Source organism: Chaetodon auriga, chromosome 11 (genome assembly GCF_051107435.1).
Source record: "Chaetodon auriga isolate fChaAug3 chromosome 11, fChaAug3.hap1, whole genome shotgun sequence".
NCBI lineage: Eukaryota > Metazoa > Chordata > Actinopteri > Chaetodontiformes > Chaetodontidae > Chaetodon > Chaetodon auriga.
The window spans coordinates 24,251,962-24,367,500 of NC_135084.1; the positions used below are offsets into that span (position 1 = coordinate 24,251,962).

Consider the following 115,539-nt stretch of genomic DNA (forward strand, 5'->3'; position numbering starts at 1 on the left):
CAGCATCATGTTTTCATTACCTTAGAATGAGTGTTTACACCTACGGAAGGCCAGAGTGGACAAACCAAATACTGACTGGCTGTCATCTGCAAACTCACCACTAGATGCCACTAAATCCTTCAAATTAGAGTTTTAATCCAAAGAAAGTGTCTCAGTTTAGTTTATTTAGAGACTCCTAAAGCAAAGTGAGAACTGAGAAAAATAAAATAAACTTCTTTTGAAGTATTCTGGATCTTTTTAACAAGTCTTTTCTCATTTAGAACCTGGAAACATGCGGAGCAGCGTCGTCAGTCAAACCTGTCTAATGAAGAACTGAACTGAGGACATGAAGGACTAAAATAAAGTGTTTTATTGGAGCATGAAAGCCGAGTCGTCCTGCAGCGGAGCAGAAAAACATTTTATTTAGTTTGCTGACTGAAGTCGCTCGACTACAGCAAAGAAACCAGAAGGAACGTTATAGAACATCAACAATATGAATATATGATCTCTCAAAATGACAGAACGAGGAGCTGGAGCTTCGGACTCGTGCAGAGAACAAAGCCAACATGTCGTCCTAACAGCGTCCATTTGACAGACGGGACACAGAGCCGGCGGCGGTCTCCGCAATGACAACAGTGAGACACTAATTGATCGATCAGTTATTGCAGTTACACAGAGAGGCTGATGTCAGGATTTTCAGCTCCTGCCGACGTTAAACCCGTCAAATCTCTCTTCAGATGCTTTGAAACATCTGACTCTACAAACATGTAAAAAAAAACTGTGAGTAAATCTAAATCTGAACAGTTACACAGGAAGTGATGCGTTTTCGTCACTTCCTCTTCTCTCTCATGTCAACTGAAGGCAAAAGAAATCAAGGCAGAAGGTGTGACGACAGAAACGAAGATACTGAACGATGAACTAACGGCCTCCGAACGACTGATCCCTTTTCTCTGGGTTCAAAAAGCAGCAGCGGAAACAAACACAAACATTTTGTTCTGTGAAAGATAAACTAACAGACTTCCTCCAGAAAAGATCCTTCATCGCTGTCGGACACGAGCGACACCGAAACCACCGAGATCCAGCAGCAGAGCCGAGGCGGTCCAGACCAGAGGAGACGTCAGGCCACGACCAGGACGGAAGAGTTCTGAGGTCAAAGTCCAACCAAGGAGACGTCCTCCTTTTAACATTCAAACGCTAGCTTCAGCTAGCGTCAAACTGGTCCTAAACCAGCTTTAAACTGGTGTCAGACTGCTGACAGACTGCGGTCTCACTTGTTTACTGGTCTTTAATAGATTTTACATTTACTGCTTTCAGACTGGGTTTGAACTGGTTTTAGACTGGTCTTAAACATATTTCAGGCTGGTTTTAACCTTGTTTTCACAGACTCCAAACTGGGTTTCAGACTTGGTTTGAACTGGTTTCAGACCAGTTTTCTCCTTGTTTCAAATTGTGTTGACCAGTTTGAGACTTGGTTTTTACTGGTTTCAGAGTCAAAAATACAATGAGTCACAAATCATGACTTTCATGTCAAAACTTAGAACTGATGATTTATTCTCATCATTTAAGGACTAAACTAAGAAACGTTGAACTCAGAACTATTCTTTCCTTCACATGACCCTCGTCTTCTTCCATACTTTTCAGAAAACACAGGAGGTCAAATACAGGAAGTGGAAAAGCGAGTGCAGCTGTGTTTGGGGGGTGGGATTCAGGCGAAGGTGGACGTCCCCCTGATCGTCTCCCGTCCTTCCTGATGTTCTCAGGTGGTGTCGGATGGTCGTGAGGAGGGGGCGGGGCCCGACTTGTCCTCTCTCTCTTCCCTCGACTCCAGGAACGTTCGTTTTTTCTGTCCGGTTCAGTCGAAGGGGCTGAAGTCCCTCTCCAGGTTCTCAGACTCATCGTCGTCGGAGAAGAAGTCATCCTCGTCGATGTCATCCTCGTCATAGTCCTCGTGCCACTCGGGGACGTACTCTTCATCGTACTCGTCGTCCTCCTCCTCCGGCTCCTCGCCGCCCTCCTCGCCCGTGTTGTTGTTGTTATCTGAGTCTCCGGAGTCCGACACTCGCTCTGACTTCGACCTGAGAGCAAAGCAGAAAAGCAGAGTTCAGACTTTGAATGATGTTAAATCTCTGTTTCTGTGAATGGAGTCTGGTGCCTGAGGTGAGGGTTAATCTAAGAGCTGTTTCTGCTTTAAGGATCTGACTCTTTAATAAAAAATCTGTCTCTTCAGGGTCCTTTCAAAATGTTGTCACATGCTTAGATATCGGAGTCTGTCAGAAGCAACAACAAACACATCATGAAAAGATTCAAGTACAAATACCTCTGATTTGTACTTTAGTACTTGAATAAATCCGAGAAACTACTTTCCACTGCGGGCTATAGACTGAGTCCAGATGGTTCTCATCGAGATGTGAATTCAGTCGTACTCACACTTTGTTGGCGTCGGTGTGGTTGGACAGGTCAGAGGCCTGAGTGGATTCTGGTTCCTGGCTGCTCTTGGACTGATAACCGACCCTGAAGTCCTGTTTGAGACAAACAAAGGAAACCGTTGCTGACATGACTGATCCTGCAGGAGACGCAGGTTTTGAATCAGACTGACTGGTTTTATACTGGTTTCAGCCCAGGCGCAGAGGGTCTTACCTGGGTGGAGTGCTGCAGGATGGCCAGCAGGCGCTCCTGGATGCGTCGGATCAGTTCCAGTCCGGTGTTGAGGTGCTCTGGTTTCAGCAGCCGGACACACGAGGCCAGATCAGTGCACTGCAGCAGAGTCTCCTCTGAGAACAGGACCACCGGTCAGCAGCGTCAGACCAGTTCACAATGCAGACACTGATCCTCATTCTTACTGATTAATAAAGTATAAACGTATAAAGTAAGGACAACATGAGTCTCACCGAGCAGGATCTGCAGGGCGTTGGTGTGCAGGTCCAGAGCCTCAGTCTGCTGCTCCATCACGTCCATCTTCTCCGTCTCCTGGTTGTAGTAGCTGTAGACGCAGGAGTAGGCCAGCACCTGCAGACCGAGAGCAGGGCACAGTAAACACAGTTAGAAATCTGACAGAATCTCTCAGCTGGACCGCAGCCTCTGATGATGAAGATGATGATGGTGATACCTTACGAGCCTGAGCGAGGACTTTGCAGGCGTCGATGACGAAGGTCAAAGACTTCATCTGCAGAGCTTCATTAATGGACGACACTTTGTTCTCCAGGTTTATGGCGAAATCCTGCATCAGAAACGAGACTCAGAGTCGAACGAACAGTAAAACTCTGCTGACAAACGTCAGCATGGCGTGCTAACACCAGCGTTTCTCCAGCTGATTCTCCTCACAACAACCAAAGACGTCACGCCATAACGCTCAGAAATCAAACACGGGTGTGGTACCTTGGCCTGGTGGTGGAAGGTGCATCTCTCATTATAATCCTGGAACTTCTTCTCCTGCCGCGCTGCTTTACTCACCTGCAACAACAACAACATGACAGCTGAGCCGAGACGGACAAACGACGACACGCTAAACTTTATCACACGCAGACTGTGTTCTGGTCTCTGATTGGACGGCTTCATGTGTTGCCTGTGATCATGTGACAGTGTGTGAACCAACCATGGCAGAGCAGTTGTAGTAATCTTTGTGTGTCGGTTTCCATGGTTTCAGACACCGCCAGCAGAAACCGTGGTTACACTTGGCACAGGTCATACTGAGGACAGAGAAAACCTTCGTCATCATCATCATCATCATCGTCATCAGTGTTTATCATTGACAGGTGTTAGAAAATGGTCAGGCGTGACGCTACGTCCACGTACTGCAGGCAGCCCTCGTTCTTCTCGATCTGAGCCTGGCAGCTGGGGCAGCGTTTGGAGATCAGCTTGGCGAGATGTTTGCTCTGAGCCTCCATGCTCATCCCTTCGTAATATCCTCCGTCGTCCATCCACTGAGACATGTGGCTGCAGCTGGCCGGGTAGTGGGCCTGGAGGCGAGACACTTCATCAAACATGGACACACAAAACCGCAGGTCCACGTCAGGGACCGGAACCTCAGATCAGCCAGACACAGAACCAACGAAGAAGAAATAAAAACATCAGCAGGAGCAAACAGTTTGACCAGTCTGCTGGTCCTGGATCAGATTCTTACTGAAGGTCATGAAACAGCTGCTTTGTTTCTGTCTTTTGTGTCTGTCTGTCTGTCTGTCTGTGTGTCTGTCTGTGTGTCTGTCTGTGTGTCTCTCTCTCTCTGTCTGTGTGTGTGTGTGTGTGTGTGTTTGTGTGTCTCTCTCTCCCTGCCTCTGTGTGTGTGCATGCATGCTGCGACCTCTGACCTCGGGGAAGTTGCAGCTGAAGCAGGAGGACCAGCAGCACTTGGAGCAGGTCCCCATGCTGCCCATGTTCTCCTTACAGAGGATCTGATCGCAGCCCTGAGGGTTGGTGCACCACGTCAGGTTGGAGCAGCACTCCACGTAGCCCCTGAGCAAGGCATTCTCATACTGACAGAGAGGAAGAGGAGGGAGAGGAGCTTCATCATCAGCCACAGACTGAACATTCAGAGCCAACAGCAGTGACACAGACTCATCATGTGATCAACTGTCCACAGAAAACTGTCACGCTTCCCACACACAGATCAAACCCAGAAAACTCAACAAATCAGTAAAAGAGGAGAAGAAACAACGATTCAAGCACTTCCTGTCTTTGTTTACACTTAAAGAAAGAGTGAGGTCAGGCTGCCACGGTAACAGAGGCGTTACCTTGGCGATGGTGTCCTTGTCGGTGAGGATGTTGAGGAAGAACAGTGAGGTGGGCTGAGCCTGGCAGTCTGTGATTGGACAGTTACAGTTCATCACCAGGTTCTGTTCGATCCTCGCCGTCAGGTACTCCTGCCAGCACGACTGCACCACAAACACAGTAAAACATGAGAACAGGACGACGCCGCAGCCTGATCAGCTTCTACGTCTGAGTCTGAGAGAGTCTGACCCGGCAGCAGTAGTGCATGCAGCTCAGCGAGGGGACCGGCTCCGTGGCGGCGGCGCGGGGGCCGAGGCAGACGGGACAGGTGGAGGCGGGGCTTGGCGGCGGCTGAGGATTTCGGAACGTGAGCCCGGCGGCCATAATGAGGGCATCAGGGTCGTCGGTGTATCGCTGCACCAGCAGGTCCACGTTCCACTTACAGTGGACCAGAAGGTGTTCGGCCCGGTCCAGGTCCAGACTCAGAGTCCCCGCCACCTGAGGCAACGGAGAAGGGCAAGATCACCAACTACCACCTGAACACACCTGAGGTGGATACAGGTAAATACTCCAGTGATGAAATATCAGCTGATATACAGACAATATGAGGCCAAGACTGAAAGAGACATAAAAAACAAAGATGGTTCTGTGGAGGTTTGAGTCTCCTTGTGGTGGTTTTGACAGAACCTGACGTCATTAACAAACTGATGTCAGCGCTGGCAGAATGATTCCATCTCATCCTGAAGATATCCGTAAACATCTGTAATCGACATCAGGCTGAACAGGGAAAGTTCTCCTCTGTCACACACTCAATGAAACTTTATTGACAGTCTGACCTGCTGGACAGTCCTCTGCATCAGCTGACGAACTTCCTCCTGCGTCATCGTGCGACCCATCGAGAACAGAACTGCGTCCAGAACGCCGTCCTCGAACTGCCGTGGCGCCGACATCAGACTGCAACACACACATGCACACACACGTTCTCAGAGAGCGGCAGCAGATCATGATGTCAGCAAGAAACTGACCAATAGTGAATTCTCTTCTGATGTTTTGAGTTACGTGAAGCTTTTAAAGGAAGTTTCGTCACTGCTGTTTGTTCTGTTTTGAAGATAAAAGAAGACTCAGCTTAATGTTGAATTCTTTTTCTAAACATACTGAACAGGTTTACGTTGTTTTCCTGACTCTCTATCAAACACTGAAAGGTCTTTTTCTTTTAAGGTCAACACACAATGGCAGCATCTCAACATGTGTCAGCTCTCCAGAAAGGTAATTAATGAATTAATTAATGTTTCTGGTAGAAGTATCAATAACATATATAACAACCAACCTGATTGTTGACAGGTAAGAAAAACTAAACAGGTGAGTCTCTTTGTGGTGGTTTTGAGTCTCTTTGTGGTGGTTTTGAGTCTCTTTGTGGTGGTTTTGCCCTTCATTGAGATAATTTTGCAGCCTAGGAACTCTTTACATCGTTTAACTCATTTCAATGAAATAAAGTTTTATTTGGCTCATTTTGTTGCTTATTTCAATACTGACAAAGGTTGAGAGTTGTATATGTTGTTTTTTGCTTTGGACATTGTAGTTAAAGTTTGAGGCAACAGTCAAGAACTCGAAACAAAACCGGCCGAGAGGGACGAGGATCCCTCACCGTCTTCCCTCCCGCTCCGTTTGTTTGTTGGAAACGCGCTGAAGGTGTTTCGGCGCTCACTCTCAGCTCTTCATACTTTTAGACTTTGATGTAAAACATGTTGTCAGTTTGGAAAAAGGAGAACGTGTTTGTTGTCTTACATTTTATAGAAATTATTATTCATACAGTCAATATTCCATGATTATAAAACCTGCTAACATTAACTCTAAATATAATTATAACAACTGAGATTCAGAGAAAATAGACTGCAGCTCATGAACAATATTGAAGTTTATTTGGTTGAAATATAAAGTTTTGGTGTTTTCATTCATTCATTCATCTTCTACCCGCGTATCCCTTTCGGGGTTGCGGGGGGCTGGAGCCTATCCCAGCTGGCAGTGGGCGAGAGGCGGGGTACACCCTGAACCGGCCGCCAGCCGATTGCAGGTTTTGGTGTTTTATGAATCTTAAAGATAAACTTGAATCAAAAATCATCAACTAATATTAATTATTTTTAAATAAGGCAAAAGGCAACAAGCAGGAATCAAAGTTAAATATCTTCTTTATTTTCTTTGAATAGAAAATTAAACATTTACATTTTGGCCGTTTTGGAGGAATCACAGAGCGTCAGTGTTTAATTAGATACATTGACTGTTTGTTTTTGTTTTAAGGGGAAGTAAAACGAGTCGAAGAGAAGCCGGGCAGCAACAAAGGAGAGTATAATCCAACAAGAACTGAACTCAGATCTGTTTTACCTGACAGAACAGACGCCAAACTGTTCCTGGAAAGAACAATGACACTTGGGACTAATAATTCGTACCAAATCAGAGGTTTTTCCAGGAAATTACAGACGTGTGAAATGAATCGTTATCCCTGTTTTAAGACAGCCTCTGCTCTCAACCGCTTCAACAGAAAACCACAACAGAAAAATGACCAAAATGACTGAAATCTAAAAACTGACGGATGATTTAAAAGAATGAAGATTTGAGCTAAAACATGAGGGTTAAAACATGAGGAAGAACAGTGTTACAGTCCCTTCAAACACAATGAAAACAGAGGAGAGGCCTCTCGTGAGGGTGATGACGATGAAGACTGCTGCTCTCCTCTTGTGTCTGATGAGCTAAATTAAGTTAAACAACAGAAACAGACAGTTTGCCCTGTGTGTTAGGTCAGAGGTCACGCTCACACCTGATGTCGGCCACGCTGTCTGCGGCGTCCTTCCTGATCTCGGCCCGGCTGAAGGAGAACTGCGCCTGGCCTTTCTGTGGCGTGGATGGGTCCTCCGGCAGGAACTCCACGATGTGCGGGTTCTCCTCGTTGCGTCGGACGCAGCCTTTGCTGATGACGTGCATGATGCAGGAGAGCACGTCGCTGGTGCTGCAGCTGAAACGCCCAGCGCCCGGAGACCGAGAGGCTTCCTGTTTCTGACACGAGTCCAGAACCTGGAGGGGACCGACAACATCCTCATGATTTATTTATTCTAACAGGTTTACCAGCAGTGGTGCTAAAACTGGAAAGTGGGTAGCACCAAAGGACAGACGAGCTGTTAGCAGCTCCTGTTAGCAGTGAGCTGTTAGCAGTTAGCTGCTCCGTTAGCAGTGTGAACATGGATGAACAGACACACTGGATCACTGATTCTGAAGGAAACTGAAAAACAGGATTCTCAGGGGAGATCTGAACTGTCTTTAATGTCTGGTTTCTTCTCTGAGAAAAAGTCATGTTTTTGACTGAGTTATGACTGAACCCCCCCCCCGCTCTCTTTGAACTCTGACCTTGAAGACCAGGTTGTCGATGTGCATCTCCTTCTCCTGCTTCATGATGTGGACGATCAGACAGTAGATGTAGTTCCTCTTCCTCTCCAGCGTTCCAGCTGCATCCTCATCCACATTCAGGTACGTCTGTCTGGGCAGCAGCTGGACAGACGCGGGGACGCCCTCCAGACTGCGAGACACCACCTGCTGGTTCAGCTGCAGCACACCTGAGAGCAGAGAGAGAGTGGAGAGTCAGAGAGAAGGAGGAGGATGAAGGACAGCAGTGTGTGTGTGTGTGTGTGTGTGTGTGTGTGTGTGTGTGTATATGTATGTGTTATGAGTGTCTGACCCTGGCTGGGCTCCTCCGGCTGGCTGCAGATCAGCGGTCCTCCCTCGCTGATGAGCGGCAGCAGAGCGTGAAGCAGCACGGCGGCAGACAGGCCGGTCGCCTGCTGCAGAGCGTCCACTCGAACCTCCTGCGGAGACGTACCAAGAGCCGACTGTCAGTGAACGCATCGGGAGAAGACTTCCACTGAGGAAGATCTTGAAGTGTCAGTCTCATATGATGAATATGTTCTTCCACTGAGGACTGTGAGGACTTCAGTCACACATGAATGTTCAGTACGAACATGACGAACGATCACATGACAAAATCTGCTCCAGTGTTCACACGTGAAGCTGATTCTTGACTAAAACTGGTTCTGTGTGTTTCTCCTGTACACATGTCAAACATTATGAGCAGCATCGTGATTTATGAATGAGCGATAAACACCTTAAAAGGACGTTATGAGGTTTTACACATCAACACATGTACTGATGGAGAAAACACATCCACACCGGACGCCTGAACAGTGTCTACATGGAGGACGTGCTTCAGGTGTCCTCACGTCATTTCTGTAAAGGTGTCTGCTCACAGCTGAGCACCTGAACAGGTTAACTGCCGCCTCAAACTCTTCTTCTTTGTCATATTTCAGCTGTGTGTGTGTGTGTGTGTTTGCATGTGTGTTACCTCGTGGCTGTTGAACTGCAGCAGGATGAACATCTGCAGTGTGGAGACGTGAAGCGTCCAGCAGCCAAACTGCAGCTCAGCGTGACCGAGCCACGTCCACTGCAGCCGACGAGGCTTCGAGTGACTCAGACCATACATGTACTGACCTGAGACGCACAGACGCAGACAGACAGACAGACAGACAGAGAGTGTGAGTGAGGAGCTGGATGAACTGAGAATGACTGTGACTGTGGCACTGGGTGAACTGGTACTTACTGTGGGTATAGAACTGGGTGAACTGGTTCAGGTAGGAGCAGAGTTCGGCTGGAAAATGTTTTGTTGGTTCATCCAGGAAGCAGAGCGAGGAGACGGCCCAGCAGCGCGGAGACAGAACCAGAACCTGGACCTCTGCCTCCTCCTCTGACTCCGCCCACTCCTCCTCCATGATCTACAGCATCAACGAAAGGACAAACAGCATCAAACTATGCGTTTGTGTATATCATCTTTATTTGGCTGCTCCTTCATTAGAGGTCACCACAGCAGATCAAAGGCCCCGCCCAAACCGGCGTCTCTGGATCTCTGTGTTTTAAAAGCAAAACTTGAAATACCTTAAATTTCCACAATTCTAGACTTTTCCGACTGAAGACAGAAGCTGTGAATGGTTAATAACTCCTGACAGGTCAAAAGCTGCAGCAGATAAGGAGAAGCTAAGCATCGAAGCTTTCGTGGGTTTTCCTGACCTGGTCGTGCTCCTGCAGGCATCGGTCCAGCTGCTGCAGACGGTACAGGTGAAACTCCTGCTGCAGCTCAGACGACTCGCTCAGGTTCTTCAACATCTGCTGAGGGAAGCGACTTGGGAAGCAGCTACCGATCTGATCGATGACGGCGGTCTCCAGCCACACGTTCCCCTGAGCCAGCAGCCGGTCGCCCAGGTAGTACCTGGAGAGAGAAAGAAACTTGTTTCCTGTCTTCTGTCATACTTCTGAACCTGCTGTTGGTGCGTTCAGACTGGTGTTGGACTGGTTTTGCGGTCTTCTTGGTGTTGTGCTGGTCAGACCTGTAGAAGTGTTCGAAGGTGTTGGCGAGCTCCAGGCCCGAAAGGAAGAGCATCGGCTCCAGAAACTGCTGCAGCCGCTCCAGAGTCTCCATGCTGCCGCTCGCCGCTCCGCTGGCCTGGATCATCTGGTCGATGTACTGGGCGAAACGCTCGCTCACCTGCACAACACAACAACGTCACTCAGAGCACAGGTCAGCTAAAACCTGGAGGGGAAACAGGCACTACTTTCATATACTGAACTTCAAGCAGGGAAACAACTCGTGATGATTAGATTTTCCACTTATCTAACAATTATTATATCCTACGGGCCAAGACGGCCAACGGTTTCCCTCCCGTTTCATACTTACTGGCTCTCCACACGCTCATTTTTCATCCATTTATTTTAATGTGGTTAAGAAATGGGGGAGTGTCCAAGGCAGTGCCGCCCCACATTCTTTCATTATCTTGATTATCTCCCTGTTCAGAGGCAGGATCTTAGTAAATCAGACTCTGCCTGATTCATAATAAAATTAAGGCTGTGGTAGCTTGATATCAAGCAGGACTCAAGTCCAGCTCTGTATCCTCACAGTTAAAGCTGGTTTATACCCCACTGAAGCCAGCTTTATGTCCAAAGTAAGCCTGGTTTAAAATGAAGTTTATCTTAAAATAAGAGTGTAGATGTGTGCACATATCTTTGGACCACATGAAGCATAACAGGTTCAACGAGTGGAAGATAAAGAGTCACAGAAATCCTAAAATCATTCAGAGAAAATAGTCCAAAATATACATTCAAATATTTAAAAGTCATGTTGGTCAACCAGAGTTGAACCAGACTTGCTGCGACCTCATCAGGACTTACGTGCATGGCTCTGAGGATGGAGAGCTGCAGCAGGGCGGCGGAGAAACCGTGTCGGAGGGCGAGGACGAAGGCGGTCTGCTGTCCAAACAGCTCCTCCATGGCGTTCTTCAGCCGCAGGTACAGACTGCGGTAACGCTCCACGAAGTCCGGCAGACTGCAGCTCGACTCCAGAAACTTCTTCACCTGATGGGGGAGGGGTAATGTTTCACTAAAACCATCAGGATTCATCCTCTGAGGAGCAGAAACGTCTGGTAACAGTCCAGAGATATCCAAGTTTAACACCAAGAGACCCACGCTGCACCGCTACCAGCACCAACATGACTGTAGACGTCTCTAAAATAAAGAAATGTCTCCTTGACGGCAAAAACACAATTTCCAATTTTCGTCTTACCTGGCGCTGTACCACTCCCTGCCAGCAGAGGGCAATTCCTGCGATGCTGCTGCTGCTCTTAACTTTGGGCTTGGCTGAGGAGGACGAGGAGGAAGAGGAGGCCGCTGCGGTGTCTTTGTTTTTACCCTCTTTACCGTCTGGAAGACACATGTAGAAGAAGTTGACTTTCTGAATGAATCCCATCATGGATAAAGTGAATCAGAGGAATGAAACAGAAATGATAACTGCAGCCAGAAACGTAAAGATAAGCAGTGTCTGTTCTGTCCTTCTTTTCCATCTGAAAAGAAACCACATCAGTGTCAGAACTAAAATGGGAACAGGAAGTCGGCAGTAAAAATAAGCGCAGTCCAAACTGAAAGAAAAAGATGGAGTATAAACGCGTCCTGGTGACTTCAGGTTTGTTTGAAGGAAGCTGAACGTTTCAGTCCGTTCAGATGAGAAGGAGGAAGTGCCAGCTGACGCCCCCTGCTGGATGAGTTTAAATGAAAAATCGTTTTCTGGTCTACGTCAGCAGCAGCTTGATGTTTGAGCTAAAGAGCGCCTAGTCTGAACATAGAGGCAGCAAAGACCTGGAAGGATCAACTGATCAGTCGCTGGTTCCTGCCTCACTAATGTGAATTTCTGCTGCTTTTCTTGGTCCTTAGAATTGTGTCCCTGTTTACAGACAGCTTCTGGGATGCTCTCTACCTAAACCAGCAGTGAATGCTAAGCGCTAACCGTTCAGTGTGTATATCACAGCCTGATACTGATAGATCTTCTTCCTCTGAGCCACAGAGCTCCATTAAAACACATCAGTCACCCTCACTGTTGTTCCCTCATCTCTATGAACACACACACACACACACACACACACACACACACACACACACACACACACACACCATCCTGTTGCCACAAACACTCACTACAGCATCAAATATGGATTCATCCGCTGCTGAAAATAGTCCCAACAATGCTCCTCCTGTTTGTTTGACAAAAATTACAGAGAGCAGCTGTTTGAGGAAATGACTGAAGCTTCTTAAAAGATGAAACTTTATATTTGTTTTTTTTTTAAGATTTACATCTTCAGTAGGAACCAATGAGAGCTGAGAGCCACAGACAGGAAGTCTTTTCAAAATATCGAATAACACAACAGATCATCTGAGACACTGAGACAACAATCGCTCAGAAAGGACGTAAAAGGGCTGACAGCTTGAAGTCAAACAACAGGGGGCGACTGACAACTTCCTGTCCTCATGTGGACACATGAAATGTCACAGAGCAGAGTGTACATGTAAACAAACAAAATGGCCTCTAAACTCAGCTGCTACTTACTCTTCAACTCTTTGCTTCGGTTGAGACCTTCTGAAAACAAGAAAAACTCTTTAAACATGGAGGACGACTGAAAACACTTTGCATTCATCCTCAACACTCCCGTCATTGTTCCAGCTGTTGTTATTAGTTTTCTCCATTAGAATATTTGACTGTTTTTAATGACATGAGACATCTTTACATGTGTGACAAGCACTTAACTGCACTGACTCAATTCTACCTTGAACCAACACTTTATTAACTTTATTAACAAGTGAATCTCTCAGTTAGCATCGAGGAACATTTCTAAGGCTACTGAGATTTAAGAAGAAATAAAATGTGTGGAATTACATTTCAGGGAAATCCTTTTGGAGCTTTTCAGACAGAATAAACAAACAAACACACCCCGGCTGAATTAGCACGGCCGTCATCTGTCCTGTAAGTCCAGCTTACAAATGGACGGTTCTTTACGGGCCTTTGAGTACCAGTCGAACACTCTGAAAGCATGAGACAGTGTCTGCGGTTTGACGTGAGTCACACGGTGGGGAGACAGAAGGGAAAATCCTCTGCACCCTGGATTTAGAACAGTCTCTATGAGCCTCCATGAGCTTAACAGGAGACGCTTCAGTACAACCATCGAACTAACATCCAAACGTAGAAACTTCCAGGAAGCGTTTCAAAGCCATGAGTCTTGGATCGGACGAGGGGTCTAATTTGAAGGTTTCTAAAAAAATGTTAGTGAGGCAGCTCAGATTTGTCCGTGAGCAGACTAATGATGCACATATACATACAGACACTTCACCTTGTTTACAGGTGAAGAGAGATCTGTGCTCCTATTGGCCAGCGTCACCAACACGTCGTGGAATTTGTCAAACTTGGCGAGAAAGACAGCGCGCTCGTCTTTCTGTTGGCACGTTGTGAGGCGTTCAGGTGAGGCGTCGGTCCAGCGTGACTCACTACACAAATAAACCAGCAGCTGTCACGTTTTGCTCATGCTCAGGTCAGGCTGGCCTGAGATCAGTCTGAACCACAAGCCGAGCACAGACATCCAGCTGAATGGCCCGTTTCAGGACAGACGTATCTCAGTTATTCATTTGGTGAGAACCACGTTGTCATTTCTGACAGAAGCGAAGATCAAAGCAACCAAAATAAGACGATATGTGTATGAAACTGACTCACTTGATTTGACGGGGGGTTTGAGCTCCTCGCTGTCCGGCCGGCTCGTGTCCACGTGGACGAGGAGGTGTGTGAGCCGTCTCACTCTGGAGTTAAATATGGCCGCCCGGCTCTTACAGCGGCGGGCTGACTCGGCGTTATCCAGGTATTCACTGAGCAGCCAGGAGAGAGGGCTGGAGGCCGAGGATTCTGGGTAAACACAGAGGGAGCACACAGATGAGCTTCAGAGTGTGAGAGCTTCTATTGCTATGTTAGTGAGGACCAGTTTCAGTTTTAAACCATTGCAGTGAGGACATCTCTGCACTGTGATGCTGTGTGTGTGTGTGTGTGTGCGCGCGTGTGTGTGTGCGTGTCTGTGTACCTGACAGTGTGATGCTGTGGACGATGGGGGTGATCAGAGCCTCCCAGCAGGTTCGACCCAGAGCTTCAGCAGCTTCTGCGTCTGGCAGGAAACGATCTGCAAACATCTGCTCGTGTCTCAGAGCGCTGTTCAGTCTGAACACACACACACACACACACACACACACACACACACACACACACACACACAGAGTGTGTATTAACTTGTTGAAGAGCTGCAGTAACATCAGTAGTGTTGAAAGTATTACTGTAATATTTACTTGTTGAAGAGCTGCAGCAGCTGCATCTTGTCCTCCATCACCTCCTGACACCAGGTGTGGGCCTTGGTGCTGTAGAACAGGTAGGTCCGACAGCACAGCTGCTCCTTGAATACCGGCCAGAACGTCGGCTTCGGACCCAGAACCTCGAAACCGTGGACCCGAGTGTCGATACCACCCTGTCAGAGGACAGAGGGGTGGGGTCAGCAGTTGGAGGGGTGGGTTCATGAGGTGGGGGGCGGGTTCAACAGGTGGAGGGGCGGGGTGACAGACAGAACAGGAGTGGAGCTCAGAGTCTCACCTGCTGACATCTCTTGACCCTGATCTGGATGATGGACCAGAACCGCGTCATGTTCTCCAGGAGAACCACCCGACTGGCTGACGGAGTCACGTTCACCTGCACATACACAACAGGACAAGTTTATACACACACACATACAAACAGACACACACACACACACACACAAAATAAGATATTGAATGTCAACAGCTGGAGCTCATGATGTCACTCTGTATAACTAAGGGTTATTATCATTATTATTCTTCTTATTATTATCCCCTGCTGCAGCAATGCTCATGGCTCAGGCACCACCTGAGGCGGCGCTCGCCATGGGGTCCCACACAAGCTCCAACAAAGCTTTGGGTGGAGGCGGAGACTCACCGTGTTGAGCTCAGTGTTGATGTTGGTGGGCTCGTCTCCTCCCAGAACCAGGATCCGGGCCGGCATGTAGCTCGAGTCCTCGCTGGCCACCAGGATGGCCAGTTGTCTACAGACACAGACACAGACACAGACACAAACAAACACACACACACACACACACACACACACACACACAGTAAGAGCCTGAACTATGCAAATACGTGAATGCTTCAAATAAGTGATGACTGAATCACATGAAGGTTACTTCTTCTTGTGGCCAGCAGGTGGCACAATGACTTTGACTCATTAACTATCTCGAACCTGATGACGACCCCTTTGTGCATGTAGATGTTGATGAAGTGCGAGCCGGTGCAGCCGTTGGACTCCCAGTAGGTTTTGGGGTTCTTGTCGGTTAGCTTGTTAGCTCGATGGTGATTGGACGAAACCTCCACCTTCTCCCAGCACTTATCCTCCTTCAGCTCCACACTGGAACCTGAACACACCACCAGTTATGACACATTATCTTCAACCATTTACAAGAAAAACAGAAAAGTAAATCAAAAAGTGTAAAGCAGACATTTGTTTTCTTTTTCATATTTAATTCTTCTTTTTCAAATGTTATGTCAGATCAGAAATAAACTACGCATCGTTTGAGGGAAACATACCTTGGCAGAGATTCCTGAGGAACACGTCAAAGAAGGGGATGTTGATTGGTTGATGGCTGCGACGATGCTCCTCAATCTGACCCAACACCATCTGACAGGAAACAGGAAGTAAGACAATCCATGACAGGAAGTATTGTTTGTTGTGTGGCCAGAGTATTTTTAAATTCAACAACTTCAAGTACCTTCGGTTTAACACTAGAGGAGCTAACGCCTATCAGCCTGTCTACCTGTGTGTCTACCTGTTCTTATGAATGAATGAATTTGAACTGACACCAGAGCCACAGACATTGGTGAAGTCCAGGTCCTGATTTAAAGTGGGTACAAGGTCTCAGTGACAGAAGCCAGTTTAGTGTCCTCCTCATGCACGGAGGGTTAGGGGTCTGAGCTGAGGTGTTTCCAGTCACCTGGATACATCCTGCGAGGACGCTGGTGGTCATCTTCTTGTAGAGGCTGGCGTACTTCTCACAGTCGGTGATCAGGTCTCGGAGCTCGGTGACCAGCAGCAGGTTGGTGCTGTGTTTGTCCAGAGCTTTCACCAGAGCCTCTTTGGTTCCCAGACGACACATGACCACCGCGTAGTCTTTGTTCAGGGACGCCAGCCGGTACAGGAAGCGGATAAACAGCTGGACCACCTAAACAGCCAATCACAGGAGATTAACCTCCATCACAAGGTGGCTTTGTTCAAACTGCTCCTGGTCTACACTGACCTCTCTGTCGTTGATGAAGGCCGTCATGGAGGACAGGCAGGGCTCGATGCTCTCATGCCACGGCAGCACGTCCTCCTGGTAGTTGTCCAGGAACTTGTTCAGGATCCTGCAGGAACACAGAGCCAATCAGGCGTGCTCCAAAACAACATCGTCAACATCATCATCATGACTGAGGGGAAAGGTCACAGGCTGTGGTTGGTCAGTACCTGAGGATGGAGAGCTGGACGGCCCGGTCGGCTCGATGCTGCTCCATCAGACGCACCAGATCCTGATACGTGTCTCGACTGTGAGTCACCTGAACAAACAATAATCAATATTCACTGATTGACACACAGAGGCAGACGAATAAGCAAATGGTCTGCAGATGAGCTGGACTGTGGCTGGGTGACATTTTTCATTCTCAGAAAAAACAACGACTCAGTCGACTCAATTCATTCTAGATATTATTTATTAACATTATTCTCTCTGCTGTTTAATATCACCGCTGTGTTAATGTGTTCTCTGTATTTTAGTGCTGTAATAGAAGTACTTTATATACTGTTGGCTGGTTTAATCTACAGCAATGCATCTTCTATAAGACAATTATATGCTTGCAGCCTGGCTGTCCTGTGAGAACCACGTATCTCTAAAAAGTTTGATGAGCTCAGAAAAACAGCCTGTTTCCAGCTTTTTGATGATGCATTTTCAGTTGATCCAAGAGGCTTTTTAAAGAGTTTATTTAGCTGAAGAAGGAGGAGAATTTTCTCAAGACATAAAGGAAAACGTCATCCTTCAGTTTGGCACAAACATTCAACATCAACACATCTGGAGATACAAGCTTTTCACTGGACAGGGAGGAATCTGACAAGTAACTAAAGCTGTCAAACAAATGTAGTGGAGTAAAAAGTACGTATGTACCTCTGAGATGCACTGGAGTAGAAGCAGCACATGCAAGTACTTGAGTAAATGAGTTTACACTGTGAGTGTAAACATCTGGAGTCACAGAAACCGTCAGCTGACAGATGTCACGTGACTGCAGACCAAGAGGAGGGCTGCGTGTGTGTGTGTGTGTACCTGGCTGCGTTCCTCCTCCAGCTGTGAGGTGTCGTCACACAGCAGCTGCTCCAGAGTCTGGATCACTTCTTTGGTGGCCGTCAGCTCCTTCAGACTCACAACCAACATCTGTAGCTCAGTGCCCTTAAAGTCCAGCTGCTCACGACAGTCTGACCAACAGCAGGAAACACACACGTACACACACACACACACGAGTGAGTGCTGAAGGACAGAAATATTAACTGAGGCTTTGACAAAATGCTGACTGACACAAAGATGTTGCTCCTCTTTCTTTGCCTGATGAAGATGATAAACAATCAAATCTGCTGTCAATACTGTCCCAGATGTAAATTATTGTGATGATTTCCATATGAACATGTCATGATCTTCTGTAATGGTTATTATCTCTTTAACAACACACAGGAAAAGTTAGCTGCGTTGTGGTCACATGACGCGCTTTGCTGCGGTCACGTGACGCCCGGAGCCGTCGGCCCTACCTTTGCTCTCCAGCTTGTGCACCATGGAGATGTGGTTGAGGGCGATGATGGCCAGCATGGTCTCAGCTCTGGACAGAGTCAGACACTTCTTGAGGACGGCGGTGACATCAGAGGACACCAGCTGCTCCACCAGGCTCTTGTGGTTGCAGATGAGCATGATGATGACGAGCAGGCCGTTACGCACCGACAGCATGCAGCTGCACAGACCGTCAACCGTCAGAATCAGCCCGTCACAGACAGCAAAACCTGAACCTGCGGCAGTAACTCACCCTTTAGTCTTGAGCATGAGGTCGATGGCGGCGGGGATGGCTCCCAGCAGCCCTTTGGAGCCTTCCGGCGTGGCTGAGCCGATGCTGGCGAAGATCTCCAACATCATCTGAGTGCCGGACTCAGAGAGAGGGAGGCTGCTGCCGACGCTGCGGAGGTCGTGTTTACTGGCTCCAGTGATCACCTTCAGAGTCTGACAGGAAGACAAACGACAACAGCAGCAGGTTCACAGGTGTGACCTCATCGTGCAGCGTCAGAGCCAATCAGCACATTCACAGATGAAACTGTTGTTTCAAATGCTTTCATGGTCAAAATTAAGATGTATAATTATGCCTCATTACAACACTGATATCAAATCAATACTTATTCTGGCTTATAAACCACAGGTGCCTGTTCTTTAGTCCATAAACAGCATGTGCCACAGTTTAAAGCGTGTTAAAGCGTGTGTGGAGAGATTCTCACTGCGAGCGCCAGCTGCTGGACGTGAGTGACGGTGGAGAACTCCTGCATGCAGGACAGGACGGCTTTGACTCCCCCCTCAGTGGCGAAGGAAACCCTCCACTCGTATTTCAGCATGAGCAGGTGTGTGAGTCTCAGCGTGCTGATGATCAGGTCTTTAGAGGAGGAGCCCAGCAGCTCCACCAGCAGCTTCAGCACCTTGTCCCTATCAGAGGACAAACAAACCCCTCAGTGTGAGCAGACATATGACCGAGGCTGCTGAGGAGGACGCCAACCTCTCCGTCCCAGCGGCTCGGTGTATTTACTGGAATGCTGAACCAACCTGGGGTTCGTGGCCCCAGAGATTAATCTGAGTCGATACACAGACAGAGAAGAAACAAACATTGCTCTGCTACACAAACTTAAATTCATGTTTCTGGGTGTTTTTCTCAGCCCATTCCTCCCATTTCAACAGTACAGACAGAGCGTGTACATATACAGAACTACAGACTCACTCTGTTCAGAGAATGTGTGCAACATCAAGTCTATTTCTGCAAAGCTCACTGCACAGATTCGAGGATGAAGGCACAGTTGAAGACACAATGAACACTGGGTGGGATTTTGCTCTGTTGTTCAAACACTGAGGTCCAGAAACCTCCAACAAACACTGATTTATCACCTCAGGCAGCCACTTTAAAATGTTCAGGAAAAAAAACGATGAGAATCAAATCTTTGGTTTTTCATTAAATATGACATAGTTTTATCTCTTCAGGCCTCTTCACTCACAAGTAGACTTATACAAACTGAGATGAGGGGTTTCGAGTACCCACGGCCCTGAACTCACCACCAGCTCCATGTCTGAAGTATTCATTGGCAGAACTCTCTACTCTCCTACGTCCCCTGGACTGAACACACTTTCCTGGAACTCAACTCATTCCCAGGCCACTTGAACAACCCATGGATGCTGTGTATTTACTGGAAACAGTCCTACATTCTCTTAGAACACACTACACTCCCTGGTAACTTGAAACGCTCTGAAGATCTGTGTATTACTTGGAATTGACCCAAACAAGCCCCCCAGCAATCCAGTGTCTGGACATTTCTTAAATCACTCCAGGTGGATGCATTTCCTGGAAACCCTCCACATTCCCAGGCCCCATGAACTACCTCAAGACCGGTTTATTTCCTGCAAACTGTCAACGGTTGCACCAACAGGGCTTAAGCCTGGTCTTAAGATAAGTCAGTCAGACCTAATAGTTACACTGGCTGCAACATCTGGGCTTAAGCCTTCTTCTTGCTAAGTCAGGAGCAGGCGGAAAGTCAAAATCCAGGCTGACTGCTGTCATTGTTCGGTTTTAGATTAAAATTAGAGACTAATCAGGTTTCATGGCTGACACAGACAGAGTAGTCAACAAGCCAGGACAAATGGACACAATGTTTTTACACAAAGGAATAACTAACTTAGTCATCTATCGCATTAGATGAATTTACAAGAAGGCCCAAATAATTAAGATTCTGTCGTAGGCAGCGTTTCACGAAGTTTATGAAGTTTCTCTTAACTTAATTAAAAAAACATAGAAAAGATTTTGCCAGATTTTTAACGGAGTCTGGGGATCCTGCTGATTCAAGGCTGTACTCACAAATATCTATTTGATGCAACCCATCCCCAGGCTGCCTCAACTACCCACTGGCTCAGTGTATGTACTGGAAAACACTACAGTCACTCTCCAGAGTCTAAGGGTTGCGTAGAATTTAAAACCCCTTGAAGAATTTTACTACGGGCTCAGTGTACTTCCTGGAGCACTCCACCATAAGGCCTATCACTGTGGTAGTTTCTCACCGGATGGTCTGGGCAGAGTCGCTCCTCATTGAGTTCTTCTCCTGGGCCCCCTTCTCCTCCAGCAGCCTGGTGATGAAGAGGATGGCAGCCAGCTGCTGGGCCTGGTCAGAGCCCGACCCCCCCTTCTTCAGGATGTCCACTACCTCCCCGAGCTTCTCCAACACCGTCTTCTTCCCATGGACACGGGGGTTGTTAAACACTGCAGGGAGGACAGGACAGTAGCTTTAAGGCCGTCACTATCTACTGACACAATGTTTTACACAGCTGTTTACATTCGGATCACTTTCATTTAGACATCTTATCCATTCTCATCAGCTCCAGGTTTGAAAATCTTAACGCTATAAAAGAGAATCCATGTTTGATAGATTCAGTGCAATGGACCCGATCACTTCTACAAGGGTCAAAGATCCTCCTCAGGTCTTGGTTTTCACTCATTTTTCAGTATTTGAGCTGAGAATCAGTCATTACAGCGCCCCCCTCAGGACGCCCGTCTCCCACCTTTCATCTTGTCCTCCAGGTCTTCGGGGTATTTGCTGTCGTCCTCGGAGGGCAGCTCGCTCTCCGTCTCCGGGCTGCCGCAGCCTGAATCAGCAGGAAGTTCCTTCTTTGCTTTCTTGGAGACAGAGCCCATCGCTGAGGAAGAGGAGGCTGAGGCTGATGATGAAGAGGAGGAGCTTTGTCCTCCTCCTCCTCCTCCTCCACCACCACCACCTCCTCCTGCCCCTCCCAGGCCAGACGAACCCAGAGAACTTTCAGCTGGAAGACAAACGACAGTCAGACTCGTCAAAACTGCTTTCTAAACACAGAGATGTGTCTTCGTGTCCTCACCCAGCAACTCTTCGTCGTCCAGACTTCCTCCTCCTCTCCTCAGGTAGTGTTTGCAGAAAGCGTGAGAGCAGAGCAGGTCACTCAGGCACGACGACGGCAGCTTCTGCTTCAGGTAGTGAAGCAGCTTCTTAGCCACATCTCCAGGGACAGACAGACCAATCAGAGACGAGTCATCCAGCTCTGCCTCCTGAAGGATAGACAGGTGACAGACAGACAGGAGAGAGAGAGAGAGAGAGAGACAGACAGACAGACAGACAGACAGACAGACAGACAGAAATAAATAATCAGTGTGTTAACCAGGTCACAGTTTCTCCAGTAATCTAACCTCTTAAACATCAAATGAAGAAGAATCTTGGTTTCTGTAATCCGGATCCGGTCCTAGAGGAACCTCATTTCACAGCTACATGGACCGTCTAATCAGATGAGAGCCTCAGTTACCCAGCATGCCTCTTGCTTTCTGTCGCTCACCTGGTCATCCAGGCTCTGCAGCAGAATGCCGTTGACCTCCTGCTGCTGTTTCGGCTCCAGTTTCTTGATGAAGAAGAGGATCTCCCACCACTCAGCTCGACTCAGAGCCAGCGGCTCCACCTGCAGACCTTCTGACAGGTACGGCAGAGAGTAGAGACCACCGGGAGGCTTCGAGAAGAACGTCTGACTCACTGAGGGAGCAAAGGAGAAAGATTTTCACCTCCTGCACTCAGGTGGACAGACAGGTGTCTGCTCAGCTATCGGATCTTACCAGCTGTGAGTTTGAGCGTCTCTGTCAGGGAGGACGCCTTCTCCTGCGTCTCCTTCTCAGCCTGACTGCTGCTGCTGCTGCCCAGTATCTCCACCATGTGCCAATGGACCCAGTAAGTCCTGGACAGGGAGTTCCAGTACACCTGAACGCAGCACACAGACAGAGCATGGGAACATCTGTGAGCATCATTTATCTGTGCATGGATCTGTTACTCTAACTGGACTTCCTGGCTCAGACTGTCTCACTGATATCTGAGACAACATGTCCACATCAGCACACACCACCGTGTTGTTTCTAGAAACAGACAGAAAGTAAAGATGCCCTCATTTTCTCGCTTTGTTTCTTCTGCTGTTTACCCTCATGTCTGCCTGAAATTTGTGTCTGAATAATCAGAGTTCAGCTCTGCAAACTGGACAACTGCAGGTACGAGTCCATGGAGGACTACAGGACCTACATCCAGACACTGAAAATAAGGACGGTTCCTGCAGTCGAACAGTTACATCATCGTCAACCACTTTATACCTTCGACCAGCGGGAGGAGCTGCAGCCTCTAACGACTGGAAGTAGCCTGAAGCCTCCAGCTGTGAGGATTCATGTCAGAAAGCATCACCACATGATAAAAACTGCTGTCAGTGTCAGCGCTGAACGCAGCAGATCACAACAATCCAAACTTCCTTCACTTCTGGTATATTTGTGATTGTTGTACACTTTCTGTGATGTTTGTTGTGTCCTCTCTGTGTGTAGAAGAGATCGCTCTGTATAAATACTTTAACAAAACAAACTACTTCAAATGTCCCACATTTTGTATCAGTGTTTCCTCACCTGGACAGGTGGCGAGCCATCATTGCTGTACCGAAACTCTCCTTCATCTCCAGCGCTCACCTCCTCGTAGTCCTCCAGCATGCGGACCATCATGCCACTCTTTAGGTTGTCCTGGACGTATTCCACGTAGGCTGAGCGGCTGGCAAAATCTGAGCGAGTTTTGTATCCGTTTCCCGTCTTCTTCTTTGGTGGCGTGGCGGCGGGAACGGCTGCAGCGGAGGTGGCTGCAAGGACGACGGGAGACGTGCAGAAACGAGGCTGGAAGATGGACCTGAGGACCGGACGGGATGCCTCCTCCCCCTGATCCTCCCCGCATGCCACACCTCCTCCCGGGTGGTGGACGGAGCCATCAGGAGGCTGTCGGTTCCGGTCCCAGCCCATGACACGGACCAGCTCTGAGATCAAGTTGGCCATGGCCATAGTGAAGTCAAACTCTCGCTGGACGCGGAGGTGCTCCGTCTGGTGGGCGGCGCTGGAGGAGGAGGAGGCGGGAGAGGGGCTGGCATCCTGTCTGTCAGAGGTAGACTCCGCCCCTGCTGTGTTGAGTTTGTCCATCAGAGACGTGACGCACAGGTAACGTTTCACCAGAGAGAAGAGCAGCTTCCCGGGAATCTGAAAAACATCAACAACAACAATAATAATAATCAACTCTGTGTAGTCAGAACCTTCAGCTTATCGGAGTAAAATCTGAAATATAAGCCAGATCATCGAGGTGAGAGTGAGTCTCTTAAAGGAAATGACAGAAACACATCTTCATATTCAGGCTGTTCCATGTCTTTTGTCCACAGAGAAGAGACGCTGTGTCTGTCTGACCTGCTGACATACTTAATGTTGTAGAGCTGAATCTGACAGACGGGCGGCTCAGTGTGGAGCTGCTAAAGTACCAACATTTTAAAATCAGCTCTTAAAGACTCAGCAGGCACCTGCACAGAGGCTGAACAGGTGTAACGTTTCTGCCTTTGACTGGTTTTGATTGAAGTGACATGAACAACACCCAAACACATGAAAATGATCCCTGAGAGAGGAAATCTGGAGATTTGGGTGTAGTGGCCATCTCAGATAGTTAGAGGGTAGAAGCGTTATGTCTGTGACAGTCCTCACACCTGTAGAAGTGTTTACCTGAGGCAGGTGAATCCCTTCAAAGGAGATTCCATGCTCCTCTGATGACGTGGTTTCAGCAAACAGCTCCAGTAAAGTGTAGCGGTTATCAAAGTCCATGTGCTGCTCGATGCCGTCCTGCTGACTGAGGGACAGCAAGACGTAAGCCCGACTCCCTGCAGAGGGGACAGAGAACACAGTTAGAGACAGAGAGACACAGTCAGAGAGACACACCATCAGAGACAGAAACTTGTTCTGTACCAACAGACCATGATCAGACACCTGGCTCAGGTGTTTTCACAGTATCCTGGTTTCTCTTTCAGTGGATCTGCAGCAGGACCAAACTGAGGTCTGAGCTCTTGAGGAGGATGAAGATCTCGATGGTACCTGTCTGAACACCTGAGCAGTCCTTTAGCATTTTGTTGTCAATGCTATCGATACATTTAATAAATTCAGAATAAGCTCTGAAAGCTTCTATATTAACTTTAGAAAAACTAGAGCGCCCCCTGCAGGAGCAGAGCTAGAACTACACACAGACATCAGGACCCTGTTGACTCACGCTGCTTCAGTGTTCTCAGAGTCTGACTGTTTGAAACCACAATGAAGCAGCACTCTGAACTTCCTTCATGTGACGGTTTCACTTGGACACCGTTTCTCAGAACCTCCAGACATGTGCTGAGAGCATGAAGCTTCCTTAATTGTCTAAACGTGCCTCCTCTTCCCATCTCATTGAATATAGTTTTTCTAATCTTTTAACACTCTAAGCGATGCCACTCCCTCTGTCCCTCCAGGAGACGCTACTCCTGAAACCTGCAATGAGTTTTTAAATGTTTACTCCCTCATTCATCAAATCAATTTTTAGAATACATGAACGATAACTCAGTGTTTGAATCTTCACAGTCAGCTTTTAGAGCTGAGCAAACACTGATATTTTAAGGTCATGGATGGCTTCCTTCAAGTTGCTGACGCTTGACGTCCATTTCAGGACTCTTTGATGTCTGTGCAGCATTGGACACAGCTGATCACAACATCCTCTAGTCCGATTAGAGGGGTGGGTTGGCATCAGTACCATGGCCCTGGAGCGGTTTCAGTCATGTCTCCCACCACTCGGCTGCACTGTGCGGCCCCTGATAGTTCAGTACTTGGCCTGATTCCATTGACATGCAGGCACTGGGACATACGATCATGTGACATCAGTTTCCATGTTTACGCAGACGATACCCAGGTTTACCTCAGCTGTGACACCAGCGACTTACATGAAATTGTTGGACGTATAAACTGTCTCAAGGACGTTCATGAATGGAAAGCTCAAAATTTCTACATACTTCTATTTGGCACAAATTCCTCCAACAGTCAAATTCCAAATTTCAGACTCCCATCTCATTCCTCCACCGTGTAGAAACATTTTAACTGACGGCAGCCTCACTTTCATGCTAAAATTAAGCCACTGCTGTCTACCAAAAACCTTGAAACAGCCATTCATGCTTTTATTTCATCACAAGGATTTTAACAGGTGCCAGAAAACGAGAGCACATAACAACGATCTTTTCATCGCTGCTCATTAGGTTTAGAGTTGGCTTTAAAATGTGACTTGTCCCAAACTACATTTCGAACCTTTTAATTCCACATGTACTGTCACAGGCCCTGAGCTCCTCAAACGCTGCCCTCCTGGTGGTTCCTAATTCCAGACTAAAAAAACAAAGGTTTTAATATGTTTTCTTACCGTGTTTTATGTTTGATTTTATTGTTGTATTGATGGTGCTATTGAATATTTCACCACATCCAAAAAAATCTACATTTTTATGAACCAGGTTTTTTTTACATTTTCAATTCAAAAGAAGAAAAACAATAATTATCTATATTACTGTACTAAAACCTGTTTAATATGCACTTATGCTGCAGTTGACGACATCAGAACTCACAGTTGCTGGTTGTCAAAGCGACACAACCTGTTTTTTTTTTTTTTCCAGCTCAGTTTGTCCGGAGCTTAACGCAGTCTGACAGGACTGAATCTGAACCCTCCAACTAAACCCAAACCAGACCCGACATGACTCAGCTAACGGCTTAACACACAGGTTTTTATTACTGCATGATCACCAACATCATGTACTGAATGAGTGAAGAGGAAAGGTGTCAGCTAGTAAGAAAGGATGAATGTCAGTCCAGTGTTCTCTCTCTTTTAGCTCCGTTTTTGGTCTCCTCCATCAGCTCCTGAAGGAAACGTCTGGCCTTTTGGCTGCTACATGTCATTGCCATTATGTTCACCAGCTCGTCTATACCTGTGTCTGTCTGCTGTTAGCTGCTCAGCAGGTAGTGAACTGTGGATTTTTACAGCTTCTTTGGCTGTGACTTCTGTCCGTAGGTGCGTGTGGCTGTAACATCAGAGGCAGGAGCGGTGGGATCGTGACATGAATGACTTCACAGAAACAGATTCCATCCAAATTTCAGGATGTCAAGAGCTGCTTGTAACTACATCTCCTTCTCCACAAGAACCTCATTTGAGGTGAGTGACTGACGTGATCCGACCTGCATCTGATTCAGGACCACATGAGAATGTGGTCTGGATCTGACCTGAAAAGTCAGATTCCGTGTGATTTGTTCTGTTGATTGTGATTTCAGTCACATATGAGCAAAAGAAACATGGATTTAACCACCTGTGCCTGAAGCCTGAACACTTACTTACTTAAGAGTCTATGTTTCCAGAGGAGTACAGAGGACTGATAGAGAGCTTCAAGAGGAACAACGAGATCAATATCAGCACAACCAATCAGCTTCTGCTGGAGTACAACACTTCAAATATGGACGCTGCTGCAGAGAAGCTACAAACTGTAAAACGTGGACGCTTCATACACACGTTCAACCTGCAGCACAGACGATCTGAACAATCAGCTCAGTTTGAAGGTGGACGCCAAAGATTAGAGTCACCAAATCAGCATCTGAGCAAATGTGAGAAATGGTCACAGCCTGCCTTCTGTTCCTCAGCTACGCTGCTGAATAATGGACAGAAAAGAGTTTGTGCACAGCATGATGGTGTCTCAGTGAAGCTGACCTTTGACCCTTTAGATATGAAGTGTCATGAAGTGTAGTGTATGAATTCTGGAGATGCGGCTAAAAATGTGTTTTGTGAGGTCACGGTGACGTTTGACCTTTGACCACCAAAAACGAGTCTGTTCATTGCTGTTATCAAAGTGGACGTTGGATGCCATGAAATTGCAGAGACGCTGCTTTCATGGACAAACAACCCAAAATCGTCGGCACAGCGGCACAAAGCAAACTCCACAGGCCTCCTTTCATCTGAAAATAGCATCAGTAGTTTCATTTCACAGCAAATTCCTCCACAGTTCTGGAGGTCAGTTCAAGGTTTCAGTTTCAGTGTCTGAGCAGAGACTGCTGGGCCTGAAACAGGCTCAAAGCTTTAATGAATGAAACTTTGATTCCACTTAACGTCTGATTGGGACTCTTTAGCAGATGATGAACCAGCTAATTCCTCACTTCCTGGTTGCTAGGAAACTCAAAAGGAAAACAAGCCTTGGTGAGGCTGATGATGTCATTTCCTGGTAAAGAGGAGACTGTCCTCGCCTCAAATCGGAGCTGCTTCACCTTTCAAAATAAACTTCTGAACAGCATCTGCGTTTAACAGAGGATCTCTGCAGCGGCAGACTCCACACCCCCCGTCCAATCACGCCCCCCGTCTCTGCCAAGGTGATGTACCATTGGTTTAAAAGTATTCAAATGATGCCTCTCTGTGCCTGAGATCCCACCCTGCAGGAAACCACCAAAATGCTCAAGAAGCTGTTTTTTCATGAAATTTGGTGTTTTTGTGCTCACAGAGTCAGCGCTCTCCTCTGGTTTGATGTTATCACACTGAATGCAGTGTGTGTGTGTGTGTGTGTGTGTGTGTGTGTGTGTGTGTGTGTTGTGGATCTATGACAAGGCCCCGATGACTCATGGGAAAAACTCTCAGCTGCTCCTCGCCCAGGATTTTCTCCGCATCATGTGACCAAAGAAAAAGAAAGAAGAAACTGTCAGTGACGGAGCACAGCGGCTGAGATGAGCGATGTGTTTCTGTTGAGTTCTTTCAAATTTCAATCCTTGTTTCAGCCTCAAACGCGTGATCACAGCCCGTACAGCTCTAACTTACAGTATTTACTAATGCCAGTTCGTTTCAGTCTCAACCTCTGGGCCAACAACAACTCTGCTGAGCATTTTTGAAATTTTCTTGACATTTCACACAAAAAACGATTCACCATGATAACAGCCTGCACATGAATCGATAATGCAGTCCATGAGGTCTCCACCTGTCCGTCATTGATCATAACATGTGGCCGGATCAGTCTAATGACAGGCTGCCAATGATCACTTTTTTCTTTTGAGCTCTTTCTGGCACCAGAGAACATAAACACAGTGCTGCACAACCTGATGTCCGTCACCAGATCAGTCTGCTGATCATGGTGATGACAGACATCCGTCACTGTGATGTATTACTGATCACTCCATCTTTTCATTCCACTCTAAAGAAGACGAGGTTTCACTAAATGTTGTGTCATTTCAGATGTTGTGCATTATGTGAAGATGATCCACTGGACCTTTGGACGGGTTGCAGACAGAGAAAGGCTGCAGCCTGAGGAGGTGAAGAAGCCTCAGTCGGATGTCGACACAGCTTTAGTTTTCCCTCCACAGACGTTCATTTACTGCACTGAAGGCTGAACACGACCTGCGAGCTGCTTTACTGCATCACTGAAGTGAAACCAGCAGCAGAGACTCTGCAGGATGCTGCAGAGAAGACGCCGCTCTGCAGGGTTTTAGTCTGAGCTCGAGATCAGCTCAACGTTACACACAAGAGACACAGGAAGGACAAAGACAATGAGTCACATGACCAGTGGAGTCATCTGGTGCCTTCATGTGACGATGAAAGCAGCTAATCATGTTACCAGCTGATTTAAGCCAATGATCATTTTGTTAGAAAGGCCAGAGGAGCCCTGATGTTTCCAAAGTCTGATCACAGCTGAGTTTCACTGCAGACAGGCGGAGGTCTGTACAGAGGAACGGAGGAGGACGTCAACAGTGTGCACACCTGAACATCAGCACACCTGCACATCAAAACTGCTGCTGGTTATGTCAGCGGCTCCTCAACTCTGTCACCAGTTAAAATGTTTTCATTGAAGACCAAATGACGTTCATTCAGTCAGAAACTTGATGACAGAAGTAAATGAGACTGGTCTGTCTTCAGTTCAGTTTGCTTCCCTGATGTCTTCTCTCTCTCTCTCCTCTCATGATTCAATGAATTAAGAGTTTATTTCAACCAAACCAGAGCTACTGATGATTGTTGGAACAGTGAAAGGTGAACCAAGAAGGTTTGGGTGAGTTTTATTTTATTTCTGTCAGTTTGAATGAAGTGTGTTTTCTGACGTTAAATTACTGTTTTTGTGAATGGAGTCTGGTGGCTTTGGTGAGAACGACAAAACAGCTGTTTCTGGTTAAACAGAGAGGATCTTACTCTTTAATAAAAAGGTCTGTCTCTGTAGGATCCTTTCCATCATGTTATCAGACACTTGTTTTAACAATCTCAGCTGTCTGGTAAAACAAACGCTTTAAAATGTACGTACACTGACAATGTGGAGGGATTACATTCCATCGTTTCATGGCTGCTGGCTGCAGCGCTTTAAATCAGACCTGAAGAAACTTCAGAAACTAAAGCATGGAGAATCGGCTCCATCATCAGATAAGATGTGACCTCCTGTTCCTGTTTGTTCGGGACATTGAAGTCTTCCAGGACACGTGGACACAGATTGTAAACTCTGCACACATGACGTCACTTTGATTGATTGAAAATGTGAAGTCAAACTGAAACCAGCCAATAATTCAACAACATGTAGAGGACATTATTTTGTTTATTTTGTGATGTGTAGGTATGTAGATCTTTTACAAGATGTTTATATTGGAATAAAATATGAGTAGTTTGTCTCTCGCTGTACTGGCTTTCCCTCTTATGGACATAATCTGCAAAAATACATATTTGAATTGTTCGAAACAAAGTGTGTTTTAGAGGGTATTTTCAGACGTCATTTTTGGCCATTTTTGACAGCCACAGTTGCATCAGTGAACAACAAGAGTGTTTCTGTAGTACTAACAGAGTGAGACTTGCCTCCCTCTAACTGATCTCATGTCAGATTTAATCAACCTGGGGCTAAATATAAGCATCTGACGAACACACTCTTTGGTGGTGGTCTGCATGGTAAATACAAAGCTGCAGCCAGCAGCTGGATAGCTTAGCTTAGCATTAAGACTGGAAACAGGGGGAAACGGTTAGCCTGGCTCTGCCCAAAGCTGAAATCCGCCTCACAGCTCACGTAAAGCTCGCTGATGAACACGTCATATCTCCTTTCTCAAAGGGTAAAATAACACGCTGTTTCACAGGGGACAAAGCCAGTTCCTGGAGCCTTGCCGTCATCATGACGTTGACATGAACTATGTCTGAAATGACCACATGACTGTAACAGACACTTGCCCACCACTCACGGAGCAGTATATTCTCTGGCACTGTTAGAAATTTCGTATAAATAAAGTTTGTGGTTACCTGCATCATGGGAGGCGAGCGCTCGCAGCATCTTCCCAGCACTGCGTCTGGTCTGCGTCTCCTTGTTGCACAGCAGCTCCATCAGCAAGTTGAGGGCGCCCGTTTCCTTGAAGACGCCGACCAGTGAGCCGATGCTGGCATAGGCGCTCAGCACGTGGATGGTGTGCGTGATGCTGATGGAGAAGTCGCTCTTCTTGGTCATCTGCTTCCTGGCTCGACGCACAAGGTTCTTCACGTCCTCCTTCATGTCCGACAGCTCAACCTCGTCAAAGGTGACGTCTGCTGGAACTTCGCCGCTGCTCCTCTGACCTCCATCTGATGATTCATTGCCCTGCTGCTTCTCCTGCTGCTGCAGCGGGCGTTGTGTGTCCGTTTTCCTTTTCCCCAGAAGGGTGGGGCAGTTGGCGTACACGTCCTCCTTCGACATCCACATCAGGATGTTCTCCGATTTGCTCTCTCCTGATGTGGAGCCGCCGGACCCGCCCACCGCAGAACTGCTGCCACCCGTCCCACCCGCCTCGCCGGCTCCGCCCCCAGAGCTGGAGCCGTCGTCAATGGTGATGAGGCACCAGCGAATGAGGTACTCCGTCTGTCCATCGTGGTTGCGGCGCTGGCGGATCAGCTCCTCCGGATAGGCCTGCAGCCTCGGGCCGAGCTGGACCAGCAGGTTCCCATTGCGGCGTTCACCCACCATGGTCGCTGAGGAGAGGAGGAGCAGCAGGTGATTGGAAGATCAGAAATGTGATAATTAGATGCTTAAATAATCAGACGGTTATGAGACATCCTTTATGAACTGCATTTTGATTAGTGTGCTCCCTTAAGAGTTCCACTTTTATTTACTTAATTTTTCTTATTCTTCACACAGGTTTTTGAATTTCAGCTTCCACTTTCTGTCATGTAGAAACTTCTTTTGAAAAGGTTCAGCGCCTCAATTCCTCCTGTACTGCCAATTATCAATTATAAAATCAATAAGCAAATACATAAATCTTAAAGGAGTCCAGAACAATCCAAGAACCACCTGACAATCGTGGATTAATGTCTGAAGAAAAAGCTGGAACACCATTTTACATTTCAACTCCTTTAACTGACACTTCAACCGATTTCTGTTCCTAACTTCGATCTGCCACTTCAACTACTTTCAGTGTATCAACTTTGGCTATCACTTCCACCGAAGCACATCCAAAGTTTGATACCTTTAGACAGTTTCATACATTTTTAGTCCGATTTTCGATGGAAAATTGAAACATTTCTAACAATATGGACTCATTCACTGATTTTTCTGTGTATCCCCAAAATCCTAAAGTTTGCTCCCCGCAGACTGCAGATGTTTGGAAGCAGATAAAAACACCTACAGTGCGCTGGAAGGACCATCTTCGGGACGTTTGCTAGAGTTAAACTAAGATGAAATGATTAGGAAAGGACTTTGAGCTGCTCTCTTTAGCCGGATACAGAGACCCGTTTGGTTCCGCCGTGAGATGCGGTGATAACGGCTCACAGGGTGAATTTAGGATTTTATTTTGCTTTGCTGACACACGCTTCCTCTTTCTGGACTTGCCACGGCGTCCCGTTTCTGTGAAAGCGAGGTATCACACGTGCTGCTGGGCGTGTTGTCTTACCTAACGTCGGTTAGCTTCACCCGGGGTCAGTCTAATAACTGATGAAACACTGACCACTGAGTCTGTACTGCTAGCAAGAAACCACACACAACTAGTGACATTAACGTAGTTTTATTCACTAAACACTAAGCTAGCTATTACCGACATTACGCAGCTATTAGTGATGCAGTCCGCTCACTAACGGCTGAGAAGTTATATACTTTCAGTAAATAGCCAAGTCCTTGATGTTGTAACGTTATGCTACCTGAACGCAACAGCCTGTCAAGCTAACCACAGTTGCTAACGTTAGCGGTTTGTCCTATTGTATTTTAAGTCCACGTTATCCGACAACTTTAATAGGACAACTGCATATTAATCTCGTTAGCAAATGAGTTAACAAGTTCACATAATCTACCTGTCAGCTCGTTCAATCGTTACTGATAGCTAGCCATATGCACGCTGTGCTGACACCGTACAGAGAACGTCACACCAAATTCCACTTTAAAATCTCAAGATTTAAGGTAACGTTAATTAAAAGCAAAGGTAAATTAACGCTTGAACATTACTGAAGAGCATTATATGACTCCCCGACTCTTCCATCAAATTCGGCATGTACATACTGAAACTATACTTACGTCGATAAAACGTCAACTTCTTGACAGGGGAGTGCACTTCACTGTTTCTGCGTCCTGACGCCAACAGTGTTTGATTTGAAAATAATTTACCGCTGAAAACGAACAGAACAGCTTTAAAAGTTAATTCTCGACTGGATTAAGAGCAGTTTGATTGGTTAAATGTGACGATATGCCAAATTGAAGAGTCTTTCAAGTAACCTCATAAAATATGACAATTACAATCTTTTGAGTTCACTATACATTATTTATACGTAGGACTGCGTTTAATTAGCTGGTTTGGGAATGCGGTTTGGTGTCACGGTCTCAGTGCAGCATACGGCACATCTCGGGGTGAACTGTCTACAGTAACTATGGATGACAGCACTGAGCAGCCGTGGTGGGCCTGCCCAGATATCCGCTCGGGTCAGACAGGAAAGTGGCTACGCTGACACAGTCCGGCCTGAAGAAACAGATACAGGTGAGTTCGGCTTACCTGCCGTGTCACAGACTTTACCCTTCGTTTCTGTCTTCCCCCTCAAGCGCTGTTTTCTTTTCCGCCCTAACGTGTCGTTTCCCAGCCTGGTAATGTTTGTTTTATCGTTATCCACAGGAGGTCCGTGCTGTTGGATGCGCATTTGCGCACTGTGACAGGACCTGCATCAGGGATGTCTTCTTCTTCTACGTCTACTGCTTATTTTTTTTCTTCTTTGTGTTTATTAGAGGAACGCAAACGATCGTGAGATGAGTACCCCGCCCCCTGCTGTATGGGAGTGTGAACCGCGACATTAAATCATGTGAATCCTGATTCTGTGGAACAAAATGTGAAAACAAAAATGAGCAGCGTGATTCTCTGAACTCTAAATCAAGCTTTCCTTCTTTGATTGAGATCCACAAATAAAAGGAATTATGTGATAAACCTTTATTTGATTGTTTTTGCAGTAAAGAAGAACAGGGAGGGTGCTGAAGAGAAAGTGAAGGAGCTGGCATGCTGTGATCACACAGTATGCACATTAGACCAGCACAGCCCAGCAACACCTGACACCAGCTTTCTAACAAAGTCGGGTCATACCACAGAAAATACAACAAGACTACAAATGGAGAGGGCCCAAAACATCATCAGGATGTGGTTCCAGAAAGACTGGTCTGTCCTGTTTGACATATTAGGCTTATTTTGCTCTTAGATTAGGTTAATGAACAGAGCCTCTGAAAGGCAGTATCTTTTTAATCTAATACCTTGTGTGTACAAGTTATTATCTTGAAATAATCATCATATGCACGCAAGTTGTTATCCTGTTTGTCAGCTACATCTAAGTCAAAGTCTAAGTCTAAGTCCTTTGTTCAAAATTTAACTTAAAGTAAAAGCGCATAAGTATTACCAGCAAAATTAAAAGTATTTGTTGTGCATAAAATGTCCTTTTAGACCCCTGCAGAAAATATCATGTCAGTTGATGCCTGTTAGATGTTTTCAGTAGCTCCTGACTTTAGCCGGCCTCAGAGGCTTCCTGTTGATTTGTACATCTTCATTTTAAACTGGTCTTTATACTTTATGTTACTGTACATTTACATATTCATGTTCCGGGTTCAAAAAAAGGATTTTCTGAAAGAGGAGCAGCAAGCAAACCTAAGATTTCTTCAGAAGTAAGTTCAGCTGGTTACATCAGAGCAGGGAGGTCTTCAGCTGCACCTGAAACCCTTCACTGTCTTCATAATCACAGCTGTGAAGATCATTATTTCATAACTAACGAAGAGCTTCATGCAAGCCTCAGGTATAATTAAACACAACAGATCTACGATTCCGTTCTTTTTCCTTTGGTGCCATCTGCTGGTAGAATCAAGGTAAAGAAAAGTAGTAAAAGGAGAGAAAAGTACAGTATTTCCCCGCGAGGTGTGGCGAAGGAGAAGGAGACAGTATCACAAGGACCTCGAAACTGTACAACAGTGCAGCACTTGAGTAAATGTTCTCAGTTACTTTCCACCACCGAGGTCCAGCCTGCGGTCTGTCAAACTAAAAACAGGGGAAATATCGAGCTGTTCTGGTGATTATTGATCACGAGCACTATCATTGATCAAAGTGATCAGGAGCTCTGAGGGGCTTTAGGACCATGAGGAGGAACTCTCTGCTGCTATTCACCATGCACACACACACACACACACACACACACACACACACACACACACACACCTCCTCTGTATTCAGCGCACATACCTCCTCCGTGTATAACCCCTCCAGCAGCTCATGTCCCCCCTCCCTCTCTCAACTTCTCCTCCTCCTCCTCCTCCTCCTCCTCTTCTTCTTCATCTCTTCTCTGCAGGAGAATCATCCTCCTTCCAGACGGACACCTGCCTGCCTGCCTGCCTCTCTCCTCTCTCGGCTCCTTCTTTCTCAGAGCAGCGGACCATCACACCGGGACTCGCTCTGCTCTCGCCGCGGCTCAGGGCGCACGGAGGGCGGCTGGAGGACGGAGGATGGTTCGGTGTGAAGCCTGGATGTACTGACTGGATCGTTGGATGAAGGGTCTCGTGTCTCACCTTGGGAGGTGAGTTGCCTATGTGCGTGCGTGCTTGTTTTGTCCTCTCGTGATCACACGACATGTTTAGCATGACGTCAGAACCGGTAACAGTGTCGGTATTCAGGTTTACAGGAGCCCAAATATTTACCACATATATGTTTATACATACGGTGCGTGTGTGTGTGTGTGTGTGTGTGTGTGTGTGTGTGTGTGTGTGTGTGTGTGTCCGTGCGTGCAGGCGGCTTTGAAGCTCAGCTTTATTCTTATCGTACATGGATTATTTTATTTTGACGAATATGAACTGAAGGTCGTTTTAGACATTTAACACAAAACAACTAAGAATAAATATCATACAAAAATATAAAAGACCTCAAATGAACATTCTTAAAAACTCAACTTGTCAACTACCAGAAATATGACTTATTCTGGGAATATTATCATAATAATATAAGAGGTCTAACACATCACACAGTCACTGCAGCTCATCATTATAACGTGATCAGAATAACGTCACAGAATGTCATGAAGGGTGAGAGTAAGTGGAGGAACAAAGTAAATCCAAACACATGAATGGACGGAACATTATCATATCACTGTCATCTGTTATCATATATGACAGACAGACAGACAGACAGACAGACAGACAGACAGGTGTTGATGGTTGTTTAGCTGCTGCTTCACTTTCAGGCCTCCAGTCTTCAGTCTTCATTATCTGGAAACAGCTAATAAAGACCAAGCATGTCGCCTGATTTGTCAGTTGCATGGCTGATGATGATGATGTCACAGGTCTGCTGTTTGTGAGCATCAACAGGTGAACCTGAACGCAGCTCAGCTTCCCGCTGATGAAAAACTGATTGGAAGATGTTGATTTGCTTCAGATCCGTTTGTTTATCTGGACTCTGCTCTCATATCACTGACTTCCTCCTCATAATAAAACATTTTGAAGTTTTCAGTTCTGCTCACTGGACCTTCAGCAGTGATGCAGATAGTTCAGGTGTGCAGGATCTTTCCTGAGCAGTTTCAGAATAAAAGTCCTCCTGCTGGACTCCAATCTGAAGCATTCAGGTCTTTTCCAGTATTTCACCTCTAGCTGCTGCTTCCTGGTCCGGTCGCTGGAATAAACGCTGATAAAGTGCATGTTTCCTTCAGTGTGACTGTGTGTGAGAGCATGACATCACTAATGACATCAGCATGATGTCACATTTGCTTCCTTCACTGCTGCTGAGACACGTTTGTGTGTTCTGGACTTCTTGAACCTGCTGTGTTTCCTGGTCGTGGTGGTGGACTGGAGGTCTCCTCATGGACGTGAACGCTGTGTTTACTGTGGCAGAAGAAGAAGCAGGCGGGTCTGTTAGTGTCAGGTTTTATTCTGAAAATCTGTTTCCACCAGCTGGAATCAGGTGTTCAGTCCACCAACGATCCTCTTGAGCTGAGAGTAAACTGTGTGATCAATCAGCACTTTTCTTCATTTTCTGCCATCAGAGTCTTTGATTTCTTTATTATTCTTTGACTCGTGGACACACAGAAATACAGGAAACACTTTTCAAAATGAACTCCTTTTTCGCTGCTTGTTACCTTCACTCTGTCGTTGAGAGGAAACATCTCACACGTTCTTCTTCTCAGTTCTTGTACAAACAGCAAATAAAGTTACTAGAATTGATTCGCTGTCAGCAGTGTCACATGATGATGACATCATGATGACACGTCTAAACAGTTACTGTGATGGTTATCCAACCTGACCTCACAAGAAAACACCTGTACAGTCATCTGTAGACGGCACCCCCCATTGGTCACACTAATTATGATCAGAGGAAGGAGGAAGTCAGGTGACATCTATGGAGAGCAAGAGAGGAGGAGGTGCAGCAGATGGAGGAGTCTGTTTTACTGTTTTCTGTTTCTGCTTCTCAGGAGAGTTCAGCCTGCGATGCCTGACCCCTGACCCCTGACCTCTCTGAGAGACATCTCTGAGGAGGAGGAGGAGGAGGAGGAGGAACCACCGCAGCTCTGAGGAGGGATGGAGGGAGGAGAGGAGGAGAGCAGAGGAGACGAGACTGAAACCTCCACCAAACTGAGGAGAGGAGGGGGAGGAGTAGGAGGAACAGGAGGAGGAACAGGAGGAGCAGGAGGAGGAGGAGGAGCAGACACCTGTAGACAAAATGGCCTCATCAACACTCACAGATTGGGGGCGGAGCCTCGGGAGGCACTGCTGTTGGTGTACTCAGCTCCTCAGTATCAGGGGCATGTGGTGGTGAACGCCTCCCCTCAGCAGGAGAGGAACAGTGGAGGAGGCGGTGGAGGAGGTCCTTCTCAGCTCCTGAACCCAAGTGATCTCCTCCCCCAGCAGGTGGTGTCTGACCCCCGCCTCAGACCGTCCTCCAGCCTCCTCCTGTGCCCAGAGAGTGCCCTGCGGGCGTGGGGGGAGGCAGGAGGAGACTGCTGTGAGACCACCTTCATCGAGGGGTTTGGTCCAGGCGCCTCCTCCTCATCTGCTGCCTCCTCCTCCACAAAGGAGGCCCTGCTGTTTGCTGATGGGAAATTTCTGGACTTTTCTGGAGAGGAATCAAAGATTCACACGCTGTCCTACGACATCGACGACGACGAGGAGTTCCAGGAGCTCGAGGTGACGATTTCAGGATTGATAAATTGATTGATTGATTGATTTGATTTTGAGAGTTTCATCAGAGCATGATCGGTGGAACACGCTGGAGACGAGAGGTGGAACAGAACTCTTCCACGTAGAGCTGCTGCTGCTGAAGTAGCGCCCCCTGCAGGAGCAGCAGTGTTCAGCTGCAGTTCCTCCAGCGTCCACCAGATGCTGCTGTGATCAAACTCTGCCTGCGTTGAAGTGAATAGAAAAACTACATCAGTACAGTTTCTATACAGGTTCAGCTCTCTGAGCTCTAAGACCCCCACCCAACCCTCTGTACTCCAACCGTCATCCCTCAGCCAATGTCCTCCACTCTGCGTCATTTCCTTTCCTCCACCATTCTCCACTTTCTGTCCTCCATCTATCAACTTCCACATCTTTTCTCAACCCTCCTCCTGCTCCTCCTCCTCCTCTATCTGAGTGTCTCGTGTTCGGCCTCCAACAGCAGAAAACCCCACCTCCTGAAATCTGATGTGGACCGGCTTCATCAAAGAGCTGAGAGGAGAAAGAGGAGGAGGAGGAGGAGGAGGAGGAGAGGTAGAGAAGAGGAGGAGAGAGAGTAGGACTGGTGAAGAGAGGAGGAGGAGAGAGTGGAGAGAGAGGAGGACACAAGGAGAGGATGGACAGACTGTTTTCAAAGGTTTCTTTTTATTTAGTTTTTGTCTCGTTTTTGAAAAACTTTGTTTATCAAAGTTTTGTTTGTTTTGTTTGTTTTTTGTTTGTTGACAAAATGAGAAACAGAAAAAAAAACTGGGTAATCTGAAAACTGTGCTGACATCAGTACTGCATTACTTCAGTGCAGTAAAGTGTCCCCTGTGTCTGTTGTCCTCTTGTCTCTGCTCGTGTCTCCTCCTTCATGTCTCAGCAGGATGGTCCTGATGGAGTTGGCTGAGGTGGAGCTCATTTTAACTGTTTTGTAAAGGACAGAAACTAATGATTCTTTTCATTCTGGATCAATCTGCTGATTATTTCCTCCACTAATCGATTGATCACTCAGCTCCATCAAAGGAAAATGTTCAACTTCCGGTGACTCGAATCTGTTTGATTCATGCTGTCGAGTGTTGGAGACTTGTAGCTACAAGAAGGTTTTAAATATTTTGTGTTCGTCTGTGACGTTGATGTTCTGATTCACAGCAAACTGATCCATCCCTCCACCTATCCATCTCTCCACCTCACCATCCCTCCATCTCTCCATCCCTCCACTCCTCCATCTCTGTATCTCTGCATCCCTTCATCCCTCCATCGTCCATCTCTCCATCCTTACACCCCTACATCCCTTCATCTGTGCATCTCTGCATCCCTCCACCCCTCCATCCCTCCATCTGTCCATCTGCGTCCCTCCACCCCTCCATCTCTCCACCCCTCCATCCCGTTTGCCGCGAGCTGCAGCTCTGTGGACACATTTGGCCGTCTAACAGCCAATCGCTTTAGAGACGATTAGCTGGAAACGCTGTGATTTGGTGTGTAAAGCTTTAATCTGCTCTGTCGCTCTCATAGCAGAGAGCAGGATTACTGAAGGAACATCAGAGCTGCTTTCACTTCCACAGTTCACCACAGAACAGGAGAGTGGACGTCAGTCCTTATCAGAAACACCTCAAGTGTTTTCACAATAAGAGCTTTGCCAGTGAGTCTGTGTGATGTACTCACACAAACATCTGCATGTGAAGAATGTGGGTTTCCTTTTTATGGCTGTTGAGAGAAACAGAGACCAGAAATAAGATGATTAAAAAGTTTGACTTTTTACCAGAGTTCTGCAGTCTGTGCAGTACTGGAGAGTAAACTGGAGCAGGAAGTGATTGATTATTAATTCATCAGTTTTGTTTCTATATGAAATGATGTTTCTTCCTTTGATGTGTGTGTGTGTGTTTTATCAGAGTGATTACTCCAGCGAATCAGAGAGTGAGGATACCTTCCTGTTGATGCCTCCCAGAGATCACCTGGGCCTCAGTGTCTTCTCCATGCTCTGCTGCTTCTGGCCGCTCGGCATCGCTGCCTTCTACCTGTCGCATGAGGTGAGGACACGCCCACACACTGTCCTGAGGGACACACCTGAGCTGACACACCTGAGCTGTGTTTGGGAGTCAGCTGTTAATTTGGAACATCTGTGATGGAAGAAATGACCAACCTCACATTTTCCTTTGCAGCAGCTGTATCACAGTAGAAGCAGAAGTAGTAATACCAGTGCCAGCAGGAGCAGTAGTAGTACTACTATCTACAAGCAGTAAAATCAGTGAGGTGAATTGAACCAGCTGCAGTATTACCAGTAATACTAGCAGTGGTTCAAGTAGACTGCCATTAGTAGGACCAATACCAACATCAACAGAAGCCTTATTACCTGCACCAGTATGGATCAATTCCCAGTAGTAGTAACAGTACCACTCCAGTAGCAGTACTAGCAGTAGTATAAATCAGTATGCAGTAGTAGCTGTATAAGTAATATTTTGATGAAGTACTATTATTAGTGGTAGCACAACTAACAGCAGCAGTAATACTCACAGTACAGGATGAGATTACCAGTAGTAGAACCTGCTGGTTAAGTGTGTAACAGCTGATGAGTGTGTGTGTGTGTGTGTGTGTGTGTGTGTGTGTGTGTGTGTGTGTGTGTTCAGGCTGCAGGTGGACTGACCTGCTGCAGTTTCTTCTTCTCTTTCTGTTTTTGGAACATTGATACAAAGCTGCTCCTACACACACTGACACAGTACACCTTATATAACTGATCTGCAGTCAGCCGGAGGAGGGTGGCCACTCTGTCTGTCTGTCTGTCTGTCTGTCTGTAGGTCTGTAGGTCTGTCTGTCTGTCTGTCTGTCTGTAGGTCTGTAGGTCTGTCTGTCTGTCTGCACAAACTGAAAACAGGCTGCATATTGAGTTAACTTTTCGTTGATTGGTCCACGTACAGATAATCAATCGTCCTTCCTGACCTGCTGTTTCATGTGTTTCAGACCAGCATTTGTGACACTTTGTCGTTGTCGGAAAACTTTGTTGAAAACGTTTGTAGCTTGTGTCACTTGGAGGACTTTGTGAGGTCTTTTTAATGTTGGCAAAATGAGTCTGGAGAGTTTTTAAATTGTCAGAATTTTAAATGGAGTTTTGTATTGTGGGTGAGGCCTCAGTGAATGGGAGGAATGATCAGGCTGAGATGTTTTCAGTAAACAGTCTCATGGTTGTGTGGCGGTAGCTGATCTGCTGCATGTGTTGTGGATGCGGTTTCCATGGCAACTCCACACTTATAGCTCCAAAAGAAACAGGGCTGGTTGCCAGTGGCAACACTTCCCACACTGAAATCCATCACAGAACAACAGAAAGCTCTGCAGCAGCAGGAGGAGGAGGAGGAGGAGGAGGAGGACGGGGAGGAGGAGGCTGATAAAAGCAGAGAGGAGGTGAGTCACGTTAAAGGAATAGTTCACTGCGAACAGGAAAACATGGCGATCACCTCGTTCTTCCTGTTTGCTGGGAGGTCAAAGGTCAGAAGATGTGTTGGCCATCAAACTGTCAGTTTCAGCTCAGTTTACAGGAAACAGACTCCATGTCAGAAGATGTTTACACTGACACACAACGAGGAGAAACAAACAAACAGGAGGGACGACGTGAAGCTTGTAATTCTGCTGCAGATCCTTCAGAATGAATTTACACTGAGACGATGATGAGGACGATATTCAGCCGAAGTACCAGTGACAGAAGAAGACACGCACATGCAGTGTTTCTCATGAGAGGAGGAGATAACAAAACGAGGAGGAAGCTTCAGCAAACAGAAGAGCAGTGTGCAGGTTTTCCTCTAAGTATCCTCTTTTCAATCATAATAATATCTATGATAAAAAGAATAATATCTTCATTGTTCATCGGTGCAGCAAAAGTGATAAAACTGAATGAAAAACTGAAACTATAAAATAATGATGAATGAAAACAAAGAGCTGAACGTGTCAGTGCTGCAGTTATTCCTGTCAGACTGGAAGCACACTGAAACTATCTGTCTGTGTGAAGATGGTGTGGATAATCTGACACACACACACACACACACACACACACACACACACACACACACACACACACACACTCTGAGCTCCTTATGTAACTCTCTGGCTCCACACACTCTGCTCAGCCCGACAAGGACATTGTTCTTTGTTCAGCAGGAAGTGTGGAAGCGCCTCATTGTCCTCCACTGGACCAATGACAGGAGGCCCCGCCCCTGCTGGCCTGTGTGACGTCTGATTGGTCTAAAAATGTAATTAAATCTTACTGGAAGTGGAGCAATGATTCCAGCACGCTTCCTGCCAATCATGTTTCATCAGTAAATAAAGCTCGTTTAGAGCGTCGCACTCACCTGAGAGAGCTCAGTCAGAACATCAGAACATCTGGAGGAACCTCAGGGAGGAACCTCAGGTCATATCCATGAACACATCACTCAGCCCTTCAATCAGCGTTCATGTTGACCAGTGACTTTAAACACACCACCAGCCAATCACAGAAGAGTCTGATGAGCTGAACACTAACGAGCGTCTGATGCCCCACATCAGCATCTATCTATCTATCTATCTATCTATCTATCTATCTATCTATCTATCTATCTATCTATCTATCTATCTATCTATCTTATATTTGCCTCCTTGATGCTTCAGAAAGGAAACACTGTGACAGGACTGTGACTGTGGAAGGTTCTCAGTGCCAGCGTGGACACGAGGAATGAGCTCATTCCTGAAGCCTCGTGTGAGTGTTGTTTTAAGATTGAAAAAGAGTTTCAGGAACATCTGGTCCAGACTGCAGCCTGAGGTCTAAAACTAAACAGGATGCTTTGCTTCCTGATCACATCAGCTTGATTAGAACCTGATTAAAGAGCAGAGTGAGTGATGTGTCTCTCTGAGTCTTCCTCTGCTTTATAATCTCATTTCTTCCTCTTGTGTTTCTGTCCTTTAACCTCATGAAGTCTCCGCTGTCAAACTGACACAAACAGGATTTCTTTGTGAAGAATCGTCTCTGGAGTTCAGCCTGAAATAGTCCTGTTTATTCTCATCCAGCCAGTTCTGTCCTTTGACAGCAGAGATGAACTTATCTTGAATAACAGAGCAGAGAGTTGAAACGTCCCCTGCACTCATAAAATGTGAAATGTTCCTCAGGAAGCTTTATTTTCAAAATCTAACCGTGCAAAAGTGCATCACAGTTTGAAGCGCAGGACCACCGACGAGTGGAGGAGGTGGTGGTCTGTTCTTCCCGTTCTGCTGGTGTTGCATGAGTGCATCATGAGGGACGCCTGACAGCTCTGTTAGCATCTTAGCCTGGTTCTACCTGATATTTGGAGCTCCTGTGCACTGGCAGCTGACTTCCTCCTCCTTTCTGTGTTTCCTTTTTCACCTCCACCTTTTCCTCCCCTCTCCTCCCCTGTCAGACCAATAAGGCGGTGTCTAAAGGAGACTTCCACCTGGCGAGCTCCAGTTCGAGACGGGCTCTCTTTCTGGCGGTGCTGTCAATCACCATCGGGACAGGTATCTACGTGGGCGTGGCCGTGGCGGTCATCGCCTATCTTTCCAAGAACCACCACTGGTAGCCTCGTCATCAGGGAGGGAAATTACCCATCAGACACTGGGAATGTTGCTGGGATGTTCATCTTCACCTGGAGTCCGGCTCTCAGGTGAGCGTTTCGTCAGCAGGTTGCTCCAAGGTGATGAGCTTCCTGTTTGCAGATGTTCCCATTTTTACATGGTGACTTGTCAGAATCAACCCCGACAGGTCGACTGTTTGTCAGGTGATCTTGGAGTTTTGTAGGACCTGTGAACCAATCAGATTGTAGGATCCTGTGAGGAATTGTGGGATTTTGGATGAGATGAGATTCTGGAAAGAAAGAAGCTTATTCTTCTGTCTCTGATGGGATCCAGTTTGTTTTAAAGGACATTTTCAGTGTGATTTTTGTCATTTTGATGAATATGAATTTAATGTTAATTTAATGTTATATTTTTATTTGGTTTTTCAAAATTTGAATTTGGTGTAAAACATCGCTACAGAGAGATTCTATGAAAATACTGCGAACATGAACAAAGCTAGAAAATCATCTACAGTGGAAACATGATGAAAACGTAACGTAACAACATAAAAACCAAAAATCACACTGGAAGTGAACTTCAACACGACAGGATTCATCACAAAGAGATACATGTGCTCAGATGCACTGGATCACTGATACTGGATCACTGATACTGGATCACTGGATCACTGATACTGGATCACTGGATCACTGATACTGGACTGTGCGTTCAAGAACACAAAGATTGTTTCTGACAAACTGTCGAGACTTTTCGGTCTCTGCTACAAGAGAAACTGTTGAACTCTGTTTCTTTTTTCAGTGGATTTCTTTTCTTCTGATCCAGTTTCTGTTGAACTCTGCAGATTTTTATCTTAAAGACACAGATGATCAAATAATGTGCGTCACAGTCAGACCAGCCTCAGAAAATACCTGCAAATCATTCTTCCTCTTGGTTTTAAAAGATTGTTACAATCAATACACGTTTATTTTTCTAATCATCGGTCAGTTTCTAGATTGATTTCCTTCCTTCCAGGGAGACACACTTTCAGTTCCCTTCTATGTGAATCAGCCTGCAGAGAGGTAAAACACCACCTTCGCTCTCTGAAACCACCTTCAGAATTTTCTGCTGCCTGATTCAACAAGGCTGTAAAACCAGGCAGAAAACTATTTGCAGATATTACTGAGAGATCCAGGTCTGATCACAATCACCACCATCAGACCCTGATCAAATAACTCTTTAAGTGCACTGCAATGTGTCTCTGCAACCAACTTCTCCACCTGCACGGCACGACAGGGTGATCGAAACGAATGCTAACCACACTCCACAGGAGGTCAGGTGATCAGGTGATGTTTGATCCGGGTCTGACCGAGGCTTAATGTTTACAGGGCAGAGCTCTGACAGGAAGCTGGTTCAAACGCTCCCGTCTCTCACATCAGGTCGTTTCCCTAAACTAGCCTGATGCTAAGCTAACAGACAGGGGATGAGGATGACCTGAGTACGAGCTTCGTGTCCATCTGAGCAGCCAATCAGGGTCTTTCTCTCTCCAGACCAACCAATTAGATAGAAGCTAATTGTGAGTTGAAGTGGAGCAAAGATAATCGCTCTGTCTTAACTCAGTCATCATCACATCAGTGCGACTTCACTTTCTGAGGAGATCGTTTATCTATTTATAAACCACTTAGAAACCAGAGAAAAAGACACTTCAGAACATTGTTAGCATGTCAGAATCTGTCGGATCAGTAACAGTAACACTCAAGTCGAATTTCACTCTGAGCGGATAAACTGCAGCAGGAGGAAAAGACTCAGAGACCCACTTTAAGATAAAGGGACGTCGCTCTGGACTGGATTTAAACTACAGGAGAAGCAGCTAGTTCACAGAAGAACAGCAGCGACATGAAAACAGGAGGGAACATTTGCACTCACAAAGAGAGAAACAGTCATAAATGCTCAAAATGCTGAAGAGGACATAATATTTAAAAAATAGAGTACAAACTAAATGAAAATCAGGTGGTTAACTTATGCTGGAGGGTTGTTGAGTGTGATTGGTCGCTCTGGACTCTGAATCTGGACCCTCTTGGATGTTCTGGAGCACAGTTACAGTTTGGCTGTAAATAGGAAAATGAAAGCTTTATATAAATCTGTGCTGAGATCAGTTTGGGAAACAAGAGCTCGGTCTTTATCTCATTCTTGGCAGCTTAATGTATAAATACTGGGCTAAAGGGCTGCGACCATCAACAGTCATGTCGAGATTCACTCTGCAGACACACCTGCTGGGCTGTGATGTCGCCCACACCTGTACACCCACTGAATGTGTTAACACCTGTGCTAAAGGGAAACGTGACACGTGATGTTTATCAGAGATGTTATCACTTAAAGGAACATCCTGACATTTTGGTGAATCCTCGTGTGAACCGTGGAGCCCACCAGAGGTCCTGGTCGAAAAAATCTAAATACATTTGTGTGGAAATCATGAATCACTTTGGGGCAGCTGCAGGCGTCAACAAAAACAACAGTGAATGCTGTTTGGCTGCTGCTTTGACGGCTCACCAACCAGCAGCTGCAGCAGCGCTAACTCAATCTTTGCAGTTCATGTGAAAACTCTTCTTGTATCCATAACTCAGTCAACTCTGAACTCACAGACACGATCCACACGTCTAAGATTAAGTTTGACTTACACTTCCCAGAAGCTCGGATGTCCGTCTCGAACAGACGTCCAGAAATCAACTTAGAAATCACAGAAAAAAGATGCTCTTCATAAGTGCAGAACTCCCCCAACAATCTTCATGTTTTGAAGTTTCCTCCAGTATCACAGTGATGCAGTGAGAGCTGCCTGCACATCCATGACCTCACAGCTAACAGAGCCGCTAACAGCTAATTCAGCTGACTGTCAGTGGAGATCATTTACTAAATCTAACAAATACAGACTCAATATGTCACACACGGTGTACCTCACTGAATCTCTGGCAAAATTATACTTCCTGTTTCCAGCCCCCAGAGCATCATGGAAACTGTAGTTCTCGAACTACAAATAATAATACTGAAAATACAATTTTTGTACTTTAGATGCTGAAAACATTCATATCACAGCATGTAAGCCACAGTTCATCACATAGAAATCAGAAATGAATAGTGAAATAGGATTGTCACAGTGTTTGATTTAAGATGATTGTCTGGTCACTGATTAATAATTTCAGGTTATTGATTAGTGCTTCCTCTCAGTGGGTTTTAATGATAATCACGTATCTAATCCTGTTCTGAGGTCAGATGTCACATATCTGAAGTCTGAGCGCTGCTCCAAACGTGTCACATGGATTTCCACATCAGTGACGTAGTCCTCCAACCATGTGACCGCTGGTGTTCTCCGTCCGTCAATAATCGATCAGTTTCATCTCTGTGTGTCCAGTTCAGACAGAAGGATGTCTTTAGCCTAGCTTAGCACAGAGGCTGGAAGCAGGGGGAAACTGTTAGCCTAGCTCCATCAAAAGAGAAGAAAATACACTCAAAGTCAGGTATGGGAACACACACACACACACACACACACACACACACACACACACACACACACACACACACACACACTTTCTGCCCAGCTGCAAAACAAACAGAGCTGCTCTGTGATTGGCTGTTTTCCTCTCTCTTTTTTTTTAAACAACCTCTGGACATCAAGTGCTTGCTAATAAAGATTAAATGTTGTATTTCCACTGAGATGTTTGTGTTCAGATTTTCATTTTGCTTCATCTCACAGTTCAGGAGGAGCAGGACGTTTTCTTGTTGTTAGCCACGTTAGCAGTTAGCAGGACAGTGTCTGCTGGTCCACCAGTTTGGTTCAGACTGAATGTCTCAACAACAGTTTGATGGATTGCTCTGAACCTTTGTCATATTTTCCCAGAAGATGAATCCTACTGACTTTGGTGATGATGCTCTGACTTTTCCTCAAGTGCCATCATCAGGTGGTACTTGAAGAAAAGTCATCAGTTATTGAATTATATCATCTGGGAACCATGAATGTCTTTTCACCATTAAAGTGCAATCCATCAGTGAAACCACGCCGCTCTGTCCCGTCAGTCAAAATAAAACTGAAAATAGAAGCAAATCTTCATATTTGAGGAGCAGCAAACAGAAAATGGATGATATTTTTACTGAATGAATAACCAAAAAGATTAACTGATAATCAAAATGGTTGGTGATTAATTCAGCGTGACACAGCTGCAGCCTTTGACATCCCACCTGAGTTCACAGGCTGAGACGACATGAAGAAAAAAGGCAGCACCTTATTTATATTCAAAATATTTATCACACGCATGTAGAAAATACAGATTCTGTTAAATTTAAAGGATGAACGTCTAAAAAACTAGTAAAAACAGATCAAAGTCACTGTAGTGAACAGAGGAGACACACCTGTCTGTTCCTGACTCCACAACCACCTGAGACACAGCTGAGCTGCAATGCATGCAGGGAAACAGAGGCTGAGCAGGTACAGGAAGTGTTTTCACTGACAGGAAGTGCAGCAGTGAACCGGCCAGTCCTGCAGCTGCTGAGCGTTCAGAGAGCAACATGAGAGTTTGCTAATCTGTGGTCAGAGTGTCGCCGCCTCACAGGAAGCACAGCCGAGGCCTCGCAGAGACACCGACAGAGTGCATGATGGGACTGAAGACACTGCTGCTCGCCTCTCTGCTCGGTGTTCTGGGTAAAAACTTCTACACTTCCTGGTCTTCACAACTTCATTCTTGTTTAACATGTTTCGATGCCTTAAATGTTTGTATGTTTCATTTATTTTTCACTGCACTTTGTGTTTAATTCAGACTCCAAACATCTCATCAGCTCTGTTGTTCACTTCCTGCTTTACATCTTTTCAGTGTTAAGAAAACAACACAAAATGCATCCTGAAGTCAAGCTGTTCATCACTGGATTTACTCTCATTTTTAGAAACAGCAGTTTGGTTTTAAATGAAACAAACTTCAAAATGTGTCGAGTTCTTAAAACTCTTCACACATTCGACAAAGTCCCACACTGAAGAAATGCTGCAGCATGAAGGCGTTCAGGCAACGCAGCAAACACAGAGAGAAGCTCAGAGTCAAATAATCCCTTCAGTCACCGAGGAAGAGACTGAAGACAGAGCTGAAGCTTTTCTCTCTGTGTGAAAAGACGCAGAAATCATCCACTTAGAATCTGTTATCGCTTCATTTCCACTTTTCGAACAAAGTGCTTCTTTCGTGTTGTTGCATTTCAAAATAAAATGATCACTATCAATAATTCTGCCAAATAGAGACTGCAGAGGTTGTTTCATTGAAGCTTTTACAAACAGCAGCGAGAATAATCTGGAAAATGTACTTGAGGTATTAAAGTAAAAGCACTGAGTGCAGTTAAGTGTCCCCTGTGTCTGCTGTCCTCGTCTCTCTGATCTCATTAGATTATTGTGTCTCTTCATTCATGTCAAAGCAGGATTTTACTGTTAGGGTTGGTTGAGGTGGAGCTCATGTTCAACTCGGAAGGACTGAAACTAGCTTGTTTAATTGTTTGGAAACTTTCTGAAAATAGTGAGAAATGTGGTCACAGTGAGCCCAAAGTGACACCTTCATGGGGACTCGTCCTCTTCTCTTGCAGAGGTGACGTTGGCGGCGAGCAGCCGTCACGCCGGCTTCCTGCCCGGATCTCCGCACAACATCAGCAGGAACGACCGCGGCCTGAAGCAGGTCGTCCTCACCGCCGCCTACTCCTACAACAACCAATCAAACGACGCCTTCCTCTTCAGACCCTCTGCCATCCACAGAGCACAGCGGCAGGTAAGACAGGAAACACATCATGTACACTCCTGTCTGTGAGGTCAGAGGTCAACATGAACCCTGTCACGAGTCACCTTCAGATGAATGAATGGATCCATTGTTGGATTGTAACAGATGAAGGTTTGTAAAGTGAACCCGCTGATCCTCAGTGACATAAACTGACCTGAGAACAGCACAAAGAAAACACATTTAATGTCTGAGCTCATCAGCTTCATTGATTTCTGTAAATATCTGCTAATTCTGAATCTGATGCAGCAACATGTTTCAAACAATGGGAAAGATGTGGAACGCTCCAAAAACACCTGTTTGGAACATTCCACAGGTAAACAGGTTGATTGGTAACAGGTGAGAGGATCATGATTGGGTATGAAAGGGGCATCCTGGAAATAGTAACTCTGCTGTTACACGTGTGTGTTTCAGGTTGTTAAAGGGGTTCGCTACATCGTGGATTTAGAGATTTCCAGAACCGTCTGCCGCAAACGAGACAACAACAAAAATCTGTCCAGCTGTGACTTTCAGCCTGATGGCCGTCTGCAGCAGGTGAGTCTGAGCAGGTGCAGCACTGCTCACCTGAACACTGCTCACCTGAGCGTGAACACTCACATGAGAAGGCAGCTGTCAGAGAAGTGGCCTCAGTACTGATTTTCCCAGTTGAAGAATTGTTCTGCGATCTGACCTCTGATCAGCTGTTAAGCTCTGTGGTCCAATGACATTTAACCCAGAAGACAGACAGTAATCAGACCTGGATGCTGTGATTACCTGAGTTCACCTGTTGGACTGTTTCCTGGAGTCTGTTTTACACGTCAGTTTCTGTACAAATATGACATGTTTGTCACAGCGAGTTAAAGGACTTTAATGTGAAAAACAGTCCACTTCCTGTTGTGTTTTCCAGACGCTGCAGTGTCACTTTGAGGTTTGGCTGATTCCCTGGCAAAATAAGACCAAGATCCTGGATTTACTCTGTAAACCCTGAAACCACCAGCTGCCTCCAGCCTTCATCCTTCATCCTCATCCTTCATCTTCCTCATCCCTGATGGAGGTCACCTGTGATGTGATGGTTACATCCACCTGTCTGACCTGCTGCTCTACACATCTGTGAAACTTTTCACAATAAAACAAAATCAATCCAAACTTTTGAGTTTTTCACTCAGATTTAAACATTCAGAGATCCTGATGAGGAGGATCTCTGCTGCTGTTCTTGTTTGGCTGTGTTGAGTGCAGATGAGGCCACCTGCTGGTCAGGAGGGAGTACAGCAGCAACAAAGGCAAACTCCAGATTTGTCAGAACATAATTAAAATTTCTAACATTTACTTTGTCTTCATATAAAAACGTATTAAACATGTGTGCATGATGAGACTGAATTCTTTTACTTTAAATGAATGTGTGGCGTGTGGCACAAAGTACATCAAGGTGAAAAAGAGAACTACCACAAAAACCATCTTTTTCTGATGTAATTTAAGCATTTTAATTGGATTTTAAAGGAAACTTTAGTATACAAATTAATGGATTTTAATATACTTTTACTGCACATCTTTAGTGCAAAGTCCTAAGCTGGACAAGAACAAAAACACTCTATTGGCTTCATTCAAACTGCGGATTTTATTCAGTTTTGATTCAAAGGAAGCTGAAAAGCTGCAGAACACGTTCATCCAAAGAAAGAAAGAGACTTCAATGCGTCGTCATGTAACAGGAAGCTAAAAATACTCAGCTGAGACGCTAAAAATAGAATCAAACCTCTTGGATCCTCGTGACCGAGCGAAGCGTTTGGCACCTGGACATGAAGAACTTCTCACCACTCAACACCAAACACAATCAAACATCTGCTGGTTGGAAACAGCTGCAGATCGAACAGTTTCAGGCTCGTTATCTCATCTCAATCATCTCATCTTAGTGTTTGAACCCTGATCTCAGCACCAGGACCATCAAACCTACGTTTGAGATGCGGAGACAATTGAGAAGTGATCAGAGGTGGTGATCAGTGATCAGATGGTTCTACATTTCAACGCACCAAGACAATTCTGTTTGTAACACCGTGGCTTTAAACATCATCAGTAAAGCTGCTGACAGAGAACATTAATCTGCTTCAGTGCTCACGTCAAACGTCAACCACTTCCTGTTCACAAGTGAGGTAAGAGACGATATTAAGAGTAATACTAACAACATACAGAAGGTTTTGGCCTTCATGGTCAGAAATAATAATGTTCATTATTATTTACATCATTACAAATGTGTTGGAACGTGTTCACTGACTTCCTCTGAGCCAGATGACTGGACTCTGTGAGCCTGGACTTACGAAGTTTAAAATTCTGGTATTGTGACTTTATTTCCTTCAACTACTCAAAACTATGGTCTGTACGACACGATGAGACGATATGATGCGAATGTGACACGTTAGCAGCTTTACGAGCTGTTAGCCATGTTAGCATCAGTAGTTGTTAGTATATTATTTTTTACATTTTTAGGTTTGGTTACTTTAAATGTTGCGTGTGAATATCAGCAGGTCACCATGCTGAATATTTAGCCCGTCGACAAGATAACATGCTAAATATTGCTACATATCGCTAACTTTTTCATGTTTTAACTTGCTAACATGCTAAATGTTACATGACAGATTCTGACCTGTGAATATTTAGAAATACTCTGCGTTTTCTGATTTGATGTTAAATTTTCAGTGTCTGAAAACAACAAAACATGGCAAATGAATTAAAACTTCAAGTTTCGGGTTTACATTTTCAGAATCGAGGATGTTTGCGGGGGGCTCCTATAATGAGTTCTGGTAGCTCATAAACATCTTCAGTAATCAGAATAATGCTGGAAACCAGTAAAATTAGCCTTCATAGTGAAATAATGACACTGATAAACATCTTGGCTCCGGCTAACTAACAAATTAAAGTGAGAAATGGCAGCTAGCAGCAGCATTAATGCTAACCCAGATAACACATATTGAATACAAAGCCTGGAGGGAGAAATTCCTCCTGTTTGACCGAGTGAGCCAGTGAGCTCCACAATGAGCAAGCTAGCAAGCTAACCCAACACGACAACCCATTGGTGAGCAAGTGATTAGCTTGAGCTAGCTTTTTTTCAGCAGATCAGAGTGATTCTTCGACTTTTCACATCTTCTCATATTTGTCCTGATCAGTTCCTGAGTTTCAGTCCAACATCAAACCAACACTTTTCTGATACCTCACGCTGGAAAAGGGAAACAAATTTTTCTGCAAAACATTTCTTCATTGAACAAAAGAAGCTAAAGTTGTTAAATATCTGAACACAAGCAGCCAAACAGCAAAACATCAAATACAAACACTAAAACTGGAGAAATCAGGAACTACTGATCAAAGTATCAGATTATTAATCAATAATGAAATAATTAATTGCTTAGTCGATCAACAAAAAAATAAATCAGAAACTAGTTTAACATGTCAACATTTGCTTGTTGCAGCCTCTCACATGTGAGTCTTTGTCACGTATCTGAATATAATGAGAATTTTGATTGACTGGATTAATTGATGGCGGCCATAATCAATCTGAAGTGTCTGACAGCCGACACATTTCGGTCTGTAGGAAAACGTGGTGACGTTGGATCCTCAGTCCTGGTGCTGCTCATTAAAACAGATCAGCTGACAGGAAGCGTGTGCTCTTTGGCTCAGCAGGACTTCCTGTTTAGGTGATGTCACTGCGGTTCAACCTCTGGACGTCCCGAATGTTTCAACCTAATCTTGAGTTGAACTGCAGTCGAGAAACTTCACTCTGGAACAGAGCCGCTGACGGACCGTCATGCAAGTCTGACGTTTTAATTTCACTTCCTGGTGTGTCGTGACATCATCATTAGCGAGGAGCGCTGTGTTCGTCCTAATCTCGCAGAGAAGTCGAGAATGTCCGTCTGTCCGCTCCTCTGTGTCTTTTTAGACCTTACGCAGGTCGAGTTTGGCGATGTATGGCGAGCGGTAGGAGCCCAGGTACAGACTCCCGTCGTGCTCGTGGGCCCCGCTGACGTAGGCTGCCACCAGGCCGTTGGGGTCGTGGAAGCTCCGAGTGCAGATGCCGCCGTCGTGGAGTTCCGCCACCAGGCTGTACCGAGGGATGAACTTCATCAGGACCTCCTGACTGAAGAGCTGGAAGGAGGAGTGACAGGGAGGCGAGGGGGGGAAATGAAGGAGGGAAGGAAGAAGGAATGAAGGACGGAAGGATGGAAGGAAGTACAGATCATATCAAGATCATATACTTGTCAATGCTTTCTGGTTTCTGAGGACCAGCTGGGAGTCGGGACCTGGTCCTCTGAATCTGTTTTACCTTGAAGATGAGTTTCTTGATCCAGGGTCTCTGGGACAGGAAGTCCAGCATGGAGAAGCCGGGGTTTGGCCGCACCGCCGACATGGCCACCCAGTAACCTCCAGTCGAGCTCGGACGGATGTTGTCGGGAAAGCCGGGCAGGTTGTCCATGAACGTGTCCATCCCGCCTTTGTTTAGACCGGCAACATGAACTCTGAGACGGACAGAAAGACAGTGGAGTGTGAAGTTTGTTTGTTTTCAGTGCTTCTGATTATAACGATGAGTGATACATCACTCCGTCATTATAACGCTCGGGGAACTCTTCGTAAACATTTTCAGTCAGTAAACACATTTCGTTTGCAAACGACTGATTCTGTTTTATCTCCTGAATTAAAGGATTGTTGAAGTTACTGCACGTTTCAAAATGTCCTCACAGCTGCTTCCAACTACATTATCGTCGGTTCTTTATGACATGTTGAAGTCCTGATCACAAACACTGAACTGGTTCTTCTCAATGAACTCAAACCATATTTGACTGGAATTCCAGGACACTTCCAGGACACGTGGACCAGAACGGACCAGAATGGAATGGAGTCCTGGGCTACAGTCAAGTGGGTATTGACGGAATGGTCATTGAATATCTGAAACGTTATTTGTAATCTTCGAGAGTAACATTCACACTTCAGAGGATTCAGTTTGAGCTCAGAGTGTCTCCATCACAGCAGGAAGGATGAAAATAAACCAACGAGTCAACACCTCCCACTACAAGCACTGACCACACACACACACACACACACACACTCTGCTTAAAATGAGGGCAGCAGCTTGTTTCCGTGGCAACAAAGAGAGCCAACCTCCCTGCCATCCTCCTCCTCCTCCATCACAGAGAGGGTTATATAACCTTCATCATATATGAACCAGAGATGATCTGAGTGTTGACTCTGTCCAAACAGGAAGTGCAGTTATCAATGTCTGATCAATATGAATGATCGGAGACTGAGGAATAAAATCAAACACGATAACAAGGGTTTGAAGATTAAGTTCTGGATGTTTTCTTTGTTGTGGTCGCTATTAACCAATTTTATTTTGAGTTCATTTATTTTTATTTTGTGAAGGACTTCACGGTGGAACTTGATTCTCATCTTTGCTTTTAACTACAGTTCCAGTAAACTAACTGAAGGAGTCTAAATGTGCCTGTTTCACAAACAGTCGAGTTGAAATAAAGCTTTGAGCTGACGGTGGTGGAGGTGCAGGTACAGGTGTGTTACCTGCGGATCCGGGCCATAGTGGTCTCTGCCACCAGCACCGACTCCTCGTCGGGCAGCAGCTGGATGCCGTTTGGAAATCGAAGGTTCTCCATCACCACCGTCAGCTCTCTGCTCTCGGTGTCGTACTCCAACACTCTGACAGGAGGAAATACAACAACAGGAAGTGACCATGAGAAGGCTTTTAATGTGAAACATCTGCAGGACTTTCATAGGCTTTTAGCATGTTTGCATCTAATTGATCAACACATTGATCCATTTTTTGAAGTTGTAAGAACGTGATCAGATGAAGTTAAATTTAAATAATGCATAAAAAAAATCAATTCATCGTTTTATGGTCACTTTAACTTCTACTACTACTACTAATAATTGTTACCGTACCGTCCGTCGGCGGTGGCTTCCATGATGAGGTGCAGGAAGTCTCTGCGCTGCCACCTGCTGCTGGAGTCGGTGAAGTACACCTTCTTTCCATCCTGAGTCACCGCCAGGTCATTAATGAACGACAGCTTCCTGCCAGCGACCACCTGACCACCCGACACCAACCTGGTCGCATCACCTGCACAGAAAAAACAACAGATGGAGACACAGTGGAGTTCAGACCCTCATCCATCTGTTACCTGAACACCTGAACTGATTTGTTCTTTTCACGTCTTCGTTGACGGAAACTGTCAACACTGACCATCAGCACTGTTTGCCGCTGCGGCTCATGCTAGCTAACGTGGCTAATGGCAGCACGACACAAGAGACAATGAAGTGTCAGAGTCCACCACCATCGACCCGTGGTTGTGGTCTGTGGACGCTGGCGGAGACCAAGAGTAAAAAAATAAAACACGTCACACACTGAATAAAGACAATCTGCTCAATGTGCGACAGCTGGAAGAAACCCACGAAGAAGAGACCCTGAGAGGCCTGCAGCAGCTCACCTGTGGTGGGGTTGACCTCGAACAGACCCAGGTAAGCGTCGGCTACAAACAGAGTCCCGTTGGGGCCGACCCTGATCCCCAGCGGCCTCCCGCAGCTGGACTCCTCCTCTCTGGACCCTGCAGGACACACACTGATAAAACCTCCCGCGGACTGTTGGTGTTTATCAGCTTCTACTGGATCACTTTCATTCTAATTTTGTTTCTTCATCTGCTCAAACGCATCACGTTCAACTTTTATAATGAGCCCGTGAAGCTTTCAGATGTGATGTCTGACTACAGACCAGAACGACGAGTCTGTGAGACATGAATGCAGATCTCAACAGAACAGTCAGACCCACATTTACACAGACCCGATCAATCCCCTTCATCATAATGCTACAGTGACTTCCTGTTTACACAGCTGACTGCTCTTGATTGGACAGTGCTACAGATGTTTCCTAGCAACAGAAGTTTTACTGATTCAGTAAATCCCTTGTTTGAAGGTCGTGAGTTACTGATGATGAATCTACGAGCTGCTGCAGCTCCGTCCAAACGTCACTGTTAGCTGTTTCCTGTTTGAAGAACCGCCAAAATAAGTTCATTTTAATCCTCACTTCCATTCTGACACACCCGCTGACTCACACCTGACTGCAGTCAAAACTGAGCTGAAGCATCAGTAAGTCTGTAAACTGCTCTCAGCCTGTCCTCACATCTCTGCTCCGACTTCCTGTTTCACAATAAAAACTGACTCAGAGTGTCTCCTGCCACTGAAACCGTCAGTTTCCTCCTTTAAAGGGACGGTTCAGGCCTGAGAAGCAGGGTTGTGTGAGGTGCTTCTCAGCAGTCAGTGTATGAGCTGCAGTAGAGTTACTGAATGACTCAGTTTGGATTCACAAAAACCCTACAAAGTAACCGATCAAGCTCAGATGGATATAAAGGCTTCAGTTTCTCTTCTTCTCTAAATAAAGTGCAAATTAAACCTAAACTGATAAAGTGGGTTTTGGTGCTGTTCTGTGCTGCTTCTCCAGACTTGAGCACAGCAGCGTAAAGTGACTTTCACAGGATTCATATAAATCCAGGCTGAGATCAAGTGACTCCTTCTAACTAGAACCAGCAGAGTGGAGCAAAGTGACTCTGGGATCAGAGTCTCGCACTCTGTCCGACTGTTGGTCTCATGTTGAATCTCTGCGTTTGTCTGTTTAATGTTGAAACGAGCAGGAAGCAGATGAAGATGTCAACACGTCGCTGCTTCCAACAGTTTTCACTCAGCGGTTGAGAAACAGGCTGAAACTCCAGAATGAAGCAACCAAAGACAAACAGAGACGAGACGCCACAGCCTGTGTGTCCACACGAGTCCAGGTTAAAGGTCAGCGCCTGAGCCGAAGACACGCTGACTCATCTGTCTGTCTGTCATCTATCAATTAATGAATATTTGTATCTGAACGAAAAATAAAAATAACAAGACGAGCTAACTAAACTTTGAACTAAACTGAATCAGCTAAACTTAAAACTGAACGAAGGCAAACGTCCCATTGACATTCAGTTCGTTCAAAGTTTTTAAAATTTGGATTTTTTTTGTTAAAGTGTGAAAACGTCATTTTAGTTCAGTGTTTTTTAGTTTACGTTACTTTAATCTTTACATTTTAGTTGTAAAGTTTAAAACCAAACTAAGCTTTAAACGGAAGCCTGAACTAAACTTTAGATCAAACTTAACTGAATCAACTTTAAACTTAACTAAACCTCAAGTTTAACTTTAAAAGTGAACTAAACTGAATCTCTAATTTAAAACGAGCTGAATCTTAAACTAAACCTGATAATTAGTCACTTAAACTGAATCTTTAAAGCTCTCTGTTTGTTTTCTCACCACACGGCAGTTTTCCGAGTCTCGTCACCGTGAAAATTCTTCGACCAATCAGCTTCACGATCTTCCCGTCGGCCGTTCCAGTGAACAAAACATCTGCAGAGAGAAGAGACAAACATCTGTCAGCTCTCAGTCTTCGTCATGGTCTTCATCATGGAGCTTTGGACCAAAGAAAACTCTCTGGACGTCAGTTTTAATGGGGGCAGTTTGAGTATGAAGCCATGAAGATGAAGAAACCCTCACTGGGGCCTTTCAGAAGCTCGACACGAAGACATTTCACAATGACTGCAGCAGGCGCGACCTCTGACCTCTGTCTGATTCTGTGGCTGCAGCCAGAAGCCAAACTGAGGAAATCTGAAGAAACCTTTTCACGTGTTTAGCAAGCAGCCTCTTCACCTCTTACCCCGAGACCGATCCCACTTGAGCTTTACACTCAAGACTAAACTTCAAACTCAACTTTAAACTCTTTAAACTGAACCAAACCTCACGCTGACCTCCGATGTTGGCGATGGACTCCGGTCCGGTGATCTGGTCTTCAAACAGCCTCTGAGCCTCTCGGAGCTTCAGGTTCGGCTCCCAGCAGCCCTTCATCTCCGGAGGCTCCTTCAGGCTGCAGGACACAAAACAACCAGCAGGGGGCAGGAAAGATACAAGCGTCAGGAAGGAAGTAAAGAAAAACGTGACTGTTTTACTTCTGAATCTTTATTCACTGAATATTCTTATTTTTCTTTAAAAATAATTGAAACATTTGGAGCAGAGCGTTAAACACTGTGGAAACAGGCTCAGGGGAGGTGGTCCACCTCACCACCTCTGCTAACGTCTGAATTCAAAAACCATGTGAAATAAAACATCAAAATGAAAAATGCAGAGGTGCTGTTTCACCATATTTACTGAGTGTATCTGCGGCCGAGGCCATCATTTTCACTAAGGAAACCTGAGCTCATAAATCTCACATTTCAGATTGTCCTTGAACTCACCAACAAGAACACTGACCTGAACACTTCTGGGTGGATGGGAGACTCCAGGATGAGGATGATGACCAGGAGAGGAAGAAGCAGGAAGCCGCCCAGAGAGAGCAGAGTCACCTGGAAAACCTTCCCACTGTAGGTGCTGCTAGGAACAACCACAGAGACCTTTAACTAGAACCTGAGTCCAGGCCCGGATGTCCTGCGGGTTCCTCAGGGATCTGTCCTCGGTCCCCGCGCTCTTTACTTTAGCTGTTAGCTAACACGGCTAACGCAGCTAACAGACACACATAAAAGTTGTTTTCACAGAAATGACGTTGCTTTGTCAGAATGTTTTTGTGAAGCAACAGAAACAAGTTTGAACCTGCTGTGATCAGAAGTGACGTGAGCCTTCAGGGCAGCTCAGGTGAATCGCTACAGGTATGCAGGTACAGCGTTCTCCATTGTTACAAGCTCTAAATCAAACCTTTAAAAGTTTTAATAAACCTTCACCTCAAACCGCATCAGCAGAGGAATGTGATCAGCTCTCCTGTATTGATGATTGGTTCATCGGAAACAAATCAGCTTCTGATGGATCAATCATCTCAGCACCTGCTCGGTTTCTATTCAGTTTCCGGTTTGAAATCAACTCGTTCTAATCAATAACACAGACGAACACACTTCCTATTATATCCATAATCGATAATCAGTCATCCTGAATCGATCAGCGGCGGCCTCCATGTTCACGAGGCTGCAGCAAACTGCGATGCTAACAACGTTAGCCTCCGCCAGGTGTTCCTGGTTCAGGTCCACACCGGGATGTGGCTCAGAAACCGCTCCTGGTTCGTTCTTACCCGGATCCCTTGTGACGATGGTCCGGCAGCTCGTCGGTGATGACCTGCGGTCTGTGAACCCTCCGAAACCGGAGCCCCTCCGTCTCATTCATGCTGGACTCGGACGGTTAGCTCGGCTCGGCTCGGTTCTGTTCGGTGAAGCTGCTGTCCTGGAGCTGGAGCTGCTTTCCGTGCTGAGGTTTACGCCGGGTACAGAGGGAATGGACCCGGAGCGAAGCGGCGACACATCCCACCTACTCTGTTTACAACGACGACCGACAGCTTCCGGTCCGCGACTTCAAAATAAAAGACCCACCGCCAACCGCGTCCTGAGCGTTTTTTCTTCTTAATTAAAAACTTCAATAAAAAACGTTAAAAACGTCAGATAATCTAATAATCATTAGATAATAACAAATGAAAATACAAAAGAAACATACAGCACATATTTTAAATTAAAATAACCATTTTTCCCTTCACAGGACTAAAAAAGGAATATTGAATTGGAATTTTGAAATAAACTTAAAGGAAACAAAGTGATAAAAGTTAAAAGAATTAAGCCTTAAGAAGAAAAAGGAAAATGTAAAAAATATGATCATAAACCTGAGAGGGAGCACAGCCTAAAAACATGTTATTTTCATCTTTAACTGGTGCAGCCACAGATCAGATGACTGCTGAAGATTTCAAATCCCTGAAAGAAAAGAGGAAAAACAACTTGTTTTGTTTTTCTTGTCAGAGTAACTTTCCACAGCAGGACATAATAACATTAAACTGAAACAATAAGTGACTGAAACAGAATGAAAATGTCTTTTATTGGACCCTTGGAGCAGCTGTGTTTCATTCTGGACAGAATATTTTAACATATTTTCATATTTTGATCACTTCCAAACTTGTTGACTAAAATGTTTTCAGGTTGAGATCGATGTACAAAAACACAGACGGGTAGAAACAGGCAGAAAGTCTGCTGTGTCATATTTGGTTAGATTTTAACTGTCAGTCAGTGCAGTTATTCACATTCAACCACTGAGTCTCAAAGTCTGAACCAGCAGAGACCCAAACAAAATGTCTCCTTTTATATTCCCTTCAGGATGTTGCAGCCTGCGGTCCATCACGTGGAGTCACACTTGTGCTCCCTGAGGCTCCTCCTGGAGGTGAAGCTCCTGCTGCAGGCGGAGCAGCTGAACGGCTTCTGTCCCGTATGAACCAGCTGGTGAGTCTTCAGGTTGTTGTTCTGGCTGAATCTCTTGCCGCAGATGCTGCACTCAAACGGCTTCTCTCCGCTGTGGACGCGCTTGTGTCTGACGAGGTTTTGCGCTACGCTGAAGCTCTTCCCGCAGACCTCGCAGACATATGGCTTCTCTCCGCTGTGCGTGCGCTCATGCAGCGTCACGCTTGCCTGCGTGGTGAAGCTTTTCTGACACTGAGCGCAGCTGAATGGCTTCCCCTCCGAGTGGCTGCGTCGGTGCGTCTTCAGGTAACTCAGTGAGCTGTAGCCGCGGCCACACACGTCGCAGGAGAACAGCTTGTTGCCATTGTGCAGCTTCAGGTGAGTCTTCAGGATCTGGGCGCTACTGAAGCTCTTACTGCACTTGTCGCAGGTATGAGCTTTCTGCCCGCTGTGGACCAGCTGGTGGCGTTTCAGTGTCGTGGACGAGGAGAAGTTTTTTCCGCACTCACCGCAGCTGTGCGGTTTGATGCCAGCGTGGCTCCGCTCGTGCAGCAGCAGCGCAGTACGCTGTCTGAAGCCCTTCCCGCAGGCGTTACAGATGAACGCCCATTCGCCGCTGTGCACGGCGCGGTGCACCTTCAGGTGTCCGGCCTGCGTGAAGCTGCGGTCACACACGTCGCAGCTGAACGGCCGCTGACCAGAGTGGACCAGTTGGTGGCGACGCAGGTTGGCGGACACACTGAAGCTTTTCCCGCAGGTTTCACAGCTGAAGGCCTTCTCTCCGGTGTGGACGCGGCGGTGCACCGACAGACTGCTCCTGCTGGAGAAACTGTTTCCGCACTGCTCGCAGGTGTGCGGCCGCTCACCTGTGTGCGTCCTCAGGTGAGCTCTGAGGCCGCTTTGCTGGCTGAATGTCTTCCTGCAGATGCTGCAGGTGAATGGCCTCAATCCTCTGTGGACGGTCAGCTGGTGGACGTGTGCGCTGCGGCGCGTGGTGAAGCCTTTCTCACAGGTGGGACATTTAAACAGTTTGTCCTTCAAGTGGACTCTTTTATGTGCGGACAGGTAACTGTGTTTGGAGAACTCCTTTCCACACTCTGCACACCTGAACCTCTCGTCTGTCCTCTGGCAGGTCAGTCTGTGCTCTCGGAGGCAGCACCTCGCTGCCAGCGTCTGGCCGCAGGTCAAACAGGTGAGCGGCCGGCTGTGGCGCCGCCAGCTGGAGGCCTGGTGCGTCCTGAGGTGGCTGCGGGTGCCGAACACCTTCCCGCAGTGAGAACAGCGGTGGGGCCGCTGCTTGTTGTGCACGGTGAGCTGGTGGACTCTGACACTGCTCTGGGCGGAGAAAGTTTTCCCACAGGTGGGACAGGTGAAGGGCCGCTCTCTGCTGTGGACCCGCAGGTGAGCGCTCAGGTTGGTCCGTCTGGAGAAGCTGCTGCCGCAGACGCTGCAGCTGAAGGTCCGTCCGCTGCCTGCCAGAGGAGTCTGCTCTGATTGGCTGGTTTCACCTGTGGGGCTGTCTGATTGGTGGTTCACCTCCACCTGACTGTCTCCTTCAACTGTAGGATGGGTGGAGTCCTGCAAAAGCTCGACTGCAGAGACAGAGATCATCAGTGAGGGAAGAACAAACACGAAGCTCCAGAACATCATGACAAGTTCTCACCATCCTGCTGATGTTCCCGCAGCTCCTGGTTCTCCTCTAGCAGCCTCCTCAGCTCCTGCAGGAGAGCTGCACAGAGCCTCTTCATCACAGCCAGCAGCTGCTCCTGCAATGGGTACGCGTGCGTGCGCACACACACACACACACACACACACACACACACACACACACACACACACAAGAAATAGAACTAATTTTTACATTTATGGATGATTATAATGACAAGATTAAACATGTACTCAGAAATGTGTGTATTGTTTTAACTTAAATAACTGACATTATTTAGACAAAAACATAAAATAAAAGCACCACGGTAACGGAAGCTAGTCTTCACACCAGCGTGTCCCGGTAATGACCCATGTTGCTGACTGACCTCAGCCTCTGAGCCTTCATCCGACTTCACTTTGACTCGCTGACAGATTTCAGCCACCGCCGCCAACATGAACTCCTCCAAGATGGCCGACACCAGCCGCTCGGCAGAGGACGACATTTCATTTCAATACGAAGTAAACTTTAACAAGAACTGACGCCTAAAAACGAAACACCACAGATGATTCGTGTGTGTTGTTGTTTCTGAGCCGCCATTGCTGAGCAGTTTGCGACACTTCCTGTTCCTTGACGGCCGTTTTTACGACAGGAGAGATGGAAATTCGCCCTCTGCTGGCCGGAGGTTACAAACACAACGACAAAAAATACTGAAGATAGACAGATATTTCACGGTTTATCTGAGGGTTTTACTGTTTTTAAGTGACTGTTTCCCTTCTACATCTGATGATGAGTAAGTTATGTTTTGTTTGTGATCTGTAAACCTTTATTGAGATTAAAATCAGACACATACAGCAGATTCATGTTTATTAGTGAACGTTTATTTCTGCACATTTATCATATGCCTGATCAGATTCAGTTAAGAAATGATTCTGCTCCAAAACATAAATCCATAAAATCTGTTCATGTTCACAAAATATTTATCTGTTAAGTGAAAAACATCAAAAATAATTAAGACTGGAGGCAAATGGGGGAAAAAAATCTTTGAAATCAAAGTTGAATTTTTGCTTGATTATTTTTTTTTCTTCATCAAAATCACATTTAAAATGATTAAATATTTCATATTTTCATAACCCAAATTTTCAAATTGAACATCAAAATTCAGATTTTCAAAATAAAGTCAGACATCAGAGTTTAGTATCAAAACGGATTTTTCCTTCACAAGGCACCGACGGTTTTAGTATCTTCAGTACAAGAAGTTCACAGCTCATCTGACATTTCATGCTTTAAAACTTGTTCTTGGAGGATTTAAGGCTGATGACACACACACACACACACACACACACACACACACACACACACACTTGTATTTATCAAACAGCTGAAGGTGAGTAAAGGTGTAAAGGTGATGTCTGTGTGCTGAATATGAAGCCAGGCAGCACTGTTAGCTTAGCTTAGCATAAAGACTGGAAATGGGGGGAACAGCTAGCCCTGCTGTCAGCTTCCTCTTCAGAGCTCTCTACAGTTTAATCACTCGAGGTGTGATGAGTACGAGGCCTGATCTTCATCTTCTCTTTCTGTGGTTTCCTCTGAGTTAAAGAAACGAGTGAAAACATTTTAACCGTTTTTACGTGACAGTAAGTCTTGTGAGGAGCAGAGGATTGTGGGTAAGCACAGAGGTGGGAGGCTGCTGGTTCAAATCACCGAACTGTCCGAATCGTTTGACTCTGGGTCTACCTGAGGAACGATGATGTCATCTGTACCTGAGGACCTGCTTGGTGGCAACAGACAGGAAGTTGTTCCTCCTCTCTACTGCTTCTTCTTCTCCTCTGCCTCTCCTCTCTGCTTCCTGTACTGCTTGTGGGCCTCCACGATCTCCTTGACGACGGACGGGTCGTCCAGAGTCGACACATCGCCGAGGTCACCTGTTGTCTCCATGGCAACCTTCCTGAGGATCCGCCTCATGATCTTCCCTGAGCGAGTCTTCGGCAGCCGCTTCACCACCTGAGAGACAAAGACAATACTGATGCCCGATTGGCCGACAGGTGTCTTCATGTCAAGATCAACGGGAGAGGCAGAAACACCTGGATACAGGTGACCTCATCACTCACTGCGGGGATCTGAGAGATGTTTGATGAAGATGATGAAGATTTTCTCTCTTTGTCCTTTTATCAGGACAGAAACGTCATGCCTGAGAATCTGAATATTCCATATGTTTACATGTTGTCATGGAAGCCAGGCACCTGGCCTGCACCTGCGTTTGTGTCTGGCACAGTCAGAGGAACGATGAGTAGAAACCAGAGTAAGAGAACGCCTCACCAGGAAGTGATCCGGGACGGCGTATTTGGCGATCTTTGTGGCTACGAGTTCTCTGAGCTGATGGATGATGGCGGCGGGGTCGTCAACAAACTCCTCCTTCAAAACCACGAAGGCAAATGGTACTGAGAGCACACACACACACACACACACACATATATATTTTAAACACATCTGTTAACTTCACTTTAAGTGTTTTAAGTGAAAATGGCAGCTGAATAAAATGACGTAGGAAGAAGGAAAGACAGGCAGACAGGCAGTCAGGCTATATGGCTGCATTCATCACGAACCTCAGTAAAAAAAAGTAAAAGCATTTTGTACTCCAACGTGACTCCTCATGAGTTAAATCTGAATCCTGAGATGCTTGATTGAGCCGTGTGACGCCCTGCTCACTGTCTTACAGGCTGTGCTGCCTCCTGACCTCTAGCCTCCATCACCTCAAACACCTCCACAGACACAGGACACACACACCCGCACACTGCTGTTCTCCACTGGTCAGTTGTGTTTACTTCACCTTCAATGAATGAGCCTTAAATCTTTCGTGTGGTCAGTTTCCTAACAGACCAGCAGGAGGCAGCAGGGTGTCAGAAATCAAAGCTCTGTACATAGAAATGACTTCACTGCTGTGAAACTAGATAAATAAATGAAGGAGTAATAACAGAAAATTATTAGAAAGTATTCTGATCATATTTATTGATTTAAATATGAATTCTTTATACAATAATTTCACTGAATTATTTTCTTAACTGATTGAAATAAAATTCACCAGAACAAAAAACCTTCAGCCTCTACGCCACCAGTCTCCTCTGTGCCTTTACTCTGAAAGAGCCACCTGACTCACATACAAACAGCACAGGGGGCAGCAGCAGAGGATGATGGGAGGTCAGGTCAGGTGTGTTACCTGTGTTTTAACTCACCTTCTCCTTTGATATCATGTGGGAATCCAATCACAGCTGTTTCAGGAACAGCAGGATGTTCATCCTGCGTCACAAACACAGAAACACACAGCAGTGTGAGTGTTGAGCTCTCACCTGATAAAGTACTGCTAGGATCACAGAAACACCCTCTATCATCACTGTGTGTTCACCGTATGTGGCGTCTCACCAGAGCGTCCTCGATCTCCGCCGTGCCCAGACGATGACCGCTGACGTTGATGACATCATCCATGCGGCCGGTTATCTGGTAGTAGCCGTCCTCTGAGCGGCACGCTCCGTCACCGGTGAAATAGCACCCTGACAGAAGCAAACATCAGCTCACGGACGGAGATCATGAACTGAATGACTGCAGAGCTTTATGGAGTTTTACTTCCACTGACCAGGATACGGTTTGAAGTAGGCCTCGATGAATCTCTGGTGGTCTCCGTAGATGCTCCGAGCCATCCCGGGCCACGGCTGGCTGATGCACAGAGCTCCAGTGACGGAGTTCCCTGACAGAGGTTCACCCTGACAGTCACGCAGCAGGATGTGCGACATGCAGGACAGGGACAGTTTACTCGTATGATGCAGCACAGTACGCAAAGCCACAGGTGGAAAACACACAAGTACCACAGCTGTTGGAGGAAAACTACGTCATGAGTTCAAATTCACCAAATTCACACATCAAAATCACATCTAACAAACTTCTTTAGCTTTAGCCTCAGTGTGTGAACATGATATCACGAAGGAACCGTTAATGTTGATTTTGAGGCATTTGTACTTAACATTTTCACATTAACACTCATTTTTTGACTTTAGAATATTTATCTGACAGCTTAATTTGCAGATTTGGATTTTACATTTAAAACATCTGTGAATTTTTGAAATGCCATTGACAAAACTACCCAACAAAACTCAATTCAGCTGTAACATTAAACATGCTGCTCGCACATTCCTGCATGTCAGACTCAGCACATTAATATAATAAATACGTATAATATTGTGAAAGAGGCATTAAATTTGAGGTAACAACTTGAACGCAGGACTTTTATTTTGACAAGCTGAACATTTCAGGATTGTGGTATTGTTACTTTTACTGTAGTAAAGGCTCTGAATACTGCTCATACCACTGCACAAAACAGTAAAACTACTCTCATAAAACAAGAGAGTTCAGGTTCACTTGAGTTAGTTTGATAAAATACGAGACACAACAGATCATCTAATGTCTCCTTCATGTTTCTTATGAGACTTTGTCAGTGTTTTTGTGTAAAAACAGCAGTTTTCCACACTGAGAATGAGGCCAGTGTTAAGTGGTACAACTCAAATCCTTCACAAACTGTCTATTAAACACGTGGACCGTCTTAATCAGCGGTTACAGTTTGTGTTAACGCTGAGAGGATTGCAGTGAAAGTAAAGTGACCCTGACCTCCTCTGAGGATGAAATGTGAAACTGAAGGAGGCCTAATCTAATCTAATCTACACTCAGTAACCAGTGATGATGAAAAACCCTCGAACGCCTGCAGATTACACGTCTTTAACGGAGGGAGAGAAATGAGGAAACTAGCGAATAATTAATTTGGGGTGCAGCGATCATCCCCACTGAGCCTCAAAGTCTGTTAATCAAAGCAAACAGATGCTGCTGGTCCTCTTTTAATGGAAAGATTAAACTGAGAAAGCGAGACGGGTCACTGGAAGGCTCATTTGACCTCTGACATCTACAGGCCAAATGGGGTTAATGAGACACAGAGATTGATGGGCGACTGAAGCTGATTGGAGGAGAGCTCTGATAGATCCTCGAAGTCTCAAATCAGCCTTCAACACGTGGTTAGGGGGCAAAATACAGCAGCGGCATCCAGAAAGGGTGGAGCAGTGAGACATAGGCTGCTGAACGTCCAAATCAGTGAGGAATAATAAGTAATTAATATGAGTAATGAGCAATAAATAATGAGTCGCATGATATTACGCAACCGCTGATGTCAAACGGTGCGATTGCACTGTGACCTGTGGAGTTCCTCATGGCTCAGTCCTTGGACCTTTACATGCTCCCTTCAGGGCACATTATCTTATCAGATTCTTGGTTCTTACTTTATTTTCTAGAGCTGTGTGAATGAAATCAGGGCCTGGTGGCTCTTAGTCTCCTGCAGTTCAACCACAGCCAAACTTCAAGGTAAAGCTCGACCTCTTTACATATATCATATTCCACTCATTACATCAGGGTCCAGGTACAGTGTGGTTTTATGGTTGTGCAGCTCTGTTTTCAGATCACCTTCTCTCCCATGAGAACCGGCTGGATGCCAAAGAACGGCCTCATCGCCATCGCCGGGATGATCGGAGCTCCTTCCTCTGCAGGACGAGGGGCGATGCAGACTCCACCGGTCTCTGCAGGGAGACGAGGAAGAACAAAAACCATTATTTCTACCAAAGAAGAGGACAGAGTTCCTCCACACACAGAGGGAGGGCTTCGCTCTTTGATGGTGCGTTCGAGTGCCGCTGGGTTTGTTCAATAAATATTTGATGATAAATATTTGACCAGGCATTAACACACCTTCAGACTGACCGGGCTGCGGGCACAAAGATGTGTTTGTACATGAGGCCACGTCCTGGAAGACTTACTGCTGATATCAAAGCCATCAGTCTGCAGGCCTGGTAGCGCCCCCTAGAGGCAACTCCAATATGAACGTGTCTACTTCAACCTCTGTATTTTTGGATATGCATAGATATCTAACTGTAAGTCAGCAACAACACTACCTGGTTCCTAACTCACATGTGACTGAACCAACCAATCAGAGGCTGGGCAGCATTAGACTCAGTGGATTATTGTAACTGCTTTAATGTTGCTGATGAAAATATCTAAACATGTAAATATGCAAATAATGAACTGTGTAAACAGTGTAAATTTTATTTGAGCAAATTAACGAATCAAATATATAAATTAACTGCACTTCTAAACCTTACAGTACATTTAAGTTACCTCTGGCTGCCACTAGAGGGCCTCAGACGTTGCTTCTATGTGCAGCTTTAATTTCCTTTAATTTCTTAATTTATTGGGGATCTTTCTCCTTTTAAGAGAAAGAAGCAGCTGGCAGAGAGTCTAAAGTCTGATTTAAAAACAACACACACACACACTCAGTGATTGTCGAGGAATTAGGTCACACACACTCACACTGCTGTCAGTGATCCTCGACGGTCTTGTCCGGGGGGGGGTTTCAGTTGGGGTGTAAGTGTGTTGAGGATTTGATCTTAATTCATTTTCTGCAGAGCTGCAGATGTTCTGCTGCTAATCGTTCAAATTAGGCTTAAAGCTTCAGTAAAGAGAGAATCAGACGGACTTACAGTCAGAGCCACAAACAAACTGACAAACAACAAGAGAGACGAGCAGACGAGGACACCACATGAGAGACCGTCCAGTGGTGCATCTGCAGTCATGTACAGCCTCATTTCTTCCACGTGGTCGTTCAGTTTCTCACACGATGCAAACTTGTCTCTGTTTTTGGAGACAGACTGAACCAGACTGTCGGATATTTCCAGATATTCACCGACACATGTTGAACCATGTGAGCGTTACGGCTCTGTGGATGCTAACATCCATCACTTTGTTCAGACTGAAACTTCCGTGATGAAACGTGGGATGAACTCTAATGACTTTATTCATCATCAGGTCAACACGTTAATGTGTTCAGTACTTTGACTGATGAGCAAACACCTGCAGAACTAAAAGACATTCCCATCCGCCTCAGCTGGACTGTGTTTACTGCTAGTTAGCTGATATTAGCATGCTAACAGGCTAAAGAAGAGATGGTGAATCATACCTGTTAAACATCAGCATGTTAGCGTTGTTATTTTGAGCATGTTAACATTTAGCTCAAAGCAGCACTGAGCTGTTAGCATGGCTGCAGACGGCTCGTTACTGTCCGCTAACAGTCCCACAGTTTTATAGATGAATTACAGTTTGTGGCTCATCTCACTTCATCGGTTCCTCTAAAGTGAACTTTATTGTCGTGGTGCAGCAGTGAACGATGGTGATTTCACGCAGACTTGTTAAACTGGACTTTATATGGCGCCTCCATGACTTTGATCTTACACTGTGCTACTGTTGGAAAGTCACTGTGTCACCATCACATTCTCCACATGACGCCTCCCTGTGATCAAACTCTGTGCTTTATGTTTTACAGTTTGATCATAAAACGACTCTTCAACCAAAATAAGGTGTTTTATGTCCTGTGAGGCTTTTATGAGTCCAAGTCATCCAGGAGCAACAGATCATATTACAACAACCTGATCATGTGACTGAAGGACTGTCTGCAGGTCAGGTTCTGCTATAATACGTCTGTGAGGACTCAAAGGAAAAACTGAAGCGTCTGATGTGCTGTTTTCCAGTAGCTGGTTAAAGCCGTGTCAGCTGATCTGTCGTCTGCAGGAAGTTGAATCTTTCCCGTCTTGTCTGGGAAACGCTGCTCTGGTGTTTGAGTGAGCAGAGCTTCACCTTGTGTGGTTTTTAAGTGTGCACTTGACTTATATTAAAATAAAGGGAAGGTATGGAAGGAAAGTTTATTTGTACAGCAGAACTTCACATCAGACAGAAAAGCATAAAGACAAGAAACACAAGAAGACGTGAAATGACTTTAAAAAGAGTAAAACAGAATGAAATAGAGGCGGATTTAACAGAAGGATCAACATCACAGCGCAGCTACAGAGTCTGATATGAATGGATTTAATGAGTTTGATCTAATTAAAGGCCAATAGAAACACGGTCAGCCTGATTCAGAAGAACCAGATTTACAGCAGACCTGCAGGTTTCTGACGGTTTGTCTCAGAGCTGTAGAGGACAGAAACTGGACGCTGTCTCTCCACGTTCAGTCTGGACTCAGGGCACAGTAAGCAGACCTGGTCCTAGACTGGACCGTTCACAACTTCAGACCATGTGTGTGTGCACTGATACTTAGGCATGCATGTTTGTGTGTCTCACCTGTCTGCCACCAAGTGTCGACTAAAGGACATCGTCCATCTCCAACCACACTGTGGAACCAGTGCCAGGCCTCCTGGTTAATGGGCTCGCCCACTGCACGCACACACACACACACACACACACACACACACACACACACACACACACACACCATTGTAATAACATTTTCGGCTGCTTTCGATTCACTTCATTTGTCTGAGGGCTGCAGGGACTTTTCAGATTGCAGTGGTCTCCAGTGTTTCCAGTGATTCCCAGGTTGGGCCGCACTGGCCTAAACTAGCTAACTTACTTTTGTTGATAATACTTTGGTACTTTTACTTAAATAGGATTTCAGTACTTTTACTTGTAATATAGTATTTTTATATTTTGGTATGAGTACTTTTACTGAGGTCAAAGATCTGAGTTCTCCTCCACTGACTTCAGATTCATGTATGTGACCTATATAGGAACACAGTTAAAATCGTTCTGATGAGGCTCATCAATACACTGAATATTGGTCTTTGCTCCGAGTCCAAGTCATGTGACAGGTCTAATACTAAACATGTGGCTGAAGTCCAGTTTGTGTCTGATTACTGAAGGAAAGTAATGAAATGTGCTGCATCAAATCTTATCTCAGAGTCAGTAACTGACGGCGGAGTCCAACCTGAGCACAAACACACTCCATCAGTCCTTTAAAACAACACAAAACACGCCTGACCCGATCCGAGTGTCCGCAGAGACGAGCGGTCGTACTTCTTCACCCAGCTCTCATCGTACTTCAGCAGCAGACGCAGAGCCGTCGGAGCGCCGTAGAACTGAGTGATCCTCAAACGCTGGACCGTCTCCCAGTACCTGCCTGAGGGACAGCATCCACACAGACACAGAGAGAGACAGAGAGACAGAGAGAGACAGACAGAGACAGACAGGGACAGACAGAGACACAGATGGGGGGCTGTCAGGAACACGGAAGAGGAAGAGTTGTGGTGGTGGTTCTTGGAGGTGAGACTCACTGATGGTGATCGTATGAAAGTGTCTTCAGTACGGAAGCTCATCAAAACAGGAAGTAACCCCAGATCACATTCAGGAAACACGAGAATAAGAGATTTTTAATTAGTCATCTCATATTAAATTTCAAAGCTTCCTCCTGGACTTCCTGAACCGAGCTTCAGCCGGCCGACCACAAACTGGTCAAAGGTCAAGCCCAAAGCATAGTGACAAAAGGCCACTTCCTGTTGGGTCAGGGCTGCGGAGGTGAGATAAAGTGGCTCCATTCTGTATCTGAAGGTAATAAAGCGACGTTAGCATCAGTAATGAGTAACCAAACGCTGCAGAGAGGCCGATAAAGCAGACGACGCTCCCGCTGTTCATTCATTACTGTGCCAGCCTATCAGACGGCTCCATGCTTCACGACCGTTTACGGAAACTGAAACGCCCCCTCACAAGGCTCACATCAGTAAACCAACAGGAAGTACATAAACCACCGTCTACCACACGAGGAGAGACTCGCTGGTCTGCCTGACAGAACACCTGGACAACAGGTTTCAGCTTTCCTCACAGACATGACAGCAACCTTTCCAGAACACCTGAACCTTTACCTGCGTTTCCTCCACAGGACGAAACCAGTGTCTGCTCTCAGGTGTTGGCCGACCAGAAGGTTCCTGCCACAAAATGTTTCCTTTTTCAATTTGAGGTGATTTTATCGGCCTGGAGCGTTCAACGGAAAGTGAAGCTGTGTGATTGGATGGTTGTTGGTGAAATGCACCCTGGGTGTTGTAGTTGACTCGTTCTCATTAACTTTGTGTTGTACAGTTTCACAAACATCACAAAGTGTCACAGCACTGAACGCAAGCTCTGGTTGGTCTGCAGCTCTGCTGGAGGTCTGCAGACGTCAGCAGGTCTCCAGTCCTGGATCTTACCTGGGTCCGGGTAAACAGGCGTGCTCTCAAACAGGACGGTGGTGGCGCCGTTACACAGCGGGCCGTACACCACGTAGCTGTGTCCTGTTATCCAGCCGACGTCCGCCACGCAGCCGAACACGTCGCCGTCCTGGTGGTCGAAGACGTACTGGAGAAATCAGACGACAACAGGACGAGGGTTAAAGCTGTTCGTAGATCAGAGCGCCTGAATGTCTAACAGCCAATCAAATGATCCCAAAACACTACACAAAAACTACTGTACCTATGTACATTTACTCTAGTGCAGTATACTTAGATTAGATTCAACTGTAGTGTCACTGTGCAGGTACAAAGCCAGTGAAGCAGTTAGTATCTAAGCAGAAGTACCATTACCAGTACTTCCTGAAGATATTATTACTTAAGTACAATTCTGGCATACTTGTACTTTGAGTATTTCTATTTTAGAGTACTCTACACTTAAACTCCACTATATTTCATACAGTTTTCACTTTATGTCACTTTGACACATGGACATGTTGGACCAGTTAATACAACATGATGCAGCATTATTAGAACCAAGTAGTACAAGTACTCAACAGTACACAAAGCAGAAGAAATGAACTCAGCCTCCAGCATCTACAAAGTCCTGCTTATATACTTGTACCTCATTTATAATGGGGTCATTGTGCCTCATGAGTACTCTTACCTTTGATACTTTAAGTTTAGTTCCTGATACTTTCATCCCTTTACTAAAGTAAAGTTTTGAATGCAGGACTTTTTCCTGTGAGGGAGTATTTGAACAGTGTGGTATTGTTACTTTTACTGAAGTAAATAATTGAATTTCATTACTGATGAAGTACTTTCTAATCAGTGGACATTAACAAAGACCAAACTACTCTCTAACTACCATCCTGAAGGAGACAGAGTCCTCTGATGATGTCCCTCTGAAGCCCTCATGGTCTCTCTCTCCGTCTCTTTCTCTCTCTCTGTCTCTTTCTGTCTCTCTGTCTCTCTGTCTTTCTCTCTCTCTCTCTGTGTCTCTGTCTCTGGCAGGGTCTCTCGTCCTGGCGTGGACCCAGCAGTCCTTGTCTTTTTCAGATAAAGCAGCTTTTGTTCTGTTGTTTCATCCAAACGAGCAGCGAGTCAAATCGTTAAGCTGCTTTAGAAATTAGCACTGATAAATATTTGGCAGTGATGGCGGGGGGGCGGGGGGTTTATGTTTTTACTCAATTATCATCGTAAACATCACGTCAATCCCTGCAAACACACACACACACGCAGAGGAAGCAGATGTTTCTGCTCGTCCATCACAGCGAAGCTAATTTAAAGCTTTCTGAGGCAGATTTGGCCTTGGGGCCGCGTCCTCTTCGTCATCTTCGTCCCCCTCGTCCTCCTCGTCACTCTGAGGACAAACAGCAGCGTCTCTGTTTGGCCTGTTGTGTAACTGCTCTCCTTTGTCTTTGCTCCCTCATTAAAACACCAACACGACCCAAATGAAAAGCGTGAGAGACAAACAAACAGCTCCAGTGTTAAAGCCGGCGGCCGAGTTTCATTCCAATCACACTGATTTCAAAATAAAAGTCCAATCCAATTAATCCAGATAAATTTCACTGAAGACATGAACTGACTGTGCCTGCTGTGAGTGCAAACATGGAGAGACAACAGAAGAAAGACGAGGGCAGAGAAGAGGAGCAGACAGGGTGAGGACATGTTGACGGTGAGGACATTTTCCTCATTTTAGGACAGACCTTCAAAGGGCTGTTTGAGGGTTACGACTTGGTTTTAAGGATCAGGTTAGAACTAGGTTTAGGTTAGGGTTAGGGTTAGGGAATACATCATGTCAAAGAGGACAAGGACAGGAGCACCTGGTGTGTCAGGGAGGTGTACAGCAGGTATCCAGCCTGTGTGTGGACGATGCCTTTAGGTTTCCCCGTACTTCCTGATGTGTAGAGAAGAAAAAGAAGATCCTCACTGTCCAGAGGCTCCGCAGGACAGACAGGAGACTGAGAGGACATCACCTGCAAGACACGACATGTAACTGTACCACAGTCAACAGGTAGCTGTACTCCTGTTAAGAATGACTGTGATTTCTTGCAGTGTGTAATTCACATCTCATGCAGCACCTTAATCAGTCGTCTCCAGCATGTCTCGGTAAGTCAGGGAACATTCATTGAACAGGTGTGTCCTCAGGTGTCTCACCTCCTCCAGGGGGACGTCCAGCTCTCCCATCACAGCAGGGTTGTCTGTCCTCTGAGAGACGAACACGTGTCGGACGCTCGGGCAGCTCTTCACCGCTGCGTCCACGGTAGACTTCAGGTTGAAGAGCCGGCCTCCTCTCACACCTTCATTACAGGTGACCACGGCTTTACACTGAGCTGTCAACACAACACACACCTGCTTCATTCACACCTAATGAAAGAGCCTGATTTGACTCACAGCTGCCAGGCGTCTGTTTACTGTAACTACACAAAAGAGCTGGAAGCTGGAATGACCTCCACTGGTTTCGGACACTGGTGGTAAATATGTTTCTACTGGAAATATGACACGTGAGGACACATGAGCAGCTCTCTGTATCAACAGGCTGAAATAATGTCGGCGATGAGGGAGGCTTAAACACATCTCATTAGTGCACCTCAAGCCCTTTTCAACAGCAGGAACTTTTCCCGGAACCTTCAGGACTTTCCACCAGAGGAACCAGGCTGTTATTTTAGAGAAACAGGAGTCAACAGTGTCTATCAGTTGAAATGAAGCCAAACAGTTGCTCGTATCTCACACAAAAACAGTAAAACTGCAGTTTGATTGTTTCCTCTCACCAATATTCTCCTCTTTAAACCTTTGAACTTGTTAAACTTGCTGTAAACCTTTAAATCTCAACAGAGTTTGGTGATAAAATATCTTCATTCATGAATGAATATCCAGAAGTCACAGACAGAAACCTGTTCTGAGGCTGACCTCTTCTCACCTGATGCTTCAGCTGAACGTCCAGGTGATCACAGGTAAGTTAAACATGATGAGCTCTGACTCGAACTGAATGGTTCAATTCTGCTGCAGACAAACTAACAGGGTGAAAATGAACCTCAAATGCATGTTAGCTTCCTTCATACAGCAGGTCATGTCATGCTTAAATAGCATCAGGCTACCTCCAGGGTTTGAGACCAGCAGTCAGTGTCAGCAGCTGCTCGGACTTAGCCTCATGCTAACGTTAAGTTTAGTTTCATCATCACTGAATTAAAATGGGATGCAGCTCATAAGCTAGTTCTTATGCAGAGATGAAATACTTACAGGAGACAGGTGTAACTGTTGTGTAGCTAACTGATGCAACTAACAAAGCTAACGTTAGCATGCTAATATCTGAGCAGTTTAGAGTAAAAGAAGTGATAAGGAGGACGGTCGACATACGTATGTAACCTGAAACTTGATAAATGCTGTTTAATAAAGACGTCGATCATAACATTTTACCAAAAATCATTTGAAAAGATTTAGCTTTTAGCCTCTCATCGTTTGGATGTCCTGCTAGCCTGTGATGCTACAATGACTTCCTGATTAGAGAGTTGGTTGCTCTTGATTGGACAGTGCCCCAGAGGTTTCCTAGCAACAGATTTACACTAAAGTCTTCCCTCGATCACCACCCTCCAAACTTTACATGTTCAGTTTCAGAACAATTGATCAACAGGCTGGAACAAACACCACAGCCTCTCACAACCCTTTACATGGTCTCATCCTGGTTCTCCCACTTCTTCCTCAGCTACATTCCCATCATGCTCAGCTTCTCCTGCTGCTCAGCCAGCCGTAGGAATACCATGTTTGGGTTTGAGGGCAGCAACTGTTTCCAAAACACACAAGTCCTTGAGCAGCGAGTCTGACCTCCACAGACCTGCTTAAACTAACAGCTACTGAGAGCTGCAGCTCCCTTCACACCTGTGGTGGGTGGAGAGGCTGCTGGGTAGAGTGAGGCACTTCGTTCTGACACAGTTAAAGCCTCAGTTCCTGTTCACACAGTGCGACACTCTATGAATGCCTTTGGAACATGATGGAAATCAAATATGAATAAAAGCAAACAGCTCCTCCCCTCAAGTTCCTGCAGGTGCGACCTTCATGCTGCTGAACAAATGAATGAAGGTAGTTTCACATGAGCTTGTGACTCAACATAAAGTTTAGTCAAAGTAGGGGCAACTGCTTTGACTGGAAAATTACCCTTAATTGAACAGAGCTGTAGATAAGATTATTTAAATACTGGTTCAGAGCCCCACACTGTGACCACAGGAACCCTAACAAATGTTTGACTGCAACCGACATGTTTTTTTACACATCTGATCAGATGTGTTATCTTTGGCAAATGTTATTTTCCCTTCACGATGGTCTAAATGGTGCTCCAAAACTTTCCTCACAATGTCAAGAATATAATACAGACAGAAAAAAATAACAAATCATATTATTAAAATTTAGACTTTTGCCCTTAAACAGTCAAAATGGTCCAGACTGGTTTAAAAACACTCATCCTCTAAGAGCAAACAGTTCTTACACACAGATGGCTTCACAAGTTATCATCACTTGCAAATTGCAGCTAAATTTGCGAGTCCTACAGTCTTCTTACATGTCACAAGTGTAGTGTTTCTTTAGGTTAGTTACATTTTAAAATTTCTACATTTCATCTCAATCAATCCACTAGTTGTTGAGATATTTCAGTCTGAACCAAAGTGGTGGACTGACAGACACACTGGCATTGTTATCCATGGAGCCACGCTGCTAGCATGGCTAAAAAAAAACTCCATGAAACTACTCTTTGTGGGTTAATACTTAAACCTGAATTCACTCATGTTTTTCTTTTCTTTCTTTTTTTTCTTTTCTTTCTTTCTTTCTTTCTTTCTTTTTTTTTTTTTTTTTAGCATTTTGGAGGAAGGAGAACTGTTATGTCAGTCCTGTATTCTCTCTCTTTGAGAGAATGTGCCACAAAAGCAAAACTTGGAGCTAAAGGTTCAGACTTTGCAGGTTGTGGCAGAAATGGAATATAGTATTCATAGTTATGTTTTAAGTAGTGTATAATCACCTGAAAATGAGAATCAATGTGTTTTTGTTACCTTAGAATGAGCTCTAAGGAGGGGTGTTCAGTCGGTTGTTATATGAAACCTCACCACTAGATGCCACTAAATCCTACACACAGATCCTTCAAAGAGACTATGAAGCTCCACAGGATTGCAGCTGCTGATGCGGCCCCAATAAAACTGTTATGAAGTGAATATGAAAATCCCCATAATGTTCCAGGTGGAGGAGGACTCACCATCCTGGATCCTCCCTGCCAGAGCCTCTGAGCTAAAGCCAGCAAAAACCACGGTGTGCACCGCACCGATACGGGCACACGCCAGCATGGCCGCCACCGCCAGCGGTGACACTGGCATGTAAATGGCGACCCTGTCCCCCTTTTGGATCCCATGGCTCTTGAGGGTGTTGGCGAGGCGGCATGTGGTCGCCAGCAGCTCTCTGTTGGACAGACAACGGAACACTGAGATTGATGGTGTTGTTAAAGATGATAATTCTATCTTTATTGTGGCACCTCGGAATTTTCTATTTGTTTGCCAACCTTAATTCTCTTTGTGACAAATGAAAACAGATAAATAGTTTAGAAGTTATCAAAGTCTTTAAATCATTAAACATGCACTTATTCATCACTTAAAGGTAACTTCTGAATGTCAGTTGTATAGAAATATATTATGTAAAATAAATTATACCATAGTGACCTTGAATTTTGGTCATTCTGATGCCAACTGCAGTTTGTAGTTTTTCATTGCTCAATATGTGACTGTTAAACTTTACCAGCTGAATATATGCCTTTGGCACAGACAACAATACAACATTGATTTCAAAAAAGTTTGAACAGTGAGTCATGTGTGTGATATCCTTTATCGAATCAAATGTTCACAAACTGATGAGGTCAAACATCAAATATATTGTCTTTGTTCTGTTTCCAGTTGAGTTTATGTCGGAACGGATCAGCAAGTTATCACATTGTGTTTTTCTGTGAAGTTTTTACGCAGCGTCACAGCCTCTTTTTGAATCAGTCGTACAATCGTTTACATTCATGTTGCTATAATGACTGTGTTCTGTGTTTCTGACTGAGAAAACTTTAATACAGCATACTATGGTGATAAAAGTCTGTATCATCTGCATGGGAGGTTCATTCGATAAACATTAGTATCATCTGCATAGAGGGAGGATACAAAGAACTTATCACTGAGCAGATTTCTGTCTGTCTTTCAGATTAGATGTTTCCAGATTTTCATACCTGTAGGTCACCTTCACCTCGGTGCCAGGTTCGTCTCGCTCCCAGATCAGAGCCACTCGGTCTGGATGTTTCTCTACATGGACGTCCAGACAGTTTACTGAGAGACAGACAGGCAGACAGACAGACAGACAGACAGACAGACAGACACAGCAGTGCAAGAACAGAAAACCATTAGACACACAGTGTTTGGTGGTCGGTAATATAGTGTACACATGAGTTCCACTGAGTTCAAAATCGACCAAAAGAAAAATAATTGTAAATTATTTTGACAATCCATTCATCATTTTAAAACTTCTCTGAATCCATCTTTAGATTGTGAGGTTTTTCTTAGTTTTCTGTTTACTATCATAGCAAGCTAAATGTTTTTAGAAGAAAAGATCACCTCTGAGCAATTGACGGGCATTTTACAGACCTTATTATCAATTCATCTGTCAGAGGAAATGATAATAAAGATAATCTTCAGGTGCATCCCCACTGTGCTGTATGTGACACTACAGAGCCCCCAAAACCTGTTTTCCAAGTTTCATGTATGCACAAATTATCTGGTTCTCACCAGAAACTGGTTGAAAAATGTTTGCTTTCCAACCCTTTGTATGAAACAAAAAGTCAGAAAATATGGTGCATCAGTGTTTAAAGACCTTTTCGTATATCACACGAAAGTGGAAATGTTCTTCCCTAAATTGTGCAGTATTTTTCCCTGTATCTTGTAGTTACTGATACAGTACGTGTCGTGTGGAAAAGTACCATAAACACACATCATCTCAGTGTTGGCACATGATCCTGACGAAAACTGACTTCATTTATGCCGTGATTGAAAATGAATCCTAAAATGGATTTAAGACCGCAGATCCAGTTTGTGTCTCACACAGCAGGTTTACAACATAATTTATGTAACAGGAGAAAAAAAATCCCGCTCTGTCAGATCTGACACAATACAAATCACCCAGCTGTCAAATTGGAATATTATTGGATTATTATCAGACAGGAAAACAACAGAGAATAAAGACACAAAGAAACTGACAGTCTCTATATACTGACAGTGTATACAGACTGTCTGTATATGTGTGTGTAGACAGAGACCGTCAGCCACAGTGTGAGAAGGAACGCTACCGCCGGTCCTCCATTCCAGCAGCTGTCAGACTGTTTAACTGCAGCATCATTTAATGTTGATGTTGTTTCTCATCACAACATCCTAAACCTGCTTTTTGCATTACTCCAGTATTTATGCCATCATACGCTGGTATCATTACATCAGAGCAACTTGTCCTGTGCAATATATGTGACAAGGACACTGTATTTTAGACAATATTTTTCATACTCATGTACATGCTGTAAATACCGCCTTCTGTAGTAGATTTGTATCTTTTCACCTAAAGTTTATTTTATTTTGTATCTTTTTATTGTAATTTGTTTTACTCTTTTTTTACTCTGCTGCTGTAACAAGACAATTTCCCAAACGTGGGATCAATAAAGTCTTATCTTATCTTATCTTATCTTATCTTACATACTGGCTGTCTATATATTCTGACTGTGTCTACACAGTGATGGTCTGTGAGTACAGTGAGTGTGTTATAATATTCTAAAACAGTCTGGACTCAAACCAGTGTCAATCATTTCCAGTCAAACTGCGTTCACTCACAGCAGTTTTTCTGAAGTCTTCCTGAGTCCATGTGTTCATCGCCTTCATCCAAACATGTGTTCACAAAGTGGTGAACCTCGCTCCATCCTCGCCTGTGAACGACTGAGCTTTTCCAGGACGCCCCTTTCATACCCAATCATGATACTATCACCTGTCACCTGTGAGCCGGTTTACCTGAGGAATGTTCCAAACAGGTGTTTTTGGAGCGTTCCACGACTTCCCCAGTTGTTAGTTGTACTTTTTACTTCACTACATTTATCTGACAGCTTCAGTTTCTTTGCAGGTTCAGATTATTAAAAGAAAACGGAATCAATTAATAAATGATGTGTTATTATAGATGAATCAACCCAGCAGAACATGAAGCCATTAAACTGAGCTCCACATTAAACTGATGAACACATGAATGCATCACTAACTAGAATCCAGTGTTATTGAATTAGATCTGATTCTGAAATGAGCCATTTTGCTCAGTTAGTGCTTTTACTCTTTGTACTTTAATTATATTTTGATGCCAGTACTTTTGTACTTTTATGCAAGTCGCCTAAAATTTTGGACGCAGGACTTTTACTTGTACCAGAGTATTTTTACTCTTTTAGTTTCTGACATCACTTAAAAATCTAAACTTTTGTGTAGATGATTGATTCACGAAGGTTACGGAGCTGTCATCGATAAGCGGCATCATGAAGGCTGGAGCTCTGCAACAAATCACATTCACTCCCGGACAAACGCGCTCTTCTCATGCGACAGTGACATTGATAACCGGACAGCTGATCGATTACCGGACGGCTGATTGGTAACCCGTACTTGTGCATAATCATCTCTCACCCGACACGTTGAGCTTTCCTCCCAGGAACCAGCTGATCTTCCCGCTGCTGAGCTCGCAGTCACGGACCCGGTGGAACGGTTCGAACCAGCGGAGTCTATCAGTGGCGACGGATCCCCAGAAGTGGTCCGGATCGGTGACCGAGAGCCTGTACAGATCCCGATGCGACAGCCGGGACAGCTCGGAGCTCCAGGTGCCCGGTGGAGGTGGCGCAGGCAGGGAGGACAGACGCCTGTGCTGGCCCGGGCCGGTACTGGTCTGAGCCGGTCCCTGGGTCCTGTAGCGACTCAGGAGGGTCCAGCAGAGTCTGGTTCCCCTGCTGCTGTGAGCAGCCATGTTGCTTCTGTGCATCCACAACTGTGACTGACACACCTCTGTACAAACAGGACCTCTCTGTCTCCCTCAGGTGTCCTCAGGTGCCTCAGGTATGGAGGAGCGTTAGTGCCAAAATGTAGGTTCCAAATGATCACGTGACTGTCCAAACAAACACATTCATGTTTTGTCATTTTCTCCTGGAAGGTCTTCCTGTCTCGTGGATCTTCTTGCAGGTGTTCAGACTCTTCTTCACACCCACAGGTTTTGTTGTCTGCTGTCAGCGTTTTTCTTTTAGGTGAAACTGATTTAAATCTAATGTGTTTCATACAGGAAGGTTTGGATCAAACTCACTGTGTAAACTCAACTGTCAGCAGGTTTGTTTCCATCAAGCATCTGTTTTATCTGGATGACTCTCAGGATTTTCAGTTTAAATTTGGATGAAATGTCAGCAGAGAAAGCAGAAAGCGTCACCTGCTGCCTCTGCAGAAAGGTTTGATTTGAAAGCAGCCATGTTCACTGAGCCCATCTCCTGGTTTGAGTCTGAAAGAAAAATGAAGCCATCAGAAATGTGGATTAAAAAATATCAACATCACCCTGCAGGTGTAACAAGTTTCAGTGTCTTAGGGATTAATGGAAAGAAGAAATCTCACAGCATTCGTGTAATCACGATAAGTGTCTCTTTAAAACGATCAAATTTAACCAGGAGCACAAGCAGAATTAATCAGAAAGTTCAGATTTAAACTTAGAATAAGATCAAAATGAAGAAAATCCTAATATGTTTATTATTAAAGCAGCCTCCTGCTGTGACGCCTGCTGCCCCCTACAGGTCAGCTCATGAACTGCAGGTCAAATCTGGATCAATTGGTTTAATCAGTTTTACATTAATTCATGTCATGTTAAATTTCACATTTAAACATTTCAAAGCAACATCAAATAACTGATGAGAAAGAAATCACAATAAAATTAAACTAAGTGGAGTTGAGCTCCTCTTCCTCACTCAGTCATCAGCTGATGAAGGCTGTGTGACAGGGCTGACAATTTTGTGCTGTTACTGAGGTCGACAATGAACTCAAATGGAAACAAAAACAGTAATTATATATATGAAACGTCCATTCTAATCTAATCATAAAGCAAAATAAACACTGGAGATGACAGATGAGTCCAAACAACAATGAAACAATGAAAAGAACAGAGAGTGATGCTGGATTTCATTCTGTTTTATTAAAGCTGTTTGTTTTCACACTGAACCCTTTAAGCAGATTAAATTAGTGTTGGTCGAACCTGCTGCTGGAATCAGATTAGTTTGTTGTTTGTTTGCCATTAATGATGAAGTTCATCCAGCGGCTGAAAGCAGCCTCACGATGGTCTCCGCTAACCGTTACCACAAAAATACTTCAGTACTTTGACTTCAGTAGGATTCTGAGCGCAGGCCATGAAGTATTTGTATTTGAAGCGTCTGAACACTTCCTCCACCACTGGTGTGAGTTTGTTGTTGCTGGTTTCCAGTCAGAACCAGTGCTGCTGTGCAGTGACCTCTGACCTCAGATCTGCGGCCTCTTTGCGTTCACGTGAATATCTCTGACAGACAGATTCATTAATCTGTTTGAGCAGCAGCTGATGGGACATAATTCAGATGATAAGTGATGCTCGTCTCTGTAATCCAGCAGCCTCTCACTGTTTATTTTTCTACAGATCAGAGGTCAGATTAAAGGATGTATACAACGTTTAATCCCACCTTTGTGTTTGTACAATAGATTTAATCACCTTTACGTCCTTTAATGATCCTCAGTTAATCTGCTGATAGAAGACAGAATCAAACACAACAGATCTGATCATCTGATGCAAACGACCAAAACATCATTTCATCCCGTTTATTAAAGAGACGCTCCACTGAATCTTTAAATGTTTATTACACAAGGAGGGGATGCTCAGGCGTCCGCATACTTTCGGCCGTATGTCTAACCTGGCAGAGTCTGATCGGAGGTGAGCGTCTGCCTCTGCTGCGTCTGCTTCAGGTGAGCTTTGGTCTGCAGGTGAGCCTTCAGGAAGGTGAGCAGGCGGAAGTGTTTCCCGCAGTCGAGGCAGCTGTACGGCGTCTCTCCGGTGTGGATGCTGCGGTGCCTCATGAAGCTGGTGGCCAGGTTAAAGCTTTTGGAGCAGAGGGTACACCTGTATGGCTTCTCCCCGGTGTGGGTGTACCGGTGGTCCCTCAGCAGCTCCTTCAGACGGTAACTCTTCCCGCAGATGTCACAGTGGAACGGCTTCTCTCCCGTGTGGCTCCTCTGGTGAACTTTAAACTGCGACGGGTTGGGGAACTTCTTGCCGCACACCTCGCAGGTGATGATGGTGTCTCTGGCCGGCAGCTCGTCGGCCGGCAGCTCGTGCGAGTGTTTGCTGATGACGTGGTTCCTCAGGCAGCGGTAGCTCTTGCCGCAGATGGAGCACAGCTGCCTCTCTCCGGTGTGGATCACCTGATGGCTGCGCAGGTTGGCGGCCTGGGTAAAGCCCTTCCCGCAGGTGGAGCACCGGTGCGGCCGGACCTCCTGGTGCACCAGTTTGTGGCGCGTCAGGTGGCAGGCGTGGTAGAAGCTTTTCCCGCAGACGTCGCAGATAAAGGTCTTGTCGAAGTGGGTCATGCGGTGCGTCTTCAGCACGCTGATGCAGGAGTAACCCTTCCCACAGATGTCGCAGTGGCAGGTCTTCTCTCCGGTGTGTCGTGCCTTCACGTGCAGGTTGCGGTGAGCTTTGTGGTTGAACCTCTTGGGGCAGTAGTCGCAGGGGTACGGCAGCAGCCCGTGCACTTTGATCTCGTGTTCGCGCAGTCTCAAAACGCCGCTAAACGGCGCCGCGCACACCGAGCACACCGGGTGAGACTTCTTCTCGTGGTCGGAGAGTCGTTCTGCGTTTGGAAACAGCATCCCACACTGTGAACACTGGTGGTGAGTTTCTGTCGTCTCTGCAGTCTGAGACGTGTCGCTGGCTTTTGTCCACCGGCTGCGGCGCCTTTTCCTGCTGTGCGCTGCAGAGACTCCACCCTCCACTGCTGAGGTGGCGGCAGGTGGCGGCGAGGATGGCAGAGCGTACTTGTGGTCGGTGAAATCCGCCTGAAGGGGAAGGGAGGAAGAGGAGGAGTCCTCGCTGTGCAGAATCGTGGCTTCACCTTTCGTTTTATTTTCACCTGTAAAATAGAACAAAGAGGTTGAAATTCGAGTTAATGACTCTGATGACTGATTATTGGTTATTTGTGTCGATCTCAGCTTTTACACAGTTCATGTTACAACGAACTCACTGTTAGCATTAGTGTTAGCATCGCTCTCCAGTGACACCACCAGACACTTAGAGTTGACAGCAGCACTCTACAAAACAGAAGCAGTTTGTCAGTGTTCAGTCGTTCAGAGGATTCTGATGGTCGGTGTGGATTCAGTCACTGACCCTGTAAACCAGGATGTAGGTCTGTTCTGTGGGCGGCGGCTCACCACCGCCTTCTTCACCTGAAACACACAGAAAGTACCGAACAACACTCTGTTACTCAGAGCTCAAAGTGACACCTTCACAATGTTTGTTTAGTCCAAAGCTCAACATCATTACAATCACATTCAGATCATTCAAAGGAAAAGCTGCAAATCAAACGTCTGAGAAGCTCAAACATCAAATGTTTCTACAGCAAAAATCACTGAAACATCATCACAATAGATGATCATTCATTTTCCGTCAATCCACTAATTGACTGACTGATGGTTTCAGCTACACTTGTATAAACTGTTGGAGTTTAATTTCTAACAAAACATCAGATTTTATAAACTCTTCATATGTTTGTGTGAAAAAATTAAGTGACTAAAACTGTCAGATAAATGTGGTGGACGAAAAAGTACAATATTTCACTCCGAGATGTGGAGGAAAAAGTGACATGAAAAGAAAATACTCAAGTAAAATGTAAGTACCTCAAATTTGTACTCGAGTACAGCAACAGAGTTACCGTTGAAAACCTGCATCAGCCCACCGCTGTGGAAACTGAGCAGACCTGTAAGACCCCTGAACTGAACCCGGTGACACTGCAGCTTCTCTGTATGAACGAGGCTTTCTGTGCTCTCAGCTCACCTTCAGCTGATGTCAGGAAACATTCGCCGCTCTCATCACACTCAGGTGGATCCTTCAGGCCTCCCGGAGCCTCCTCCTGCTTCGCAGCGTCCACCTCAACGATCTTCAGGATTTTTTCAACAGCTTCAACACACAGACTGTCCACCAGAGCGCTGAGTTTTTCCTGAGAGAATGACAAAAACCACTCAAGATTTGCACATCAGAGCGAGTGACAATCTACTGTTCCTGTGCTTCTGTTGTAAAACCTCACAATGAATGCTGTTCAGATATCCATAAACTAATTCAACCCTTAGGACACAGAACTACTTGTTGCACAAAAACATGATTTCACACAGTGCTTTACAAAAACAGTGTTTACAAAATGCTGCTCAGCGCAACCTGTGGACCACAATATCAAGCAGGCAGGATAGTTTGCTGATAGCCAAAGCATGAAGCCGACTGGCTTTTAACAGGAACACAGCATCATAAGTCGAGTCAATTACCATCAGGTCTACAGTTATTTAATATGATTATTTAGCTCATGGTGAGACCAGCATCGCAGGCATCATGGCTGAGAGAAAACACTGTCTGACACGAGTCTTTACGCCTTAAAAGCTGAACTCTTTGTTATGATCCTGGATCATGTTTAACACTGTATTTAATTTAGCTAACAACCTGAAAAAACTTCAGACGATTTTTCAATTGAGTTTGGTGTAAATATTTGAGGGCTATGCGTGTTAAGTCAAGCTCTTATCTGTCCAATATTATAAGAGTTAACGTCAGAATTCGTAACTCCATCGCTCTCGCACCTCCTGTCGTCACACCGGGAACCTCTGGAACCGAAGGAGTTAATGTCCTGTTAGCTGTTAGCTAGAGTTAGCCACGGTAGCTTACCTCTGTTTCTGGATTTTGTTTATTCAATGAGACTTTCTCCGCCGCGGTAAAAATCTCCGTCACCACCGCCTTGGCCAGGTCAGTCACGATAAGCGTCAGTTCATTTTTAAAAGTCACCAAATCGACCATATTTCACAGTTCGCGCACTTAGCAGTCGGCTAGCTTAGCAAAGCACGGGTAAGCGACTAATGTGGATAAAGGAAGTGACGTAGTTGTCTCGTCCAACGGTAATAACTTCTAATTTAAAACTTCCGGCTGCTCTGGAGCTGATAAATGAAAAAAAAAAAAAAAAAAAAAGCTTTTGGGTTTTATAACAATATTATCTTCTAACTTCAAGAATATAACATAATGTTATATAATATATATATTTTTTGTTATTTGACTTTATTTGATATTGTTTATGTTCAATATATATGAGAAAAAATTACAGAAAATGTACAAAAAGCTTTATTTGGGCCAGCCTTGATTAGTAATCTTTAATATTAAATGAAGGATAGCAATCATAACTTTTTTCCTGTCTTAAAATAATTTTGATTAATCAATTCATAGAAGTTCTTGAACTTACAATATTACAAGACATTTTACTGTTATCAGTGGAAACTTGAGATGTATTTTACCCAAGTAAACATGCTTACAGATGTTTTTAATCACTAACATCATAACTGTTTTTCTTTCTGAAATTTCCTTAAAAAAAAAAAAAACATTTCGGTGACATGGAGCTGTGACATGTATAATGAAGTTTGATTAGTCCCGTTAGTGTTCATTCTGTTTAATATGTTTATGAAATGAAAATATCAACAATGTTTATGTTGTGTTAAATGATTAAAATAAAAGTTCCAGTGATTCCAAAAATACTTTGTTTTTAATTCACCAGTCTGCTCAGCCTGCTGCTGTACATACATATGATCAGAATAAACAGACTCTTAGAAATATTACATTTAAAGTACATTCATTCACAGAGCTTCAGTCAGGCTGATCAGTGCTTGACTGACAGTCAAACTATAAAACACACAAGACAAACAGGAATAAAACATTAAATAGTCTCTTATTTTCAAAAAACAAGGATAAAACTCATACTCTCAGTACAATACAATGATAAAGACCAACAGAGACATAATTATTTACATCCTCCTCAAACATTTCACAGGTGTTTTAGAAAAGACTCGACTCCTCCAGGTTGACCTGGCTATTGCAGCGGTAGCGTTGCGTTAGCATGTTAGCATCTTGGGAGACTTTCGAATTTTTCAGCTGATATTTAACATGATAAGAAGCTTTTGCTTCATTGTTGAAAATCCCTGAACAAGTGACTGAAAAAGTCGTCATAACAGTATTTTTGTCCCTAAACTTCACTGGTTTCATCAGTCTACATTTCCTAATGACTGTTAGCTTGCTAATACATATGCTAATATTTTTTATTACATTTCCAGTAAACACTTGTTAGCATATTACCCACCAATATACCAGCACTTGAATATTGCACCTTTGATTACCAGCTAATGTTTGTTAGCATGAAAAAATCTTACCCACAGGCTAATAATTTAGCATGCTTACACTTATTAGCATGTGAACAGCTAGTGTTTTATTATTATATTTTAATTTAACAGTTAATGTGTGTTGTAAAATAGTAACCATTTACTATTTAGCATACAGATATACCTTAGCATACCAGCACATTAAGAATTTTTTGTGTTTTGGGGTGGTGCTATCTCATGCTAGAACACAAACAGTGAAACTGGCGTATATTTATCATACTATCGCATGTTAGTATAATGCAAATGTTAAAATAGCAGTGGCCTATATGATACATGTAGATATTTCCCTTAAAGCTTTGTGTGATAACAAACAACAGAATGGCTGTTCACTCATTGGCTGTCCGTGTGATCCCTGAAAGAAGAGCCAATCAAATGTCCACTGCCGCCTCATGTGTCTGATTCGTCCTCCAACCTTCAGCTGTGTTCGTCTGATTCGCCGCCGCTCTGCCGCCGTGGCGAGGAGGCAGACTTTATCGAGCTTCCAGCCTCCTGCTGCTGCTTGGAGGAGCTGGACAGGTCGATGGCCACCTCCTCCTCCATGTCCTCCTCCTCCATCTCCAGCAGCTCCTCCTCCTCATGCTCCACGTCGCGTGTCGCCTCCCGCGCCTCGCCACTGGCCCGTCGCTCTGCAGCGTCGCAGAAGGAGTCACAGCGAGTTGAGTCTGACTCCTGAGGGCTGGAACACTTTTTGGACATTTCTAAGGACTTCTTGTGCATCCCTGTGAGGACAGAGACAGAGAGACAAATTCAGTTCAGTCTGCAGGGTTCAGACAGATTTTTACTCTGCTTCAAATGAGATCAAATGCTCTGTTTCAAATTTAACCAGGTTAAAAAAGTCTCAGCTAGTAAGGACATTAGTATATCTGTGGCTGGGAAACATCCTCGGCTCTGTCCAATCAAAGCTGTGTAAACAGGAAGTCCATGTAGCATCACATGGTAGCATAACTTAACAGTGTAAGAGTGAAACTGGATGTAGTTCCATGTCTGAACATAAACACATTTTCATTTCTGACACTATATCTCTATCAACACTGAAGTCTCAGTTAAAACCACCAACTATACATGACTTCATTCACAGTACAGAGCTGCTGCAGTTCGACTCATTGGTCACATCCTAATGACTGAAATGCAACTGACACCTCAGAGTTACATACAATTTATACAGAACATATATCATATGTACATACATGGGATCATAAACTATTTGACATGTGCATGATTTAACTGATGGAGGGGCTCTGTTCGAGACCCACACCTGTGTTATCAGGTGAAGTCTACATGTGGACCTTCTTGGTTACATGTTGAGTTAATCAGAGTTTTTTTTAACTCAGTGTCATTTTTTTAACATCACAACTTGTAGACCAATACTGACGTCTGTGACGTTGCTCCAAATCATTTTACTTTAACGAAAGCTAAAGGTCCAAACTTTAGCTGAATATGAAACAAACTCTTGGTAATGTAATGAAATGAAGTGAGTTGAAGTGGCGTTGAGTGTGTAGAAACTCTGTATTGATGCATGGTGTGGTGCGTGTGCGTGGCACTGACGTGCATGCGGCTCACCGAGCAGCCAGGGGGCGCAGGATCCCATCATGCCGTTCTTGGCGGAGTTGAGGATGGACTCTGGCAGCGGGATGGAGTGTCGCACCATCGCCCCGTACAGACCGTACTCCGCCATGACACTGCTGCGACCCCAACACTTCTCACGTTTTCGCCACTTTGCCCGCCGGTTCTGGAACCAGACCTGGAAAAAAAACAAAAACATTCAAAACCAGACCTGGAAAAATACAACAAACTATTGCAGTTACTTTTTTTTTTTTTTTTTTTTTTGTGATCGGTTGCACCAAAGACTTCATAGATTGCTCATTTGAACAATTTAAGTCAGTAGAAAAAGTCAAACTATGCAACATTTGACAGGGAAAAGTCAGAAATATCAGGAATATTTCTCAGATAAAAAACTTCAGCTGCTCATGAAGACTGTGAGATTTGGCTGAAAGCTCCAGAAAAATCAAGTGACTGGACGTTAAGATTCTTTTTGTATTTGATCAGATTTTTTCTTTTGTTCTTACGACCCCTCAAATGTCCCTTGTGACCCACTGGAGGGCCCTGAGCCTCACAATGGGAACCGCATTGTGACACATGAATGTAGTTTTTAGACAGAGTTGACGGGATCAATTATTTGATATTTATTTTCATAGAAACAATAATGTGACAGGATTTTCTTCCCTCACTTACAAAGATCATCTCTGTTATAATTAATAACAGAAAATATTTCATATTTAATGTTTCCCTTGAGCTTCATTTGACCTTTTAGAAAATGAAAATCTGCATCAACATGAAGCCAAACGTCTGGACGTTTGTCATGAAGCGTCTGATCTGTGAGTCTCCGGCTGATCAGGGATCGATCAGTGTCAGTCTGGATCTGATCAGCTGCGTATTGATGATGTCTCACCTGTATTCTGTCTTCGGGCAGCTCCGTCTTCATGGCCAGCATCTCTCGGGCGTAGACGTCGGGGTAGTGAGCTTCATGGAAAGCTTTCTCCAGCTCCTCCAGCTGGTGGGAGGTGAACACCGTCCTGCAGGCGGAGAACAGCTCCATCAGCTGCTTGCACACAGTAACATGCTGCTTTCAGCAGATTTTATTTCTCTGGAGGCTTCTGTCATCAAACTTTTCTTACTGTCTGAATGTCAAATAGCTGCTTTAAAATGGACTCATTTATTCCCTCAAGCTTCAGTAACGAAATGATTTTTTTTTTTCATTTATAACAAATCTTTATTTAAAAAACTGATTTCCTTCTGTACTTTTTAAATGATCCATTGTTTTGCTGCATTGTTTTTAAATGAGCAGAAATCACTCTTAATGTGTTTCTCATTACATTTAAATGTATGTTGCTGCATTTTCATTACAAACATTTTAAAAACCAGTCTGATTAGAAAAAGCTAAAAAAAAAAAAAAGAATCATTTCAGTCCCAATTAAAAGCGAGAATTAATTTATTCTGACGACATCAATCATCTCTGGAAAATAATCCATCAATAATAATTGATGTGTAGTGTTTTTCTGAATTTAAGAATGTTGAATCAACACGTTTTGTTGCACACGTTACATTTGTGTGGATTTTATTTACAGCAGCAGAAAGTCTTCCTCACCTGTGTCTCCTCTTCTTCCTCTTCTGAGAGTTGGCGGAGTTTTTGGAGTCGTTGCGGTCAGACAGACACTCTTCATCTGCAGAGCAAACAGATCGATCATCAACAAACTCCTCAAACTGATCAGCTGTCAATGTTTCATCATTTATTCATCTGATAATAACTGTCCATTAAGGAGGCTTCACGCGCAAAAAAAGAGAGAACATGATTGGATGTTTGTCGCCAATTAAGCAAAAGTAACTAAACACCTGCTGAGTCTTTATTTCATGTTTCCTCCTGATTGATGGACGCTGATATTATTATTATTTAAATCATTTCAGGAGTTTTTGTTTTTTAATTGAAGCGGCAAAACGTGGATTTTAAGAAGCTGAAAGCTTCAGTTTTACAAAAACGATCGTGACAGTGAAACCCGAGCCGAGCCGAACTGAAATCCACTTTTTAAAAATCAGAACCAAACAACGCAAAAACTGTATTTAAAGGAAAAACGAAAAAATCTAGATAAAGGTTTTAGAAAGCCGAGCCGAACCGAGCCGAGCTTAAACCTTTTTTTACAGAAACACAGAGACAAATCGCACTTTATGGAAAAAAAATAATACTAATAAAAAGTGAAATCAGCTTTTAATTGGCTGTGTAAAAACCAGAGTTAGCCCCAAGTGACAAACATCCTGTTTCAGGTCACAGCTCCACGTTAAAACACTCAGTTAGAAAAACTCGAGCCGAGCCGAGCCGAGCCGAGGCCTACCGGAGTACGCGTCCCTCTGGGCCTCCAGGTTCTGCAGGTAGTGGCTGTCGGCCCGGGCCTGCAGCAGCGGCAGGTGTCCCGGCAGGAAGCAGGGCGCTCCGGCGGGCTGCTGCGCCGCCAGACTGCACAGGAAGCCGAGGCCCAGCGGCAGCGACCCTCCCGGGAAGGAGAACCCGCCGAGTCCGCCGCCGCCTCCCTGCGGCTCCGCCCCGGGCCCGGAGCCCGCCACCGACAGGCCCGAACCCGGGGGCCCGCCGGGCTGCTGTCGAGCCTGCAGGTCGGACTCAAGGCCCAGCAGGTCGGTGATGGCAAAGCCTTTGGACCGGAACCCGGAGCCGTGCAACCGGGATTTATCGATCCCAAAACCCGGAGATAACATCTTCACTTTGGGCTTCTCGTCACCCACTTCGTCCCGAGCCGTCATACTGCTCATCAGGAAGCTGAACTCTGATCCTTCTCCAGTGAGGATGATGATGAGGATGATGGGCAGACCGGGACGGTCCGGGTGGCGGGCTCTCTTTATGTGGCCCCGGGCTCCGGGGATCACAGCAGCATCCAATCAGAAGTGAGAGCTGCAGCGGGGAGTTTCCTCTTCTCAATCCCGGAGGATTAATTGCCACCAATTTTCCTTCAATCCGATCAGGATTTTCTGCCATCGGACAGAAGAGGAGAGTTTTTAATTTCTGTTGTTTGTGTTTGATCAGAGGAGGAGAGACAGCGGCTCCACATCACTTTACCTTTCATTCAGCTCTCCATCAGTGACAGACGAGCATCCGGGCCAGCGTTCATTTATCAGAAAGAGGAAAATATCCGACAGGTGTTTACATTCTGCACCGATCAGGACACTTTCTGTCATTTCCATCATCAGCCGAGAATTTAATTTAATTTAACATAGAACAGGTTTAAAGTTTACTGCCACCTGCAGAATAAACAGACGACATTTCACACAATAATGAGGAAAAGAGGGAAATTATAATAGAATAAAAACATTAAATAGTCTGGATTTTATCAGCTATAAACACAGATTTCTCATTTTTTACGTTTTAGTGATGAGAAGACATTTAAATGTTTTATCTTTCAGCAGGCTGCAGCAGGTGCTCAGTTATACCCAACAAACAGGAATAAAACAGTTAATTAGAGCTGAAACCTTCACAGGCTGGAAGGGAAACATGTGGCCACATTAATGCCGATTTTTATTTTTAAAAAATACAACATATCAGCAAATATCAGCAGTGGAAGAAATCTGCTACTTCAGTACAAGCAGTAATACCAACGAGTAGAAATACTCTGTCCTGCATTCAAAATATTACAGAAGCTTCAAAACATATTTAAAGTTAAAAAAAAAAGAAAAAAATAGTAAAAGTATTCATTATTCAGAATAATTTACAATATAATAATTGCATCAATAATTATAATTATTGTGCATTCATGTGTTCATCACTTCATGTTGCAGCTGGAAAAGGTGGAGCTCATTTTAACGACTTAATCTTTTAAATTTCTCCCCCAGGATCAATAAATAAATTTTATCTCAATGTCTAAAAATATGTCATATTTTATTTGTTGAATAAACAGCATTAATTATCTATAAAGTAACCAAGGTAGCAAATAAATACAGTGAAGTAAAATAATATTTAGACTCGTGTCAATATAATATAATATAATATAATATAATATAAACTCTGCTGATGTAGCAGAAGCTGCAGTGAAATGTTCTTCACACTCAAAGAAAATCATTATTCCTTTTATTTAATAATCCCATTTGATTTTTAACGATGCTCTGTTTGTCTTTTTGTCTAAATGTCGATGAAGCAGCTCTTTAAACTCATTTGCCTTAATTTGACATTCAAAACATAAAGAAAGACTCGTGTTAATAACATTAATGGCGTCTCATTTTAGGTCCATTTAAATGATTCCTAGCTGTAATCTTTAATCTCCTTTGCATTTGATTTGGACTCTCAGTGAAACGCTGACGTCACGTTTGGATTCACAATAAAAAGGAAATAAAAACAGAGAGAGATTAAAGAGTTGAAAAACAGCCTGAAATTTGCTTTAATTATCTCTGATAAGCAGATTCCTCTAATTGCTTTTTAAAACCAGTTGACCATTTTTACCTTCTTACACACACACACACACACACACACACACACACACACACACACACACACTCTCTGCCTGCCAGCCTGCAGTCAATCCCCAGGGATTAAACACTAACTTGGCCCTAATTTTACAAACTGACTTTCATCATGAGGAGCTTCGTTTTCTGTTCAGCTCGACGATAACTGACCGTCTGTCTGCAGAGTGTGTGTGCTTTATTATGAAGCCTGTGTGTGTGCGCGTGTGTGTGTGTGCATGCGTGTGCAGTATGCCATTACATGTGGGTGTTTATTTAATGTATTTCAGAAATGACACATTTTCTTCAAACAAGTGAACAAAAAAAAGATTTTTTTGTCTTAAATTTCAATGAGCTTGTTTTAAAAAAGAGAAAGGGAGGAAATAGAGAAGAAGTCAGTTTTCTTCACTGGAAATTATTTTTTATTATTATTCAGTAAACAATCTTATTGGAATATTCTCAGAGCTCAAAACAAAGAAAAGAAGACATTACGTCCTCAAAGGACTGAAGTGAATAAGAAGAAGAAGAAGACGAAGAAGAAAAAAGAAAATTACAGATACTGTGATAAGACTTGTAGACTGACTGGAGGAACAATCAGAGCGATCAGGCTGATGAAGGTGATGCTGGTGAAGGTGAGGCTGATGAAGATGAGGCTGATGAAGATGAGGCTGGTGAGGGTCAGGCTGATGAAGATGATGCTGGTGAGGGTCAGGCTGATGAAGATGAGGCTGGTGAGGGTCAGGCTGATGAAGATGAGGCTGGTGAGGGTCAGGCTGATGAAGATGAGGCTGGTGAGGGTCAGGCTGATGAAGATCTTTGACAGTCTCAGTGATGGAACAAGCTGGAGGGAGTTAGTGTTGATCTGCTGCAGCTGAAACATGTTCAGTTTGTCCACCTCCAGGAAAACACTGCAAACGGCTCCACGCTGACTCCAGACCAGCTGCTGGCTCGCACTCGTCTTCCGGTTTTTACAGGAAACGTTTTGTTGGCTTCCTGCTTGTCACCATCAGGACAGAGTGAAACACAAATCACCATCTTGATCACACATGATCCTTTTCTCATGAACAAGACAAATTGAGTCCAGCAGGCTGCAGGTCGTCCGGACAGCAGCACCGACATGCACCAATCACAGAGGAGGTTTCAGAAAGCAACTGCTCTGAACCCTTCGCTCAGCAGGTAACGCTGCACCGTAACAAGTTCCTTTAATGGCAGTAATCCTTTAATGTAACCAGTTACTTTAAAAAGTAAAGTAAGAGTTCTTAAAGAGGCTCTTTAAGGTCTGATTGATGTATTACAGCTCTTATTTGAGCCTTCTGTTTTCATTTCATCTGTTATACTGCTGAAACACACACACACACACACACACACACACACACACACACACACACACACACCAGCTTCACCCATTCTTCTTCTGCAGTTTTATCTGCAGTCGTAAAAAACAGTGACGCAGCTTCAGATTATAAAGGTTTTCACAAAATCAGAACATCAGTTTGACTCGTGTAAGCTGAAAAGAAGGTGCTGAGGTTGGATTAAACTCTGTGTGTGTGTGTGTGTGTGTGTGTGTGTGTGTGTGTGTGTGTGTGTGTGCATGCTCCACAGAAACTTATGTTCATTTTTAAAACAATGTGGATTACCATTATATGAAGAAGGAGATTGATTGATTATGTGGGTTTGAATAATCTTCAGATTAAGGTCTTTTATTCTTGTGGCTCCTCTGAGCTTTTTATCCTCGTCCAGAGTTTTATCTTCATCCTTCATGTCTTTATTGTTTTATTTCTGCCTTTTGTAATTAATTTGCCTGCCGTCTGTGTGCAGGGGCTGAGCGTTGCGTGTTGAAGGACTGTAATCATCACTAATCAGAGATCAGGTTTAAAGCTCACCGATTGACTCGCTGACATCCGTTGAGTCACTAAATGTACAGCAGAGCTCAGTCAGGTGATGTAACCCCGCCGGTCCTCTGCGGCGGCCATGTTGGAGGTCCTCAGGTTGCTGTGCATCAGATTCACACAGTGACAACATGCATCAAGTCCGGGATGAAACCGTCACACCTGCTGACACTGTGGCCCGGTCCAGTCTGCAGCAGGTTTAGACCCACAGACTCAAACACCTGACAGGTGAGGGTACAGGCGGTCAGAGACAGAGCAGGTGAGGCAGGTGAGAGTAAGTGACAAGCTGACGGAGAATCAGAGTGAACGGATACAGCCAGGTGTGCAGGGGGCGGGGCAGGTCAGTGGCAGCAGAGCTCACCTGAAGGTGACAGAGAGGAAGTAGAATGACTTCCTGTCTCTGTTGATCTCTTTGATCCGAAACTGCATTATTATCATTAAGACCTTTATTTTGAAAGCTTTATTTCTGTTAATTTCATCGGTCTTCACGTGATGATCCGATCCGTTTCTGCTCTTTGTTTTTTTTTTGTATCTCCAGATTTACATGTGAGGTCTTTTCAAACTCCCTTCCTGGACATGTTTCATTTGGTGATGATGACTACCTGCTCCTCTTCGCGCCCTCTGCGGCCGCTGACTGAATCCAGAGATGGGTTCATTGATTTTGTTGGCGTGGACGGATCGTCGCTGAAAGGAGGAGGCGGGTTTCCCCTGAGAGCTGCTTTGTTTCGGTGAGGCGTTTCACATAAAGACCACCAGCTTCTGCTCTGTCGCTGATCCATTCATGAGCCCGTGTGACTGTTGGTGCTGAGGAGAGGAAACAGGCTGTTGGAGTCACTCTGAGCTGACCGTAGATTCAAAACATGAAGAGCTTTCACCTCCAGACCTGAGACCAGACCAGAGACCAGAGACCAGAGACCAGAGACCAGAGACCAGAGGCCTGAGACCAGAGACCAGAGACCAGAGACCAGAGACCAGAGACCTGAGGCCTGAGACCAGACCAGAGACCAGAGACCAGAGACCAGAGACCAGAGGCCTGAGACCTGAGACCAGAGACCAGAGACCAGAGGCCTGAGACCTGAGACCAGAGGCCTGAGATCTGAGACCAGAGACCAGAGACCAGAGACCAGAGACCAGAGACCTGAGGCCTGAGACCAGACCAGAGACCAGAGACCAGAGACCAGAGACCAGAGGCCTGAGACCTGAGACCAGAGACCAGAGACCAGAGGCCTGAGAACAGAGACCAGAGGCCTGAGATCTGAGACCAGAGACCAGAGACCAGAGACCAGAGGCCTGAGACCAGAGACCAGAGACCAGAGGCCTGAGATCTGAGACCAGAGACCAGAGACCAGAGACCAGAGACCAGAGACCTGAGGCCTGAGACCAGAGATCAGAGACCAGAGACCAGAGGCCTGAGACCAGAGACCAGAGACCAGAGACCAGAGGCCTGAGACCAGAGACCAAAGACCAGAGGCCTGAGACCAGAGACCTGAGACCTGAGACCAGAGATCAGAGACCAGAGACCAGAGACCTGAGACCGGAGACCGGAGACCAGAGACCAGAGACCAGAGACCTGAGGCCTGAGACCAGAGACCTGAGACCAGAGGCCTGAGACCAGAGGCCTGAAACCAGAGACCAGAGACCAGAGGCCTGAGACCAGAGACCAGAGACCAGAGACCAGAAACCAGAGACCAGAGGCCTGAGACCTGAGACCAGAGGCCTGAGACCGGAGACCAGAGATCAGAGACCGGAGACCAGAGACCAGAGACCAGAGACCTGAGGCCTGAGACCAGAGACCTGAGACCAGAGGCCTGAGACCAGAGGCCTGAAACCAGAGACCAGAGACCAGAGGCCTGAGACCTGAGACCGGAGACCAGAGGCCTGAGGTCACCAGTAAAACCAGTTTAAAGGACCAGAAGGATTCACTGGTTTCCTGTGAAAATCAGATTTTCATTGATTTTCTCGCTTTAGAAAATAATCGGCTTTGATTTCTGCGTATAAACTTTGCTGTTCCTGAGCTGAAACTGTCGTTTTGCTCCTCACAGGAGGCTCTAACGTTTCCAGCTGCTGAGTGTGTTAAACTGACTGTGCACAGTGTTAATGAGACCAATTAAAGCAGCAGCTGTAATCAAATTAACGACATGTTGCCGGTGCGTGCGGCAGCTCCGGCCGGCTGTAAGCGATAGCAGTAATTCAGCCGGCAGACGGCCGCAGCTCCCCGCGGCTTTTGTTGTTCATTGTTGTTGCTGCTCTATTGTTTACCACCGGCAACGGCAACAATAGTCTGGCCACGCGTCCAAACCCCCCGACCCCCACCGGTCCCCACCTACAGCCCTCTGTGGCCCACTAATTATTCATAAATGCACATTTATGCAAATAGCTGGGATAGATTAACCTAATTCAGTGCTGTAAACAACTCCTGGGCCGGGATTACAGTTTTAAATTAGACTGGAGTCTGTGTCTGGAAGTCTGGACCATATACTCTTATATGAGGTCTGAGCCCCCCTGACACACACACACACACACACACACACACACACACACACACACACACACACCCTCATTTACATTCTGTAATCTCAGCCCTTAAAGTGCATGAGGCCAAGCCAGACAAACAACAGCATCCAGGGAAAGCTACAGTCTGTCTGGTGCCATTAGCGCTAATGGCTAATGATTAAAAAATTTAATACTGTATGGAGACTCGGTGTGTCTGGACCGTTTCTTTAGCCGAACGCCGCCGAGGCATCAGGCGTCACGCCACCTGCAACACATGATGCCAACGCGTGCCGCTTTGCTCAATAAGCTAGATGCATTATGCTAATTTAAAGCTCGACCCAAATGGACGATGACATGTTGGACAGGGGTCGCTTTGTTGTCTTAATGAACTTTATTAGTGACTTCCTGTTTCCTGTGACGAGCCAATCGAAGAAAAGCACAAACATTTCAAGTTCAAAATGTTTGCTGAACTCCGCGCTTTGCTTTCCCATCAGTCCACAGTTTCACTGTCTCACTGCACATGGAGACACTTTCCCGAGCTGATACCTTCGACCTTTGACCCTGACCCTGAGACCCCCCCTCCCCCCCGACCCTAATCCTGACGCTTCAGCTGCCGCTCACAGAGATTTGACGGTGTGTCGAGGAGACGACAGGAACTTGTTGAAAACAGAGGAAGTTTGTGTTAATATAATGCAGGAGTGTGTATGGAGGTACTCAGGGGTCTCAGGACGGGGTCACAGACCCCTGAGGGGCTATCAGGCGTCTCAGGCCGGGGTCCTGGGATCTCATACGATGCACTACACACTCAATATGTGTTCTATCGTTCAACATATGTTTGTATATGTAAAAAATAGCATGGATCTGCTCAAACGTGCTGGTCGGCGTGGAAGTGACGCGCACGCCGCTTTCTGAGAGCCTCCATGGAGATGCGTCATCGTGGTAACCCATGCCAATCAGCAGCAGTTACAATATTAACAATAAACATATAACATATAATACATGTTGATATGCTTCAAGAAGATCTATAAGAAGAACACGAGTCTCAGATGAACTCGTTACTCCAGCAGTTTTAATACGTAGCGTGTGAAATCTAATGGTTCAGGTTAATTTACTGTGATCACGAGTTCGACAATCGGAACAGTTTCTGTCTGTCTGTCTGTCTGTCTTTGTCTGTCTGTCTCTCTATCTGTCTGTCTGTCTCTGTCTGTCCGTCTCTGTCTGTCCGTCTGTCCTTCTGTCCGTCTGTCTGTCTGTCTGTCCGTCTCTCTGTCTGTCTGTCTGTCTCTCTGTCTCTCTGTCTGTCTGTCTGTCCGTCTGTCTGTCCGTCTCTCTGTCTGTCTGTCTGTCTGTCTCTCTCTGTCTGTCCGTCCGTCCGTCTGTCTGTCTGTCTCTCTCTCTGTCTCTCTCTCTGTCTGTCTGTCTGTCTCTCTGTCTCTCTGTCTGTCTGTCTGTCTGTCTCTGTCTGTCTGTCTGTCTGTCTGTCTGTCTGTCTCTCTCTCTGTCTGTCTGTCTGTCTGTCTGTCTGTCTCTCTGTCTGTCTAATTAACCTCCTCTCTGGTCAGTTAGCTGCTGCTGTCTGTCACTTCCACTCCACCCGTCCTCCCCCCGTCCTCCATCTCATCCTTTCCATCTCTCTCCGTCCCTCTCTCCTCCATCTGTCACTCTTTTTTCTTTCACTCCCTCCTCCCCCCCCCCCCCCCGCCCCCCCCCCCCCAGCTGCCTCACTGTGATGATTAGTCAGAAACCATCAAGTCAGAGGGAGGAGGGAATTCCAGGACTGAACACCAAGAACAACCTCCAGACCTTCATCAGTCAGGTGTCTTCCTCACTTGTTATACCCGTGTAAAGGACAGACAGGTGAGCACACAGGTGTACAAAGGAGGAAATGCCAAAGCGTGAGAACTGGATTCAAAGATGGCTGACTTCCTGTTGGCTCGCTGCACTCATGAGCGAGATTAAATTATTGACACGGATTTTGCAGATTTTCTGAATTCTATGTGATTTTTTTCAGTTTTGTTTGTGATGCTCTTTTTTGCACAGGTGGAGAAAATGTTTTTGGGTCAGTGTGCGTCATGTGATGAAGCTGTGACCACCACGCCAAAATCCCCTGACAGCACAGAGCTGCTGCTGAAAGCCCCTCAGCGTGTGAAAGACACTTTCCAAGAGAAAACTAGTATGTCAGCCTAAAGCCTGTCAGGGCACCACTACCACCTGCACGGTGAGAGTCACATGACTAGCTTGAAGTCTGTTTCCCCCTGAATTGTGTCTTTCAGTGTGTCTCCAGGTGCGACCCTCTGTGGGCGGGGTCTTGGGTTATGGTTAGCCATCCCAGAGGTAACTGGTTCAGGTTTGGATCAGGCTGCTGGACCTCTGGATTCTGCATTTTACAAAAACTTTCAAACATACTTGAATCTCTTTATATGTTTTCTGTGTGTGCGTGCGTGCCTCTGCGTGTGTGTGTGTGTGGACACGTATTCCTCACGCTGTGGGGACAAAAAGGTCCCCATTATGTGAATCATTTAATTTTAGGGTAAAGACTTGGGTTAGGGTTAGGTGAGCGGTTATGGTTGTGCTAAGTCTCCAGGAAATGAATGTAAGTCTATGTGCTCAAAAGTGATGAAAACCCAACGTGTGTGTGTGTGTGTGTGTGTGTGTGTGTGTGTGTGTGTGTGTGTGTGTGTGTGTGTGTGTTTGATAAGAGAAATGTGTGTGTGTGTGTGCGTGCGTGCATGTGTGTGTGCGTCAGGATTAGCACAAACGAGGCTAAGAACAGATTGGAGGAGAATTGAGGAGAGAATAAGACGACAATCGGTTTAAAAATCTCAAATATTAAATTACGAGCAGACACTGAAGGATTGACCGTGAACAGCTGACGTGAAGCGACAGTCAGAGTGAAGCTGGAGGAGAATGAAGTTCACACTTTGATCCGTTAACAACTTTAATCATTATTTCTCTGCTGGTCTCAGATGTTCCTGCTGCTGTCGCTGAACTTTACTGGAAAGAAGAAGAAGAAGATGTTCTTCATCCTGCCTCAAACTCACAGTCCTGAAGCTCAGTCAGTGAAGTACTAATGAGTACAATGAGTACTCATTAGTACTCATTAGTACTGCTGCTGCACCACATTCAGAGGGAAATACTATGCTCTGTACTGCATTTATTTGACAGCTTCTCCTGCTGCTGCTGCTGCTGCTGCTGCTCCTCCTCCTCCTCCTCCTCATCATCATCCTCATCATCATCATCTCACTCTCCTTCTGCCTCTGTTTCCTCGAGGCTCCGTCCTGTAAATAATCCCACGGCTCCTAATCTGCTGTAAACTCTATAGGTGCAGTTTTTACTGCAATCTGACAGATCCTCCAACAGATCCTGCACAGTGTGGGGGCAGGGGGTGGGGTGGGTGGGGGGTGGTGTGTGTGTGTGTGGGGGGGGGGGGGGGGGGGGGGGTCATTTTGTTGATTACTGATGTTAAGGGAAAAACATATGGTTCAGTGTTTGCATGCTTCAAACAAATCACAGCGAGAAGAGTCTGAAATAATCCACAAATGAAGAAGATTTATGTGCAGAATTGCACTTTTCTGTTCTTCCTCTTTCCCAGAATGCACCAGCTGTGACCTCCCAGATTTATTCCCGGCCTGCAGTAATAATAATAATCCATTGTGTTTTAATGTCTTACTTATTGCTTCAATCAAAGGCTTGGATTTGTTTTCATGACCTCACTCTTCATCTTCATTACTTTCACTCTGTGGCTGCAGCTGATCGTCCACAAAACCTTCCAGTACTGCGATACCAGCTTTTACTTAAGTAAAAGTACCAATAACACAATGTAAAAGTACTCCACTACAAGTAGTCCTGCATTCACAATCCAACAGCAGTACTCTCAGCTTCATGTTAAAGTATCAGCAGTAAAAGTACAGATGTACATTCAGCGGGTGTGAAAGTAATAAATTACATTTTCTCCCGTTACTGCAAGACGGTACTTTATTAATCAATATCACTAAGGTACTTTTTATCACAAGGACTGCATTTTGGTACATTTTAAGTCCCATCTGTTACACAATTTACATGAAAAAGTGAAGACAGAAGTCTGCTCACCTGTCTGTCTGTGCTCACCTGTCTGTCTGTGTTCACCTGTCTGTCTGTGCTCACCTGTCTGTCTGTGTTCACCTGTCTGTCTGTGCTCACCTGTCTGTGCTCACCTGTCTGTCTGTGCTCACCTGGTTATACTGGCACACAGAGGTTGAGTGGACTGGTAATACTGTGACAGAGAGTGGGTATACATACACGTAGTTGTACTCTGTTGTGTATCACATGTACAGATGAAAAACTACGTGATCACATTAAATTACACCCTTAATCGACGCCAACATGGCTGAAACAGAGGAGCCATCTGATTGGCTCAGATGATGATAATCCTGTTGTGAAGTTCCACCATGACGAGCAGCTTCAGCAGACTCTTTGTTACTGTCACAACGTGCAGACGTGTTTCTCATGAAAACTATTTAAAACAAGATACACTTGTGTTTTCATCAGAAACACATTGCAGAACCTTAATTTTAATGTTGTTTTAGCTTCATATACAAGAATGATTACTTTTACGTGCATTGAAAGTTATTTATGTTTAGAGTCATTAATACATATCTGTGACTACGACTGATCTGCCTTCTTCTTCTTCTCCTTCTTGGTGCTAAATATCTCATATCAACAGTTTCAATCTGAAGCACTGACATGATTTTTGTTTTCAAACTGGAAGCTGGAACCAGATCATATTTGCATTTTTCTTGGAGAAATGGAGACATTTGAGTGAAAAGCAGTTTTCAGGGGTCACATGACGAGCAGGATTATCTGTGTTTCAGTACAAACAGAAAGTCACAGTGTTTCCTAGAAGAGATGGTGAACACTCCTGTGCTGCTGTTTAAGTAACCAACAATCATCCATCTATCTGTCTGTCTGCAGGATCAGTGCTGCCTTCAGGGTCCATGACACTCTGCCTGTCAATAACACCTAAATTAAGCAAATTGCGGCAGAAAGAGAAAAACAATCATTGTTGGAGCGCTCAGATCAGATCAGACAGGTTCTCCTTCATCTCTTCATATTCGCTGCTTATCTCATTGTAGCCTCCAATCCAAGTTAGCAGGGATTATCTCCCATGGAAAGGGCATTAAGAGGCGGATAACCTCAGTTTGGAAGCAGTTAATCTACCCGCATGTTAATGAGTCTTGTAGTGGATTGCTTAAATTAAAAGCAAATATCAACAGTCATTTGGCTAAAGGAGGCCCAGCGAGCGCCTGGCCTCAATCACAATGCATTAAGTGATTTGAGTCGCCGGGTCGTTGCAGTAATCATGTAATGTGAGTGAAAAACAATAAAATTAACAGGTTATCAGGAAATTAAGTCGCTGGGGGGAAGAAGAGGGGCAGACGAGTTTCTGTGAGGATACAAACAGGATTTCCATCTCTGAATTATTCAACTTTACCCACTGAAAATGATCTGATGGTGAAAACCTGCAAAATCTGTCATTTAAAGGAAGAAGCAACAAGCAAATGAGCTTTAAAGAAACTGAAGAAACTGTGGTGCCAATTTTTAATATGATCACACTGACGAATGACTCATTAACAGTCAATAAAGTCATTATTTACAGCTGAAGAACATTTTATAGACAAAGTGATGCTGAAAAAGCGTCTGGTTAAGATCCAGATGATCAAATCTAGGAAAATATTCAGTCTAAAACACTTTAATACTCTATGGAAAGCTGTTTTATCATTTCAAACATCATTTCACGTGCTAATCTCTGTCTTTTTTTCCCTTTAATAACTCCTGAAAGCATGTAGGTGTACATGCTTACATCGAGCCAACTGCGACCGGTTGTGCAGATGACTGAAGCCTCATAAATCCAGTTCAATGCTTAAAACAAAGATACGCAGCTTCAGAGATCATTTACAGCTAAATGAAGGAATTCAGTGCAAGTATGTACATTACACAGGGACAGAACTGATAAATATATTACATTTCCTCATTAAAAGATAAACATAAAGCCTAAATGTAAGTATGGATGGCCTTACTGTAGATCGCCTGAATGTCAGATATTTATCTAAATAAATATTGGAAATGGACTTTTTGGAGAAAGTCTAGACACACCATTAGGAAAAAAACACCACAGAAAAAACATTTTCTGTGGTGTTGTTGTCAACTTCAGTTGTGAAAAAAAAGTCTATTTTTTCCCAGAATCCTTTGTGTTACTCAGCCTTTGACCTTTAAAGTGGCATGAAATGATGCGACAGTTTATCTGTGATTTGATTAAGTTTGTGTTGAATCAGCTTTACAGATTGACTGCAGGCTTTAACATTTCACTGTGTTCATATTAAAGATCAGCAGGCTGCAAGGCAGTATGGAATCTGACAACCTGTAATCTAACAAAGTGTAATCTGACATGTAATCTAACGACAAGTAATCTATCAATATGTAATCTAACGACAAGTAATCTATCAACATGTAATCTAACAAAGTGTAATCTGACATGTAATCTAACAACAAGTAATCTATTAATATGTAATCTAACAAATGTAATCTATCAAAATGTAATATAACAATATGTAATCTGACAACATGTAATCTAACAAGAAGTAATCCAACAATATGTAACCTAACGAAGTGTAATCTAATAACATGTAATCTAGCAACAAGTAATCTAACAACATGTAATCTATCAAAATGTAATATAATAACATGTAATCTATCAAAATGTAATCTAACAACATGTAATCTATCAAAATGTAATCTAACAACATGTAATCTATCAAAATGTAATCTAACAACAAGTAATCTATCAAAGTGTAATCTAACAGCATACTGTGTGTCTGATGTGGTGGTTTGCAGCAGGGGGCTCTTCAGGGGACAGTGCTCTCTTCTGTCCTCTTCACTCAGTCTTCACTCTGGACGTGTTGGACACCTGCTGTCAATCAGGCAATCAAGACTCACCTGCTGCCACAGCAGATAAGCACAGGTGTTCCACCCAGCATCCATCCAATCATCACTTCATCCTCTGTTTTTTCCTGTGTGCTACCTGCCTGACTCTTTTGTGCTCAGGTTCCTGACCTTCACCTGTCTCAGGCCATGTCCTGCTTGTCTGTGCCTAATGAATGAATGGGATTCGAACAGCTTCGTCACTGTATGGAGGTTCATTCTTCACATGGAAGGAGACATGTTTGCTCTTCAGGTTCAAAATCAAGCTCCATCCTCTGAGGATCATGAATGTCTTAATAAATCTGTCCGTCCAATCGGATCAACTCTCTGAACACAGATATGAGTGTAGAAGGACTGCTTGTTAAGAATGAATGTCTTAATTAGCCAATCAGGACACAGTTCTGTGTGTGTTTAGATGGGTCACTCAAACAGGAAGGACAGACTGATGATTACATCAACTCAAACTGAATGAAAGTAGCTGAACGACCTGTTTATGTGTGTGTGTGTGTGTGTGTGTGTGTGTGTGTGTGTGTGTGTGTGTGTGTGTGTGTGTGTTGTGACTCTGAGGGCTCTATATGATTAAATCTGCCTCTGTAGGAGCCATTAATGTGTTTGCAGTGAGGGCTTAGTGCTGCACTATGAATTGTTTTCTGTTTTCTCTTATATGAGCTTATTGAGCAGAAACTGCAGCTGCCAACATCTGGACTGATGCTAAACTCACGCACACATGTGCATTAACACTGTGTCACTGTGGTTTTCGACCTTGCTGCTGTTTGTTGTGGATGAACTCAAACTGATTGGATCTTGTTTCTGCACGGTAACAAAGAGGGAAAACTTTAAGGGGTCGTTTCCTGAAATGTTCTCGTTTCTGTCAGATGGATCAGTTTCATCAAACAGAGATCTCAGTGAAGCCTCTCAGCTCGAGGACAGAAAACGATGGTGGAGCTCATGAACTCAGGTTTCTATCGTGTCCTCATCAGAGTAAGAATGGACAAACACAAACACAGATGTAGTCGACCTACAACAGGTGGGGAGTCGTCATTGGACGATGACGACTGACTTGACCTGACTCGGCTGGACTCGATCTGACTTGACCTGACTCGGCTGGACTCGATCTGACTTGACCTGACTCGGCTGGACTCGATCTGACTTGACCTGACTCGGCTGGACTCGATCTGACTTGACCTGACTCGACTGGACTCGGCTGCTGTTGACACTTGCTGCCCTTCACATTTCTGAACCTGCTAAACTTCAGTCCGTTCAATGAAAAAATACTACGGGAGCTACGAGCTCTCCACATAGTTTGTTAGCCTGTTAGCCTGTTAGCTTGTTAGCGTGTTAGCTGTTGTTAAACTTCTGCTTGGTACCTGCACATCGTGGTAGTGTGTCCGGCACAGATACACACATACTCACAATACTCACTATACTTAGAGGTCCAGACCACTGAGTGTCCTCAGTGTCCACATAGAGACAGTGATGGAGTCCCAGAGCCCCATAGAAACAAAACTAACAGAGACATCAGAGACTGTTTTCTTCTTCTGCTTTAAACACTGAGACCACTGAAGGTGGATTTATTCCCTGTGACCCCTGAAGACACATTATCTCTTCATGATGGGTGTTTATTGGAAGAAAGCTGGCAGGTCATGCACTTTGTGTCTTCAGTGAATAAACTGTGGGATGATTCAGAGGATAAAAACATGATTTCCTGCGTCCTCGTCCTCTCTGCAGTTTTTCATTTGGACGCGGCTGCATTATAACAGGCCAATCCAATTTTCATTTACTAGCATGGCTCCTTCCTAGATGAGGGCTGAGGGGGATAAGTGAGTAAAACCACTTTGTTTCATTATATAATGCTGGAGCGGAGCTCGCCGCAGCAGCAAATATAATAATATTAATGGGATAATTTAATGCAATTTTCTTTATTTGATGCACTCTGACTCTGACGGCTAATCTGAAGCCATTGTTTAAAATAGATTGAAAAATGAAAGAAGTCCAAACAGCTAATCCTTGACTGAGGTCAGCCAGACTGGTACTAACAAGTACATTTACGCAACTACTGGACCCGAGTACAAATACCTGAGTATTTTCATTTCATGTATTTCCTGCATGACATTAGAAACTCTGCACGCTGAATTCATTCATGACACTCTCAAACAGAGGCCTGCTCTGCTTTTCACTCAGGAGGCTCGAATGATGACTTCACCTGATGTGCTGAAATGTTCTTTTTGTCAGCGTTAATTCAACGAGGAGCCTTCCTCTTCACATTGTTTTCGTCTTCTTGTCAATATGAAGAGAACTGGGACGCTCTCTTGAATGAAGATTATTTTTGCTGATCGTCGAAAGAGTTTCTGTCTCATGGGCTGACACTTGATGACAGCAGGTTGTTTGTGTTTGTCAACAATGGAGCTTATTAGGTGTCAAAGTATTGTGTAACACAGGTAGATGGACCTGTGTACCCAGTAACCAATCAGAAAGCTCGACTAAGCAGCTAAATTGTGATGAACTGCATGAAGGTTGGCTGCCAGCGCCATGTGTGACGCTCATGCTACACATGTTAATAAACAGCTGGTTCTCAGTGCAGATAATTAGCTGCCAGCAGTTCATTGGACGGTCAGTAGCTTCGCAGCTATCAGTGATTTGTCAGGTGAGAGGGTGACAGTGAACAAACAGCTGGTTAGTCAATCACATGTCAGTCACACAGATTCCCTCTGCTGGCATCGCACACGTGCAGAAAGCCTGAGTGTCCATGAACGGGTCAGAAGGACGATACTGAAACAGCTTCACACAAGCAGCAGGACACTGGACCTTCCTCACTCGTCATCTTCAGTCCTCATTTCCTGCCAGCTCTCTGCTGTCAAACATGAAAAACAACCCAACAAAAAGCTTCAGAAAGCTGCGAGCTGCTTCACCTTAACGAAGCTTTAAAAGGCGGATGTTAATGAGACACTTTTCCACGAGTCTGAATGAAAACATTAAATGTCCTTAAAATCCTCCTTCAGTCTTCAAAGTGTCCTGCAGGTCTGTTTTCTCAGATCTGATCATTTCTGTGTCTAATGGCTCGTTTTCTGGACTAACCAGCAGAGTTAAGCCCTCAGAACAAGAACACGCTGAATAATAATGAAAATAATGGATAAAAAACACTTTAATCTGCCTCTTAATGTACCCACAGTTGTCTAATCCAGATCTTATTTGTTCTCCGGCCTGCACTGTATTTTCCTGCAGGATGAGATGGTGTTTAATCGACTTTGAGAGAATTAGTTATTTCTTATTACCGTCGTGGTTTTTACAGGACTTTCCTGGAAAATCCCATTCAACACACATTTTAATTTCATTTCTGCGGCTCAATCATGTTGAGGGCAATGTAAATAATCCAATAACATTAATCATCATTTCTTTTCCTTTTTTTCTTTCTCCCCCCACAAAAATAGACCAGCGGCAGGCGGATTGGACGGCCGAGACGCTGTCGGTCACTCTGCTTTATTGGTTTTTAGAAGCTCTGATGGTTTTATAAAATGTCATCATGACCCCAATTACTTAGCAGGAGGAGAATATTCCTTCTGTTCGTCGGAGAAACGTCGACGCTTCGGGTTTTCTCCAGTTCTGCTTCAGATGGTTTATAATCCAGAATCAGAAAAGAGCTCAAACGCTCTTTCATTCCTTTTTCTTTCTTTCTTTCTTTCTTTCTGAGATATTTTTCATATGTCATTGATTATGTGCCCACAAAAACACCAATAATGAGATTTACAGATTCTTAACAATCAGCACAAATGAGCTTCCGTAGATTGGAGCTACAGCTTCATATATTTTAAAAATGTTTGTCCTCCTGTTAACGACATTCAAAGTGTTTTCATGCGGAGTCCCTCAGCTGAATCTTGACACACATGAGCGGAAAACATCCGTGACAGTATGAACAGTGTGTCCTCTCTGCAGCTGCTGCAGATTGCAGATGATAATCAGAGATGATAAGAAATAAATAAGATGCAGCCTAATAAGGCTCAGAAATAAGGCAGCTCAGTCCAGATGTCCCCGCAGCGTCTTCTAATCCACACTGAAACTGCGTCTTATAAGATGAAAGTGGAATCTTCTATCAATTATTATCCTAACATACTGAATTATATCCTCAGAAATCCTTCAATTTATTCCCTAATAATCCTCCTGATGGGATCACATGACCCAGATAGAGCAGATACATCATCGCGGTCACATGACCTGGACCTTCCTGCTCAGCTCAGGCTCGTCTGACACTCAGTCAGCATTCATATGAAGGAGACACATTTCCATTAAAGAAATGGAGGAAAACTTCACTCATTAACCAATCAGGAGCTGAATCTTCAGAAAGCTTCGTTAGTGGCTAATTAAAAACTTCTTCTCTATGTTTCAGCTCTGACTGCTGCATTTTCTCTTCATCCATGCAGTTTTTAAGCTGTCCTTTGTCCACATTCATGGTACTTTTACTTCAGCACAAACTCAGCTGGAAGTCTGACTTCTTCTTTTGTCGGTTAAACACAGCGTGAAGCCGTCAGTGACCCTGACAGCGTCTTTATGGGCCTGTTTGAGTTTTTAGAATCTCATGACGCAGAAGCCTTTTCGCTCCTTCAGTATTTTATCTTACTTGTGCAAATAAAGAAAATAAAACTAAACTGAGTTCATGTGTTGTATCACTTAAGTTCTTCTTTTTTTTATTAATACTGTTGTTGTTGTTGTTGTTGTTGCTATTAGTGTTGTTGTTATTTTCAGCTCTGGCACATGAGCAGCTTCATCAAGGAGAGTTAGAAATAAAAGGGCTTCACTTCCACATACAGTTTATTTACATATTTTGGATGCTGTATAAGAATATTCTTGTGATTTACTGTCTCTGTGTCTTTGTGTCGATTAACAACTTAGTTGGATTAATGTCTCAAACTGACGTAATTGTCTCTAAATGTCATTTGTATGTAAATCTGCAGGACGATTAGGATCCACTCAGCTCTGCTTTTGTTCTGTTGACCATCAGTGTGATGAAAATAAAAAGGCAGCAGAAAGATTACAGAACCATTAACGTCCCCACTGCGACCCATTAACTGATAAAAAGCTATTAGAGGCTTATAGATTAAATCACATATATGGAGCAGAGTGATGATGAAGGCTCAGCAAGAAGAGGAGGAGGAGGAGGGCGGAGGTCCAACCCACAGAGGAGGAGGAGGGTGGTGTAACATAAAGGTCACGCTGATAAATAATTCAGTCATTTGAAGCAGCGCACGAACGAGCTGTGGAAAAACCGCTCAAATCAATCACTCAAATAAAATGATCAATACATCTGATCACTTTCTGATCACTTTCCTCCACAGGCTTCTCTGTATGTATACACGTCTGTGTGTGTGTGTACTTGTAAACAGAATTTAGTTTTATACAATTTGTTCCATTTTATTGTTTTATTCTGTTCTCATGTAAAATGTGTTTGTTCCTACGTGTTCGTGTCATGAATGCATCAATAATTAGAATCCAGTGATGTAATTGCATGTTATTCTGAAAAGGGCCTTTATAATAATAAGTAGTTTGAGTATGTTTTAATACTTGTAACAAAGTATTTCTACACTGTGGTATTACTACGTTTACTTCAGTTAAAGAGTACAGAGACACTGAGGGATCGTTATCGTGCAACAGTTTGTTCTTTTTCCACCCTGTTGATCAATGATAACAGAGAAAGGCCTCCACACACACACTCACACACACACACACACACACACACACACACACACACACACACACACACACATTAACCATATGGTGTGTTCTCTGCGGTGAATGAAGCGGTTTCCTCCCACCAGATTCCCCACAGACCCTCATCACACACACCGCAGCGTCTGATTGGCTGCTGCAGGTTAATGAGGTAATGAATGGCGGCGGCTTCACACCAGCTGCTGCTGACAGACACACAGAAAGGAGGGAAAATTTATTGTTCTCACTTTAATTGATGAGTCTGCAGCGGCGCCAGCGCCGCCTACAGGCTGCAGTCTGACCCGCAGTGAACTGAAACTGAAGCGTTTGTCCTGATGGTGGCGCCAGAGGGAACATTTGAAGGGTTCATCCTCTGAAGAGCAGGAATGGCATCAGACACCCAACCCAAGTTTTAATGTTCCTTTCATTCGTTCTTTTCTATTTCACTTTCCAGTTTCACAAATCGAGACGGAAAAAATCTAAACAACAAAAAGTTCATCAAGTATGATTTTATTTTGTGTGCGCAGAAGTTAACATCCTGTCAACACAACTTTTTTGCTGATTTAACAAACAAATGTATGTTTAACCTGCTGCTGCAACAAAAGAATTTCCCAAACTGGGATCAAATCAAAGTCTAAGTCTAAACTGATGTTTTTAATGTATTTTTCATGTTTTGTGGGGCAGATGAATAAAGTTGTTGTTGTTGTTGTTGTTGTTGTTGTTCTTCTTCTTCTTCTTCTTCTTATTATTATTATTATTATTATTGTTGTTGTTGTTGTTGTTGTTGTTGTTGTTAATGCTATTATTCTTATTATCTAAGAAGGAAGAAAAGGAGGCCGTCCCTGTTTGGTAAAGAATATGCTACAGATTAATGAAGAAGACACAACTGTAAATATATATGTTTCCATCAATGATTAAAAAATAAATAAATAAATCTAGATTTCACCATTGAATGAAACATGTTGGATTTCAGGTGAACCCTGATGCTCGTCTGTGCCTATGTGATTCTTGCCTAACTAAGCATTCAGATTTTGAGATTTCTTGTTTACAAATGTGATTTTTGTCATGACAATGTCTAAATTAAAATCCTCTGCATCATCATGAATCGGGGTGTTTTTGTTGATCATTACCCTGATTTCCTTTTAAACCAAGCAAAACAACAAAAGACAATTATTAGCAATTAACAGTTAATGATAATTACAAGTCAAGAATTACTTTACCTCGATATTATATAATAATAATTACATTAATTTCATGTACATTTAGTGCAGTGGTGTTTTGTTTTTCTTTATTTTATAAAACTCGATTTAAACATGCCACATACGGTATAGATGAGTGAGAGAACCAGGACATGCAATGCATCATAAATAATAATAACTTTCCAGAACATTACTTATTAAAATAGATAAGCAGATTGATTACATGTCAGTATTTGATGAACACATTCAGCAACGAATCCTTCCAAAGTCACCAGACTCAGAAAACTGTCAGGAAACAGGAATTTTCCCGTTTTTTACTTTTCTGTTTGTTTTATTTCAAAATGAATTACACAAGACTAGTCCAATCATGTGTTCTTTTTTCTTTAATTTTTTCCACCGTTTTAATTTTATTTAATTATTTTCAGTGAAATAAAAGTTTCATTGTCCTCTCTTGTTTGCAGCCACGTTACCGCTTCCGCTGCGCTGACGTCATCAGACAGCGCCGTGTTGTTGACAGCAGGGAGTTCAACATCAGACAGAAGAATGAAGGAAAAAGTCAGCAAACAGTTTATTTAACTGAGCAGCTGCTGGCGGCTTCTTTTAGGTACGTAAATAATAAAATACGTTTTCCGGACGGGACGCTGTTAGCATACTTATTTTATTAACTCCATACTGTGGAGCTCACCTGCAGCTTGTTTTTCTGGTTTTTCGGGTTTCAGCTAGCTAACTTTTAGCATAAGGAAATATGCTCATAAACAGTCAGTGTTATGTTTTTCCTTTCTTTAACGATATCTAATGGAAGTTTGAAACAACATGAGTTGTTGAAGTAACGTTAGCGGCTGCTCACTAAACAGAACAACCAACATGACTCCACGCCAAACTCCATTCAAATATCTGCCAATTTAATGTAAGGACGATTAATATTGGTGAGCTGTAGCTATTCACTTCAGCAACTAACGTGTCCACACCAAACTTCTTTCAAATAGCTTTCACTTGATGCCGGGTTATAACCTGTACAAATCCAAAACATTTTCTCAAAATATCATTGGATCCTAAAGACCAGGCAGATCTTTTTTTAATCCACTCTTATCACTTACAAAGCCTTTCAGCGAAAGATTTTAATGACAGGAATTATGTCATCTCGCTAGCTGCTAAGCACTTCCTGTTTTTCAGGTTTGATGTGTACTTTCACAGTGGCACTTTTACAGGTTTCACAGCTGCTGCCACACCATAGAGACCTGACTGAAGGCTGTGGCGTATTGTCAGAAGTGTCCAGTTTGTTGTAGATAGTGAAGCATTTTCTCTGATTTTTCCAGGACGCAGCTCTTGTAGCCCCACACAGAATGAGTCGTGATGAAGAGACCAAAGTTTGCCGGAGTTTTCCTCTTTGTGAGCTGCCTGCTCGCCTACCTAATGTTTATGAAACATCACTACAGCGACACAAAGCCCGAAACCAACAGAATACCTCCCTTCCACCTGGCTGGCTCAAACAAACTTGGTTACAATAGGTTTGCCTCTACTGCTGCTGTGGAGAACTTCCAGTATGGCATCATGTTTGATGCTGGGAGCACTGGGACCAGAATCCACATCTTCAAGTTCCAGATAGACAAACAAGGTATGGTAGAGATGGCAGATGATAATGTCCTGTTGCAGTGAACGGAACAACTACAACAATTCCACACCAAACTCCATTCACATATCTATGACTTTAGTGCTGGGTTGTTAGCAGGAACACCTTTTTTCTTGGATATTTCTTTGTGTGTGTGTGTGTGTGTGTGTGTGTGTGTGTGTGTGGGCATGCACTACACAAGTGCTAGAGGAAGTAGAAGAAGTATTCCAGCATGCATTTCACTTATGAGCCAGACTGACAGTTCCACAGCTGTTGTGTCACCAGAGAGATTTCTGATGTTCTTTGAGGGCTGTCAGTCTTGTTCGCTTGGAGAACAGTTTGATGTGATGTGTTTGATGAACAGAACATAAAATAACCTGAATAAACTTTGGTCTCAGAGGCCAAATCTGATATTTGTTGCTTCCTCACCAGTTTGTCTGAAGGTAAAGTGATGCTTTTATTGGACAGTTTAACAACAGAGCCGCTCTGCTGCTGCCAGAGACACTGCTGGGGACTTTGGGCCCTCCTGTCCAGATATCGCCTCACTTGTATGACAGTTTATGAGATGATTAGTTCGTGTTGCCTGTGTAGCTTCATCACTGGTGCCAGCCGCTGTTTCTCACTGGAATATGTATGATGTTAGCTATAGCTAGATCTGAGAGATGTCTGTCAAAGGAGAATTGAGGTTTTATTTACAGATTTCACTGGAAATTTTCAGACAGCATCTTTATTTCTTATATTTCTTTATTTCTTTTATTTCTTTATAACATTATGCTAAAGAATTTTCTACCTCTCTGCAGCGCAGTTTGTCAAAGAGACACTGTCTATTCAGAGAGGCGCCCTGTCCATGGGACAAATAAAGGGACTCATGATTCAGATACTGAAGGCTGGACCAGATCTTTGCACCAGAGGCTGATATTTATTCCAAATATGCTGTTAAACCTCTCTAATCGATGCTAAATGGATTCGTATGGATCCTTTCAGATTACACGGTAAAGGTTTATGCAGCAGACCTCACTGAATTGCTTTTAGTGTATTTAAAATCCACACATGTTGGCCCCAAACATTAATTACCAGATGTGAGTCCCGGCAGACAAGAGGAGCTTTCAGCCTGTAAGTCGTGCTCTGCTGCTGCCAGAGTCAAAATGAACACAAACTCATTAGTGCGTTTTAGAGCTTTTTGGTTTATTAGGCTTAGAGAAAGTTTCCTGCAGAGCTCGGCCAAATGCCTTCGTTATCGCATTTAACCGCTAAGCTAAATCACACAGGCTGAGTGCTGTTTTGGCTCCTTTGTTAGCATCAGAGCTAACCGGACTAATGGCAGCACCTGTTAGTTATACAGACTGGGATTGTCATTAAGAGCTTAATGACAGCTTAAATGTAGGCACAGGTCAGTCAGTTAGAAAGATAAAGTAAAATTAAATTAAATGTGGTTGTAAAACACTGAATCATCAGGACTTATTGCCTTTCTTTTATCTTCTCAGACACAGACGGAGGCCTTTATCATCTGTTTAAACACAGTTTAAGCCAAAGATGTACATTTGATTCAACCAGGCGTTTTATTTATCAGTCATGTTTCCTGCAGATGTTCCCGCACTGACCCACGAGACGTTCAGAGCCATCAAACCTGGACTGTCTGCGTACGCTGATGATCCAGAGAAGGTACAGCTGCTGCTTTTACACCCAGATGATGTTTCTGCATTTCATCTACTGCTGAAGAATAGTCTTACTCTGTGTTTCCTGTCCTGTTTGTCTCCTCCCGTGTGTCCAGTGTACGGCGGGAATCATGGAGCTTCTGGAGCTGGCGGAGTCCAGCATCCCCCCCTCCATGTGGAACGTCACCCCCGTGGTCCTGAAGGCCACAGCCGGCCTCCGTCTGCTGGATGGAGAGAAGGCCAAACACCTGCTGGACCAGGTGAGAGACGCCGACAGCATCCAGGTTACTGACAGTATGATGTCAG

General features: G+C 44.8%; 9 protein-coding genes across 14 annotated transcripts in view; 3 read left to right on the forward strand and 6 right to left on the reverse strand.

Annotated features, from left to right (window-relative positions):
- Positions 1–376: 376 nt before the first annotated feature.
- On the reverse strand, positions 377–33,458 carry cul9 (cullin 9). 3 transcript variants are annotated; one of them, XM_076742944.1, is made up of 45 exons: positions 33,268–33,458; positions 30,566–31,264; positions 24,010–24,164; positions 22,891–23,502; positions 22,069–22,210; positions 21,798–21,988; positions 21,330–21,516; positions 21,000–21,257; positions 20,502–20,700; positions 18,686–18,887; positions 18,226–18,416; positions 17,957–18,153; positions 17,481–17,629; positions 16,634–16,722; positions 16,428–16,533; positions 16,125–16,352; positions 15,721–15,811; positions 15,377–15,548; positions 15,077–15,182; positions 14,717–14,812; positions 14,419–14,594; positions 14,160–14,293; positions 13,802–13,987; positions 12,647–12,673; positions 11,333–11,469; positions 10,942–11,124; positions 10,104–10,261; positions 9,787–9,985; positions 9,323–9,494; positions 9,068–9,213; positions 8,408–8,534; positions 8,080–8,285; positions 7,496–7,749; positions 5,520–5,637; positions 4,933–5,181; positions 4,707–4,847; positions 4,284–4,448; positions 3,772–3,935; positions 3,572–3,665; positions 3,355–3,429; positions 3,086–3,196; positions 2,868–2,985; positions 2,617–2,750; positions 2,407–2,498; positions 377–2,054 (listed from the first exon to the last, which is right to left on the reverse strand). In XM_076742944.1, exons 1-45 carry the CDS (start codon positions 33,407–33,409, stop codon positions 1,832–1,834), a joined length of 8,001 nt encoding a protein of 2,666 aa, XP_076599059.1. In that variant the 5' UTR covers positions 33,410–33,458; the 3' UTR covers positions 377–1,831. The 3 variants fall into 3 exon arrangements, with proteins under 3 accessions (XP_076599059.1, XP_076599058.1, XP_076599060.1); XM_076742943.1 differs by having other exon boundaries at positions 12,647–12,676; XM_076742945.1 differs by lacking the exon at positions 12,647–12,673.
- Positions 33,459–35,005: 1,547 nt separating this feature from the next.
- On the forward strand, positions 35,006–47,147 carry syndig1 (synapse differentiation inducing 1). The gene is made up of 4 exons (XM_076742949.1): positions 35,006–35,311; positions 37,193–37,904; positions 39,806–39,943; positions 43,310–47,147. Exons 2-4 carry the CDS (start codon positions 37,299–37,301, stop codon positions 43,466–43,468), a joined length of 903 nt encoding a protein of 300 aa, XP_076599064.1. The 5' UTR covers positions 35,006–35,311; positions 37,193–37,298; the 3' UTR covers positions 43,469–47,147.
- Positions 47,148–47,931: 784 nt separating this feature from the next.
- Positions 47,932–50,326, forward strand: cst7 (cystatin f). Its single transcript, XM_076742950.1, has 4 exons — positions 47,932–48,129; positions 49,047–49,225; positions 49,646–49,765; positions 50,118–50,326. The coding sequence occupies exons 1-4, from the start codon at positions 48,081–48,083 to the stop codon at positions 50,196–50,198; spliced, it is 429 nt and encodes a 142-aa protein (XP_076599065.1). The 5' UTR covers positions 47,932–48,080; the 3' UTR covers positions 50,199–50,326.
- Positions 50,327–50,806: 480 nt separating this feature from the next.
- On the reverse strand, positions 50,807–59,600 carry apmap (adipocyte plasma membrane associated protein). Of its 2 annotated transcripts, none has more exons than XM_076743483.1 (9): positions 59,322–59,600; positions 58,517–58,636; positions 58,018–58,133; positions 57,527–57,619; positions 55,684–55,800; positions 55,142–55,316; positions 54,764–54,898; positions 53,517–53,709; positions 50,807–53,338 (listed from the first exon to the last, which is right to left on the reverse strand). In XM_076743483.1, the coding sequence occupies exons 1-9, from the start codon at positions 59,411–59,413 to the stop codon at positions 53,129–53,131; spliced, it is 1,251 nt and encodes a 416-aa protein (XP_076599598.1). In that variant the 5' UTR covers positions 59,414–59,600; the 3' UTR covers positions 50,807–53,128. The 2 variants fall into 2 exon arrangements, with proteins under 2 accessions (XP_076599598.1, XP_076599599.1); XM_076743484.1 differs by having other exon boundaries at positions 58,517–58,633; positions 59,322–59,580.
- A 490-nt stretch (positions 59,601–60,090) lies between these two features.
- LOC143327817 (uncharacterized) lies at positions 60,091–62,728 on the reverse strand. Its single transcript, XM_076742328.1, has 3 exons — positions 62,499–62,728; positions 62,129–62,231; positions 60,091–62,057 (listed from the first exon to the last, which is right to left on the reverse strand). The coding sequence occupies exons 1-3, from the start codon at positions 62,613–62,615 to the stop codon at positions 60,406–60,408; spliced, it is 1,872 nt and encodes a 623-aa protein (XP_076598443.1). The 5' UTR covers positions 62,616–62,728; the 3' UTR covers positions 60,091–60,405.
- Positions 62,729–62,971: 243 nt separating this feature from the next.
- acss1 (acyl-CoA synthetase short chain family member 1) lies at positions 62,972–81,322 on the reverse strand. Its single transcript, XM_076743693.1, has 14 exons — positions 80,925–81,322; positions 78,461–78,557; positions 77,459–77,658; positions 74,380–74,555; positions 74,046–74,198; positions 72,202–72,349; positions 71,004–71,141; positions 70,307–70,399; positions 67,607–67,719; positions 65,742–65,868; positions 65,531–65,658; positions 65,344–65,407; positions 64,430–64,551; positions 62,972–64,114 (listed from the first exon to the last, which is right to left on the reverse strand). Exons 1-14 carry the CDS (start codon positions 81,271–81,273, stop codon positions 63,920–63,922), a joined length of 2,103 nt encoding a protein of 700 aa, XP_076599808.1. The 5' UTR covers positions 81,274–81,322; the 3' UTR covers positions 62,972–63,919.
- Positions 81,323–82,440: 1,118 nt separating this feature from the next.
- On the reverse strand, positions 82,441–86,416 carry LOC143327813 (uncharacterized). Of its 2 annotated transcripts, XM_076742323.1 has the most exons (5): positions 86,209–86,416; positions 85,336–85,498; positions 84,670–84,728; positions 84,527–84,593; positions 82,441–84,415 (listed from the first exon to the last, which is right to left on the reverse strand). In XM_076742323.1, exons 1-5 carry the CDS (start codon positions 86,335–86,337, stop codon positions 83,196–83,198), a joined length of 1,638 nt encoding a protein of 545 aa, XP_076598438.1. In that variant the 5' UTR covers positions 86,338–86,416; the 3' UTR covers positions 82,441–83,195. The 2 variants fall into 2 exon arrangements, with proteins under 2 accessions (XP_076598438.1, XP_076598439.1); XM_076742324.1 differs by lacking the exon at positions 84,527–84,593 and having other exon boundaries at positions 82,441–84,341; positions 86,209–86,386.
- Positions 86,417–87,051: 635 nt separating this feature from the next.
- Positions 87,052–92,105, reverse strand: vsx1 (visual system homeobox 1 homolog, chx10-like). 2 transcript variants are annotated; one of them, XM_076743229.1, is made up of 5 exons: positions 91,625–92,105; positions 90,886–90,961; positions 90,190–90,313; positions 89,301–89,481; positions 87,052–88,459 (listed from the first exon to the last, which is right to left on the reverse strand). In XM_076743229.1, exons 1-5 carry the CDS (start codon positions 92,055–92,057, stop codon positions 88,155–88,157), a joined length of 1,119 nt encoding a protein of 372 aa, XP_076599344.1. In that variant the 5' UTR covers positions 92,058–92,105; the 3' UTR covers positions 87,052–88,154. The 2 variants fall into 2 exon arrangements, with proteins under 2 accessions (XP_076599344.1, XP_076599343.1); XM_076743228.1 differs by having other exon boundaries at positions 89,286–89,481.
- A 20,355-nt stretch (positions 92,106–112,460) lies between these two features.
- Positions 112,461–115,539, forward strand: part of entpd6 (ectonucleoside triphosphate diphosphohydrolase 6) — an 11,648-nt gene continuing 8,569 nt past the window's right edge. The window contains exons 1-4 of the mRNA XM_076743487.1: positions 112,461–112,573; positions 113,286–113,584; positions 115,164–115,240; positions 115,350–115,493. Coding sequence (XP_076599602.1) covers positions 113,323–113,584; positions 115,164–115,240; positions 115,350–115,493 — 483 coding nt within the window. The 5' untranslated portion in view covers positions 112,461–112,573; positions 113,286–113,322. The remainder of the gene's footprint in view (positions 112,574–113,285; positions 113,585–115,163; positions 115,241–115,349; positions 115,494–115,539) is intronic.

What these genes read in the sequence shown, in the direction of transcription:
- LOC143327813 (XM_076742323.1), bottom strand. Translation starts at nt 86,337, where the DNA reads ATGGTCGATTTGGTGACTTTTAAAAATGAACTGACGCTTATCGTGACT. An exon ending in TTTCCTGACATCAGCTGAAG is followed by an intron (nt 84,729 to 85,335) that starts GTGAGCTGAGAG and finishes TGTGTGTTTCAG; the next exon opens with GTGAAGAAGGCGGTGGTGAG. An exon ending in TGCTAACACTAATGCTAACA is followed by an intron (nt 84,416 to 84,526) that starts GTGAGTTCGTTG and finishes TCTATTTTACAG; the next exon opens with GTGAAAATAAAACGAAAGGT.
- cst7 (XM_076742950.1), top strand. Translation starts at nt 48,081, where the DNA reads ATGATGGGACTGAAGACACTGCTGCTCGCCTCTCTGCTCGGTGTTCTG. An exon ending in TCCACAGAGCACAGCGGCAG is followed by an intron (nt 49,226 to 49,645) that starts GTAAGACAGGAA and finishes TGTGTGTTTCAG; the next exon opens with GTTGTTAAAGGGGTTCGCTA. An exon ending in CTGATGGCCGTCTGCAGCAG is followed by an intron (nt 49,766 to 50,117) that starts GTGAGTCTGAGC and finishes TGTGTTTTCCAG; the next exon opens with ACGCTGCAGTGTCACTTTGA.
- syndig1 (XM_076742949.1), top strand. Translation starts at nt 37,299, where the DNA reads ATGGAGGGAGGAGAGGAGGAGAGCAGAGGAGACGAGACTGAAACCTCC. An exon ending in AGGAGTTCCAGGAGCTCGAG is followed by an intron (nt 37,905 to 39,805) that starts GTGACGATTTCA and finishes GTGTTTTATCAG; the next exon opens with AGTGATTACTCCAGCGAATC. An exon ending in CCTTCTACCTGTCGCATGAG is followed by an intron (nt 39,944 to 43,309) that starts GTGAGGACACGC and finishes CTCCCCTGTCAG; the next exon opens with ACCAATAAGGCGGTGTCTAA.
- LOC143327817 (XM_076742328.1), bottom strand. Translation starts at nt 62,615, where the DNA reads ATGTCGTCCTCTGCCGAGCGGCTGGTGTCGGCCATCTTGGAGGAGTTC. An exon ending in ATGAAGGCTCAGAGGCTGAG is followed by an intron (nt 62,232 to 62,498) that starts GTCAGTCAGCAA and finishes TACCCATTGCAG; the next exon opens with GAGCAGCTGCTGGCTGTGAT. An exon ending in GCGGGAACATCAGCAGGATG is followed by an intron (nt 62,058 to 62,128) that starts GTGAGAACTTGT and finishes CTGTCTCTGCAG; the next exon opens with TCGAGCTTTTGCAGGACTCC.
- acss1 (XM_076743693.1), bottom strand. Translation starts at nt 81,273, where the DNA reads ATGCACAGAAGCAACATGGCTGCTCACAGCAGCAGGGGAACCAGACTC. An exon ending in ACACCTCCCTGACACACCAG is followed by an intron (nt 72,350 to 74,045) that starts GTGCTCCTGTCC and finishes TGATTTCTCCAG; the next exon opens with TACGTCTTCGACCACCAGGA. An exon ending in CGGAGATCGAGGACGCTCTG is followed by an intron (nt 65,408 to 65,530) that starts GTGAGACGCCAC and finishes TTTGTGACGCAG; the next exon opens with GATGAACATCCTGCTGTTCC.
- apmap (XM_076743483.1), bottom strand. Translation starts at nt 59,413, where the DNA reads ATGAATGAGACGGAGGGGCTCCGGTTTCGGAGGGTTCACAGACCGCAG. An exon ending in ATCCACCCAGAAGTGTTCAG is followed by an intron (nt 58,134 to 58,516) that starts GTCAGTGTTCTT and finishes TGTGTCCTGCAG; the next exon opens with CCTGAAGGAGCCTCCGGAGA. An exon ending in TCAAGAAACTCATCTTCAAG is followed by an intron (nt 53,339 to 53,516) that starts GTAAAACAGATT and finishes TCCTCCTTCCAG; the next exon opens with CTCTTCAGTCAGGAGGTCCT.
- vsx1 (XM_076743228.1), bottom strand. Translation starts at nt 92,057, where the DNA reads ATGAGCAGTATGACGGCTCGGGACGAAGTGGGTGACGAGAAGCCCAAA. An exon ending in TGCCCGAAGACAGAATACAG is followed by an intron (nt 89,482 to 90,189) that starts GTGAGACATCAT and finishes TTTTTTTTCCAG; the next exon opens with GTCTGGTTCCAGAACCGGCG. An exon ending in GCTCGGTGAGCCGCATGCAC is followed by an intron (nt 88,460 to 89,285) that starts GTCAGTGCCACG and finishes CTGTCCTCACAG; the next exon opens with GGATGCACAAGAAGTCCTTA.
- cul9 (XM_076742943.1), bottom strand. Translation starts at nt 33,409, where the DNA reads ATGCGCATCCAACAGCACGGACCTCCTGTGGATAACGATAAAACAAAC. An exon ending in GACGCTCAAACTCACAGCTG is followed by an intron (nt 21,989 to 22,068) that starts GTAAGATCCGAT and finishes TTGCTCCCTCAG; the next exon opens with TGAGTCAGACGTTCTTCTCG. An exon ending in GGACGACGAAGAGTTGCTGG is followed by an intron (nt 21,258 to 21,329) that starts GTGAGGACACGA and finishes TTTGTCTTCCAG; the next exon opens with CTGAAAGTTCTCTGGGTTCG.